This window comes from Peromyscus leucopus, unplaced genomic scaffold, assembly GCF_004664715.2.
Source record: "Peromyscus leucopus breed LL Stock unplaced genomic scaffold, UCI_PerLeu_2.1 scaffold_234, whole genome shotgun sequence".
In the NCBI taxonomy this organism is placed as follows: Eukaryota; Metazoa; Chordata; class Mammalia; order Rodentia; family Cricetidae; genus Peromyscus; species Peromyscus leucopus.
The window spans coordinates 21,566-165,744 of record NW_023505107.1 but is presented as its reverse complement, the minus strand read 5'-3'; the positions used below and the strand labels follow the sequence as shown (position 1 = coordinate 165,744).

Below are 144,179 nucleotides of genomic sequence, written 5' to 3'. Positions count from 1 at the left end.
CGTGGCTTTGTGGGTGGGCCATGCTGCTGGCTGGTCCCTCTGACCCAGTACCAGTGTGGGCAGGAGCACAGAGCTGCCTCTGTGTCCCTCAGGTTCTCCTCTTTCTTCTGCCTGACCCGGGAGGCTCGCCCAGCAATTACCCAGTGTTTCCCTTGAGGGGAGACAGGAATGCACTTCCTGGTAGCATCTTGAAATGCTAAGGAAGCTAGTAGCTGTCTACTGGGCTTTTTTCTCAATGTGGAAATTGTAGGGTCCCACATCTCTGTGGGGGAGAAGCGGGAGGTCAGAGGTCAGAGAGGGGGCCATGAGATCTGAGACATTCTTCTTACCCTTCCATGTGAGTCTTTTGTTTTGGATGATTTTAGGTTGTCTGGGCCATGCAGATTTCTCAGATTTGTTCTCAAGATTGGGCTTTTCACAAAAGTGTTCTTGTCCACAAGAATTTGATGGAATTCATACTTTTCACAGCGGGAAAGGTGGAGGCACGAAGCCTCTACTCTGCGATCTTGCTGACGTTACTCCCTCCTTCCTCCCAGTAATCTCTGTAAAAACTTATAATTTCCCCCCCCAGCCTGCTAACATCAAATTAAGCTGAACATCACAAAATTCCTTATAACCACAACTTAGAACTACCTCCAGAGAATCTGGGAAGACTAATAAATGAAGTAAAAGATGCATAAAAATCAGGGGGCAGGATGCTGGTTTGATCAGGGGTACCAAACAAGCTAAACTAAACTGGAACTGGCAGCTTCTGAATTGTAGCATGATTACCATGCTACACAGTTTCTCTCTTCACTGACCATCGGAAAGATGACAGGCCAATAGTGGTTACTGAGTACCTACTATGTGTCACACAAGCCAATGGTGGTTACTGAATGCCTACTATGTGTCACACAAGCCAATGGTGGTTACTGAGTGCCTACTATGTGTCACACAGGCCAATAGTGGTTACTGAGTACCTACTATGTGTCACACAAGCCAATGGTGGTTACTGAGTACATACTGTGTCACACAAGCCAATGGTGGTTACTGAGTGCCTACTATGTGTCACACAAGCCAATAGTGGTTACTGTGTGCCTACTATGTGTCACACAAGCCAATGGTGGTTACTGAGTGCCTACTATGTGTCACACACTACGCTAGAGGTTAGGCTAAGGCAAAGTCTACTTCTAAAGAGTCTAGCTTAAAGGACAATTACAGGAATGCTAGAGCGGAGTTCCAGAATATTCTGTGAGGCAGAGGAATGAACTGACTCTATTAGTGACGCTGAGAAAGCTTCCTGAGGCTTGAACTCAGACCTTCGTGTACATGAGGCAAGTGTCCTACCACTGACCTACATCCCCAACCCCATAAAGATGCTGATCCATCAGGGGCCAGCAGAATGAGCAGAAATGCCTGCAAAGTCCTCCAGGCTGGTTTTTTGTTTGTTTGTTTTAAGGTTGTTTTTTTTCCCCTTACTCATATAAAATTCTTGTTATACTATTATGGTGATGTTTATATATATCCTTATCTAAAAACAAAGCAGAATCAAATCAATGCCAAAAAAGGCACTAAATATTCTGAAGGCTACCCAGAGAATAACAGGCGTAAGTATGTAGTTTGAGACATTTATGGACATTCTTTATCTTGCACTTTGGACAGGAACATCAAGTATTAAGAAAATAATCTATTGTTGGCCCTGGTTTATTTGGTAATAGCTGGGATTTTTTTCTTTTTGCTCTGTTTTCTACCAAGTAAGAGAATTAAACTGAACAAAAGATTAGGCTGATCCACAAATGTGTCTGATTGCAGAGACAGAAATGATCAGTAAGTAGTCTAGGCTTCTTGATTTTAGGTCAGTATGCTCTACCACTGTTCTTAACATAGTTAAAAAAGGTTTCTACAATGTTCCCTGGCAGTGTGTCTTCTGTCATCCTTGGTCTTAGATCTCATCTATTACATGAAACATAGTACCTTAATGTGGAATTACTAGTTAAAACAAGCTGGAACCTCGAAAGACTGTGATGGGATTTCTCAAAAGTTTGACTTGTTCTGAAGAAGCAGTTTGTCACCACAAAGTCTATAAACTAATGTGGCCCCCCAAATATATAACTCCACCTCCAAATGATTTGTCAAATGATTGCAAAGATATCCTGCCATTTGATTTCCAGACTGACCATATACTGCTGTAATGAACTCAATTTTCTTCTGCCATTTTAGCAGGAAAAGAGCACAATCAAGACAAGAAGAAGAGCTGGGCATGGTGGCATATGCCTTAAATCCCAGCACTTGGGAGGCAGAGGCAGGCAGATCTCTGTGAGTTTGAGGCCAGCCTGGTCTACAAAACAAGTTCTAGGATAGTCACGGCTGCTACGTAAGAGAAATCCTGTCTAAAAAAAAAAAAGAAGAAGAAGAAGAAGAAGGAAGGAAAAAGAAAAGAAGTCTCTGGAAGAGCTGGTTCTCTTCTTGTGCCCTCAGACTTCCTCACTAAGGTCTTAGGAGCAAATGCCTTTGTCCACTTTCTCTGCTTCCTCACACTCCAAATTAGTCAAGCAAGCTCACTGCTTGTATATTTGTGTAACAAACACCGTCACGCGGTTTTGTTAAAAGCATGTGTGGTGTTCAATAAATATGGCTTTCATTTCAATTCCACCCTAATGGCTTTCTTACGACTTAGTTCTTGCACTAATTCCTTTAAACATTCCAATCCCCTCCCAACGCCCTCCAAGAGGATGGGTCTTGGTATGCTAGTGTCCTGTTGCTGAGATGTAGGATGAACTCTGTAGGTCCTTAGAAGTATTTTCACAGTGTCATTTGGCCACAAAAGGGGAACAGAACAATCTTGAACTTGCATTAGTCCTGAAACTTCCCAGAACTCCTTCTAGCTTTCCCAGTTATAACCAAGCAGTTCACCAAACTCTCAAGGCAGCGTACGATAAGTGTTTGACTGGAGCCAACTGAGTCATGGATTTTGTGACCTGTGGGACACAAAGGGAGGATTTTAATTCATCTAAATAAAAAGCTAATGGTATATGATTGCCTAAGAACTGGATGAAAGATTGGAATGGAGCCAACATAACTGTGTTAGGGACCATGAGAACCCACCACTAACACATCTGTCCCTGGAAGTGCAACCATCTCTAACTTAATTATTTCCTAGGAGCCCCAAAGCCAGAGCATCCCCTCACACCAAGATAAACCCATCCTGACCAAGTCCTTGGCAACCAACATAAAGCTTGCCACATTAAGTGACATTTCAGTACAGTGTTCCTGGTGATAATGTCGTCCTGGGACCTTAGGGAGACTGTGGTAGGGGAAGCCAGGGGCTTCTAGTCTAGAAACATGCACTGGCCTATTGCCACATCCCATAATGCTCTTGCACGCTCCTCAAGTCTGTCTCCACAGCCTCTAGGAATGGCTTCAGGATGAACAGCCTGCCTTGGTCTCTCTGGAAAGCACACAGTCCTTGATTAAGATTCAACTCTCCCTTCCCTGCATTCTCTCAGGCAGGGGTTATATATTCCTCCACTGGACGGAGCCATGTCTTCTGCGATACCATTCATGGGCCCTGCTAACTCCACCTGTGTGTGAAATGGTGCAACACCATCTCCCAGACTTCAGGCACACCTCCCCTCTCTTGCAGTTTCTCCTTCCATTCTTCTCAGACTCTTCCTAGAATCCTCCCCTTTTCTTATCACCCTCTCAAATATGACATCAATCTCAGAACCTACTCTTTCTTGCCTTTTCTCCTTGGAAATTCTTATCTTACTCCACCGCATAAATTATTATCTAGTTGTTGATGAATCTCATATTTCTAAAAGTCTGCAAGACATTCTTTTGGTATTCCAAGAGCTCTCATATATGTCTATGGAAAGCTCAAAGCCAAAATAAAAAAGTACAGAGAACACCAAAAGGTTGATTTTCTCTAATCAATAAAAATGGCCAGTAAATACCCAAGAAATATGTTCATAATGCACACTCATTAAATGAGCAGTCGTTCCAATGGTAAGATTAACATGGCTGATGATGCCATGATTAACAGGTTGGTGATGCCCAGTGGGTGGAAGTATAAAGCCAACATCTTCATTGACTCTTAGAAGCTCACATAAGCACAGCAGTTTGGAACATAAATGAACAAGATCTATTGGACAAATGTTGGTTTTTTCCTCTTATTCAAAACTTTCTTCTAGGAATCAAGTCTGTCTACCCTGTTGTAGCTGGAGGTCTTCTCTCCTGGTTCCCCAAGCCCCGCAGTCCCACAATCCACATATAAAATAATCACTCAGACGCTTATATCACTTATAAACTGTATGGCCGTGGCAGGCTTCTTGCTAACTGTTCTTATATCTTAAATTAACCCATTTTTATAAATCTATACCTTGCCACATGGCTGGTGGCTTACCAGCGTCTTCACATGCTGCTTCTCTTGGCGGTGGCTGCAGTGTCTCTCCCCTCAGCCTTCCGCTTCCCAGAATTCTCCTCTCTCCTTGTCCCACCTACTTCCTGCCTGGTCACTGGCCATCAGTGTTTTATTTATATAGAATGATATCCACAGCACCCTGTTTTACACATACACAGTGTATACCATGGGTCCCTCAAACTCAACATGTTTGTCAAGGAACTCAGTTTCTTCTTTCCAAATCTGGATTTTCTATCTCAAAAATGCATTATCATCCATCTTCTCGATGCTAAAATTAAAGTGTACTTTCAGTCTTGATTCCTTTCACCTAACCTGATAGTAAAGCCAAATCTCACTTTGGAGAAGTAAGATTTACTTACTAAACATGTTTGGGAACCTGCTGTCCCTCCTTTCCTGATACAGCCTCTACTCTTGTGCCTGTCGCCATAATCTCTTGCCTACCTAACTAGCTCTCCAGTCTCATCTTTTTAGGACTTTCCAGTCTGTACAATGCTATCTATACCCTCTTTGGGCACAGGCATGCACACAGGGAAAGATGGAAGGAGAAACACAGGGAGGGAAGGAGGGAGGAAGGGAGGGAGGGAGAAGGGACTGAGAGAGACACAGAGAGAGAACACACACCTATGCACATAAATAAATAAATCAATCTTGAAAAAAAAGAAAAAGAGGAGTCTCCAAATTAGGAAGGGATGTATATTATCTTTGCATTACAGCAATGTGTGTAGTACTTGAGGCAGTCTACCTTATAAAAAGAAAAGGTTTAGTTAGTTCACAGTTTTGCTGATTCAAAATCCAAGTTGCTCAAGTCCTAGTCCCATTGACTTGGCTTCTGGTCAGGCAGAAGAATTGCCACAAGTTTGCACTGGCGTTCAAGGAAGTGGTCTTATCTCAGGCAGAAGAGACAGTGTGGGTGGGCCAGGCTTGCTCTTTCTATGACATCTCCTCAGGAATGTCAGATGGGTTCTATGAGCAGTGCCTCGGGCTCCCAATGACCTAAGGACCTTACCTCCCAGACTCGACCATTTCTGAACAAGAGCAAATGAGGACCCAGGTTTTAAACAATAGCTGCTTCTTGGACACCAACCATAGTGCGGAGTGTTGGATACAGAAGTAGGTTCACCCCAGGCTTCCACGTGCTCTTGTGTGCACTTCTCCTTTGGCTATGGGAAGAATATCTTGCAGATCCAAGTGTTGCCCTTAAGCCAGAAATCTCGTTAACTACTCTAAGCTTCCTGATGAAGAAGATTTGTCTCAGCCAGCTCTGTCTGGCATGCCGTGAAGACAAAGAAGGCAGAGCAGTACTAGGGATGAGGCATGGGTGGGTGAATCCTCTTTCCTGTGGCATCCGCATAGGGAAGCTGTGGTTTGGTGAGTTAGGGCCAACCAAGAACAGATGAGAGAAACAGCCATCAGGTAAGTGGCTAAGGGCCCATCAGGTAAATCCATCACCACCATTATCCGGGCACCCATGCGGAATGAAAAAGTGACATGGGAAACAGATGTACTGTCTCCTGGATAATGGTAACATTGTTTGTTTGTTTGTTTGAGACAGGGTTTCTCTGTGTAGTTTTGGTTCCTGTCCTGGATCTCGCTCTGTAGACCAGGCTGGCCTCGAACTCACAGAGATCTGCCTGTCTCAGCCTCTTGAGTGCTAGGATTAAAGGCGTGTGCCACCACCTCCTGGCTTAGTTACTTCTTACGGTAACTGCTTCTTAGAGTGAAGAGGTCAGGCTCTGGAAATAGAACCGTAAGCGCAAATCTCTGTTTCAATACTTGCTGGTTGGATGGTGCTAGACAAGTTGCTTCATCCTTAAAAACAGAACTAAGGCCCCGGGGATGGGCGGGAGTGGCCTTTAATCTCAGCACTCAGGAGGCAGAGGCAGGCCGATTTCTGTGAGTTCGAAGCCAGTCTGGTCTACAGAGCAAACTCCAGGACAGCCAGGGCTACACAGAGAAAATCTGTCTTGAAAAAGCAAACAAACAAACAAAGAGAAACCAGAACTAAGTATTAGGTGAACTAATAAGGAATTCAGAACAGTACCTGGCCTATTATGTCCCCAGCTGATGCTATTATTATCATCGAAAGTGAATGGGGACCGGTGAGGTAGTTCAGTGGGTAAAGGCACTTGCCATGAAGCCTGGTAACATGAGCTTAATCCTTAGGATCTACATGGTAGAAGGAAAGCTGCCCTTATATCTCTACATTCACACTGTGGCATGCTCATACATGTGCACACACATATGGGTCACACACACACACATAAGCAAATGGCTTTTTAACAGTATCAAAAAAATCTTTTCCATTAGGGTATCACAAATTTGATCACAATCTGTCCATAGCAAATTAGTTCAAATATGTTAGAGAAGGAAACTATTAAAACTGAAGTCGACTTTGAGCCCTAACTGCTTTTATTCTGCATGATGACCTTGACTATCAACTGAGAGTTAATTTTTTAAGTCAGCTACTTCCCCCAAGACGTGCTGGTGCTCACAACACTATCTAAAGGGAAACTTCAGATCCTACAAAAGTTACCCTCACTTCTGGGATAATCACTCAAAAAACATGACCTTATATGGTGGTTTGGATTATGTCCTGCCTACCTAGGGGAGACTATTTGCTGCCATGGAACACAGGGTTGGTCTATTCAAGGAAACATGACTTGATCAAATGGGGTCCATCCAACAGGAAGGGAGGAGACAGAGATAGCAAACAATCTGTCCTCCACACAGCAATTCCCCGACTGTGCTAATTGCTCTATGTCCCTGATCTTGAGGTAGCCATTTTGCTTTGTTTGAGTACTAGCTTCAATATGGCAACCTGCTTCTAATCTCCATCTTTCCTAAACTGTCCCTCTGGATTTTCATTCCAGACTGGTAACTTGACCCTGAATCTCTACTACATAATTTAGGAGGCAGGCATGAGCACCTTTCACACACACAAAGCATGAAAATGGCCTGTAGTGTGAAAAGGATCATATCGTAGTCATTATTACATCAACGGACAATCTGTAATTAACAGCTTCATATGAAATGCCTTTATGAAATGCAGACATTTGGGAAAATGTCTTATTTCAAATATGAAACGTCCTGTCTCTTAGCCAAGCACATGTATTTTAAAGAGCTGCTATGCAATTCACATGTTTAGGACACGTGACTGATTAAAAAACGGCAGCACTGTCGAGTTCTAGCTCTGTTCTTTTGCCAGTTTTGAAGCCCTATGAGAGGAAAAAATTTAATAATGACAGTGACAAGTTAAACCAATGCTTATGTGTACTTGTCTGCTTTGCATCCTTGAGTATGTCCAAATCTGTACACAGAACCCAAGTCAAGTGTGCCTGTGGGCGAGCATTCTCAGTCCCGTAGACCTTGTGTGGTTTTCTATTTGACATAATACCTTACTATTACATAGTTTACATATACACTTATTTTCGATAGAACTGAACTTGATAACAGTAAAACAGAATGCAAGGGATTACTTAAGAAAATAAACCTTTATTTTTGAACTGTATCATTTCCTAAATTGTGTTTTCCCCAAAATTTGTTTCTTAATTATATTTTATGTGAGTAGGTGTTTTGCCTGCATGTATGTCTTTACACCATGTTCTGTGTGCCTGGTATCCTTGGCAGCAGGAAGAGGTGTCAGATCCCTCAAAACGGTAGTTATAGATGGTTGTGAGCAACCAGGTGGGCGCTAGGAATTGAACCAAGGACTTTTGAAAGAGCAGCAAGTGCTCTGAACCTCTGAGCCATCTCTCCAGCCCCTTATTCTCTGGGCTTTATTATTTTTTTATTGAAACTTCATCTGATATATTTTATTTCTATTTACCCAATATTTAAAAAACCAAGCCCACATAAATTAAGAGCTGAGTATTTTAAATACATACAAAATTTGGAAGGTAATATAGGGAAATACGTAATCTTAGCATTAAATGAGGACAAATAATTTAACTTTAGAAAATAATAACCCTATTCAATAAAAGATAGTAGTCAAAGGATATTGGCTGAATTAAGCCTTCCACCATCTAATTACCTTCCCTGGGTGGAGGTAGGGCTTGTGGGGTGTGGGGCTCAGTGGCAGAGCCTGTATTCAGTGTATACACAAAGCCCAAGTTCCATTCCTCATATCACAAACTCCAAAACAAAATAAAATAAAAGTAATGAATTTGCTTTTGGCAGAAGTTGATTTCAATACAGTTGTCTGTTTCTTCTCAGCTACTTTGGTTCCAGGGGCATGGACTCCAACCAGAGGGCCAGAGACCCTGGCAGCACATCTGCCTGTCGGCACATCTGCCTGTCGGCACAGGTATCTGAACTGCACAAAAGGTCTAAGTTGGAAACAGGAATGAAGTTCAGTTGCTGGCTTCTGATCAGCCTGTTGGGGAAGTCGGTTGTCCCTTCTCTACTGGACTTGGCGTTAGAACAATGTAAGGTGGGACGATCAAAGGAAAACTGGAGTGAAGTTATCATTCAAGGATAGAATGTGAGTGCCATAAAGACCGGAAATGCGTCTGTTTGGTCTACTGATGGATTTCAGTTCCTAGAGCACATGTTGCATGGTGGGTGAAGCTGATGATATTTGTTAAATGAGTCACTGGAGGGAGGGGGAGAAAGAAACACACACACACACACACACACACACACACACACACACACACACACACACACGGGGGACGGGGGGGTGGGGGCAAGTATCAAGAGTCCTGATAACATAATTTGAACTGTGACTGCTGTGGTACTTGACACCAAGCTATCCCTGGCTTTTTAACCCTACAAACTGATACTCCCCCCCCCCCAGTACATGGGATTGAACAAGGCCTAAGGAATGATGCACCAGCACTCTACCACTAAACTGTACCACCAGCCTGTCCCCCTTTTTTTCCTTGGTTGGTTTGGTTTTGGTCCTTACCTGTTTTGTTTTCTGTAGTTTGGGGTTTTATTGCTGTTTTGTTTGTTTGTTCGTTTGTTTGTTTGGGGGTTTTTGGTTTGTTTGAGTCAGGATTGTCTTAATTTTCTCAGGCTAGCCTCAAACTCACTCTTGGCTCACTGATTCTGCTGGGTTTGCTGGCCAGCAAGCCCCAGGCATCCTCCTGCCTCTGTCTCCCCAGTGCTGGGATTACTGCTTTGCCTGCCTGCCTTTTTCTGTAGGTGGTGGGGATCAAACTCGGGTCCTCATGTTGTGTGACAGGCACTCTACTGACTGAACCTCATTCAGCCCACTATTGAAACTTACACAAGCCAAATAAAGTCTTCTTTCCTTAACTTGGTTTTGTGTGGGGGTTGATTGCAGGAACAAAAAAGGTCACTAATACAGAGACTGACCTCTTATTGCCAGGACTAAGCCTGTTTACTCACCCAGCATGCCCTGGGCACATGGTAATATGTGTGTTTACACAAATAAACATTCTGAGTTTCAGCTTAAACTATTACAATCATACTCAGACTTGGCATGTACCCCCAAGACAAGGACACACTTAACACTCTGGAGTAAGTAAGAAACTCGGGTTGTCAGGACTGCATCTAACATTCACAAGCTTTGTTCTTAGCTCGTGCATATGGCGTCCTGTGCATCTCTGATACACGGTGGTAAAAAGAGCTCTTCATTCTTGAAGCATCCATCTTTCTCCTCATACACACACTGGTTTCTCCTCTTGGTCTTGCTATTTTCTAAGCTTCCCAGACAGTATCTTCAGTTAGCTCAGTCAGCAATTGCTTTCTAGACAGTTACACTGTCAACCAAAAGGAAAGACACAGGTGAGCTGGACTTACTTAGTGGCCAAGTCAGTAGGTAAGTACCTGCTGTAATACTATGCAATGCATTTAACTTCAGCTATTTCTAATTTTGCTGCAAGGGAAGCCCTTGTTTATACATTCCTGCATATTTATCAGATAATTTCCTTTGGCCAAACATGTTGAAGAATCTTGACTCATAAGTAAACTTTTTTTTTTTTTTTTTTTTTTTTTTTTACCAGAAAAGTGGCTTAAGTTTATACAGCAGCAGTGGGCTATGAGCACACATAGGCCTCTGTTCTCTCAGCCCGGGTGACATTGCAGTTTTTCCTATTCTCTTGTGGGTTAGATACTGAGCTTTCATTTCCAATATTTCGTGTTTCGAGAACTTTTACTTTTCCAGTTCCCTTAAAATCTTTAAGTCCATTGGCTGCAATTTATGAAGCCTTTCTGTAATGGTATAATCTTTTTGTACACTGTGAAGATACGTCTTTGCCAAGGTGCCTTATGATTGGTTTAATTAATAAAAGGGTTGACTGTCCAGTAGCTAGGCAGGAGGTATAGGAAGGGCAGTAAGACACAGAGGACACTGGGAAGAAGGGTGGAGGCTCCGGAGTCTCTAGAGATACAGAAAGAAGGAAGCTGAATGTGCCTTGTTGAAAGAAGGTACAGCCACATGGCAGAGGGTAAATAATAAATATGGTTTAATTTAGAATGTAAGAGCTGGGCTGGAGAGATGACTCAGCCGTTAAAGGCTAGGCTCAAAACCAAAAATATAGAATGTAAGAGTTAGCTAGTAACAAGCCTGAGATATTGACCTAGCGTTTACAATTAATATTAAGTTTCTGAGTGATTATCTGGGAGCGGCTGCCAAGACATAGAGAAACTCCACCTACACTTTTTTTTAAGGATCTAGACACCTCTGAAGTTTATGAAGCTCCCTTTATCTGCTTTTAAGATTTGCACATGGCCCCTACCATATGAATTGCAGTTCACAGATTATGTTTTAGTCATTTCAGTTCTTTTTACTGTCTCATTTAGAATTTTGCACAAAGAATATGTTACTTTCTTGCTTAGATGTATTTTAATTAGATTGTGTCTCTTAGTTTACTTTCTGTGGCTGTCACAAAATTTGTGAGATGGGTAGTTAATTAAGAAAAGAAATCGTATTTCACAGTTTTGGAGGCTGAGAAGGCCACAATCAAGATACTAACAGGTCTAGTGTCTGGGGATGTAATAGTCTCTGTTTGCATAATAGAATATTGAACCCTGTGGCCCTTGGAGAGGAGAAATTTGTCTTCCTATGTAGAAGAATGGAAGAACAAAGAGGTGAGGTGGAGGTAGGGACATTAATCTCACCTAAAGGCAAAATCTTCAGTCTAATCATCCCTTAAAAGCTCCATTTCTTAATAGCGGTAGAAAGTCGATCAAGGTGGTGGTGGTGCTCACCTTTAATCCCAGCACTCAGGAGGCAGAGGCAGGTGGATCTCTGAGAGTTTGAGGCCAGCCTGGTCTACAGAGCAAGTTCCAGGATAGCCAGGGCTACACAGAGAAACCCTGTCTTGAAAAACAAACAAACAAAAAATAATGATAATAAAAATAAAATAAAAAAGAAAGTCAATCAAATCTTAGCATAAACTTTTGAGGGCTCAAACATTCAAACTATAATAGACTGTGAAAGATGGAAATACCCAGAGTCTTCTCTCTAAGATTCACTGACTTTTAAAGCCATTTCTGTAACAGCCAAAGATGTGAATGTCTGCTCTAACTGAAGTTCAACCTTTAAGTGAAAGCAGCTGATTCATTAAAACCTGTCTAATCTCTTCAACATAATCCACACCTCCCCACCCCCACTCCCAGTGTAGAGTCCCTCTGTATTCATTAGGTATTGGTTCCGTGAATGATGTAGTATTTGCATATTACCTCTTCACACCCTTGTACATACTTTGAATCATCTCTAGGTTACTTATAACAATATAAATGCTATACAAGTAAGTAGTTGTTATTAGGGAATAATGTCAAGAACAAAGACTTAAAATATGAATTAAATGAATGCAATGGACTTCAGATTTTTATGTTCAATGTATATGAATACATTTATATAGGTGGGGTTTCGTGTTCTGCAGCTGTGCTTAAATAAACACACTGAGGCTTATATTAATTACAAATGATTGGTCAATAGTTCAGGCTTATTACTAATGAGCTCTCACATTTTAAGCTAACCCATATTCCTTATGTACGCTCTGCTATCTGCCAGTACCTTTATTAGAATGGCATGTTCATCTCCTGCTCCCTCTGCATCTGCTGGCAACTCCTGACTGTGCCCTTCTTCATCCCAGCATCCTTAGTGTGGTCGCCCCACCTATACCTCCTGACTGACTATTGGCCAATCAGCTTTTTATTAAGCCAATCATAGAGACATATATTCACACAGTGTAAAGGAATATTCTACAGCACACTTAACTATATAGCTGTTTAATTAATATGTTAAATATATATATATATATATAACTTCAGCATTTCTAAAAATATTCATCAGAAAAACTTAACTTATACATGTTCTCAATATTAAAAAATAACTTAATGCCAAGAGACTAAATACAATTTTTAAAAATATTTCTAAGTACACATTTGTGGTGTGTGCATTTCTGTGCATGTGTATATGGAAACCTGAAGTAAAAGTTCAATTTCTTCCTCTATCACTCTCCACTTAATTGTTCTGAAGTAGGGTCTTTCACTGAACCCAGAGTTTACCACTCATCAAGATTATTTGGCCAACAAGCCCCAGGGATCTTCCTTCTCCCCATCATAGACTTATAGGTACATGGTCATGCCCTGCTTTTTATGTGGGTGTTGGAGAGGGCCCTTGGGTCCTCAAGTTTATGAAGCAAGTACTTTACCAACTGAGTCATCTTCACAGCCCCCTAGAGTATTTATGTATATGTTCATATAGTTGGTAGTGAATCATTTTGTTTTGAAATGTTATTAAATGAGACCCCAGATGGCATCTTAGAATAAAAGAACATGGTAGTATTGATCAAGATCGATGGACAGGCAGAATGGGTCATGACACAGAAGTAGCTAGCACTCAAGAATCACCACTTCTGAGCTGACCAGGGCATGTTCTGTAACCTCTCTGGAACCTATGACTGATATAAAAATCAGTAAGTTAATGCACAGGAAGAATTTAGTTATGTGGGCTGTAGAGATGGCTGACACAAAAGTATGAGGACCTGAGTATGGATTCCTGACATCTATGTAAAAGATGTGCAGAGACAGAAAGATCCCTGGAGTTCACTGGCCAGTCAGCTCCAGGTTTAGTGAGAAATCCTGCTTCAAAAAATAAGGGGGAGGAGGCTGTGATTTGGCTCAGTCAGTAAAGGCACTACTTACACACTCTGTCAGCACTGTAAACATTTGCAGGGGCAGAGATGGATGATTTTCTTGGGCAGCCATTATTGTAACAGAAAAATAAAGTGGAAAAGACTGAAATATTTATCAAGAAATCATGAAAGCCAGTTGTAGAAAAGGATTCTGCAAGGAAGAGTTTCCATGTGATGAAGGACATCGTGTGTAATGTCAAGAACTTTCCAGAGGGAGAAAGCAAGGAGACCCACCAGTGGGATGCCACCCTCCCAAAGCAGTGCTCAAAACTCAGCATCTCCCTGTGCTGTGGTCTGCACATCTTGTCTCATGACATCTGGGAATTCACTACTCTACAGTTACATCTTGTTCACCACTCTTGGTCCTTAAAAGTAGCCATGGAATTCTGTGTGTTGTACTATGTGTTTGGGTCTGGGTGCCATGTTTTATTTAACTGGCATGGACAATTTCAAAAGATACTGCTCCACAATCATGCATGGTGGCTCACACATGTAATCTCAGCCCCTGGAGGCTGAGGCAGGAGGATTGCTTGAGTGCAAGGTCAGCCTGGGCTACATGATGAGTTCTGGGCCAGCCTCACTGAGTGAAACCTGACTTCAAAATTAAACAAAACAAAACAGAAAGATAATGCTTCTGTACTAAAAGGGAAATGCCTACAATCTCACACATCTGTAACAATAATATATAAATAATTCTAAATTACTCTCAACACACATTTAAATACTGAACAATATTTACATATTTGCAAATGAGATATTTCTGCTACCAGAACTCTCTGGTAATAAAAATGATAAAGGTGTTGTGTTGGTGATGAAAGTTACCTATGGTCACCTACATTTTTCTCCATTAAAAAAAAAAATTATGTAACTTGAGGTTTGAACTAAGAGTTCACTGAAATGTTTTGGTATAAAGCTGATGACACACATCAACAGGGTTGAGATTTGTGTTCCTTGAAACATCAAAAGTTTTTAAGCAACAGTGTGTCCTGGAATGCCAGGGATATGCAAAATGAAAGTAGCTGAACTTAGATATGCATTAACCTAAGATGCTTTAACTAGGCTAGACATCTTAAAGGAACCGACCGTCTTGCAAGATTTCCAGGACTTCCTGTGTTCAGTACCACTCTGGGTAATTTCTGTACTTCCACTTCCTGTCCAAATATTTAAAGAAACTCAAAGTGTACATAAGTTCTTAGTATTCCACAAATTAAACTGGAGTTACATACAGGTGGTTGTGAGCGACCATGTGGGTGCTGGGAATTGAACTCTGTAAGAGCAGCCAGTGCTTCTAACCACCAAGCCATGTCTCCAGCCCAAGTTAAACTTCTTTAGAGATTTCTGTGACTTTTGTTACATTTTCTCTTGGGTACAAAATTTTTACTTTACCTCAAAGGTGACGATCACCACCACCTTTGATTTCTCTAGCAGAATATGGAAAAGCAAAAAAACAAAACAAAACAAACAAAAACACTCTTCCCTGAAGAATAATTATAATGACAATTACAGTGACAGTTTTCTCTCTGTATGTGACACATAAATGTGTTTGCATGTGCATGTGCCTAAGTGGGCCAGTGTACGCAGAGGTTGACACTGGGTGCTTTTCTCTATTGCTCTCCACCTTATTTTTTTAATCAGGGTCTCTCATTGACCCAAGGGCTCACCAATTGCCTAAACTGCCTGGCCAGTGAGCTCCCAGGATCCTGGTGTCTGTCTCCATCTCCCGGGACTAGGATTACAGGCAGTAAGCTCCCAGGATCCTTGTGTCTCTGTTTCCAGGTATCAAGATTACAGGCACATGCTACCAGGGCTGACTTTTTATATGAGTGCTCAGGAGCAGAAGTCAGATGCTCACACTTGAACACAAGCACTTTACTCTCTGAACCTTCTTCCAGCCCCCACAAAAATAACAGCAGCAGTGCCTGCCACCAGATTCTGCTCCTGACATCAGCTGTCTCAGCCCTAACCTCAGACTGGATTCACCTGACCTGGAATTTGCAAGCTTCTCTACAAAAGTTCCCAAACTGAAATTCTGGAAGTTGCCGGCAGTCTGTGCCAGACTAGCTCTTAGAGGATTCTGGTGGTGATAAAGTTTAAGATTCTTCCTCAAAATATGAAATGGGTGCGAGTCTCCTCCATTTTGTTTTCTTTTGTTTCCTTGGCAGGGTCTCACTGTGTAACCGGGAAGACCTGGAACTCACTATATAGACTAGGCTGGCCTTGAACTCACAGAGACCCACCTGCTTCTGCTGCCTCAGTTCTGAGATGGAAAGCATGTTACTTTTCATCTACTACACTTGGCTAATTATGCCCCTTTTATAAAGAAAGAACAATACTCAGAGAAACTAAAATGGCTTCAGATGATTGGACCAGTAAGAGCAGAAGGATGGCTTGAACCAGCTTCTTGTGACTCTTTCTTTCTACTTCATTGAAGTTACCTTCTGAAATAACTCCAGGGTTTGTCACAGATGCGCACTTTTCTGTAATACCTGGGATGATTTACACAGTGGTCCACAGAACAGAGATGTGCCTAGGGTAGTGACAGAATGTAGCCCTCTCATGAATTTCCTGCATGCTTACTTTTAATTTAAGCATGGCAATGTGTCACAGAGTGAAACAAAACACAAAAGTCAACTTGGCTCCAACCCTCTTCATCCGAAGATCTTCATGTAGTTTCCCTGAAACTCCTACAGCAGAAAAGTGCAGACACCTCAATGTCCACCAGAAGGGTGTGGTTAATCAAAATTCACAGCCAAAATCTTCACCATGCCATATTAGTTTATATTTATTATGTTTTACGTAATTATAAACTTGAAAACATTTCATCCTCTATAATCAATTGTGGATTCATTCCAAAGAAGCTTCTTCCAAGTTAGCCTCAACTACCTCAACATAAACGGCCTGAATTCATCTCACTGGTGGGGCTGAGTTTTCCTTCATAACTTGAAGCACTGTTTCTGGATTCCAGTGCATTAGGAGTGCACAGGAAGCTGCTTTCAGGTCTACCTTTCAGGATCTCACAGAGTGCTTGACAAAGCCAGCAGATCGCTTCACTTACTCGTGCCTAAGATTTCTCCACCTCCTTTTGCCCTTAAAAAACGGAAGGAAAGTGTACAAGGAGCATGTAGAGCAGAGGTCCTCAACCTGTGGGTCACGACCCTCTGGGGGGTCGCCCCAGACTATTGGAACACACAGAGATTTACATTACGATTCAGAAAAGGAGCCAAATTGCAGTTATGAAGCAGCAACAAAAAAATAACTGTATGACTGGGGGTCAGCACATGAGGAACCGTATTGAAGACTCGCAGCGTTAGGAAGGTTGAGAACCACTGAGGTAGAGCCGGAGAGCAGCTAACGCTCTCAATTGTTCTACAAGTAGTTCCCTCCCTTTCTCTCATTCAACAGCTGTTAAAACCTCGAGTCCTCTAGGAAGCTGGTTATCAGAGTCTGAGGCTCTCCATGTAAAATGTGACAAATGGCTCTCAACACTGGTTCCATCAGCCCTGAACCCCCACCTGCTTAACGCTGGTGAAAGGAGCAAATGCCTAACACATAATTCATGAGCTGTGAAATGCCTCGGAGTCAGGTGCTTCTCTCTGTCAGAGAGCACTTCCCAACTCACCTGGTTCTGAAAAGAAGAAAAAGATGAGCTAGAGAAAGAGGAAAAGAAGAGGGGAGAGAGTGAGAAAGAGAGGGAGGAAGGGGGAGAGGGAGGAAGTGTGGAAGACAGATGATTTTAATTATGCATATTGAGATGAGCAATGGTGAGTTCATTTATCAGGGAAGTTAAAAATATTTAAAATAAGAGAGTACAAGCAGCTTCTGAATACTAAAAACAAGATATGTAATTTCTGAAAAAAGGAAAATGTTGCATGATCCACATATGAAGCTTTAAGAGCTGTAGGAAGCAGGATATGGACTCAGAGGAGGTGTACATGGGTTGGTAACACTGGGAAATACCCATAGCACAGCTTGTACTTGGACCGAAGATAAAAAACAAGAAAAAGGAGACAAGAAAGGGGACGGATGAAGGGGGTAACACAACAATCATAGCTCTTGGGTTGGCTGGAGCAACCCAGTTTGGACAGCTTGCCACCTTTTTAAAAGTAGGATTACTTAATGATTAATTTCCATTGTCAACTTGATTGGATTAAGAACTACCTAGGACATTAATGAGGCACTCCTTTGGGTGTGTCTGTAACGGAGAAAGGACTGCTCTGGAAGTGAGTGACACCATTCCCAAGGAGTAGGGTCCAGGACCTAATGAAAAGAGAAAAAAGGGAAAGCTGGATGATATAGCATTCCCCTCTGCTTCTGGATTCTCCCGATGTTAGCAAATTCCCACCACCTCATCTCCGACCCTCTCCTGTCCTGAGGCCAGTGAGTGACAGTGGACCGTAGTCATCACGGGCCACAGCAAACCCTCCTTTCCCTGGCTTGCTTTTGGCGGGTATTTGCTCACAGCAACGAGAAAACAGCAAATGCAAACACTAATTAGTATTACTAATGGAGAACTGACAGAATAATCCAGAACGCTGGGGCTCTGGAGCTGGAGCAACGGCTCAACGTTAACGAGCACTGGCTGCTCTTCCGGGGGACTCGGGTTAGATTGTCAGCACCTACAAGGCCGCTCACAGCATCTGTGGCTGCAATGCTGTGAATCCGACATCCTTTCCGGCCTCGGTGGGCACTGCACACACGGTGAACAGACATGCATGCAGGCAAAACATGCATACACATAAAATAAAAATTTTAAAAGCCTTATAAAAGAATGTGGAGGCTCTGAGACAAGTTCTCTCAGATCAGCATTTCAATTTAGATCCCAGGGGCTTGCCTGTATTGATGTCTTCTGTACAGTGAAGGTGTATTATCTGTACAAACCAAAAAGGGAGAGACAGAGGAGAGGGAGAGGGAGGGAGGGAGAGAGAGAGAGAGAGAGAGAGAGAGAGAGAGAGAGAGAGAGAGAGAGAGAGAGAGAATTGGCTCTTCCTGTTTGGCTTGTGTTTTGGGGCAGGGTCTCTCTGTGTAATCAAGCCTGGCATAGAACTCTGATTCAACCAGGATGGCCTCCAACTCCAGGTCCTCCTGCCTCAGCTTCTTGAGTGCTATGATTACAGATATGCCTTGACACACTGATTCTCTTCCCTTACAATTCCCCAGACCACCCCAAGCCTGCTCAGCTGATGGAAAGTGCATTATGATTTCCCTGTCCCATAACGTCTTAGTAATGAGGAAACCACAAACAGAAGACGCTATGGGTCTTGGGACTCAGGGCTTTTGTTTGTTTTGTTATTCTTTTTTTTTTTAAGTGTATTTGCTAACAACTCCAGTTACCTTTTTTCTGATTCTCTCTGTTCTAATAAATGGAGTTAATAATTATATCAAATTCCAGGGTGTGTGATGTTACACATTTATTGGCATTCCAGTGTGGTGAGTGAGCAAGCACCATTTATCACTGCGTTCAGTCTTTTCCTTTTAATTCCTTGTTCTCTCAGATTTACTTTCCCACAGATTAAGACTTTGTTGCTGACTTAATATAATCTTCTCCAGAAATCGCGTTTTTCAACTGTCTCTGGAGTGGTAGCTCCTGTCAGTGAAATGGTCATGGCTAAGTGACAAGGGCTTAGTAGATACACTTTGCTATTCAAAACAAAGGCACAATCTGACATCTAAAAATAAGTCAACTGCTGGACATAACTAAAAATACAAACTAGAGAGCTTGAAGGACTGACCAGGTATTGAATATTTATTTAGAACCCACTGTTTGGAGTGGCTCTGTAAACCCCAGGGTGGCAATGATAGGCGAAACATTGGTGAAGAGCCCATGCTCTTGATTTGCTCTCACTGTTAATATACAGGCAAGATGGGCAGAGAGGGCACTGAGAAGTCTTAGTTCCACCTGCAGCCACTAGCCGGTGCTTCCTCTTTCATCTTGGGACACAGTTGAAACTCTGGGAAGCATGCTTCTACAGTAGACAAGTAAAGAGCTCTGTAGGTGCCCTTAGTCCAGCATGCGAGGCATTCCAACCACAGTACAATGAGACAAGGCTTTGAGAGAAAGCATTCACAAAATCCTGGCAAGACCAAAGTTCTGCAATGATGTTCTGGAGGTGAGGAGCAGAATGGGGCTGTGTCAGTGAAGAGCAGGGCAGCAGAAAACAGGTGACCTTGGGCGCCAATTAAAGAGAGACTAGAGATTCACTGGGCAAAGACACAAGAGGCCAGAAAAATGAGCATTCCAGGAAGGAGAACTCGAGGTGAGCTATGAGGCACAATGGGAAACACTCTCCAGTACGTAACTCTATATGGGTGGAGGCAGACGGTAATTAGAAAACTAGGCTTGGCCATGTGATGAAGGGATCATACGCTAACTAAGGAATTTTTCCCACTAGCAGCCGTGGGAAATGAAGTCACTAATCCTCTAAGTGGTGTGATCAGACCTTTTGCAGGATGCCCAAGAAAGGAAAGCCTGGCTGCCATCTTGAAACTTCATTCTAGTCTACAGGAGGGAACGAAGGACAGAGGGCAAAGGCTTCTCAGGAGGTAGAGCTGAGAGGAAATCAGAAAGGAGAAAGGAACACTTCACTCCTGGCATCTGAGAACATGATGGTTCTGAGTGAACCAGGAAACGGGTGTAGGAATTTGTACCAGAATCCACAGGAAGGGTCATGCCGATTGATTATTCAAGCATGTTGAATTTTGAGGAGCTTCTCCGGAGAATTACTATGATCTGTTGGAGAGAGATTGTACCTGGAGGAAAAGTCAAAAGTCCGGAAGTGTATAAGCTAGCCTAGAGTGAGAGAGAGGAAGAGGAGAGAAGAAAAAGGAATATGTAGGAACTTAACTTCTAATGGATAAAAGGGTGAAATTAGAAGAGATAGGAAACAGAACGAGGTGTTGTGCGACAGAACTTTGCCTGGGGAGATGCAGAACACATGTCTACTCACCCCAAATAGGAAAACCATGACGGACCAAAGTACAGGCACCACCCAAGTCCAACTTGAAAAACCACTGAGCTTTACTAGGGTGACTTACAGGAGTAGAAATGACTCAAAGACGGCTGTATTACCAAAGCCCACCCAGCACGGGTGACAGCGCACACAGCTGGGAACCGGAGCACACTGCACAGGCTGCAGCGGATCAAGAGTGACCCTTCAGGTATCTAGGTTGGTCTAAACCTTTTCCAGGCAGCTCAGCTGGTTTCTGATGATCCCAGGCAGCTGGCTGACCACAGAGTCTTCTTGGCAGCTCAGCTTCCACCTGTAGGGGATTCTCAGCTTTTACTGCAAGGAGGAGGGGCCTAGTGAATCTGGTCAGTTTCAGGGACTTCCTGAAGCTGCTTTGAAGCTACAGCCTGCTTAAGGAGCTTCCTGCAGGTGGAATGTTGAAACCTCAGAGGAAACTGTTGACTACAAAGGACGACTAAGAAAATGAAGTAAATTTGGGACCAGACTTAGAAAAGAAGATGTTTTTCTGTGGGACAAATGAGTAATTGTTAGCAACAAAGGATCAAAGGAGGCGAATAGAACCGACTGGTGACTACTGGCAGCAAACGAGTATTCCAGCCTGCTTTAGGGAGAGAGGCCAAATGGTGACAGAAATCAGGTAGGGACGGATTACAGAGCAGACGGAAACCAATGAACGGACCAACTCATTAAAAGTTCTTCTTACGAACTTGATGTATGCAAGAGAGTGGTGGAGCAAGCTTTTAATTGCAGCACTAGGGAGGCAGAGACAGGCACATCTCTGAGTTCGAGGCCAGCCTGGTCTGCAGAGCGAGTTCCAGGGTAGCCAGGGCTACACAGAGAAACCCTGTTTTGAAAAAAACAAGCAACAAACAAAACCATAAATCTATTTGTTAAGTAATTAGCCCAGTAAGAGAAGACTCCTAGTTAGGGAAAAAATGGTATTTTAGTGGGTTACTGCTTTTAGTTTCTTTGTTGTGTCCCTTACACAGAAAGCCAGACCAGAAAGGACGAGCCAGACACTTGGGTGCAGAGAAGATAACTGAGGAAGTCAGATCTTTTGGAGCACAGGTTAAGGTGGTTCAGCAAGCAGTAGAAATCTTTCTTATAGGGCTGACCAGGTGTAATAGCTAAGACCAGAGTTAAGCCTGGAAGGGGAAAGATGACCAGGAAAGTGAACCCCCCCAAGGAGTCTATGCCCGGTGACCTCTGTTTCCTCTGAGAAGCAGCAGGCAAGAAATCCCTGCATGTCAAGAGAGAAAGTGTGCTGAGAGAATGTGGATAATAAACACCACTTGCTGTGGATATCACTCTATATAAATAAAATGCTGATGGCCAATGACCAGGCAGGAAGTATAGGCGGGACAAAAGAGAGGAGAATTGGGGAAACAGGAAGAAGGAGGAGAGAGACTGCAGCCACCGCCAGGACAAAGCAGCATGTAGAGACTCTGGTAAGCCACCAGCCACGTGGCAAGGTATAGATTTATAGAAATGGGTTAATTTAAGATAAAGAGCAGTTAACAAGAAGCCTGCCACGCCATACAGTTTATAAGTGATATAAGCGTCTGAGTGATTATTTTATAAGTGGATTGTGGGACTGCGGGGCTTGGGAACCTGGAGAGAAGCCCTCCAGCAACAACCACTGCCTTGTTTGTTCCTTTAAAAGCATCGCTTCAACTCGCTCTAGTGAAATAACAAAAGTCTTATCTCAAGAAAAAGTAGTCCAACATGGCAGGAGCGCTCAGGCTAGCGACTCCGGATACACAGACTGTGTACCGCATAACCGACAGCTGCTTAGAGAGCGCTGCTCAGCTGCGGGCCACAACACTCCCTTGGGATGACTGCGCCTTTAAGCAACTCTGGGGTAAATACTGGGTTAGAATTTTGAATTTATTTGAAATAAGATATTTTAGTACTTGGTGCATATCTCATGTAAAAGAACACTAAACATACAAAAACATCCTAGGCTTTTTTTTTTTCCTAGTATCTGAAAGATGTAAAATCTAGGGAAGAGCTTACATGTTCCTCCAGCCTTATTAGAAATCCAAACCACTGATTATCTGCTCTGCTGTGTGCTGCCTTAATGCCCTAACAAATGAGCAAGACAGAATCATAAAGAAAGTCATCAATGAGACAAACTATGGCTTAGAAGAATTAAGACAGCCAGACTGTGTGGTCACCTTCAGTTCATCGCCCTCCTCCCTGGTGTCTCTCCTCTCAGAAGGCTACAGCCAGCCTAATTGATACAGAAAACAGAAAAACAAAAGCTCTCTGAACTCCTATCAAGCAGAGTCAGGCTAAGAAAAGAATCCAGCAAGAAGATCACCTTCCCAAGGAGGATGGGAAGAAAGCGGGGAAGAGTGACATCTTATTGTGAAATGTCATTAATTTAGTTTGTTCAAACAATAACTGAAAAATAACCTATTCACCCCAATAAACAAATGGGGTTCATTGGCACTTAGTGACAGAGCACAGGATATTGCAGCTTTGAAACCTGTCAGGTGATCTGCTTCAGATGAGAGTTATACTGAAGCATCAAGGTGCCTTTTGACATTTAATTGTAAAGGACAGGGTTAAGCATCAGTCTTTACTGATCTCATATACTGCTGCACTAAAGAACTTCTCTGGGAAGGACGTGTTATATTGTGGCTTAAATAGTACTTTATATGTCTTAAAATAGGCAGTTACAAGTGAAAAAACAACAACAACAAAAAAAAAAAAAACCCAAACACTAGTTTTCCACTAATCAAAATGCCCGTGTCTATGAAGCTAGCCAACCAGTATTCAGCTGTCAGGAAGTGCATGAAAATGTATATTCTCTAGTGCAAAAGGTAATTCAGTAATTACATCTGTTACAGTCTACACACTTTATATAATGATGTTTCAAAAGTTAGTCCAAGACTATGATTATATGAGTAATGTTAAATTGAACAAAGCACAGTCTCTGGGGGAAACTATTAGGACATTACCACTTGCAAACCAGAGGATTCTTTGAAAAAATAACACTCTTCCAGACGTTCTGCTCAATCAAATCTCATTCTTGATGTATAGGATAGTAGGAAAATACATCTTCCTCTGTATGACATTTTTAAAAATTTGTAGGTTTCAGCCAGGTGCTGGCGGCAAACACCTTTAATCCCAGTACTCAGAAGCAGAGGCAGATGGATCTCTGTGTGTTCCAGGACAGCCAGAGCTGTTACATACAGAAAACCTGTCTTGCAAAAAAACAAACTAACTAAACTAAAACCAAACAAACAGAATTCTTAAGGTTTGTGTGTGTGGTGTGTGCATGTGTTTCTGTGTGCATGCAATGTGTGTGTATCTGTGTGTCTATGTGTGCATGCATGCTGTGTGTGGTGTGTGTGTGTGTGTGTGTGTGTGTGTGTGTGTTTGAATGATGGGTCTATGTGGTGTGTATGTGTTCATGCATGCCAGAACCTGTGTGTGGAGTTATGTCCATCCTTCCCTTCTACCTTGTTTGAGACAGAGCAGGTAGCTGGCCTGAGAGCTTCTGGGATCCTCCTCTCTCCTCACTGCTTCTTCTCTGGAGGCGCCACATGGCTTATGGACATTCACTAGTGCATCCGGCTTTACGTGCGTGCTGCGCTTCTGAAATGAGCTGCAAGCACTTTACACACCGGGTCACTCCCCAGCCCTGCTGACATTTTAAAAGTTGCAGAAGAAAGAAGAATACTTCAAAAATTGTGTCAGGAAGAAACTGAGTCAGAATACAAAATAACTTTTTTTTTTCTTGTCAAAAACAGTATTAGAATGAAAAATAAACAAATAAATCTGGGGAATATGGTTGTCTCGTGATACACATTATAAGAATGTTTTATAAATAAATTTTGGTCCTTTGGGGATCTTTCTTTCTATAATTTAAAAGTCCAACCTTGTGCCAGCGAAAGGGATCATACTGATGTGCAGGCCAGAAGGCCTGAGTTTGATGTCTGGAACTCATGGTGGATGGAAACATCCGATTCCTGAAAGTCTATCCTGTGACCTCCGCACATTCATGCCATGTGCACCTGTGAGCGCACCCATGTACATACATACATACACACACACACACACACACACACATCATATACACACTCATGATAACCAATATTTTAAATTAAAAGAGCCACTTCTATCTTTATATGAGAATACAACGTGCTCTTTCTTCATCATCACATCTAGCAGCTACAAAATTCATAATCCATGAAGTTTAACCCATTAGCTATCATCCAATACCTGTAATCCTTCGACTCCACCATACTTTGGTATTCAATAGCAAGATCACGTGAATACAATGATTGAAAACAGTCCTTGAAATGGCATTCTCAGTCACCATCTTGGGTCTGCAGCTGCACCCTCCCCCCACCTTACCACCACCTCTGTGTCCTGCTCACCAACTTCGGTGAAGAAACAGTGTGCAAACGATTTCATTCTTCAGTTAACTCCCCATGTAACCTCTCGCCATGCCCTTTATGATACAATGGCTCCAATCACATCTCAGCGATCTCCTATCCCCAGGCAGACTCGCCTCACAGCCTGCCCAGTTTTTGTTGTCTATATCAAGAACATTGTTGGAGAAAACTTGGGGCTGTTCTAGCGCTCTGTACCAATGCTAGCTTGCTTCCACTGTGCTGGAAACACCAACCCAGACCCACAATTTGTTTCTGGAAATATTGTTGCTCATTCCTTCAAAGCCTTTCATACCCTTCCTACTATTCATGGCAAAATTTTCCCAAAGTAGTACAGTGTAGCTGTTTTCACCTCCCTTCCATTTTTCAGTATGTGCCTGCCTCTTAGTAGTCCTCACTTTGCATCTGGCTGAAAGACACTGTTAACCTAGTCACCTGACTTTCTAATTCTGTATTTTTGAGACCTTTCCAGAAGCCTGACGTCACAATAATAATTTATGGCAAGTTTGGGTGCAGTCCCATGCAAGTAACCTGTATGTGACTTCCCACTTGATTCTAGATAAATGGAACAACAGAGGAAGAAAAAGGACCATAACCATCCACAACCAACAAAACTTCTCTTGTGATGGAAAAAAGTCCTCTTTTCCCACGTCTGCTCCTATAGCTCCTAGTCTTTGTCTCTTCTGTTGGTTTCCCAGCAGAGGTTTGTTTTTTCTTTTTCTCGTTAGAGATATTTGGAACATCAAATTATCCATAGGATCACTCCAACTCAGGGGTCTGAGTAGGAGGGCTCAGTGCTTGGGAGCATTTGCTGTCTTGCAGGTGGCCCAGGTCCAGTTCCCAGCACCACCTTGCAGCTGACAACTGTCTGTAATTCCAGAGGCTCCAATGTGTTGTGTAATACATACATGAAGGCAAAACACAAATACACATAAAATAAGAATAAGATCTTTAAGAAAGCATTACTCCAACCAAAAACCAAACTAAAAAAAAAAAAAGCAAAGAACAACAACAAAAATACACAACAATGTTTTAAAAGACCACAGTCAAATGTATATTACTTGCTACACTGTGAACCATGTTACATACTGATGGAATCAGAAGGGTAGAACATCACCCCTCTAATCATCCTGATCACAGGCATTTCATTCATATCCTTATAGCCTAATAATGGCCAGTGTGCTTTTCGTGTTCTTCAGCTGGATAGATCTTTATGAAAGAAAAAAATGGTCACCTATCACATTGTTCTATATGCTTTCTCACACGAGGTTTCTATTATGTATGCAGTTTTTAATTTTCTTATAATCTTATTGAAAAATGTGTGTTTATAAGTTGTAAATTCTGTTTTTCTTGTTTCTTCATCTATGATTTCTCCCCCCTGTAACGTGAATGGATTCCAGGAAACCCAGAAACAATATCTAACAAGCTCCTCTGAGCAGAGGAAGGAGCTGAATGGCAAAGAAATGTTTTCCAGGGTCGCTTTGGGAGATATTCGATCTTTCAATGTGTTCAACAAATGGGTTTAGTAATGCACATTTCAGCATACAACAGTTCACACAGAAACATGGGTTATTCAGCCCACTTATCCAGGAATTATATACATCATGGGCCATTTTCAATGACTCTTTTTCCTATGAATGATTTCCTCTTGCTCAAACACAGAGTGCATGCCAGTTTTGTCAAAATGTAGTGTGCTGAAATACGAATGTGGTAAAGAGAAATAAAAAAGGAAACATCTTCATCACTTTATTTTTTTAATTTTTATTTTTTAGGTTTTTGTTTGTTTGCTTTTGTTTTTTCGAGACAGGGTTTCTCTGTGTAGCTTTGCGCCTTTCCTGGAACTCACTTGGTAGCCCAGGCTGGCCTCGACTCACAGAGCTCTGCCTGGCTCTGCCTCCGAGTGCTGGGATGAAAGGCGTGCGCCACTGCCCGGCCCTCATCACTTTAGATGGGTGCTGCAGTGTCTTTCTTGAGGCAATGCAGCTGTCTGACAACTCCCCGACCCAAACATAAGGCCGCCTTTTATTCAGAATCTGTGCAAATATATAACTTGAAAAAAATCATTTATTTTAAAGGCACAGCAAGTAGACCAAAACAAGAACAGGAGTTTACTCTGTGGAGACCAGTTTGTTTTCTTTTAGTTTTATTACTGAAGGAAATTGATGTGCCTTTTTACTGGAAAATAATACTATGTTTGATATAACTTTGCATTTTGGTTTTATATTCTAATGTGTCAATTTGCATAGCTTACACAGATGTTAACTTTTACTTAATAAGATTGTTTGATAATGTAAAATGTTTCAAACTTTCTGATTGAATGTATGTCATCAGTTTTAACCAGTGGCCATTCATTTTTTCTCTTTGATAAGTAGATGGCATTAGAGGTATAGAATATGTGCAGTACATATACTTCCCGAAGGAAGAGCTGACATATGGTCCTTATGGTTATGATTTACAGTGAACAGTACCACAAAGAGATGTCACAGATGTAGACAATACAGGTCTGTGATAATTATCCTATTTGTTTAAGAATTAAGAATTTAGTGCCTAGAACAGTATGTTTTTACAAAGCGCTTTAATGGGAGCCAGGATAAAGGCTCAGTTCGTAGAATGTTTGCCATGCAAGCATGAAGACCCGAATTCTATCCCCAGCAATCACATTTTAAAAACCTCGCCGCAGGGCACACATCTGTACTCCCAGCATTCGGCACAGGGGCACACGCCTGTAATCGCAGCATTCAGACAGTGGAGACAGGAGGATTTGTGAGACTTGCTAGCCAGTTAGTCTAGCCAAATAAGTGAGATCCAAAGTCAGTGAGACCCTATCATAAAATAAGGTAGAGAGAGCAACCTCTAGCCTCCTCACACACATGTGTAGATACACACACTGCACACACATATACCACAACCATACCCACGAGTACTTGAATACAATAGCATTAAGATACCACCCTTAAACTACAGTTTGAGGCTGTGTATTTGAAGCACTCTTTAGCCATGTTTGCCTAATTCCTAGGAAGCAAAAATCCGGGGAGCATTGATTTCCTGAACGTGAGTTATAAGGGACATACATGGTTCCTTCCATCAAGGAAGTTCCAGTAGGAAAAAATGGGGGAAACATTTCCACTGAGCACGGCTTTCCCTCCTACGTTCTCACGATCAATGAACTTGCACATCATTAGGCAGTAAACTTTAATGATTAAAGCAATAGCATTATTTCACGGATGCCCCTAAGGAGCTACAAGCAAGACAATTGTTATGGTTGATTTTGCAGTTAGCCCATGATGGCTGATAAGACAAGGCTGTTCTCTAAAGCAGCAGCTGCTGCTGATATAACACCCACATACGGTCCCAAAGTGCTGAGGTGGCATTCCTGATTACCTCGATAAGCAGGTTTGGATGAGGGACCTCTGAGCTCTACAGTGGGGCTACCTGAAAGAGCAAAATTTTATCCAGGGAGTGAGAGCTGCTAAGGAGTTGCTTTCTGAGGGCTATGGTGGATAACAGGCCATTTCTCTCCAGAAGTTTGCAAAGGAGAGCAGAAGCAATGAAGGAAGGATGGGTAGAGCCCGGGCATCACAGACGGCAGCATGGAGAGAGAAAGGAGGAGGAGAGGAATCCATGGAAGGGAGGGAGGGACAGACAGAGGACAGAGGGAAGGAAGGGAAGGAAGGAGCAAGCATACAACAACGCAGTGCTCAGAAGGTGTGGTGGCTGCACCCGCTGGACACAGAGTACCCTGCAGTAAATCCTCACCAGTACCCGGAACAAAGACAGTAAACAAAAGACAGCTAAGAGCTGGCACCTGCAGGGGTGGGTGGGAGCAACGTCCACCACAGCCTGGCTGCAGCCTCGTTTCTCTCTGGCTTTTATGAAGCATGTAAGACCCTGGAATGATAAGTGGGGAACTGAATCTGGTCACCTCTAGGTTCTAAACTTTCCTACTCTTCATATAAGGAGAGGCAAAAGATTTAAATAAAATTCACACTTCTTACAGCGTAGCACTAATTTCAACTAATGGAATCATCTACCTACTTTGTAATCTTAGCCATTTTATATCTAATTTCCTCTCTGGAACATGAAACAACGTATCCTTAAGCAGCACATTTAACCATCTCAGCAGAAGGCCACTATAAAAAATTTGTTGGACATAAAATGTGTAACTATATGGAGATCACACTAAGGTTTATATTATAGATATTCATAATTAGTAAAGTATCGCCCAGTCAATGACAGGCTAGTTAAAAGACTTTCAATAGGAAGAGGTTTCATTATTCATTTACTCAACAAATATTTATCTAGAGCCTGCAATGTGGCAGAAATTGGTTTTAGTGATACAAGAGTATTTACAGCAAAAGTCCTGTCCTCCAGAGTACTGTCTAGAGAGGGAAGGTGGAGGCAGATAGGAAACAAATACACATGGAAGCCTGTGGTGTGTCAGATAACGAGAAATGCTAAAGTAAATAAATAAAGTTAAGTAAGTTAATTAAGTGGATGCAACTGATGTACAGTGGTCAGAGAGCATCCCTCTGATGGCCTTGTGTGTGCACCGGAACACTCCAACCTGTGTGTGTGTACACACATGTGCTGCTGAGAACGGAACTCAGGAGCCAAGCAAATACCAAGCCAGCTCTCGATCGCTGGTCCATCGTCTCTCTTTTGAGTGAAATCCAAGGGAAAGCAGCCTTGCAGATGTGAGGGTGAAGAGCATTTCATCCTGAAGAAACAGCAACTGCGAAGACCCAGAGGCATGATGTGCTGGCAGGTGTGACCAGCAGCAAGGTGGCTACTATAGATCCGATGCATGCTGTGGGAGGGAGAGGAAGAATGAAGCCGAAGCCACGGTGGAGCAGGCTTAGAGCAGGTAAGGCCCGCTAACCACAGAGAGGACTTCAGTTCTGCTCGCTCCAGGGAAACGGTAAAAACAGGGTTGCTAAGACTAAGCAAGCAAAGACGGCACTTTTGCACTTAACAAGATAGATAAAAATGAGAGAAGCAGAATTGGGGAGAAACAAAGATTGTTTGGAGGGTGTTAGGGCTGAGGTGGTATTATTGATGTAGAACTATCCAGTAAGATGTTGGTCCTATCTGTTTGAATGGAAATGCACATTTTGGAAATCTAACAGGCAAGTGATATGAAAAGCTGCAGAACTAGAGGAGTCATGGGAAATAAGAGTGGAAAGAAGGACTGGGAAGGCTGGGAGAGAAAAAATGACCAATGGAGAGAGAGAAAGGCTGTTGTGAGGGTATGAGGCAGGACAGCCCTGGGAAGGCGGCACGAGAGTGCATGGACACTTCAAACTGATTTTTCTTCTTTCCTTCTTTTTTTGAATCTCATTCTATAGGCCCTGTGGTGTGGAATTTGACATGTGCCTATGCTGGTTCTTTTTGTTGTTTGTTTGTTTGTTTTTTGTTATTGTTGTTGTTGTCAATTACATATAAACTAGGGTCACCTGGAAGAGGGAACCTCAGTTGAGGAATTGTATACCTCCATCAAACTGTCCCGTGGGAATGTCTATGGGGCATTTTCTTGACTGTGATTTATGTGGAAGGGCCAAGCCCACAGTGGGTGGTGCTGTCCCGCGTGGGCCTGTGCTGTACAAAAGGGGTAGTGAATCAGCCAGTGAGCAGTGTTCCTCCCCAGTCTCTACCCTGTTCTTGCCTTGGTTTCCTTCAATGGCGGACTGTACCTTGTAAGCTGAAATAAACCCTTTCCTCCCCACATTGGCTTAAGTCCGTGTTTTTGTTTGTTTTGTTTGTTTGGTTGGTTGGTTGGTTGGTTGTTGTTTTTAATAGCAACAAAAAGCAAACTAGAGCCTGTAGGCCGCTAGTCTTGAACTCATGGTGATCCTCCTGCCTCAGCTACATGCTAGGGTTAAAGACATGAATGACTTTATCGGTCTCTTCTATTTCTCAATGAACTGGAAAGGAAAGAGCACCGTGGCAATCAAGAGGGGAGGCAGGTGCTGGAGACTCAGAAGGAGAGGAGAGAGTGTGAAACAGTCTTCTAGAAAGCCCGACAGAGAACCAACGTCCCACAGACAGTAGTGCTGCCCTCAGGTTCTGAGCTATCCTGGAAAGCTGATCTTGTAACAAGCAAGCAGTGAGGACCTCGTGTGCAGGGTGGCTCTGAAAACTACAGAACTCAGTTTGAGACTCACACAGCTTCAGTCAAACAGTAGATGTGCCGAGGTGTGTGTGTGGGGGGGGCACTAGAGAAGTTAAGAAAGGGGGTGGAGATGCAGCTTGGTGATATAACACTGACCTAGCAAGCACGAGGTCCTAGGTCAGTTCTAGTCCGAGAGGAGGGAGACACACACCCTGTGGGAGCATCAGCCTCCAGCCCCTGGTCAGGATGATCGATCAAGCAACAATGCTGGATTAGCCAAAATGTTATTTCTCACAGTAGCCCAAAACAACTGGAACCAGGAAAGTACCTATGACTAACTGGAAGTTGAGCAGAAAAGCCAGAAGTGAAGGTTAACAGAGTGAAAAGAGGTCATACATTCCGTCAAAAGAGTTATGAAGTCAGCGAGTGGAAAAATGAGAACAGGAGGGAAAAAGGAGAAAGTACTGGGCAAGGGTGGAAGTGATGAACTGTGTAAGAATAATGGAGAGCCATTTTTATTAATATGTGACTTACAGAGAGGATAGCCTTTTGAGTGCAAAAAAAAATGAGTTTGCAGAACAATTCCACCATTGATTGTTGAATCTTACAGGATAACTTCATGTTGGGCAGGCCAAGAGGAAAAGCTGGCAATTCGTGACAATTCATCACCAAGGAGAAATGTAAGTCATGTGTCATGGCAGCTAAGCAAGGAAGAATTGGGGTCGGGGGATGGAGAGCAGGACTGGAAGTTCAGAACATGGGGACCAACAGCTGATGATGATGTTGGCCATCTCACCATGATCGTGCTCCAAGGACCACCTTCTCTCTCCCAAGTCTTAAATCAGTTATGGCTTTGTCTTAGTGGTCAGGTTCAAGCTTTGCTCTCTGGATTTCACAGCTCCTTCCTACCTAGTGTGAAGTTATGTGAGTCAGACTGAGTCAGCTTCAAGAACTCTCCTACACCATTCTTTGTGCTCCTGATGAGGGAGGCCAGCATCATTCAACTCAGAAGTGGGATGGGAGAGTATGATTGAATCAACAAAATGGAGCCTTTTAGTTACCCTACCATAGCATGCAATCTAGGACAGGAAAGAAAGGTGTGGCCAGAAGAGTAGCTCACTTCTGCAGAGGAAATTGTCCAAAGGCATCTACGTTTCTCATGACATTAAGTCTTTCCTGCCATTAACATTTTATTCACTGATTCTGGGCTATGACTTAACGATGAAAATTGAAGCCTCCACAACTCACCCACAAAGAGCCTATCATCTTTGATATTCTGAGTGAAAGGTTCTATACATTCCAAAGCATTTGAGAACAGAAGCCAGGAACCGTGCAGCAAAGGTACCAGTAACCCACAGATAGGGATAAGAGTGTTGGGCCGTGAGGAAAATGACTAATGAAGAGCCATTGAGCATCAAGGACAGAATCCAAGGAACAGGAAATATACCAGGAGTTTAAAAAGGCAAGAATGGATTGGGTTAGCTCCCCCAGAGCATTTTTAGGAGCCTACAGAATAGGAAATGCAGTCTTTTAGTCTAGGTCAAGAAGACAGAACAAAGGCTAAGAAAGAGATGGACTCAATGATCAACTGAGAAACATTCAAACTTCAAACGAGAGAAGTGGGAGAGGACATGGTGACCGTGGACGAGCCCTTTCTGGAGGCAGTAAAATGCTGGGGGTTGGGGGGGTTAGGACAAATATCAGTAAATATTTGGGATACATCTAGATCTAAAGATCAGAATAGGTAATTCTCAGGCCATAGTCGGGAAAGTAAGCCTGGAGCCACTCAGAGGAAGAGAGTAAGAAATTCAGGGAGGAGCAGACTGAAGAGATGGGGCAGTACCGGGGTAAAAATCTGACCGAGAAAAATTAAAGTCTCCATGTGACCATCACTCTCTCTTCCGTTCCTCACATGCCCAGATGCAATGGAGGTTCTGTCAAGGCCCAAGTTAATTTGGGTATGTTCTGCTTCTGGGGTGCTCCTCTTGCAATGACCAGACAGTCCAACTTGGCTAAGAAAGAATTTCTATGAACTGATTAGCTTACCCTAGGAAGAAAAGAGAACAGCAAGAGAGTTTGAGACAGGGCTCTTGGTTGTGTACTAATGCATATCAACCGTCTGATAAAGGTAAAATGCATGTGGTAGGTACTTCTCTGATTCTGATGCCCACTTACCATGGCAGGTTACAGTATGTTTACCTTATGGGTGAAGGAAACTGGGGGTCTGAAAAGTCACCAAGGGAACCAGACTTTCAGTCCCTGATTATCAACTATAAAGTCCTACATTTCTCTTCCTCGTTCATCTACAAAAGACCTTAGACCGTGCACGTGGCCCGATGGGGTGGAAAACGGCAACACAGCTTCTTCCTCTACCCATTCGAAAAGTGGCTCCTGATCAGCATCTCTAGGCGTCCCTGATATTGTGTAGGATCAAAGTTTGTCAGAGTCACTGCTCACTCACTGCCCTTCATGGTCCACCACCACACCTCAAGGCCCTCTGAAGACCGGCGGCCACTGATGCTTCTAACAGTCTGCAGAAGCTACATTCCCCAAAGCCATGCTTCATGATGCCTTTGAAAATTTCCTATGCTCACCTGAGCTGTCTAACCCTCCATATCCTGGTAAAGGCGTGCTACTGCCATTGATCACATTTTATTAGTGACGGTTGACTCATTGACTACACTTAATTTTAGACAAATAATTAAAGGTTGCCTCTTCCTTCTACATCTCCAGTGAAAACACTAGAAGTCTTGATTTCTATTTTTGTCTTTACAATCCAGACAGTTAAGTTAAAGGGATACAATACAATTTGCATTTGAAATTCAGGAACCTCTCTCTGTTGCTGACACCAGACTTTCATCCTTTGGAATTACCAGTCTTTAGAGAATTTGTAAAAACAGGTGTGGAATGAGGGTGTCATGTGTTGACATGCTGGAGAGAAACAGTGTTTTCAAGCTACATCAACTAAGAAATCATTCTGCCTACCATCATTTATTAACAAGGATCTGAAGGTTTAAGGGCATTAGTGTGGTCAACTCCAGATTTATTTGTGGTCAATTCCAGATTTAATTTCAGGTCTTCTGATATCCAGACCAGCGACCTACATCACACCTCTGTACCTTCTCTTCCAAACTATTTCTTTGTCTCTTCGTTCCTCTCTCCAAACAATTTTCATTTCATCTTCCTGAATGATTAGCAAAGCCACTGTCTGTTAGATGAGGACAGAGGGTCAGAAAGCCTGAATGACTGTCCCTAAGGCTGCAGTGACAATCACCGAGGAAGGAAGAATGATGTTCAAAAACAGAAGGCTGCTGACTTAGAAGTCAAGGATTCTACATTTCTGGATTCTCTATAGTTGTGTTGTTGGCAAATAAGACTTTCAGTGTTTGTGGGTTCTGAGATATATAGCAGATGATTTTTAGGGCTTAAATATTAGCTTTTTTCAAATAAAATTAATTTGGTTGCAATTTGAGGGACAGGGAAGGGACATTTATCTAAAAACATTATCTTTCAGACAAGAATGTTTTAATGACCAATACCTACAAAACTCACCAATCTTACCCCTAAGTAGCAGGGCGACCTGGTTCTTTTCTGTGTAAGAACGCACAACATTGTTTCCCGATGTTTCAGATGTCACTCTAGAACGCGTCACAACTGTTCCAGCCTATTCTGTGCCTGCTTGATTTGGTAACAAGCTCACAGGAACCATGGCTGCATTCATTGGCCCCTTCTATGGCCAACACGATACCGGGAGGGGGGCTTGTCGTGACAACGAACATGGTTGCTCTGGGACTCTCACCGGTAGAGTATATCAAGCTTTTAGTGCCTAGTAGGTAAAGGACTTCAAGGGTTGAATCGAAAGGGTATCTTCCAAAACAGACCAAGTTTTCAGGAGGAGCTAAGCTTTGAAAGGATAACAAGACTCAGGGAAAAGGGCTACAAAGGAAAGAGATCCCAGACAGATAAGAGACTTCTGTGGTCCTGAAATCAACGAAATGCTCCTTAGAATTTATTAAAGCTCTCCGTCGGGTTGTATTTTAATATTTTCTTCTAGTACATTTTCCCTGAGAAAATAGATGCCACCCTAAAAAAGAGAGAATAAAGGCTGCAAAGCTACTTTTTCCATAGACAAAATGCACAACATCCTTGCCAGCCACTGTGGCTGGGCACCGTTGCTACAAACCTATGAGTAAGTTTGAACAAATTTATTTCCTGGCTCATAGAAGACCTTAGACCGTGCACGTGGCCCGATGGAGCAGAAAACAGGAACACAGAGGTAGAGCTTCTTCCTCTACACATTCTAAAAGTGGCTTCGGATTGGCATTTCTAGGAGTCCTTGGTGTTAGGACTTAGGCTTATCAGATTCGTACCACACTGTCTGTCCTTCCTCACACCACCCACAGACTCCGTAGACTGGCTGCGTGAATGTTTTTAATGGTTTGCAGATACGTCACATCCTCCAAAATTATGCTTCATGATGCCTTTGAAATTTTCCTACACTTACCCGGGATCTCTAACCCTCCATACCCTGCTTTAAGATGTGCTACTGCTGTTTGTCACATTTTATTAATGCTGGTTGATTCATTATAATTTCAAACAAGTAATTAGAGGCCTGATCCTTTAAAACCTGATCCTCCCTTTTATCTGTGTTTAAAAATCTTTACAGCACAAGCTGCTATTGTGTATGGTCTGCTTGACATTCCAACAATTTTGCAACAAATTCTATTCTATATTATTTTCAGGAAAAATCCAGAGTAAGACAACACAAAATAAGTCACATGAATATGGATACACACTCTATGCAGTCTTACTTAATAAGGCGGATTTATTGCAGATAGAAGAGGCACAGAATTCCATTCACTCTGAAAGAATTGGGTTGCCTGGATACACCATACTAGGGCACCAAGGCTCCATCTCTTGGCCCACAACCTCAGCATGCGCCTCCTTCTTTGCCCCCGCTGCCAAGGCATTCACAGAAGTTTCTTCCTGGGTGGCTTCTTTGCTTCTCTTCCAGACCCCACTTCATGATACTCTATCCCTGCTAGGTTGGACCTTCACTGCTGCAGCTGAAGAAACTCTCTCAGAGCTACACACCTTTTAGCTCGACCAAAAGCAGCTCCAGAAACACAATCATTAGGCCACATTTGCAGGGAAATTGTGAATATTCACTTAGAGAAAATTGCAAGTCACTCTAAATTGAAACTGGCTTGCATGTATTTTCAGTGTGATATCTCTTCTTAGTATATTTCTATAATTATTTTTCAGATCATCCAGAACTCTAACATGGTCAATGAAAGGATCTTAGGGACATGTCTTGAACACGTCATAAAACATGCAAGAACATTACAGGCATGCATACACAAGCACACACAAAGGAAAAGGAAGAGATGGGTGCCTATCAAAAAAGAGAAAAATTAGAAGAGACAATTATACACATGGAATATAGTGCTGACATGTTGCATGAAGATAATTACTGGTAGTAGAACCATGAAAACAAAATGTTCCCAAAGATAATAATGTCTGGGGTTTTTCTTCCTTAAAATTTATAAGCTACTACTTGATGTGCATTTTCCCCTTCCTGGCAAATACAAAAATCTTTTCAAGTTACACTGCCAAATGCAATGCATTAGGTCAAATGCTGCAATAAAAAGAGAAAAACCAGGTAATTTTCACATCAGCAGGAATGTATTTATTTAGTAGCCAGAATTTTAAAATGATTTCAAGTTCAGAATTTCTCAGTTGAAAAAGTTGATAAATGATTTTTCCTAAATATTTAGCAAACTTTCAATTTTATATTTGAGGAGTAAACTTAAATGAATACCTTGGAAATGTCTAAGGCAGGGAAAATGCATTAAAATGTGCTATATTGTATTCTATTGTTTGTAATAAAAAGTAAGTTTTTCATGATAATTATTGAACAAAGAGATAACTTTTATACGTGTATATAAATTGGGTTAAAAAGTAAGGTAACCCATTCCAAAGTTATTAAGCCAAAAATGCTTTTTATCAAATTATAAATAGGTGAATTTTATAGCTAAAATACATTTATATGGAGCTCCAATTAAAATAATGTAAAACGAGTCACCCCTGCATTTCCAAGTTTCTGGAAAGGTAGGTTACACATCTGAAACCTGTTATAAAGCAGGGATGACTTAGAATTACACATTCTGTTACTGCTATTTTAAATATATTACTAATTTCTTTAACAAGGTTAAAATTATACATTAGAACTTTAAGTCTTAATTTTTATTTAAGAGAAAACAAAAGTTACAGTTTGACATAAAATTATTCCCACATGACATCTACCCTTATGTAACAATCAACTCTCAGTTTAGAGATAAATCCATGAATTCTAAAGTTTAAAAACTTACAAAGATGATTTTGACTTGCAACCATGGAATATGACAGGCAGTATGAAAACACTGAGTCCAGTTATTATTCTTGAAATGCTGTGTTTTCATTCATAGGACACTCCTCAGCAAAGGAGTCGGACTTTGGTTCCACAGTTTGTAAACTTTGCACAAATGTTGTTATGGTAGCCTGCTACCCACAGAGGAAGTTACCCATAAACAAAAACAACCGAATATTTTATTATTTCAATGCAAGCCATTGTAACTTTCCTTTGGATCTTAATTTCTAATCAGCTGGTACTTAATGTGAACCATAACCAGGAAAAGTGGATAATGCTAAATTAACACAAAACATAAGTTATAGCAGGAAAGACAAAAAAAAAAAAAAAAAAAAAAGGACTCCAAGTGAGTTAAAACCTGGTATAGTTAGAGTTCCATTGGTTTGGGTGTTTGTTTTTACATTGCTCAGTGATTTTGTAACCTAAATCATGACATTTCTAATCTAGTTAGTAACAGTTGTTTTCAAATGTCATAATTAAAAATATTACCCATTCTAGAAATAAACACTTTTCTGCAAAAGACACTTACCACTTACTATTTTTTTAACAAATTATTTACTTAAATATATTCATGACACCATGTGCTTGTTCCTGCAGCTAATTATTGACTATTATTTTTGGATAAGCATATTAACTACAGCAAATAAATCTTGTTTTAAAAAGCACTGAGAAGTGTGAGCAGCCATTAAAATGGAGAGGTTCCATCTGTATCTCCAGCTCAGAGCCCAGTGATTGGGAGTAATTCAACACTTTTATAAATATAAGATATAATAATTTACTTTGAGTATATGATATATTGAAAATTGTAAACAAAATTTGCTCAGAAACTGGGTTTTATTTTATAAGATGTACTCAAACACAAAAATGTGTTTTCTAAGTTTAAAGGCACATCATTACTCATTTTTATTATTTAAGAAAAATTATTACAATGCATCTGCAAACTGTTTGCAGTTTTCTACAGCAACTTTTATTTCTTTAGCCTTGCTTCACATTGTAACATAATTAATTATAAAGGCAAATAATCTATTGTGAAATTAGTAACATGGTCTAGTATAAAGCAAAACATTCATACAAGTAATATTTACAATTTAAACAGAATTTTGTTGGTTTTGATATTTCTACAAATTATAGAAATTCCCCCTCCTGTACTTTCTCTTGCCTTAAATTTTTTAAAAGTTTCAAGTCTTCTACAGATACAGAATTTGGAAAACATCGAATTATTTCCAAAGACAGCTATTTTTTTCTTTTTACTCTTTGTAGAAAGTCTTAAGACCTTTCTCCCCCCACCTTCCAAAAATCTCATTTTCACCTGAAGTAATTGCATCCAATTTTTCTCAGGTAAAGGAGACATTCTACAAAGTTTCAAATTTCAAAATCCCAATAAAGCATTTAAATTAAGCACTCATCTTTTGTGTGCGTGTGTCTATTACTTTACAGTTGTTATTTATACTGAAATTGAATCTTTTTAGCTCCCTAGAAATACCTTAGTGAACCCTCAACAGTTTCTAACCACTTAATAATTGTGACCCCCGCAGCCCCTTCAAGTAGATCGTTAACCACAAGAGTGCCTGGCAATTTCCAAACCATAGCGTCTGTCCAAAAGGAAAAGATAGATAGGGCTTTTTGAGGCCGAAAGGAAGTGAAAGAAAACAAAACAAATGTAGCTCATGCTGAAAGTGAAAAGTGCTTGGACCGATTAGTATTTTCTTTTCTGTACGGCATCCTGCCAAGCTTCTCCCGATTTTTGCGTGTAGGAAAGTGTTGCTATCTACCGCCCCACGGTCCCCTCATAATTACAGTTGTTTTGTGTTTTTCTCATCTGTTCTCATCCGACTGATAACCCCCGCCTCACCCTGTCAAAACCCCAACTCTGGGGGACCTCGGGTGTAGAAACCCTGCCGACTCCCGACGACGCATCCCACCCGGTCCCTTTCACACAGCTTATTTCAGTCGCGAGACCCCCCCCCACACACACACACACACACACTCGAGTAGTTGCAGTGTGAACCGGAAATTTTCATTTAACTCTCCCCCGCCCTGCGGGCCCCCGGTTCCGAGCCGATCACTGGGGAGCACAGTCCGGGCTGGGCCTCGCTCTCTTGCTCCGGAAGGCTTTAATTTGCACACTCGCCTCCGGGTGGGTCTGGGGCCCCAGAGGCTCGCAGGTCCCCGCCCCGCCGCGCAGCCTCCTGGCCTCGGGCCCCCAGCCGCGGCCAGAGCCCCGAGCCTCCCCAGCCTCCCCGCGGGCGGCGCCCTCCGCCGTCCCTCCGCCCTCCGCCGCAGTGCCCACCCCCTGCCCGCAGAGCGCTGCTCGCTGGGGCCGCAGTCAGTTACCTGCTCCGCGCGGCGAGCACGTGCGGGAGCCGACAGACAGACAGACAGACACTCCAGCTTCGCAGGAGGCCGGCGCCCCTGGCCCGCAGGTGAGGAGCCACGGGCTCGCGTGGGTGGGCTGAGGGGCTGGGTCCCTGGCGAGGACGTGGGTGGGTGAGGGTAAGGAGGGTGGGGGACTGTGTGGCCCCTCGGAATCCGCTTGCATTAACCCCTCACCAGCTGAGACTGGGTAGGTTATGGGGGTCAGCTTGGGGAGCTCGAGGTCTCGAGAGGGACCTCCCACACCGGGGACACCCCCACAACCAGGGTCCTGTGCCAGCTTGAATAGATTCGTGCGTACAAACACCCATACGTTCAGTTCTCATGGAACCTCTCCAAAACGGACTCGACTTGGACAGTCACATTTAAGGTTGAAAATGCCACCGTCTGGGTGGGATTGAGAGTGTGTTTCCGCGCCCACGTTTATTTCCCTGGGCAAGTTCCCTCTGCAGCCTCCCGAGGTGTAGGTACGGGCCCCATCTTCCCCACTAAGGAATGAACGTTCATGCAGGCTTCCTGCTGGCGACCCGCGGCGTGTTATGCACGGAGGAGTGCACGCAGCCCACCGAGGTTGAAGCCCCCGCGAGCACGCACGCTTGCTTCCTGGCCCAGGTTTACTTTTCTTATTTAAAGCTTTGCAGTTCAAATGCACGCCTGGCCAAGAGCAGCCCGGAGCTCCGCGGCGCACTCGTCCCTGTGCACGTGGGCGTATCTGCGCGGGCGCATCTGCGTATGCGCACACGCGCGAGTCGCGGTCCCGCGGGCGGCCTCCCCTCGCTGCGCTGGTGGCGACCCTTGCGGCGTTTGGCAAGGCTTCGGCAGAGGCTCATGAAGGATTTCATTGAGTGTGAAGACAGAGAGCAGAGACAGAAAGCAGAAGGAGGCGGCTGCAGCCTTTGTAGTCGCGGAGGAATGCGGAAATGTTGAAGCACTATGTCAAACTTTTTTGAAATGGGGTCAAGTCACATTCAGCCAGCGTGGGAAAGCAACAACAACAACAAAAAAGTGGAGGAGGGGATGGGGCTAGGCACCGCCGCTCCGGTCCGGGGGGTGCAGGCCCGCGGGGGTGGGACGGCTGCCGCCTCCGGGAGCCTGGGCTGGACGCGGCCGGAGGGGGAGGGCGGGCGCCGAGGCCGCGGCTCCCGCTACCTGTGTGGCCCTCGACCTGGCGCGGACCCCCGGGCGAGGTCTGGGGTCCTTTCCGCAGCTTTTCAGGAAAGCTCTCAAGGGAGCCGAGAGAGTCTCTGCCTTGGCCGCGCGATGCTAGGCCGGCACCCAGTGGGGGTCGCGCCATGTGTTCTTTAATTCCAGGCAGAAGGGCGAGCGGGGGAGGAGGGGTGCGGGGGCAGGTAAACGCACGCCGAGGGTTCCGGACACGCGGCTGTCGTGGGCCAAGGTCCAGCCTCGGCTGAGGCCGCCGTGGGGCGGGAAGGCTCGCTCGGTCATCCCTAATAACTGAGCGGGGAGGGGACGCCCGACCGCGCGTGGGACCCGGCCTCCAGCCGCCTGGGAGCCGAGCGACCTTCTCAGCCACCGACCTCCAGGCGCTCAGGACGCCGGAGCGGAGGTTCTGCAGTCGCAACCCAAGGGCAGCCCCGCTTCACACCCGGGAGTCCTACGCTAATCCCCAACCCCCACCGTCGTAAGGGCGATCGCTTCAACCGGTTGCACGGGTGGAAGTCAGCTGAAAACTTAAGGACCAGTCCCGGTTAGCTAAGTCCCGAAGTTACTCCTTCAGGACGGGACGAGCGAAAGTGTGACGGTCCTCCCTTCCCAACACCTTGTGATCTCGGGCGGGGGTGGGGGGCACGGCACTCCTCCCCTTCCAGGGCCCCTCGCTCTCCCACCCCTAGTAGCCCCAGCCCTCCCCTACCAGATGGTCTGTCCTCCCCGAGTTTCCACCAGGGAGGTCCTCCGAGTCGGAGGCAGAATTCTATCTCCCACCAAGATTGCCGTACCCCGAAGACCGTTTGTGTGTGCGAGTCCCTTTTAAATGTCTCTCGGTAGAAAAACTGAAAGTAGAAAGAAAGGAAGCAATTGCCGAGCAGATGTCTGACCACCCCTACTCGCGTACTCCAGCATCGGGTTACAGGGTCCCGAGAGCCCCAACCCCATTCTGCGGGCCCCACACGGGTGAAGCCCCGGCGCCTTCACACCAGCTTCCGAACGCCCCCCAAGACGCCCCGTCCCCAGCACGTCCAGGCCCCCGGAGCCGGGGAGGGCAGCCGAGAACAACGGTCTAGGTATAAATATTGAGCCGTGACATTGACGCGCCCGGCGCCTCCCCTCCCCGCGCTCCCGGCACACTCTGGGCTGCTCGGCACGCCCCCTCCCGTCCCGCTGCGTCCCGCGCGGCGCTCATCCCCGAGGGGCCCCAGCAACCTCTCCTCGCGAAGACTGCACGAGCCCTGCTGGGCAAGAAAAAGTAACTTGGCTTTTCTCCGAGAAACCGGGCAAGATTAGGCAGCCGGGTGGAGGGCCGGGGCGAGGAGAGGGGAGGAGGAGGGGAGCCGGTGGAAGCCGGTGGAAGTCTCCGGGGCTGTCTGATCGCACTTTCTCCTTGTCCTCCCATCTCCTCCTCCTAGGTGCAGAGATTGTGGGCAGACTATGTAATCGCTGCGGAGGGGGAAGAGGAGGGATCGGCGCTCTCCAGCGGCGGCGCAGCGGCTCGGCTAGGCGGAGTTTCGCGGCGGCTGCGCCCGGCTTTTCGCCCGCGGCGAGGAGGTCGCTCTGTCCAGCCCGGCGGCCGCGACTCCGACACCCCGGACCTCTGTGCCGCGCCGGCAGCGTCCAGTCAGCATGGAGAAGGACAGCCTGAGCCGCGCCGACCAGCAGTATGAGTGCGTGGCGGAGATCGGCGAGGGCGCCTACGGGAAGGTGTTCAAGGCCCGCGACCTGAAGAACGGCGGCCGCTTCGTGGCTCTCAAGCGCGTGCGAGTGCAGACCAGCGAGGAGGGCATGCCGCTCTCCACCATCCGCGAGGTGGCGGTGCTGAGGCACCTGGAGACCTTCGAGCACCCCAACGTGGTCAGGTGAGCGGGGAGCCCTGGCAGTCGGGTCCGGGAAGGTGCCGGGCAAGGGGCGGCTGGTGACCCACCTGGAGTCAGAGTCGAGTTTTGCCGATAGAACCGGTGACCTTGACAGACAGGCAGAAAAGCAGACCTGTGGTGGCTTCCCTGCAGCCACACAACTCTGAAGTGCTTTCGCTCTGTTGCTTGCCCCAAGAGGTCGTGGGTGGGGTGAATTGGGTATCTTTTAGGGACAAAACCGGACAACCCAGAAACGTCCCTCAAGCACTTACTCACTTTTCCAGTCTGGGGGCTAAGTCTGAGAATGAGAGAGAGAGGTATCCAGCTTGTGGTAATTAGAAGGAAACTGTAAGGGTGGAGCCTAATATAAATAAAGTTTAAGAAAATGCAGAAATGTGTAAGAATGTGTTTGCCAGTCAAATCCATAGTGGTGGCTTTTTTTTTTTTTAATTTAAAGAGGCAGAATAACGACTTCTAAGAAGTTTCAATGCTGACTCCTAGTGTTAAACATTGTTTGAAAAAACTTGTAAGGCTGGGTGCTGGGAACACTGAGCGGGGAAGATCCAGAGTTCAAGGCCAGCCTGAGTTACCAAAGACCCTGTCTAAAAAGAGAAAGGGAGGGGAGAGCATTCTTAACCGTTATCTGATTGTATCGCTTAGGGTACGGTCTAACTTCGACTGCCGCTCCCAAGGGTTAGATACGAGTCTGCGATGTGGTCCTCCTTAGATTCTAAAGCCTCTGTTTTCCCTGCGAGAGTTGTGCAAGTGGGTGGGGAGGCGTTCCTAACCAGCTCCCCTGTGAAGGAACGAGCATTAAAAGAAAGTGTGTGTGTGCGTCTGCGGTGAGGATAATGGTGTTTTCTCGGGGTGCCGGGATTTCCTCGTTGTGCCTTTCATCCTTTTCTTTTTTTAAACAGATGCATAGCTCACAGTTAAGAGGGAATGCACAGACCCTTCTACAAGTTATGTGATGGTTTACCGTTCTCAATCCACTCTTCGTGATTAGGAGAATCATGATCTTGGCATCTTCATCCTGTCTTCTCTTTCCTGTAGGGATTCAGTACAACAAATATGTGCCTACTGTGTGCCCAGGGGATGAAATCATGTAAATAAGCACAGCCAAATATTTCTGTAGAAAGTCAAACAATTTAACATTAGTCATCAAAATGGAGAGACCCAAGACTGGCCTTTGAAATACCAAGCCCTCTGCAAACTGGGAGTCTGCAGAATCCTGGGAGGTTTTTTTAGTGCTTTGTTCCCAGTATAGTGGGACTCAGTCCTGAATGCAGCAGGGAATCATAATACATAAATAAGTAAAGAGACATGGGAAAGATAGGCCCCCATTATACCTCTGCTTTAGCTAGGTGGTATGGGGTTGGAGTGTGGTAATGAGACTTCTAGAAAGTCAGAATTTACATAAAGCAATAAGTTCATGTGTGTGTGTGTGTGTGTGTGTGTGTGTGTGTGTGTGTTAAAAAGGAGGTCTGTGATAATGGAGGCAAAAGCAGAGCACATGTTGACTCTCAGTTACTGTCCTGGAGGAGTGAAGCTATACCAAAAGATGGATTCCAACAGGTTGCATGACATTTTGATTGGGTTCTGACAAATAAAGCTTGCTTGGAATCAGAGAAGCAGGGAAGCAGCCACGAGCTGACCAGAGTTAACCACAGAGGTCTGGAGACAGAGAATGACAGGAAGTAGTAAGGCGGGGTGGAGAGAGGATCTTGGCCTTTGGGACTGAGGAACGGAAGAGGTAGGAAGCGACTGTGGCTGCTCCCTGTTCTCTATCTTCCAGGTTCTTACCCCAATATTTGACTCCTGGTTTTTATTGATAAGATTAATAAGAGTTACGATTTACCAACATGAGAATTTAATAACAAATTTCAATTTGTCTGTTGCCTGTGGAGGGTCCAGTTAAGGGTGATTATCATATATGCAAATAAGATAATGTTCTTCCAATGAAGAGCCAGTGAACAAGCACCCTTGCAGAACTATTCATTAGTGCAATCCATTATAAATTCTTGTAAAAGAAGAAGGCTGTTCAGTTGTGCTGGCGAGTCCGGCTACCTAGGTCATTTCTACTTCCTGTTTTATCCTCTTGAGATTGGCATGTCCTTAAACAGTTTTAGTTAACCCCATAAATGGATTCTGAATTGTGAATTTCTGGAGGATCTACTCATAAGTAAAAGTAAAAGATGCTTTCTAAACTATTTTTACCTTTTATGACACCTGCTTACTTAGAGTTGTGAGGATAAAGTGAAAGGGAATGTAGGTGAAAGCCCTCTAAACTTAAAAGGCACTTCAGGTACCTAAGTATGTCAGAGATGATCAGATCCTTGACCTGGAACAGATTCCCAAGAAGGCATCATTATCTGACGATTTTACAGAACAAGTCAGATTCATGTTTAGACACTCTGGGGCTATTGTGACAAAGCATTTCCTGGGGAGACACATCACACTCACCTACTCATCCCAGATAGGAAGCTACTGCAGACCAGAGTACAAACACCACCAAAGTCCAGCTTGGTTCACCAATGAGCTTTATTGGGGTTACTTACAGGAATGTGGATGAGGACCTACTTAGAGGAGCAGTCATGCCTCAAACACAGCTGCATCCCCGAAGCCCACCCAGCACAGGTGACTGCTCACAAAGCTGGGAATCACTGCACAGCCTGCAGGCAGCTCAGCAGGTTGCAGAGTGTCCTTTCCAGATGCCTCAGTTGGTCTACACCTCTGCCAGGCAGCTCCGCTGGCTTCTTGCAGGCAGCTGGTCTGGTCTCCAGAGTCTTTGCAACTCAGCCTCACTGAGCATCTTATTTGCACCATGACTCTGCTCTTCTGAGAGGGACTCTCAGCTTTTATGGCAGGGAAGGTGTTGTAATTAACGGTGGGAGAGAGAAGTCACACCATGCAACAGAACTCACTTGGGAGGTTTATTGGGGGAAGGGAAGGAAAGGGCCCAGAGACAGTCCTCTGGGGAGAAGCAGTGGAGGAAGGGGGGGTGGAGCTTGCTTTTTAAGGGGGTGTAGTACATGTGCATGGGGACTGCATAGGGACATGGTGGCTGTAGTCGATGTGGTCCGTCAGGACCCTGAGCAGGCCAGCATAACTGTCTGAATGCTAACATTTCTCCCTTTTGTTTGTTACAAAAAGGTGAGGAGTTAGAAACGGGTAGCGGGTAGCGGGTGAGGCGGAAATGAGGGCGCCGAGTTTTCGAGACTGCTTCCTGCTGACCTGGGGGATATTGGTCATCTTTGGGGGACCTGAGAAAGCTGGGGTGCTGAGGTGGCATCCTGGATTAGCTGGTGGTTTCATTGCTGTCCAGGCTCTGTGGAGCCGTCCAGTACCACTTGGACCTGGCAAGATGCTGGCAGGGCAGAAGATAAAAGTGAAGTTTAGGGGAAAACTTTTTTTTTCTTAGCTCCTGGTAATTGAGGGAGGAGAGCCCCAAGACCAGGGAAAAGTGAGAGAACTTATCTGGAGGGCATCTGACCTGTTCTAGATAGATCCAAGTCGACTCCCTGGAGCTTATAAGAATTTTTTGAGTTTGCAAAAAGATAAGTTTTAGACACATTGGCATTCCCACTATTTATAATCTCTACTGAAATCCACATTGTAGAAAAGGCAGTATACTCATGCCTTTGAGTCATTAGAAAGCAACCAAAGGGGATTTAAAATCCAGAGCCTGTGGATGAGATAATATAGTAGTTTAGTATAGTGGTTTGTACTCTGCCAAAGCTAGATTAATAGCTTATCAAAATTCTATCCATTAATGTTAAGGCTATGAACTGTTGGAATCTTAATGCAACAGTAGCGTATCGAGAGAGAGAAGTCTGGAACATGCTCCATTCTTTTCTGCATCTCAGATCACTTTCTCCTTATCACCACTTAGGCTTTCCTATCTTCACATAAGCAGACCTTAAAGCACCTGGTCCTTTCCCATCATCACAGCAGCATCACCGTCTTGTTGCAGGATATTATTTCTAGGTGTGTTACTTTTGTTTATTATCTGGAGTGTTTGTTTAGTGATGCAAAGATGTGTCTGATTAAATAAAATTCACCTGCAGTCAGGAGACCACGGCAGCAACTAGCTGACAGGAAGTGGTAGGGCGGAGCCAGGTGAGAAGTTTATAAAGAGGGGCGAGGCGACACACCCGGGCTTTGTGGAGGATGTGAGCAAGGAGAGGAGGTGAGCTACTTGCTATTCAGCCTCTCTGAAGAGCAGAATTCCACCTTAACCTTCGAGTCTTGAGCTCTTTAGAGGGACAGAGGTTTAGATAAGTTGCCTTCATAGCTTTGCAAGAGTTGGAGCCAGAGGGAACAGAATTCCCTTTGGTTAGCGGCCCTTGCGGCCTAACCAATGCTGGTAAGGGCAGAGTTGCAGTTGCTGATTCAGACAGCCGTGGCTTAAAAGGCAGCGGCAATTAAATAAAAGGACAACAAGCAAGGGTGTTTTTTAAGGAGTGGTTAGTTCGTTCTATCTTTCCTGAGGACTGGGGATGGTACGGGGTATGAAAATGCCAAGGAATGTTGAGGATTTCAGATAGGGTTTGGGAAATCCGGGAGGTGAATTCAGGACCATTTTCTGACTGGAGGGAGGCAGGGATTCCAAACTGGGGAATGATCTCTCAGAGAAGGATGTCAGAGACTATCTGAGGCCTTTTGGTAGTGACTGGGAATGCCTCTAGCCAGTCTGAGAATGTGTCCACTAGGACCCTCATCTGACTGTGGGCATGTGGGTAAAGTCAAGTTGCCAGTCTGTCCCAGGGAGGGAGCCTCTGGCCTGGTGGGTAGGAAAAGGGGGACTATGGTATGTGGAGTTAGGGTCTGACATTTGACAGATTTTACAAGAGGCAATAATAGTTCTTAAGAAATGCAAGTCCTCAGGGGTGGGCTGCAGGTGGGCCTTGACAGAGTGAGCCAGAGCCTGGCTATCAGGATGAAAGAGCTGGTGTAGACAGAGTGTTGGGGGTGACAGTGGGGGTGTGGGCTGTAGTGCAGGGATTCCCTGCAGCGGGTGAGGTGGGTCTGGGCCTAGGCTGCAGCTCTAGCTGCCTCGTCAGCTCGGTTGTTTCCCTTAGAGATGATGGAGTTGCCTGTCTGTAGCCGTGGGGAGATGGGAGGCTTTTAGCATGGCCATAATTTGACCTGAGTTAGTTATGGACCTTCCTTTTGTTGTAAGTAGTCTGCATTCTTTCCAGATGGCAGCTTGGGACAGGTGGATATGAAAAGCATATTTAGAATCTGTGTAAACATTTAGGGATTGTTCCTGTGCCCATTGGAAGGCATGGGTGAGAGCTATTAGTTCAGCCTGTTGACTAGTGGCATGGGCAGGGAAGGCCTGTCCCTCACCCCCTCAGTGTCTGACATATTGCATGGCCTGCTTTTTGGGTCTCCTCGTGTAAAAAGGAGCTGCCATGGGTACCGGGTGTAGATGTCCGAGGCAGTGTGCCCTCCTGTATGTGTGAGGGATGGGGCAGTAGGTCCTCTACGGTTTCAATGCAAGAATGAGATGGAGAGTACCAGTGTTTGGTCCGGGAAGAAGATTTGAGATACTGAAAAGATGGGAAAGTAAGTGTGGCATCTGCTACTAGTGCCACCTGGAGAGAACCCAGAGAGGAGGTAGCATTTGTAAGCCTTTTGTAAGTTAGGAGATGGGACAGGTCGTAGAGAAGATAGTGGTGGGTGGCCCAGAGGTTAGTTTTTTGATTCACGAATGAGGAGTTCAGCAGCTGCTAAAGTGCGTGTGCAGGGTGCCCATCCCTGGGTGGTAAGGTCTAGTTTCTTTGATGGGTATGCTATGGGTGCAAAGGAAGGTCCCAGTTGGTGGCCTAGGACCCCAAGGGCCTATCCCTCCTTTTCTCTTACATAGAGGGAGAAGGGACAGGTTAGGTGTGGGAGATGAAGTGCTGGGGCCCGGAGGAGGGCCTGCTGGAGCTTCTGAAAGGGCTCAGTAATGGGGTGATTATGTGAGGGGGCCAAGGGCTGCCTCATATAAGGGGCGGGCAAGGAGGGAAAAAGGGGATCCAGGAACGAAAGAAGCCAGCTATTCCTAGGAACGATAAAATCTCCTATTTAGTAGAGGGGACTGCGACAGACTAGATTAGGTGTTTTCTATCCAAGGTAATGGTTTTGTGGGTTGGGGTAATGGTTAGTCCCAAGTAGGTGACCTGAGGAGTGGACAGTTGGACCTTGGAGGGTGAGACTCTATAGCCTTGGCTGGACAAGAAATTTAGAAGAGCAGAGGTGTGTGTTTGGCTAATTTGTAGGGATGGGCTACAAAGGAGAATGTCTTCTACATACTGTGTGTGAGTTTAGGATTTGGGAGAGACAAGGAGAGTAGATCAGAAGTCAGGGCCTGGCCAGATAGGTGTGGGCTGTCCCGGAACCCCTGGGGTAGGACAGTCCAGGTGAGCTGGGTGGAGAGGTGGGTGTCAGGGTCAGTCCAGGTGAAAGCAAAGATGTTTTGTGACTGGGTGCTGAGAGGAGGGATAGAGAAGAAAGCGTCCTTGAGATGCAGGACTGAGAAATGGGAGGGCATAGTGGAAAGGAGTATGTTAGGGTTAGGCACCATGGGATAGAGGGGGCCACTGCAGAGTCAATGAGCCGGAGGTCTTGAACCAGGCGGTAGGTCCCATTGGGCTTTTTAACTTCAAGTGTGGGGTGTTAAAGGGAGAAGATGTGGGTCGACATAGTTTTTTTCTTAAGAGGTCAGAGGTGATAGATGTAAGTCCCACGAGGCTCTGGAGCGAGAGTGAGTATGTAGCTTGGGTAATGCATCAGGCTGGGTCCTGTAATTGGACTGTGATGGAGTGAGTTCAGCTATAGAGGGGTTTGGGGTCCCCCAGAGGGGGACCTGGCAAAGGAAAAGTGTTGGGACCAGAAGGGTGAGTGGCGAGGTGGGAGGGTGTTGGTGAGTCAGGGGTCAGGTGAATGGGGGGGGGGAGCAAAAGAAATAGAGGCCCCCACTCTGGCTAAAAGATCCCTTCCCAGTAAGGGGATGGGACAAGTTGGCACCACTAGGAAGGAAGAAATGAGAGGAATACCCCTGAAAATACAATTGAGTGGTGGAGTCTGATGAGGTAGGTAAGGCTGTCCCCCTACCACAACAATAGGGAGATGAGAAGGAGAGGTGGGTCCCCAAAACTCCCTCAAGATCGAGTAAGTGGCCCCAGTGTCCAGGAGGAAGGAGATGGACCGAGCTGAGACCGTGGTGACTACCCGGGACTCCATGTCAGAGATGACACTGGTCGGGTCAGGGGAGCCCCGGGTCCCTTCAGCCGTCCATGGCCAGGTTGGCTGGAGCGTGGTCTGCATCTGAAGTCCCCGTGCCCTTTGTGGCACGTCAGTAGCCCGTTGTCCCTCTTGGTGGCACCTTGGACATGGCCTGGGTAGCCTGTGGGAATTAGGGCAGGCCTGGGCCCTGTGACCCTCCTGACCACATTTGAAGCAAGGACTTTGAGTCATAGGAGGCAAGGGAGCCCAGGCAGTTGCTGAAGCCTGTTGAATGGCCTTGGCCACCAGCTGCTATTTCTGTGTGCGGGGCTTTTATATCTCTCCTGTGGTACACCTTAAAGGCCAGCCCTAATATTTCTGCTTGTGGGGTTAGGAATCCTCTCTCCAGATGCGTAAGCTTGGCCCCAATGTCAGGGAAGCTCTGGGAAAAGAGAGAGGTCATAAGGAGTTGTCTGCCCTCTGGGTTTTCAGTGGTCCAGATTAGTATCCTGTAAGAGGGCCTTTGTGAGTCATTATAGGAACTGAGTGGGGTTTTCTTGTTTGTCCTGAACAATTTCTTGGAGTTTTCATAGTGAACTAGTTTAAGGGCAGCCTTACAGAGACGGGATAGGAGGCAGGTTGTAAATATCCCTAGCTAGAATGCCCCCTGGGGTATTGAAGTCCCATCCTTAGTGGGGACCACCTCAGCCCCCCACCAGGTGTGCTGTGTTAGTCTGGTGTGTTTGGTCTGCACGTGCTCTAGCCTGCTCCCAAACTCGCCTGCGTTCCTCAGGAAGTTGGTTGTTAGCTAGGATCATACAGATACCATGGAAGGTAAGACTATATGATTGGGTGATATATTGGAATTCTTTAATGGAAAAAAGAGACATATAAGACCCCAGTTTTTTTTTTTCTATTTGAGAGAGTTCACTTAATGAGAAGGGGGACATGTACCTTAACCAGTCCATCCACCTTGGCAACCTCTCACATAGGAAGAACTGTGGCTGGGTTGGAATGAGTAGAGAGGGATGGAGGGGGTACCATGGTGGAGCAAGAACAAGTGACGGAGCGTGAAAGTGGGTGCCGGATTCAGGTGGTTAGAGCGGCCTGTTATGGGAGAGGAGGGAGGGGCTAGAGGAGCTGAAGTTGTACATTGAGGTCGGAAGAGTCAGGACTCATTAGCAGAGTAGTGGAGGGTTCCTCTAGTTCAGACTGCATAGCCTGGAGGATGTGAGTGGGGGAACAGGAAGAACAGATGGAAGGCTTGGAGCTAGGGTAAGGAAAGGCTGGGAAGTAGGGTACCTCCTTCCATTACCCAATTGCTGGCAAAAGGTCCGTATAATATTGGGACCTAAACTACCAGTAGGCAGCCATTTTGATTGATCATCTAAGATGTACTGGGGCCAGATCTGACTGCAAAGATGGATAAGTTTAGAAGCCCTTAAGTCGGGTGCTGAATGTAAAGGTCTGAGGTTTTCCAAGAGACATCCCAGAGGAGAGCTAGGCGTAGTTCCCATGATTGAGGCAGAAAGACAAGATCCAGAGGCCTGGAATTTCCAGTGTCCCAGAAATTCTGGGAGGATGGGATTGAGGAGGCACAACCTGCTCAGTGAGTCATCATGCCAAGAGCAGGGGCCAAGGGCTAAGCAGGTGCAAGCTGTCCCGTGTATTGTCACATAGAAACGGACCAGGGACTCTGAGACCCAGAGACATGTGGTTGCCTGATATCAGGGCTTGCCAGTGGGGCCAAGAGGCAAGCAACCATGCTCCAGAGATAAAGCCTCGGGAAGTGGCCAGGGGTGATCCTCAGCAAAGGGGGTCAATTGTAGTCTTGAAAGCTGTGGTTGGGTGTTTCCCTGCCTCCAGGTACACTGTGGGGGTGCTGTACGCTCAACAGTCTCTCCTATGGATCTAGGGAAGCGTTTATGCTGACCAGTAGAAGGGGAACTCACCAATCTTGCCGGTGTTGGGTGAAGAGTCCAGCAGCTATTGATTAGCTGGAAAAATGAGGCTGTTGTAGGTAGAGCGGTCCCTCAGATTGCCGGTCAGCAGGAACGTCAAGAGAGCCTGCTGAATCCGGAGATACCAGTGTTAACTCACTTGGGAGGTTTACTGGGGAAGCTTGCATTTTAAGGGGGTGTAGTGCATGTGCATGGGAACTATATAGCAACCTAGTTGATGAGGTATCCTGTCAGAACCCTGAGCAGGCCAGCATAACTGCCTGAATGCTAATAGAGGGGCCTAGCGAATCTGGTCAGTTTCAAGGACTTCCTAAAGCTGTTCTGAGTTGTTTTATCTTCTGCCTAAGGAGTTTCCTGCAGGATGATGGAATGTTATAATCTCCAAGGAAACTTACACAACAGGGACTAAAATGCTACGTGGGTACCCATCCCCTGAATTTGTTAGCAAAGGTCATTGATTGGCTATGTGTCATGAGATGAGTGAAATGATCCTGTGTCACAGCTCATCACGGCCGTCCTCACAACCCAGCATCTCCATTCCCTTTTGGTTTCCTTCCTGTTTTTGTTTTTCACTGAACTACCCTCACCCCCCCCCACCCCCCCAACGAATTGCTTGGCCAAACTAGGAATTCTTAATTGTAAAGGTTTGCTTAATATTTTCAAAGGCAATGTTAGGAAATCCAGGACAAGTGACAACAGTTCTTTTCCTCTCAAGGGAGAGTGTCAAAACTGAGCCCCTGAACGGTAATTTGTTGTCCTGCCTGGGGCAAGTTTTACACTCAGAAGCCTGGTTTTTTAATTGCTTAAAAGGGCAGATGCTTGTAAGTGCCTTCGAGCCATAAGTAATTGATCGTAATTATAGACCCTATCCACACAGAGTTAAGCCTCTAAGTTGAAGGAGCACAGTAAACATATTGGTTTTTTCCAGAAGTTTGAAGATTTAATTTTGATGGATTTACCAGAAAGGTGGACTTGTTATTGTTGGTGTGAAATCGCTTACGTTCTTGCCTACCTGCGCTGATACTCCCCAGGCTCAGGCTTGATGAGCCCGTGGTGGCCTGCACATTGATTTGCTGCTGTTTTATTCCCCTTTACTCTGGGGAAGTGGAGGCAGGAGTTCAAGGATATCCCCAGCTACTTGACAAGTTTGAGTCCAGCCTGAGCTACAGGAGAAATAAGATCCACTTGGCCACTCAAATGGTTCTGTTGTCATTGGAGATCACATCAGTGAGGCACGGCTAAGTGCTACTCAATGTTGCCCCAAACTTGGTTAGAAAAGTGATTCCAATTCAAACATTGCCTCTGGAAACCAAGATCATTGCCTGTCAGCAGATACAGGTGTAATACATAAATGTTTTAAGTACATGAAGTTATTATTAGGATATTTGGTAACGTTTTAAAAGCAAAGGAGATGATTATTTAAGGAGCTGTTTCTAATTTTCTCTTTTTAAAGATCTCAGCACTATATAGTGTAAAAGGAGAACAGAAATGTGATTTTAAAAACATGGCGTATTGGGCTAGAGAGATGGCTCAGCCATTAAAGGCTAGGCTCACAACCAAAATAACATGAGTTATTTATTTTTGATTATAAAGCCGGGTTGTTGGAGATGTTAGTTCATGGGAACTCTTATTAATAAAAGCCTTATTTTCTGGGCAAATAATCTGATGGGGGGGTGGGGCTGGCTTCAGTGAAAACAGGAAGAGCAAGACTTCAGTGTCTAGAGTATGTGTGTTCCTTCCTTCCGAGTTCTTGAAAAGTTGCAGTTGTCAAAGCTGTTTAGTAGAGAAGTTTTTACAGTGACATGCTGCTCATTCTCTTCCTGTAGTTGGAATTAGTAACGCTGAGGTTTGGGTCCTGCGGTTGTATTCCTTTGTGTGTGTTCAATGTATCATTGAGGAATTCCTGGAAGCTCACTCACTCTGGAGGAAAGGAAAAGGGAAGTCTGTGAAAGGGAAACCTAACACATTGGAATAACTCTTGGGGTACTCTTCTTGTTTTTAAGACTCAGGTCAATGAATATTTGTGGAGATGGATCCTTGTTTTAAAAAATAGTGCTTCTAATTCACTTAATACCATTGTTTAGATCTGTGTTCCCGAGGCCTTACCAGTTACCAGTCTTTATGTGAACCAGGATTGTTTGCTTTGCAGGAAACCAATCTCCAAAGATTCCCCTTTGAGAACATTTTCCCTCCCTTCCTAACTTTGACATTCCTCTCTTACTAGTGTTCCCGGATCATTTTGGTGCTCATGTGTTCTGGGAACAAAAAGTGAAATGCCAGATCAACTCACAGATCAAATGTGCCTTAATAATCTTTTCATTTAGATTTCAATTGATAGAGTTGCTGTGTTTAATACATGCTGTTGGGGGTTCATTTGTTTATAAATAGCCAGTTGCACATTTGAACAGATACTACTATTAAAAAAAAGTGCTCAGTGTTAATTATTCTTAAAGAATTTTTTAAAGTTATTTTCTGTGTATGGGTTTTTTTCTGCATGTATGTATATGCACCATGGTAATTATGAACGGTAGAAGAGGGTGTCAGATCCCCTGGAACTGGAGTTGTAAATGATTGTGTTAGCTTCCATGTGTGTACTGGGAATCAAACCTGGGTCTTCTGGAAGAGTAGCCAGTGTTCAGGGTGCCTAATGTAACCTACTATATTTCATTTATTTAGGAAACATATACTTGCCAATCAACAGTTGTAGTAATAAAAAGCACAATCATTGTATTTTTTTGCAAATCTTGTGGGTTGAAATTGATATTGGAAGATTTGGGGGTGTTAGCTGTATTGTAGGCTTTCATGAAGTCTATTGTGTGAGAACCTTCAAATACATTGTAAATGTTTCTTGGCTCCCATTATTTGTTTTCACTACTGATGTTGACTTTAATGGTGTTTTCTTTGGCACTTGGTTCCTGCTGATGCCCTTCTTAACCTATTTCTTTGATTTTACTTGGAATAAACCTTAGAACGTGAGCTTGGGGTCCATCCCTTCACCACTCTGAAATGCTTCCTGTATTTCTGGGACAGTGTTTTAAGTTGCCTTATTGGTGTATTCTTTAATACTATCTCTTCTTGGATACACCCCTGTCTTGAAAACTTTGGAGCTCTGGTACGGCAGTTAGAACATGTATTTCCTTACATTAACTGTTATATAAAATGCATTAACCCTCCTCACCTAATCCTAGTTGTAGGACCCCTGAGGCACAATCTTGTGATAGTGTATACCCAGTGGCAAGAACATGAATACCTAGCAAATGAATGATGTCATAGGAAAGGGGTGTTAGAGAAAGGATCCTTTGGATCATTTGTATTACATGAGAGCATGTTGCATTACATGAAAGAATGTCAAAGAGGTAAAGTTGTTGTTTTCTCAGAAGTAGATGATGATGTCTGAGTTCTTACCACTGAACAAGTATTTGCTGGGCTTCTTTGTTGAAATGTGAGCTACACAGTGCTCTCACACTGAACTGTCTCCATCTTGCCCTACCCTGTAAACGAAGATATGAAGTCTGAAAATGGCTTCAAAAGCACAGCAAGATCAGCCAGGTTGATTAATGAGGTTTTGAAGTCTCATTGTTACCAGTGTATGTTTGATATGCTTGGACTTTTCCTAATAGTAAGAAATATACCACTCCTGGATGAGGAGTTGGGAAACTGTTTTTTTTTTCCCCTGTCCCCTCAGCTTACTAGCTGTGTGGGTAAGTTATTAATATCTCTTGGGTGCTGTTACTCTCAACAAAAAAGGAGGAAGTTATTCCTATACTTTGGACGTTAGTGGGTTGACATGATCAAATGAGACCATTAAAAGGTCAAATTGTACAAAAATGGAAATTATTAGCAAAACTAACTCCTGCCTCAAGCAGGAAACATAATTTCATGGAGGAAACTGCCATGTGCACAGGAGAACTGGACGGTATGTATTGTCATAGCTCTCCCACCCTGTGTGACGTCACGAGTGGCTTCAGTGTGACAGGAAAATAAAATCTTTAATCTGTGTCGGAAATTAATGTTCAGTTTGCCCATTCTGTTAGTGGAATTTTATTCTTCCATGGGTGCGTCTGTAGATCTCCTGAGGTCTCACAGGTGAGGGGGAGGCTCCGACTTCCTTTGTATTTCATATTTTAAGACAACTCAGATTGACTAGATTCATTGCTTGCTAAGCTCATGTTTAATCACCCCCCCCCCAATTGATTGGTATATTTTCTGTGTGTCCATGGTGGACACTCACACATGCACATGTAGAAGTCAGAGGACACCTGGAAGGGTGGATTCTCTCCTTCTACCATGTGGGTTCCAGGAATTCAGCACTGATCATCAGGGCTGGCAGCAAGTACCATCTCACCCACACTCTCACCTTTTCAAATCACAAACTCTCAAACAGAATTACTCATTTTATGTCACACATTTGAGCTCTCTGCTTAATTTCAGAGTCTGTTCCTGCCGCATAGCTGCTTCATAACACTCACTTTGTTCTGTTAGGATGTGCTGTTCTGAGCAGGAGGCTCTCTTCGTGGGCACTCATTTCTAGTAAAACCCTCTTTTTTCTCGTTTCCTTTGTCGATAAGCAATTCTCTTAACCTTTGTGGTGGGGATTCCTAATGGTTATTATAAAACATTTACTTTTCCTAGCATGCTTTTGGTTTTAAACAGCATACAAGTATTACATCAGGAGTGTTGCCACTTACTTGGCAACAGAACAGAAAAACAAAAGGCTATTCCAAGGATAGATTTTTAGGCTTTGGGTGCTGACTTTGAGCAATATATTTTTATTTGCTTATTATTATAATTATTTTTAGACTTTTTTAAAATCTATGTAGGTGTTTTGCCTGTACGTATGTATGTGCACCATGTGCATGCCTGGTGCCCATGGAAGCCAGAAGAGGTTGGTGGATCTCCTAGCATTAGAATTACAAATGGGTGTCATATGGGTGCTGAAACTGTTCCTGAATCTTCTGTATGAAGAACAAATCCTCTTTGCTGCTGAGCCATCTCTCTGACCCTAAGAAATACATTTTTAAAAAAAAATTAGTGGAGACTAAGCGAATTGATAGTGTCAGGTTGGGAGTTTTAGAGATTTAGTATGTATCCCAACCCTATAAAATGGTTTTAGAGAAATACTGAGAATGATAAAAATGAGATTCTTTTCTTGTTGAACCTTCAAGAACCAAGACATATATATTTGAGAAGTTGGATAAAAGGGTTCACAGAGCTAATTGTGAATGAAGAAATATGTGTGACTTTTATGATTTTGAAATAACACACTTTTTTGCACACTAGTTCACAAAAATCATAACATCTTGCCAGTCATTCTAAATTATTTTAACTTTTGTGATTTAATTTAATGAACTTCTGGATTTTTTAAACTACCACTGATGCAACTGGGACCAGAGATACAACCAACTGGTTTTGCAGGGGCAAAGTCTTTTAGAGTTTACTCTCTACTTCTGGCTGGCCTGGAATGATGAGTGATTTCAGTATGCGGTTGAATCCATTGGTACAAATCCAGGTCTAGAAACCAAGCAGGGCATAGTAACACAAGCCTGCAATCCTAACAGAGGTCAAGGCAAAGGATTGGTGTAGATGTAACCAACTGTCTTATTAAATAAGAAACACAGAACCAATGTAAAAGAGAAAGCCAAGAGGTCAGAGCTCAGAGCTAAAATCTCACCCTTCCTTCTGCGGTGGTCCTACTCTCCAAAAGAGAATAATACTTCCTGTGTTTGTCTTGATATAGTCTTTCTGTTCTGCCTTCTCATTGGTTGTAAACCCAAACACATGACTGCCTCGTCACTGCCTGTAAGTACAGCCTCCAGGTCTTAAAGGCATGTGTCTCCAATGCTGGCTGTATCCCTGAACATACAGAGACTTACCTAGCTCTGCCTACCAGTGCTGGGATTAAAGGCGTGCGCCACCACTGCCACGCTCTTTCTATGACTCTAATAGCTCAGACCCCTGGCAACTTTATTTATTAACATACAATTAAAACACATTTCATTACAATAAAATACCACCATAGATTGGGAGTTCAGAGTCAGAATTTGCTACATAGCAAAATTTGAGACCAACCTGGGCTGCAGGAGACCCCGTGGAAGGAAGGCCAGCTGACTGGCTGCTGGCTTTTGAGATGAATAAGAGAAGCAAATGTATGAAAAGTGTACATGTTTTACTTCAGCTAATAAAATAAGAGCCGCATCCATCATTAGACAGTAGAAACTGGTCTTAGGATGTAACAGTGTGTCTGAAAGGATATACATGCTCTGCAAGGAGAGATGAGGAAAACACTGGTAGGTGTTAAGCTGAGGAGGAAGGAAAGATCTGGGCTAGCAACTAGTTCTCAGTTCCCAGATGTAGCGTAAGATCTGAAAGAATAGAATCTCTGCCATGTTGATGAAAGCCTTGAGCCTGTGCTTATTTAATGAATAAAATCAGTGTCCTTCTTGGAATTCTATAGGAATAAATCCAGTCTGATTGCTTTTCTTGAGGACCTTTTTTTAACTGTTATTAAATAAACGGTTTAAGTTGTTAAACACATTGCCCATTCACTTACTGCTTGTAAGAATTGATAGTGTGTTGTCTACTTGCCATTAGAGTAAGATTTGCAAGTGAGCAAGAACTTAACACATTCGGCTCACTGCATTACTTCCATGTATGTAGAACATGTCCTTGCAGGCTTTGTTAAGTAGCTGTCAAGTGAATGAGTGGTGTAGATAGACAGATGAAAATGTACTCTAGTAGGATCATTGATAATAAAATGTAAATTAACACCAAATTTTCAGTAGGCATTTTATTTTTCTGTCTAGTACTTTACAATGTCATTTAGATGAGACAATCTAAGAATTATGGTAGTATGCAGTTCAGTCCGTGGCTGTAAATTTGACTATGGCTAAGCATAGGATGCAGTGAGCTCTTTTAATAATGTAATGATTGGCAAGCCGGCTAAGCCATGAGATTTCCTTGTGAGTTCTCCTACTACGCATAACTGTTGTATCAATAATAGTAATTGATAATGATACTTACTGTAAAGTGACTATTCTCTTTTTGCAGATTTGATTTAGATATTTTGGTGAAAACATGACTCTTTACTATGAACTTTTATATGATGTTGCTGTAGGTTTCGTTTATTAGTGTAAGCTCTTTAAGGCCCTTGCATAAATGGCTGTATCTGTTTCTTACTGTTTTAGTTCGGGTTTCTATTGCTGTGAAGAGCACCATGACCATGACAACTCTTATGAAGAAAAAATTTAATGGGCTGGCTTACAGTTCAGAGATTTAGTTCATTATCATCATGGTGGGACATGGTAGTGTGCAGGCAGACATGGTGCTGAGAAGGAGCTGAGAGTCTGACATCTTGATCTGAGGACAACAGAAGTGAACTGTGACACTGGGGTGTGACTTGAGCTTATATGGGACCTCAGAGCCCACCCCCACAGTGACACACTTCCTCCAACAAGGCATACCTCCTAACAGTACCACTCCTTTGGAGGCATTTCTTTTAAAGCACCACACTATCAAGACTCGGGTGCTCAGCCTGAGATTCCTCTGCTCTGTGCTAGGATTATACGCACGTTTCCCATCAGCTAGTGGACTATGGTGTCAGTTGTCATGATCAGCTGTGGAAATACTTTTTTTAGTAAAGGAGGGAAGAAAGGAAGAAATAGAATAGAAAAGGAAAAAAAAATGCTATCCCAATCACTTGTCAAGTATGTTATTGAAATTCAGTTCAAAATTTGCAGAGGAGCGAGTTGTCATTTTTCCAAAGTTTCATTTTATTATCACAGTGATGATGTTTGGATTATCATCATGAGTTTCCTCAAAATTTAGAGGTTCAACACCGTCGTTTGTTTCAGAGATGTAGTACTTGGGGAGTTCAGCACAGTGGGTGGTGTTCTCTGACTCCCGTGTCTCAGATAGAAGCTGGAAGTAACTCAGCAGCTAGGGATTCATGTGAAGATTGTGTATTAAGTCAGTGGTTGTGGCTTGGTAGATAGATAGATACAGCCTGCGTACTTGATCTGGGGTGTTGATCAGCACCTGTACACCTGGCCAGGCTTCCTTTAAGAACCAAAACTTTCAGAGTAGTTGGGCTTACATGGTGTCTCTGGTTCCAAAGCCAGGGTCCCGAAAACAGTTTTGCCAATTTTGTTAGTTATAAGTGAATTCAAACCCACAGACTCAAGGGAAGGGATCCTGTAACACACCGTAATGGAGGGAGGCTAAAGAATTTGCCACCTCTGCACAGTCAGCCTTTTCTGTAGCCATAACATCAGTACTTGGTGCTCATCCAGAAGGGCATATGATTAAATGGCAACAAAAGCCAAAACAATGTGGCTGCACCCATCACCTGTCCTCGCAGCACCCACACACATCTTCTTTAATGTGGTTTTGATGCTGCTGGTAGCTGCCTCCATAAATCTAGTAATATGCTAGTTCTGTGTTGATATCCAACTCTAGACACTGTCTTCGGGCTTTCTAATCTAAAGATGAGAAGTTAATTTCTTCAGCTGTTGCTTTTTTAGGTTTTTTTGGTATCTTTATTTAATAACCTGTAATAATCTTGAGCAACATCCCAAAGCATTGTTATTATCGTTCACTCTGGCTGCATCTCATCTTCATTTAATAAGAAGAGAATATCCCATTTCCTCTATTCTGCAGTCCTCCAACAACGCAATGCTTGTTGGTTCTTAAGTACTGTGTTCTCTTCTTTCCTGCTTCATGTAAAGCTGATTTGTGGAATTGAATGCCAGCAAAATGCTTACATTTATTATAACCATAGAGAGTTCAACACAGGGCAAAGAGTTAGTGTTCCTGTTTTCTCTGTACAAGTTGAGCTTTGTAACTCATTAAGACTTTGTAGTCCTCCTTACTTTAGATATTTCTTGTTTCACATTGTGTGTTTGAAATTGTGCGCTATTTTAGTGTACTTTTTATTCAAGGAATGACTTTCTTGTACCATTTTCTCCCTGGAGTTTATGGTTGCCTTTGTATTTTTTCTTGTCCTTGTCAGTCATAATCCATATTCTTCAGAAATGCCATGTCTAAGTGTGGTGCTCTCTCTGTTCTGTTTTATTTCATGAGACATGACTGCCAATATAATCAAGATCTAAAATACTCGCCTTCAGAGCCTTGACAATCAGTGGCCTCACCTTCTTGACTCCTGGCTACTCCTCTTCCTATATATGGAGTTAAGGAGCAGGTGCTCGCTTTCCTCTCTCTCTGGGGTGCAGTGGTGGCAGCAGTGTGGTGTGGTTTTGCTTTGGTTTGTTTAGTTGTTTTTGCTTTATGGAAAATACTTTTGAGATTCATTCATGTTGTTGACTCTTTAAGTAGTTCATTCTTTCCCATCACTGGATTTTACCACACAATTTGTTTATTCATTCACCTGTCAATGGTCAGTTTGTGCTGTTCAGTACAGGGCTCTTATAAATGATGCTTTTATGCCTCATACAGGTCTTTGCACTCATTGACTTGTTTTCTTTTCTGGGCAAACATCTGGGTTGATGACTGACATGACAAAAGTATGCCTAAGTTTTAAAGAAACTGCCTAGCTATTCAAACTGGTTATGTTATTTCTATTGCAATGTGTGAGGTTTCCATCCTTCTAACACTTGGTAGTGTGAGTCTTTTTAATTGTTGCCATTCTGTATTTGTTGTGAACTGCAAAATTGATTTCTTCAATGGCTGTAAGTTGCTATAGAATGAATCACACTTTGTAATATGTGTTTTCTAGGGGTTTATGTAATGTGTATATTCCATCCAGGATTTGAGTTGAGTGGTTTATATTCTTTTGTCTTTTAAATGTCTGTAGTCCTTTTCTCATTCTTCATGTTAATAATGTCTGCTTCCTCCTTTTTTATTGTTCTTTTGTGGGTTTTTTTTTAATTTTATTTTTATTATGTGCATTGGTATTTTTCCTGCATGTATGTCTGTGTGAGGGTATTGAATTACTTGGAAGTGGAGTTACAGACAGTTGTGAGTGCCATGTGGGTGCTGAGAAATTGAACCTGGGTCCTCTGGAAGAGCAGCCAGTGTTCTTAATGGCTGAGACATTGCTCCAGTCCACTTTTATGGGATTTTGTTTGTTGATTTGTCAATTTTATTTTCATTTAACCAGTCTTTGTTTCATTGATTCCTTTTGTTATTATTTCTGAATTTATTTGCTGTTGCTTTCCTTTTAATACTTAGTTGTCTTTTATTCTTAGCTTAAATTAGCAATATTTTAATGTAGGCATTTATGTAATTTGCTCCCTACAAATTTTAGCATATGGTAAGTTTCATTTCATTCCATTCAGAATATTTTTTAAACTTTTATAACTTTTTCTTTGACTTGTAGATTTTTTAAATTACTAAGCTGATAAAGGATTTTAGAAGTATTTTTCATTCTAATTAAATTCTGTTGTAATCTGAAAAAATATTCTGTATGATTTTAAAATTCAATAATATTCCTTTGCTCTACCAAATAGTTTGCCTTGGCACCTACTCATCATTTTCTGCCTTGTTTTATTTGTGTTTTCCTTTAAGTCTTTTGAGTATGATTAAAATACTTGTAATCACTTTAATGTTTTGCTATTGCATAAATGTCATTTCTGCATCTACTTTTGAGGACTGATTTTTCTCTTAATTACAGCTCACATTTCCCTGTATATCTGTCTAACTTTTTATGTTGAAGGTCAACTATTGTGAGTGCTGCATTGATGAGTGCTGGATTTTGTTGTGTTCCTTTGAAGAGTGTTGGCTCTGTAATAGGTACTCAGTTGATTGAGATTCAGATTGATCTTTCCACGGCTTAGTTTATTTCATTGCTGCTGGTGGTGAGGGGACTAGTGTTGGCTTTCTTCAGGACTAGCTCAGTCGCTTGTGCTCTGTCTTCTTTCACAAGTAGAACTGGAAAGACTGCTTGCCCTCTATGGCTCTAACAATCATTCAACTTCCAGCTCTCTGAGACTCTTTCCTCACAAAGTGTCCATTGTTTTGCAACTTGTCCACACTTACAGTTTTCATATTCAGAAGATCTTGGTGGATTCCATGTAGATTTCTGAAAATTGTGTTCTGGATAGCTTTTACTATTTGTTTCTCTATTCTCCCTTGTCTTTTCAACTTGGTTTCTTGTCTGTTCACTTAGTGAAACTACAGCCTCCAATATCTTCCTGTACCAGTAATCTAGAAATTTCCTTCAAACAGAAAGCAGGGCAGCCTAGAGCTCAACTGTGGTCTAACATCTTAAAACGTTTGTTCTTGTCTTTATTCAGTTTCTAGTTGTTGATGTAGGTGAGACGCCTGGGCCCTCTCTCGTGCCTTGGTATCCAGTAGAACAATTTTACTTTTGCATGCCCACGTGTGCATGCGCGCGTGTGCGTAGGTGTATGTGTGTTCATACAGGTGTGGAGTGCACATTTTTTTGTGAGTGTGGGGGTTGGGCAGTGTCTTCAATTGCTCTACACTGTTCTCTTCTGAGACAGGTTTCCTCTGTGAATCCAAGTCTAGCTAGCAGGCTTATAACTTCTGGCTAGCCTAGCAGGCCAACTCATGCTGGGGTGTGAAGATGATAGGCACCTATCATGCCTGCCCAACTTTTTTGTGGCTGCTGGGGATCTCAACTCTGGTCCTCACACTTGTACAAGTCTTAGCCTTGCTGAGCCACCTCCCTGACACTCTGTAATTACATTTTAATAGAGCACGAACAGCTAATACACCTACTAAATGGATCCTTTCCTCTCTGCTAATTTTCGTTTCTGAGTCAATTTCTGAGAAGTTCGTCTGGAGTAGGCAGTTAGAGGTAGAAGTATGGTTTGTAGAATTTACTTTTGGTCAGTGAGAAATACCAACTGTTAAGATATGCCAGAATGTTCAGTGATCTTTCCTCCACAGTGCTGAGCATGAGGGTGGCGGTGGGGACGCTGACCAGCTCGGAGATCAAATGTCAGGTGTTCAGCTGACTGGGAGCTGCAGTTCCTGTTCCTTTCCCCCACTGAACCTTTGGCTCTTAGTCTAGTTCCTGCTTCCTCCACAGCATCCTCATGGCATGTTCTTGAGCATGGACTCTTTCCAGTAAAAATATTTGCGTATGCCATTGATATTTACTGATTTATAAAACATACATATACATGTAGATACAATATTATGTATTAAACAAGATTAATGACTTTGAAATGAAGGGATAGAAGAAATCCACAAATAAAAGCTATTTTCCGAATCCCCAATTTATCTATTTTTCACTTTGGAGTTCATTGTCTCTTCACTGATGTTCATTTCCATCCATCTGGAAATGTATTACACCCTCTAGTGTGGAGTGAGTCTGTGTGTGTACATGTGGTGTACATGTGTGTGTGTGCATCTCTGTGTCCTTCTGTAGTCTGGCTTTTTTCTTTCCCTTGAGCATCATCTAAGAAAGAATGGAGACAGAGTTGCACTGAGTCTGCCACTTTGCAATTCACTTTGCTTCTCTGGTGGGTGAAGAACAGTTGCAGCCTGAGGATGGCTTGGTCCTTTTCAGGAAGTTCTTTTGATGCAGCAGTCCTTCAATTTGGTATGTCAGAGGAAGGGTGGCCCGAGGAAGGAGAGCGGGGTGGGGAGAGCAGCTGCTCAGAAGTGGGAGGGGGTGGACGCAGGAGCTCTGTCTGCCCTGTGTAGTTTACCTTCTTTTAATTTGGGAGACGGTATTATCTTCTGGAAAGGGGCCATACATGTACAACAAGCATTGCCTCATTCTTTCAATGCCTGTTGCACCTGGCTGTCTGGATTTCCTTCTCATATTATAAGTTTCATCCTGGTAATAGACCATCTTGAAGCCAACAGCTGGTATAAACTGTAACATGTGAGAGAGAATATGACATCATATTTGGAATGTTGGCCAGCTGATTTTTCCTAAGGGAAAGAAACTAGAAAACTTAGAGAAGTAATTAACTATAAATTAATTCATTGCAGGAATTTCCCATGCCTGATGATTTAAAGAATAAATTCTGCATGCAAATGAATCATTGCCAACTCAACTGAAGCTGGTTGCATACTCAAGTTTTCTCACCATGCTGTGTTGCTGATAGAGACAGGAAGTGAAAAAGCGAGGTCTATGAGATTTTTTTTTTCAGGGAAGTCTCTCAGCCAGTCTTTCAATGTTTCTCGTTTAGGCTCTGGTCGCCAGGGTAAATGACTCAAGGTATCTATTGCTGCTTGGCTGTTTTTAAAGGGGAATTTCCCCATGTTCTCGCCTCCCTAAAATAGCTAATTATATACTGGAAGTTTCAGTACTTTGTTCGGAGCTTGTGAAGTCAGCACATTCTGGAAGCTCCCCATGAATGTGAGTCTGAGCTGGCCTGATGCTTTTGTTTCTCCATCTCTGCAGCTCACTGTACTGTAAGGACACAATTCTATGGCTCTTTCCCCTCACACTTGATGTGGTGGTTTGCATACAGCTGCAGGGTAGACAGTTACCTTTGAAAGGAACATTTGGCCGCTCTAATTTGATTAAAGAAAACCACCTCAATCATTTCTAGACTGAGAACGTTTTCATTTTAACTTGGCAGTAAGAGTTGGGAATGTCCTCACTGCACTTAGATATGTGCGGAGAAGCTGCTGGGAACAAAACCAGCCGCTTCAGTGAAGGATGCTTTGATGCATTTTTTTTTTTTTTTTTTTGAGACGAGCGATATTATGTAGGATTGATTCTCTTTCTTTCTCCAGCTTTTCTGCATCCTTGATTTTCACCTCCTTCTTCTTTTTATGATTGTTTACTTGGTAATTCTGATAAGTACATAGATTCTGGCAAGTAATAGATTGGCACTCTAAGGTGATTTAGGCCTCTGAGTCCTGGAACACCCATTGTCCCATTTTTACATAGAAGGAAGATTTCCAAATCCCTAGTTACTATGAATTACATGTGCTTTCTTTATCATTGTTGGGAGAGGCCTGAAAGGATTTTGGATCACAGATCAAGGCTAAGAGTTTGGTTGTAGCTTGCATTAAAGAAAATTGTCCCTGTCACAGCCTATAAGACCCTTTGCTAGACAACTATCACCCAGCTGCAGACCTGTTCTTAAGCTTAGGAGTTCTGACCTCTCGTTAGTGTAACAGTCCAGAATTCATTCTGTTGATTGTGGGTTGGCACCAACTTCATATGTACACATGTGTTATGGAAAATAATTGAGTGAAGCATTAATATCTATAGGGCAAAGCATGGACAAATTGTTAAGCCTTCATTCTAATATTCTTATATACACAGTACTCCTGTGAAAGACATCACAGTAGGTAAGTTTGAGTGTGGGAATGCTTGAAAAAATTGGAGAGTGTGTATGAAGCACTGGCAATAATAGACATGTTATTGCTCAGTCATTAAATGTTATTACCCAGGAGTGGAGATCAGATGTGAGCTCATGTTTTGATTCTATGCTATTTATTTACCTCTCTAATCTCCAAATAGCTCACTTGCAAGAGAACACACATTGGGTTTCTGAAGTCATGTGATATAACACAGTAGGTCTCTGGAGTCATGTGCTAGAACACAGTAGTCCTTGGAGTCATGTGATAGAACACAGTAGGTCTCTGGAGTCTGTGCTAGAACACAGTAGGTCTCTGGAGTCATGATGATAGAACACAGTAGGTCTCTGGAGTCATGTGATGATAGAGTAGGTCTCTGGAGTCATGTGATGATAGAACACAGTAGGTCTCAGCCAGAAGCTCTATACTTGGAAAGTAATGAGTTACGTGACTGTTTCACTGTCCTCAGTACAGCCAGTCAGCACAGTGTCTTGGTGGGTTTTGTTTGCTTTTTCATTGTGTGTGATTGCTTTTACAAAGAATCATACCTTGCATAATGCAGTAGTAGTGAAATCTGTCTCATTTGCTACTGCTATCCAGGTTTACTTTCTTCTGTTGTCCTAGCCTGAGTGACAACATTGATTCAAATCCTGCAGAATTACTGAGTGTCTTTAATGAAATACACAGGAGCTAGCCTAAGACCCAGATTTTATTTTTCAAAGATTATATAATAACAGGGCTGGAGAGATGGCTCGGTAGTTAAGAACACTAGCTTCTCTTCCAGAGAACCCGAGTTCAATTCCAAGCACCCACATGGCAGCTCACAACCATTTGTAACTCAGTTCCAGGGAGTCCATTGCCCTCTTGGGACACATATGGTACACAGAAAAAAAAGCACCCATACACATCAATAATAAAATAATAGTAATAATAACTATATAATGAAGGCCAGGTATGGTCATGTAAGCCTGTAGTCTTAGCACGGAAGATCTGGAATTCAGAACTAGCCTGGGCTCCACCCCCCCCCCACCTCATCACATTTTTATCTTGACTGTTGTTACTTCAGCACTGTTCTCATAGCAACAGAAAGGAAGCTAGGGTAGGATTATTACTCCCATTTTACAGATAAAGATATTGAATGACTAGACCCACACATCTCAACTCTAGGGTATTATTTTCTATACAGTTTTCTAGTATGGCAAGCATTTTCAGTCATGTGAAGATCATTTGGATTTGACTGTTAAAGGTTTGGCCGATTAAATGAATATAGACTGCCTGCTGATAAAGGTACACTGAGTTTTTTAGGTGGGCGCTGTTTCATGTTCTGTTGTTGAGAACTAGAGACATAATAATTTAATTTGACACAAATAAACAAAATATTTTTATTTTGATGCTGAGATTGAACTTAGGGTATCGAATACACACACACACACAACACACAACACACACACACACAAAACGCACGCACACACACGCACACACACGGTTGTAGCTTGCATTGAAGAAAACAGAACCTTGTCATAGCCTGCAGACTGTGCCAGACCCTGTTCCAAACAGCTGTCTCCTGCTGCAGACTGTTTTAAAGCTACAAAGTCTGATTGCTCCTTAGTGTATTGATTCTGTTGATTATGGGCTGCCATCGACTTCATATGTGTGTATATATGGATCATGGAAAATAAGTGGGTATGTGTATGTACACGTGTAGATTATTTGATCATTTGTTTTATTAGATATTACAGAGGCATATTCCTCTATGCTTGAGTTGTTTTTTGTGGCCTGTATTCAGCACTCCATAGTGTACACTAAGCGAGTGAGAAACAGTGGGGGGTCAAAGGAAGGAGGCTCCCCCTTGAATCGGGCACCAGAAGTGCTGACAGTTGGGGTGTATCTGCTCCTGATGACTCAGCACTTCCTGGTTTTCCCTTTCCAGCCAGGCTGGCATCAGATGGCTTTGGTCTAAGCTGAGGGTTTTCTTAGAACTTTTTTTTTTTTTTTTTTTCCCATCATAAAAGGAAATGTTCAGTTATTTCTTCTTTTCTCTGTTTGATTCATTGCAACTAGGATGAACTCTTTTAGCACAGCACCAGAGACTGTGTGCTCTTCAGTCCTAAGGAAGTAGAGCTGGCCCTGGACTCTAAGTAAATAGATCTTTACCTCTCGGGACAGCCCTGTTGTAATTCATTGGTCTTTATTCTTTCTGTGCAAACTATTAACAGACGAAAGCGGAAGGAAATGGAGTTCAGACAGCTATAGTGTTTGCTCCTGGAGCTTACCAGAGGCTTGGAGACTGCGATGTAGCAAGCCGAGGCAGTCTCGGTCCTCTTCCACGGTCCCATGTCACTTCGGAGTGGTGCCGAGCGGGCCCACTGCTTCAGTGAAGTCACATGGCTTTTTGTTCCTCAGTTTTGCGTTTCAGACTAGCCAAAAATGTTAGACCCTCTGTTAATGGTGAGCACAGATGGAGATGGAAATTTTCAGAAAACCCTAAAACTCAGGATTCACTGAGAGTTTGTAGGCTGTCATGTGAACAGGTGAGGGTCCTGGCTGACAGTTTTTCTGTGCTGATATTGGATTAAAATATATGAAGTTGTTTAAAAGCTATTTTAAACATTGGGATATTTTGTTTCTTTGGAAATGTATTTTTATTCAGGAAAATATTTAGTGGTTTACAGTGAAAAAATTAGCAATGTTATAGCAAGAATATGGCTAAAATTTCTTTTCTTGTTGCTGTGATAAAATATACCTGTAAACGCAGTTTAAGGAAGGAAAGACCAGTTTATTTTAACTTATGGTTCAAGATACAGTCCGTCTTGGTGGTGAGGTCAAGGCAGCAGGAGCCCCAAGAGGTTGGTCACATCACACCCATAATGAGAAGGAGGACAGCGGGATGAAGGCACGCTTGCTAGTGCTCGGCCTGATCTCCTGCCCAGGGAATGGCCAGGCCTCTGCTTAAGATGGGACTTTCCATATCAACTAATAGCATCAAAGGCATTCTCCCTAGTTCAAATGAAAATTTAACTTTGAAGTAGAGTCATGTTTCATAATTATTGAAAATATGCAGTAAATATGTAGTCTTTTGAATACCTTTTACTCAGAACAAACTTTTATTTATTTGACTGGCCCAACTCTGGAAATGATTATGTTCTGGTTGTTCATCTGACCATCCAATCTCAAAAATCCTTGAGAAATTACATGAAGAGCTTCATTCCAGAGCAAGATTGTCAAAAGCTGTTGCAAAATTGAGCATGGACTTTCACTCTGCTGATGACTATAATAGTAGGTAAAGACAGACATTGTATAAAGCTAGTTTGTGCTGTCGGAATACGTGCTGATTTCACAGTAAAGCATTTAACAGTGTTTACTGTCTAGGTTCTAGAAGGCACCTAGCGAGTTATGTGTTTCAGACATATTTGTGACATTCCTGTACACCATTTGGACAGTTTGTACCTTAAGAACTGAGCACCTGAAGCATCACAAATGACTTACGAGTATCAGGTTAATGTCCAATATAGGTAAGACAAAAGAAAACCTCTCTTCTCATGAACTCTTAGATGCTCCTGTAGGAATCTGAAAGTCAGTACTGTGTGCATAAAATCTCAAGCTTCTGAGACTGTGCACAGCTTATAAATGGACATTTTAATCAATTTTTTTTGTTACGCTGATTCAGTGAATATTGTGCTTACTGAGCTATAGTAAAAAAAACATACTAACATTCACAACAAACAGAAGGATACTATAGGGAGGTAAGTCCAGCCATCAAAGAACGAGAATAAGATAAAATAGCATGCAAGGCAAGACTCCTAATTGACTTTTTTTTTAGACTGTGAAGAGGATACTTCTAAGACTTACCTTTATTGGAATCCCGGTAGAATTGAGTTCTAACGGTGCTTCCTGTGGGTTATAGTAAATAACTTACTTGGCTGTACAGTTCTGTTCATGATAGGCAAGAGAAGAGCTGCCATGCTGTTTGGAAAAACAAAAACCAGTTGTATTGTGGTTTGGTTGTAATATCTCACTGTTTGACTCTATTTGTGGACAGAAAGTGAAGAGGCTGAGAAAGCCATGTTAGAGGTTCCGTGGGCATCTCAGAGGGGTTTTGGGTTTGTGTGTCCTGAAACAGAGAGAATGGAGCAGGGACATGCAGCCACAGCAGAATCAGGGATAGTGCGTTTGGAAAAGGTAAGTTCTGAGGGAGGGTGTGAGTCACAACAGAGTGTATTAGCTTGCCTTGCCTGCTGGACAGAGTTGGGGCTTCTGTCATGTAGCTTGGCTCTTCTGCAGTCTTTATTAGTGTAGTCCCACGTGCAGAGCATGTGTACCTAGTCTCTGCCTCACTAGCGTGTGTGTGAGTGCAATGGTAGTGCAATCGCCTAGGCCACCTTCAGACCCTGGCGTGCTCTGGCCTGCTGCAGAGGTGCATTGCCACCCTCTGGGGGGGGGGGGTGAGCCTCTTCTCAGTCAGCTGTTTATTTCATATGCTAATTTTGAAAGGTTCAACCTGAAGTCCCATAGGCCATCATCTTTGTCCTATTCTCTCCCAAAATAATAAAAAGTCAAGCAGGAAGATAATAGGCTAACAAAACATGAGACAAAAAAAAAAGGGAAAAGAAAATTCAGAAAATAGATAAAAAGAGAAAATGACACAAAACCGAGGTGAAAATTTAAAACAAATTATTCTTAGAGTTTGAAAAATATAATCCAAAGGTAAAAGTTACTACGACAGGAACTTCTGACTCGGAGAAAGCACCTCTGGCTGGACTCGGCAGGAGGAACGGAGTCTAGAAACACAGGGAGGTTACACTGGAAGAAGTCAGAGCAGGTCCCCACATTGCACAACTCAGGACTTCAGTGTGCTTTATCCTCAATTGTTGATCTATTGTCCAGAACTTAAATAAGCGTGCATTTCCTTCTTTTCTTCTTGCATGCTTCTTTTGCGGGAAGCATAAGATAAATTCATCTAGAATTCACCCAGCCCTTAGCCTTGGTGGGAGAAGATGCGGTTTAACAGCACTATTGTGCTGAACATGCTCACAGTTTTTGGTCTGTTCCACATGTTAAGTTTCTGTTGGCTTTATCACCAACGTTATCATGCACGGCTTACCATGCCCATTATCTCGTTCTGCAGACAGAATTGTCAGCTATTAAAATTATAAACTGACAACTTTCAGTGCAGAGATATTTGGTAATCAGCTGAAGTCTTTATTTCCGTCATAACCCCCAGACTTCCCTGCCTCAGGTTTTCAGGGATACATATGCAAATCTACTTTCCATTTAGTTTTGTCTTTTTGTAGAGATGTTAGTAAAATAATGAGAAGTTAAAACTCAGGGATGCTTGGGACCACAAAAGGGTGCTTAAGAGCGCACAGTTGTTCATCCGTAATAGAGTCATTTTTAATAGTTGTAGATACATCTTCAAAATTCTTTGCTGAGCTGGGTGGTGGTGAGTCATGCCTTTAATCCAACACTAAAGAGGCAGAGGCAGGTGGATCTCTGTGAGTTCGAGGCCAGCCTGGTCGACAAAGCGTGTTTAGGACAGCTAGACCTGTTATACAGAGAAACTCTGTCTTAAAATACCAAACAAACAAATAAATAATAATAAAAAATTCATTGCTGAATACTGGAAGCTTTTAGTTCATGGTTTCCACACATATTCTGTAAGTGGAAATCTCCCAACTATTAGGATTAATTAATTAATGTGTGTGTGTGTGTGTGTGTGTGTTCGTGCACATGCACGCACGCCATACATGTGTGATAACACACTTGTAGAGGTCGGAGGACAGTTTTCAGGAGTTAGTTCCCCCATTACCCAACTTGGGTCTCAAGTATTAAGTCAGGTCACCAAGCTTGGCAACAAGTGCCTTTTATCCACTGAGTCATTTCACAGGCCCGAAGGGTAGAAAATGTAAGTGATGTATGAAAGCCAGGAGAAGAGAATCGCTTGGTAGATCAGGCCCAGGCTGGTGGATTTAAGATTGAAGTAATAAAGACCCACTGTAGCCACCCTCCAAAGGAAGGATCTCATGGCAAGAAAACACGACTCTCGTGAGAAGTTTCATCCATCTGGCCTCCAGGGACAGGGACTCAGGACTCTGGGAGTCTCTGGGGAGTGCATGCTGTCTGGTTCTAGGGAGTCGCCTTGAGATTTCCTCTCTCTGTCTGCCCTGCCTCCTTCTCTTGGTGCTTCCTGTGTGCCTTCCTGTCTCAGGCTCCTTTGTAACCTCTGTTTCCATGTGGCCGTTGTGGTCTACATAGCACCAACTGCATGGTTCCCCACACTGATGCTTCGATCCTGTTAGTGCTCACTCTAGAATCTGAGGTACGGTGTGGAGAAAAGGCCTCCCGCACAGAAGGACTGGCAGAGAGAAGCAGCTGTGGCGATGCTTGTTGCTATGGTCTTAGCCTTTAACAAACAAAACACTGCATGTGTCATGAAGACAAAGCTGTAGAGTAAGTCTTAAGCCATTTTGAAGTTTACATTTCAGAGCCATTATGTGTTAGCAGACAGGTTTAAAATCGCATTCCGAGATTTAAAGGAGGAGGGTGTTCTTTTGTTTTTGTTGTTAAGCCCTCTCCAGGATTAACTACAGTGGGATTTTAGAACAGGAGATCCCAAGAACTGTGGTTGTGTGGATGAGCGTTACCAATCCTTGGCCATGGTGATCTCTTACTTGCTTTGGTGGGTAAGAACCAGGTTCTTCATAACAAAAAGTGAGAGCACCATGGTGGAAAACGGATTTTTTATTTCAAAATAATGAACAGGCAAGCTTGCTTGCCTGGAAAACACCTTACATACAATTAACTCACTAGCGGATGCTGTAAACGACAAACTCCAAAGTGAGTCTCTTTGATCTGAGTGGCTTGAGCCATAGAAAGTGAGAACTTGCCTGGAGTAGTTGAATGATTCAGCCTCATACTTGGCCTGTGCCTAGCTGTGCCAGCCTTAGTGTGTCTACTTTCGGGGACTGATTGATTATGTGACCAGCTATCCTTTATTGGGACTTCAGCTCTTTGAGTTAAAAGAAAAGGCACTGTGTATGTAAAGGTGAGGAAATGATAAACTGTCACTAATTGTTTGTGCAGTTCTTCTGTTTAGTCTTTAAATCTGTGATTGTAAGGGTATGGATTTGTCTCCCAAGTTTTCATTACGGCAGCTGTATTGAATCAGGAGTGACTTAGCCCCCAGGGGATGTTGGGTAATCTCTGACCCCATTTTACCTGTCACAGATGGGAAGAGATGCTTGTGCTGTCTACGATAGAGACTGTGGGTGACAGACAGCTCTAAAACAACAACAACAACAACAACAACAACAAAACAATTTATAGAAGGCAAAAAGTACTTAAAGGTCAATGGTGTAGATTGGAGAAAATGTACACTAATTAATACTCTGATATCCAAAATATCAGCACTCCCAACATTAGTGTTTTCCATTTCTTCATCAGTGGCTATGAGAAGAAAACCCACAGCAGCTTGGAAAGTGTGAGGTTTTTTGAGAATGTGAACTGGAACACTGGATATGAAGGTTAGAAGTCAAAAGGGTTGCTGACCTCTTTATATTGCCAGTCATTGAAGTTTTTGAGTTTCTTGTATTTGGTCTCTGTTAGGAAATCAGGGGTGGTTTTTTTTGAGTTGTTTTTAAGATTGACTGGATTGACATTGTTCTTTATCACCTTCAGGCATCACAGAGGTTGAGTGTTCTTTTATAGTTTTCCTTTCATGTCTCCATTTATAAAGTGGCATTAATCCATATGAGGTAATAAAACAATCAGTGAAGAAGTGGCCCGTACAATTAATTAAGTTGAGTCATATGGAAACTTACGAATGTTGTAAATGGCTAGTGTAGGCTTCACTCTCCTTTGTTTGGGGATGTGTGATCCTTCGTGCACGGGTATGCATGTGTCCACATGCTCATGGAGGACAGAGGTCAACTTTAGTCTTCAGGCACTATCCACCCTGTTTGGTGAGACTCGTCTGCTGGATCTGGGACTCAGTGGTCCAGCTACTGGCTAGCAGCTGGTGTGGCTCTGGGATCCACCTGTCTCCACCACCCCTAAGCTGGGATTACAAGTGTTACCCAGCTCTTTACCTTTTCCTTTGGATCCTGAGGAGTGAACTCAGCACCTCATCATTTTTATCAAGTCACAAAGACATGAAACCTGAAAGTGAATGTCTCCTGCTTTACATGCTATGACATCACATTAAGCTTTATAGGTCCCCTCTCCAGTGTCCCTGGTGCCATTTCTCCAGTTCATTGTCATTGATCCTATCCTAGCCTTTCCTCAGTGGAGAACGGGAGACTCACTTTTCTTCATCGTTTTTTTTGTTTGTTTGTTTTTTTTTTTTGCAGTAACTGCCTTGTAGTTAATGGTATACTTTCCTCCCATGTATCTACCATTTTGTGAATTTATTTTTTCTCAGTCGTGTGGAACCCTTCTACACACTCCTACCTGTCACACATGAGCCTGCCTCTGCCTCTCACAGGACCTGACTGCTTCCTCCAGCAGCTTGCTCATGTGGCTGCTACCTCCTAAGAATTGCTTGCTTTCTTTGCCTTGCCTGGTTGATTGTTCACTCCTCTTCAGAGATTAAACTTGGCTCCCTAGGAGTGTTTTCTGGAAACTTCAGTGCAAAAATGGTCCCTCCTGCCTTGAGAAGAATTAACCTGGCTTGTCTTCCCATGCTGTCACTATTGCCCCTGGTCTTTCTTCAACTAGAGTAAAAGCTTCTTGCAAGAAGAACGCATCTTCTATCATGTGTGGTGCATATGTGTATGCATGACCGCATGCATGAGTGCATATGCCAGAGTCTCTTTCTCTTATGCTCTCCACTGAACTCAGAGCTCACTGATCGGCTGTGCCGCTGGCCAGGGAGTAGGCCTCCTGCCTGCACAGTTACTGGGTTCAGGCACTTGCACATACTCTGGTTTTCTTGGGTGCTGAGGATCGTCGTGTTTGCACAGCCATACCTTACCAGCTGAATCATCCTCCGCCCCTTACCTTCTGTCATTTGTGATGATTGGCATGCTGCTAGCCAATGCACTTGTTGTTTGGTAGGTTGTGTGAGATAATTTATTTCCTTAAGAATAAGTAGAGATAATATGCAGGTACAGTAACAAGTATAGTATACAAGACTTGGTTATACCAGTTATCTTGGGTTACATAAGAGTTTTGTTTTTAAAATTACATCAGTACTAGTCAAAGTGAACTATCCTGTATGGGCCCAGTACACAAGTGAATGTAAAATTGCTCCTGGGGCATTTGGCAACATCTGAAGAGATTTTAATTGTCAGAAATAGAAGGGTGCTACTGGTATCTGGTGCATAAAAGGTAGGACAGTTGCTAAGGACAGTGGGTAATTCACAACAGGGTTAGCCTTGGGTGTGAATAGTGCCAAGGTTGAGAACCTCCTTTATAGCTGTGTGTGGGCATCCCCATTATCAATTTTACCACTAATGGAATGAGAAATGCAGAAACATAGTGTACTTTCATATCGCAGAAATGAGCACGTTATAAACTCTTTAAGTGGTGGGGAATGCAGTTATATACAGAAATTGTGATAGCCTGATGGTTAAAAAGACACACAATAGCTGCTTGTGTAATAAATAGGCACTCTGTCTTTAGACTACCCTTTGGTAATAATAGAGGAATACCATTCTGTTCATTTGAAATTATGTCTCTATGATTTTAGAAAGTGAAAGACATTTAGTAACCCTGGAGCTCACATAGAAATAGTAGGTCAAATTTTTAATAAACTAGAGTGCCTTCCAAAAGATTGATATTTTCATTAGAATACTGAAGCTTACATCCAATACTTTGCAAGGTTCCTTGAAGAATATTTGACAACTTTTAAGGTATAGGGACAATGGGTTGTCTTTCCTGACATGGCTTTGAAAGATACTCCTGCTGCATTCAGTGGCAGAATGGAATAGTGAAGCCAGTAGTTCCTGGAGAGATCCCGGGTGGGCCGTGTTAACCATAACCACTCTGTACCTTTGTTTACACCTTTTCAAAAAGAAAGAAAGAGAGAGAGAGAGGGAAGAGGAGAGGGAGAGAGAGAGAGAAAAGAAAGAAAAGAAAGAAAGAAAGAAAGAAAGAAAGAAAGAAAGAAAGAAAAAGAAAGAAAGAAAAGAGAAAGAGAGAAAGAGAGAAAGAGAGAAAGAAAGAGAGAAAGATGGATGTAAGGCTTGGCTGTGTTGTTTAGTTTTCAAAAAGTGGCTCATCCTGGAAGAAGGAACTTAACTGAGGGACTGCCTTTATCAGATTGGTCTGTAGGCAAATCTGTGGGCTGTTGTTGTGATTAATGGTTGATGTAGGAGGGCCCAGCTCATGGGGGGAGGGAGGACAGTGCCACCCCTAGGCAGGTGGTCCGGGTGGTATAAGAACACCAATGCACATAAAATAAAAATAATTTTTTTAAAGAAGCAAGCTGAGGGAGCCATAAGGAGCAAGCCAATAAGCAGTGTTCCTCATTGGTCTCCACTTCAGTGCCCTGGCTTCTCTCAGTGATGGACTGTGATTGGGATCCTGTCCCCTTAAATGACTTTCCGTCAGTGTTTTTAGCACAGCAATAGAGAAGTGGATTTGAACAATGACGTGTGGCTTTAAAGCTCTATGTCCTTTCGATTTCAGGTAGTAGTCAAAGATGTTTATTTATACAAGCAATTTGTAAAAGGATCTTTGAAGACAAATAATAATTCCAGTTCACTTTTTCAAACTTCAGAAGCATCCTTTCTGTGAAGGGCTTGCATCCAGCGTTTACCGGAAGGGCTTCTTGTTATAAGTAAAGACAAAAAAAAAAAAGTCAATAAAATGTGTAGTGTGTTTCAAAATGTCATTGTTGACTAATTTTGAAATTTTTGTTCATTTTCTTTTGTTTTATATTTATTACAAAGAAAATGTTTTAAAAGTATTCATACTAAAATTCTTCATGTAATTCATTTTTAAGATGGCTACTTGCAGATCTGAAAAGGTAAAACCCGTTTGGAAGTTTCCCTGTGGAACTTTTTAACTTAACTGTTTTAGTAATAAGCATCAGGCTTTGAACAAACCAAAGCTTTTCCTTTTTGCTAGATGGCAAATAAAGAGGCCTTGTTATTATCTCCCTTTTACACCTCTCTCCCCAAATGCCAGTTTGAGTCTGTGCAACAGTGAGGTATGGACTCTAATGTGAAAGTTGGGGTTTGGTGTCTTTTGCGAAAAAGACTCTGAAGTCGATTCTGGAGCTTTGATTTCCTCAACTCCATGAATCATGAGAGCAATAGGAAATCCATAGGAGGGATAAATGTCTTTGCTTCTCTGCGAGAAAGGAGTTGTGGAGAAAGGAAAATTGAGAGCCCTTCAGCAAGGGCTCTCGGAGGTGCTGGGATGGTAGGAGGAAGGGGCAGAGGCAGGGGTAGCTGTAGAAGATTGACCTGGGCAGTAGCCTTGGTCCGATAAGATGCTTCCCATATTCATTAGTGAACGAAGCCTCTGGAGTACTGAAGACAATGCATGCTGGGAAGAGTCCTACCAAACAGAAATTCTTTCATCATGAGTACCATCACCTCATAGCCAACTTGTAACTGAACACTTAACCGTGTCTCAGGCCTTTGTTGGCCTAGGCCAAATCATAACCTGGGTTTGCCTGAACGTCAGGTTTCCTTGTTTTGTTTTCTTTGTTCATTTTTTTAGAAAATTCAGTATAACTATATTTTTATATGCTAAGAGTGGATTAATTCACTGGGATGCAGATACTTTTAAAATGTTATGGTCTCGTTTTTGCAGAAACTCATGCATTTTATTTCAAAGTAGCTCTGGCCGCTCTGACCAGTCCAGCCTGCCTTTCCTGTTTCTCCTTTTACCTGTTCTCTCCCTGTCTTCCGTTTTCCTGCTTCCTCTTTCCTTCCTTCTCTCTCTGCTTTCCTTCTCTCTTCTCCCTCCAACCCCTCCCATGCTCCACCCTTGCAGTCTCCTCTTTAATATTGTCACTCACACTATATAAACAAGTAAATATGTGAATACAAACTGCTGAGTCCATTTCATGTTGTTTGTATAACATATGTTTTTAGGGCTGACCACTTCGTATTGGAAAACCAATCAGAGGCTCCTCCCTGAGGGAGACTCTGTGTCTCACCTCTTGCAGTTTTTAATTGCCAGTAACTCTTCCTCCAGGCCTGCTCCACTCCCGCCCCTAAGATTCCCCAGGTTGGCATGTCACTTGGTGCTGGCTGCCATTGTTCAGGTCTTCTTTAGGCAGCTAACTGTGTTGTTGAGATTTTGTGGGTGTGCCTCCCCATCAAATCTAGACAGTCTCACAGCAGACTTCCTGGTCCTCTGGTTCTCACAGTCTTTCCTCCCCCTTTTCCTTGACGTTCCCTGAGCCTTGGTTAACATTTTTTTTTTTTTAAGAGAAATTAAGAGCACCTTACTTAATCTGTGAAAGATTTATTTTTAGCTGTTTAGTAAAGGTTGGGCAAGCCTTCTCTTAAACATCAATGTGTGGAATTCCTTTTTCATCTAGATGTTAGCTTAGAGTTGAAGTGCAGAAGAGGATTTGATAAAGCATCTTGATACTGGACACTTTCAGGGTACTTCCCTCATGGCATCTAGCTATGAGTTATTGAAAATTTTTCTATTTTTAGTTTTATTTTTTCGTGGTTATTTTTCTTGGATAGGAGCAAGTCACATGCCATTAATTTGTGAGAAGATGAATATATACTAAAGTATACTAAGATTTGGCCCTGTCTTTTCTCTGCTTTTTATTAATGAATGTTTTCATTTTGCCATACATTGGATGCATAGGAGCAGATCTGAGTTTTGACAACTAAAGCCACAAACAGGATTGCCTAATGTTAACAGAGTTCTCCTGGAGTCCTCAGCCAGGAGTCATCAACATCTATCTCCCTCGTGTGGCGGCCTGCTGGAGAAAGGAAGTAGACCCAAGTAGACCCATCAGTTATCAGTGTCTTCCCTGGAACAGGGACTTACCTTGTGGAGGGAAGAGTTTTGCTCACTCAAGGGACCACACACACACACACACACACACACACACACACACACACGCCCTGCCCCGCTACGTGCTGACTGGTTTTCAGTGGAAAAAGTTATTGTATCTGTCCTTACCATGCATCGGTTCTTGTCATGTGATGTAATCTTTTTTTTTTTTTTTTTTTTTTGGTTTTGGTTTTTTTCGAGACAGGGTTTCTCTGTGTAGCTTTGCACCTTTCCTGGAATTCACTTGGTAGCCCAGGCTGGCCTCGAACTCACAGAGATCCGCCAGGCTCTGCCTCCCGAGTGCTGGGATTAAAGGTGTGCGCCACCACCGCCGGCTGTGATGTAATTCTTTATCAAAACAATTCAGTGTAAGCTAGTATACAATTAGCTTTTCCTAAACATGTCCATCTCTGCTACCCAGAGCAGAAGTTGTAATGAGCTGTAAGTACATCCTTTATTCTTACAGTCTTAAGACTTCCTGGAGTTAAAAGTCAAAATCCAGACATCTGTTACAGTATGCAGACTAGGTATGCTTGGAGATCCAGGGAACCACTGTTGCCTTTTAGGAGTCAGTCTAAATGACTGCTGGCCCTCAACCACCAGTTCTGTACCGCACTTGCCATATTTCAGGATCTGCCTGGCATTTACAGCTAAAAGCTCACAGCTATTAGTATCCCTAGAGGGATTGAGGGGCTGGGATGACACATTCCTGCCAGCCTCACAAAATCTGAGGCCTGAACCAAAAACATTGCTGTCATTTTCCAGTAAATGCTGAACTTCTTGAATGTGCTTGGACCTACCAGCCAAGGCATTATCTTCCTCCTGTACTTGACCATGTGAAAGGCCTATGACTGGGAGACCGCAAGGGAGTTGGAGATGGGTAGCTTAAGTGTCCATTAGCCTCAGTCTCAGTGCCCAGTGCATCATTTTGATTGGAGCAGGGAAAGGAATTTGTCATACAAACACCCTCGTCTGTGATGAGACCTAGCTGCAATGGCCGAAGTGTGTCTTTTTAGAATTCTTTTTATAAGATGGAATATTTATTGGCTCTGTTGTTCTCGATTCCTCATCCTGGCATGGAATACTTCAGTCTCCAGCTCATAGACTTCTTCTCGCACTCAAAACTTCTTCCCTACTTCACTATTAGACTCTGTCCTTGGGTTCCAGAACCACTGTGTTACCTATTTCATGTTCTGCTTGTGGGGGTGCCTGTGTCTCTTTATTGAAACAACTTCCAGGAAACTGAAAAAATAACTCTTAAGAGACAACTTGTTGGCATATCCTTTGGTAGTGAAAGGCATTTAACTATCACAGTGGAGTATTTTGGTTTCCTATTATTTTTATTTCAATATTAAATAGGTTAAAAAATACATCATTTGAAGCTTAACCTTTTTGGTAGAGAAGGCTGGGTGTGGTGGCCCACACACAGGTTTAACCCGGCACTCAGGAGGAGCTCCGTGAGCTCAAGGCCAGCCTGGTCTACATTGAGAGTTCCAAGCTAACCAAGGCTACATAGTGAGACCTTGTCCCTAAGTAGATCACTTTCTTTGGAATATCTGCAGAAACAAACAAACAAACAAACAAACAAAGTCCTGCAGTTTTCAGCTGGGGTTTCTTTCTGAAAGGGAAATATTCTGTGTATCTGCAGAGAGAGGCGAATGTCAAAGCAAACCACATCAGCATACTTACAACAAATATTGATGGATTTAGTGATGCCAGTTTTCTCAAATTCTATGAGGATGATTAGGAAGACAAAAAGAGACTAAACTGTCTGGTTTACTGTCATCTTAGCATCTCAGAACACGTCGGTGAAGGCTGGTTTCGCAGAGCTTCGTTATCTGATTCATTAAGGTGATCAGCTCTTTTGAGTTTGCTTCAACTTCTAATACAAGTCAGAGGGTAGTGATCTGTAGCTTGAGAAAAGTGTGAATACACTTACTGCTAGACTTACGTTTTTTTTATTTTTTAAAAAATTGTTGTCAACAGAACAGTTAAAATACCCTAAGGGGGATTTTCTTGGTTTGTTTTTGTTTGTTTGTTTTTGCGAGAGCATATAGAGTTTTCATGTCAATTTCATCTGCCTGCGTTGCCATCGTTGTCTTGGAGAGCCTTGCTCTGGGTGTTTGCAGTTTTCCATCTCAGTTCTAGAGGTTTTCTGCATACTGACCACATTCGTAGAATTCCTCTCTGGCAAAGAGGAGCATGGCTTTGGCAGAGTGGCATCCTGTTAATAGCTAAAAACAAGTAGTTGCTAATGAAGAATGCATACTAATCTAATGCTTGAATCTAATGCTCACACACACTGGTTCCACATGCATCATATAAAAATCTGTAAAACCAGGACATTTGAAAAGTTAGTTCAGTTTTAATACCTGGATCTTTGCTGTTAGGCCGTTAGGACTTATTCTTTGAAGGGCATTTTAATATAGGGGGCTATCAGTGTATCAAGATCTAGATTTGGAAGAAGCAATGTGATTGAAATATGTGTTGTGGCACATGCCAGTTGTCTTCTGTCATTTTGATAGCATTCTATCAAAGCCAGGACAAGGCCCATGTGAGCCTGGTTTGGGGTATGCATTTCTCTCTTTCAGGGAGCTTTTTGTTCCTTGGACAGTTCTCAGAATGTTAAAAGAGTAAAATACATTGTTGTTCATCAAATGTATACTGGATATCAGTTGCTCTCTGAAGGCATGGATAACACATTCATAGATTCTGGACCTTTCATGAGCCAGACATTCCTTGAATTTAGGAGTAGGGTTTTTTTTTTTTTTTGTTTTTGTTTTTGTTTGTTTTGTTTGTTTTTTGGTTTTTCGAGACAGGGTTTCTCTGTGTAGTTTTGCGCATTTCCTGGAGCTCACTTGGTAGCCCAGCTGGCCTCGAACTCACAGAGATCCGCCTGGCTCTGCCTCCGAGTGCTGGATTAAAGGTGTGCGCCACAACGCCCGGCAGGAGTAGGTTTAAATTAGATAGTAGCAAATTGCTTCCTCTTTGAAATAGGGGAAAAAAAGAAGAAAAGTCACCCTTCTGATGATAAACATTACATTAATGTGTCAGGGCAGTTATTGAGGAAGCATAAAGGGAAAATGGGGAGTTTATTCAAAAATTACTCCTTAGAAAATGGAATATGTTTAATAAAAGAACAGTTGTCTTATTCCACGTGACTTGAAAATGAGACAAATGAAAAACACTGTACTAGAACTTCCATGATCATGCCCAATAAATCCCGTCTCATGGGAGGCAGTCCAGGTACTCTAGCTCCATTTCAATTGAGCGAAACATTTTCACTCTTTAGAATTGTCCTCATCTATTTCATGAGCCAAACCAAAAACAACAACAAAAACACATCTTTATTTTATTATCACACTTCTTTTTGACCCAGAAGACTATTACTCAGCCTGCCCCCACACACACACACTCATTAATTTATCAGACTTGGCTCAAGCTGTATTCCAGAAATACAGGGCACACTCTTATAAGACAGTCTCATTCATTGATTCAGAACACATGGCTGGGTGCCCTCCCCATGGGCCCTGTATGTTGTTGTGACAGAGGAGTCCACCTCTGGGAAGGGGAGGCTGGAGCAGCAGATACAAGTGTAGATGTTGAGGGCATGTTCATCTCTTGGCAGATGAATAAGAGATCACCAGACAGATGGAGAGAAAACGTCCACGCAGAAGTGCAGCCTGTGTGGCAAGTGATTCAGGATGGGTAGAAGTTAAGGATGGGAATGAAGTGGTGGGGGTTGGGAGCAAGATTCTGAGGGTTCCCCCTCGACCATGAAAGGGAGGATGCAGTGGTTAAGCTTTGAGTCATAATTGACACACAGTGTCCACTGCAGTGCTTACAGTGTGCATGTTCATAAAGTTGTGCACACATAGTCACAATCTGAATTTAGAAACTGCTTGTTCCCCTGGAGGAAACCCATCCCATTTGCTCCAGGTCTGGACAACTGGAAAACTGGGCATTTCATTAAAGTGAACATTTTTACGGATAAATCTAGTTTATCTTCTTTCTTCTGTTACTTGTGCGTTCATGTATACATTATGATTTTTTTTCTTTTAAGTTTAATATATGCTGTGAGACAGAGGTCCAGCCTCATTCATTTGCATGTAATACCCAGTTATCCTATATGTTTTGTGAGAAGACTTTTTCCCGTCTGTAGTCTTATACCTTTGTTAAAGTCAAATTTAGTCTAAACATATGGATAATTATGCTAATTATTCTACTCTATGGGTCTCTACCATCTTTGTTAATACTGTACTGTCCTAAGTAGTGTATCGTGTAGTAAGTTTTCAGATTGTGAAGGTTATTGTCCAGCTCTTTGTTTCTTTGTGTGTGTGTATACACACATGTATGTTTGTGTGTGCGTGTGCGTGTGTGTGTGTGTGTGTGTGTGTGTGTGTGTGTGTGTGTGTGTGTTTGGAGCCTTTATTGTTGGCCTAAGAATTTTAAGACCAGCTTTTTAGTTTCTTCTAAAAAGCCTAATTCACTGACTCTTCAGCTGAGTTGCATTTAAACTGTAGAGCTTGAGAAGTCCTTGCTGCCCCAATCTGAGCATATCAGTGCTTGACCTTCTTTCTTTCATACTTTAATATTGTTTTATATAGTGTGCAGTGGATTTTGTTTACTTTATACTGTATATTGTATCTTTGATGCTTAAAATGGAATTATCTTCTTCATTCTCTTGATTTTGTGAATAAGTGTGTGTGTGTGTGTGTGTGTGTGTGTGAGAGAGAGAGAGAGAGAGAGAGAGAGAGAGAGAGAGAGAGAGAGAGAGGAACGAGAACAAGAGAGATATACCATTTTCTTAAGTACTGGTGTCGCCTACCTCCCTGGTATTCCTATTGGACTGCATGTTTCCGGGGCCTTGAAGTTCATTTATCTGAATCTTAACACTTACCATAAGGACCACGCTTGGCTCCCCAGCCCTATGTAAAAATCGAGGGTGGTGGCTGTGTCTCTAATTCTAATGCTGGGAACAGAGCAGAAACAGGAGAATCTTGGGACTTGCAGGCCATCCTGGTCCTGTTGTGAGCTGCAGGCACATTGAATGTCCTTCCCTCATCCACATACATGCACACACACTCATGCATGTGCACACACACAAATGTACTCTCACACACACATACTACACGTACATACATTTTAAAAAAGCATTTACCCTTAGAGTTTTTCAGTTCCACTCAGTAGGCATTTATAAAGTAATAATGCATCACTGTTGAGACTAAGGATGGAGGTTAATAAATTAGATACGGAATATAATTTGCTCAACTTAAAGATGAAGATAGATTGGTAGAGGCTGTTGACACATTGTTAAATTTTGATGTTACAGAATACTGTGTGATGTGTGGTTCTGGTTACACAAACAGCAGTAGAAAGGATTGAAGGGAGGATAGTGTCTCGTTGGCCCGCTACACTGCTAAAGAGCGTAGGTGCCTGGTGCTCTAAGGCTGCTAGGCTGCTCGCTCTAGCTGCGCTCTAGCCTAGCTGCCTCTAGGCTGCTCTCTAGCTGTGCTCTAGGCTGTGCTCTAGGCTGCTGCTCTAGGCTGTGCTCTAGGCTGCGCTCTAGGCTGCGCTCTAGGCTGCGCTCTAGCTGCGCTCTAGGCTGCGCTCTAGGCTGCGCTGCGCTCTAGGCTGCGCTCTAGGCTGCGCTCTAGGCTGCGCTCTGCTCTCTAGGCTGTCTCTGCTGCTCTAGCTGCGCTCTAGCGCTGCTAGTTCTCCCTGTTTGCTCTCTCAGCTCCAGTCTCTCCCTATAATCCAGCCCGGCTGTGCAGCCAGAGAGGCCTTTCCAAGCAGCAATCCGCCATAGCATTACCCACTGTAAAATCCTTGGGTCCTTCCAGTGCCCATAAGATGGTTTCTAGACTTAGTTTAGATGACCAAACTCTATAATTTTTTATGTGTACTTTTCCAGCTCTTCTCTCATCCTTTCCAAGAAAAATCACCAGTTTACACCAGACTGTCCACCATTGTCCAAATATGAGTTTTCTTGCATACCTGGATACTTTGGACATGCTGTTCCTTCCACTGGAGTTCCCCAAGCCTCCTTTATTTATCTGGCAAATTCCAGGCTAACCTTTGAGATTCAGCTCCCACAGCCACTTGCCCATGAGGCATAGTTGGATGTCTCAAGAGCCTTCAGTAACTTTTGAACTTTTCTTTCCCCTACACCCATTAACGGGATAGGTGTCCCTATAGGTGTGGGGAGTTAGTGAGAACACACATTACCTGTTCTGCCTTCAACTCATGCTGTTACTGCTAAACCCAATGTCTGTGTTCCAGTCTCAGGCCTTCCCGGTGTTGGTCTGGGTACATTTACATCATCTGGGATGCAGCAAAAAGAAAAGCCCTGCTCTGTTTTGGTTTTGTGAGTGTTCATATTTGGGGTATTGAAGTGTGCTTTCTTTGTAAAAGGTGCTGATGGTAGATGGTGGGGTATGTTATGCTTCTAGTTGATAGCTTTTTCTCAGAGTGCTAAAGTGGTTGGAAAGCTTACAGTTCCCTGAAACAGGTCTGGGAACACTGCTGTATCTCATGGGGTGGCACCAAAGTCCCCTAAGTCAAAAGCCTGTGAATCATCCTTGGCGTCTCCTCCTTTCCCATCCCTCCACCCGCCACATTCAGACACTTAGTGAGTCCTGCCAAAGTCAACCTCCTAAATATTTCTGGAATCTGTGCTCTCCCCTCTGTCCTTGCTGCCAGCTCCTCAGGACAGGCTTTCTTTATTTTCCCTGTGCTACTGCAGCAGCCGTCCCTTTCTGGTCGTCTTCATAGTCTTCTCGTACCCATGCTGGCAGGTTGGGGTATTGGATAAGTGTGTTGCGGTGTGCAGGATTTCTCTCGGGGGGCTGGCCGCTCTGCTGGGCACCTTTCTCTTCGTTTCTGGGGCCCTTCCTCAACTACTTGTTTGCAAAACTCCCAGTGATCTAAGCCAGTTCTGTGGTCCTTCTGTGAACTCTTTACTACATTCCGAGGTCAGATGCACCTTTTATTTCTCCTAAAATGCCATTTGTTTATATATGTGCAGCATTTAAAACACATACACTTCTCAGTATTTGCAAAATAGTTGACGTTCATCTTTTTAATGTCTTCCTTCTCTGCTTAACTCTCGACCATTTATTATCATTTATTTGTCTTACGATGTTTCTATCAGCACTCAATATAATTCATAGAAAATACGTGCTTAATAACCATTTATTGGTTAATTTATTGTAAGGTTATGATCAGATGTCTAGTGCAGAAGGCTAACTGACTGCAGGATGAGCACTGAGGTCTCTCTCCACAAGGCAGTAGAACATTATCAGTGTATCCTGCTTAAAAGGTCAAGAACATCTTCAGTGCACATTTCCAAGAATCCATTGACAACAGTAGCTGTTAGAAATGGTGTGAGGTGGGTTTTGGGTACAACTAAGTAGGAGAGTGCATGGCATGCACAAAGCCCTGAATTCAAACCTCAACACCCTACCATCTGTCTGTCTGTCAGAGTGGGAGCTTAGGAGAGGAAGAATCCAGTATCCAAAATATCCAGTTATATGGAATATCCAGTTGCCTAATAGGTCTCTCACAATAAAGGTGTTCTGTGTTCTTAAAGAAATCTGACGTGCAGTTACATTTACAAACTTCTAGTTCTCTTAATTTTGGATTGCTGCTAATGTCATATTACCTTGTACATATCTGAAACAAGATCAAACTCAAAAATAAATTTGAGTCACAGGAATATAGGAAGTCATGCTTTACTATTTACAAGTTTTTATACCCAGCAAAACCACCCAATTTCAGGTTCCTGCGCTTAAGCTGTTGAGAGATAGTAATAGTTCAGTGTTTCTGACTGTATTGTTTTCTGATCTTTTTCATACAGTTTTCCAGTGGCCTTAAATAGTTACAAAATCTTCCTCAGTTAACAGTGAAATGCCTGGAAGCTTTGTTAGAATAGACCTTATTTAAAATAGGATTTTTATAAGGAATGTTTTAAACACTGTGTCTTAGTCATTTTGATTGCCTGTTTCTTACAGTTGGTAAAACAGTTCTTTAGCTTTTCCATTCTGCTCTGTTCGCCTGTTTTCTCATCCATAAAAATACTCTATAGAACTGTGTAAAGCTCCCTCTACTTAGAAAACCCATAGTCAGTCCTTGCTGGATTTTTCCTTGGCTTGCATAGTGAATATTAGAGTGATTTAAAGTCTCTGTAAGCTACCATTGTTCTTCTTTGTTCTGTGGTAATCGCTGAAGTGCATGCTTGCTTGCATGCATGTCCTTATCCACACGTCCATGTTCAACTACAGGAATTTGTACATATTTGTGTGCACATTCGGGGCCCCAGCCACTGCCCACTTTTTTGTTTTTGTCTTTGTCTGGAGACAGGGTTTTCTCACTGACCTGAATCTCACCAAGTAAACTAAGCTGGCTGTCTACCCAGGGACGCTCCTTTCTCTGCCTTTAAAAAACATTCTTTAAATGGCGTTTGTTTATTTTGTGGGTGGAGAGCTGGGAAGTGTGCACCGTCTACAGCACCCGTGTGGCAGTCCGAGGACAACTTGTGACAAGCTGTGGGAATAAGTTCTCACCTTGTGGATCTCAGGGATTGAACTCGGGTCCACCAGGTTTCCCTTTGAACCACCTCCCTTACCAGCCCGCTGGTCGCTCTTTGTTCCTGGCTCTGGGACTTGAAAGTCGAGCATTCCTGACTAGTCTCTCCTGATCTCCAGCTCTCTTAGACCTTTTTGATAGTTGCTCTGTATTGGGTAAAGTATTGGAAATTGTATGTCACCATTGATAAAATAATGACACACATTTTTTTTTCTCCTTGAGTTAAGGAGAAAATTAAGAATTGGCATTGTTTAAATTATTAATTTTAAATTTATGTTTTTAGGATTAATAATGGTCAGGATTTTTAATAAACTCAGAGAAGCAAGTTGAAGACAAAGACGTAAGAAGTAGAAGGGTCCCCCTTCATACTTGCAGAGAACTTAAGTTTAGTTCCCAACCACCTGTAACTGCAGTTCCAGAGGATCCAGCTCCCTCTTTTGACCTCTGAGGACACAGGGTACACATACACACATAAAGGCAAAACAGTCTTACACATGCAAATAAATAGTGTTTTAAAAGTTGTTTTCATTAGTGAGCTCGTAGAAAGCATAGATAAGGAAATATCAGGAAACAAATATTTCATAATTTTATCACCCAAAGATAACCACTGATCCTGCGCTGCTTTGTTTACTTGTATAGGATCATACTGGACGAACTCTTCTAAGCCTACAGAACATCCTGAAAGCCTTTCTGTGCCCAGTAAATGTAGATCTGTATCATAAGAGCCACATAGTGAGTGCATGTGTGCTCATGCTCTGTGTGTGTGTGTGTGTGTGTGTGTATAAATATATACAGAAAGATCCTTACCAATTTGCAGTCCCAAAGTAAAGGGAGGGCATTTTCAAAATATATTGCAGATTATGTGTGGTTTTATCATTAGAAAAAAGCATATCATTGATGTGAGCCCATTTTGGACAACTTAGGATATTTTGTCACTGATTGTTTTTGTTAGTGTTACTTGATCTTTTTTTATTTCTTTTTAAGTCACTACATAATGATCCTTTGTGATTCTTAAAAGGAAAGAACTTTAAGGGCTGCTTGATTGGATGAGCACCTAATCATAAGTACCTGAGTGAATTAGTGCTGGGATAAAGTGACTCACCTCCTAAGGAGATGGTCCTGGCAGAGTTCTGGCATAGTTCTGGCATGTGGTGTAGGTAAACTGTTTCCCCACCTAGGACTGTGCAGACAGTCTTTATCACATGAGCCTTCCTAGTTTCGGCTGCTTCCTCGTTTTTCCTCAAGAGAGGCCCACGCTGGAAAACGGGGTTTTTACAGGTCAGAAATGGAAAGAGAACTGAATGTTGAAAGTTGTCCAGAATGTTCCGCACTGTATGTGACTCAAGCCAAAGCTGTTCGCTTCACTTTTAAAAATACCTCTTAACTCTAATATTCTATTCTTGGAATCAGAATATCTTTTTCAGGCCCTTTTTGGAGAATCGCAGTGTGTCATTTTTCTAACTAGTCAAGGGACGAGCCCAAAAGGGCAAGAGGTCAGAAGTCTTTAGCGTTTTAATTTTTCCTGTGAATTTTCTGAGCATTATTTTTCCCAGACTTTCCTCGTGTGTGTGTGTGTGTGTGTGTGTGTGTGTGTGTGTGTGTCTGTGTATCTGTGTCTGTGTGTGTGTGTGTGTGTGTGTGTGTGTGTGTGTGTGTCTGTGTGTGGACATCTGGGGGTGGCATTCACACTCAGATCTCTGTGTTGCTGACCCTTGCTTTTCATGCAGCAGAGCAGAAGTTTAGAATCCGGTCCCATCTCCACCACTGCCTTCTGTCTGTGGTTTAGACAAAGCACGGAATCTTTCTCTGCTGGTCTTTTCTCTGATTTGTTTTGATTTGTATGTAAACGTCTTTATTAAGATGCAGTGTGAACACTGAAATTCACCTGTGTAAGTATTCAGTCGAGCGGGGTGTTCGGTACGTTTACCAAGTTTGTGCAACTGCTCCATGATCTAAATTTAGAATGTCTTCATCATCCTAGAAAGAAACCAAGTGCACAAAAGCACTTGTTCCCCTTTCCTCGCAACCCCTACGCTCCCAGCCCTAGGCAGCTAATTGCTCTGTCTATCTTCGACTTTGCGGATCAGGATCACCCTCTGCACTCTCTACACTTTATACAAATGGAACTGTGCAACCTTCATGACTGAATTCTTTTACTTAGTATAGTCTTTTCAAGGTTTATCCAGTATAGTATGTATCCATATTTCTGTTTATTACCAACTAGGATTCCATGTATAGGTGTGTGCCACATTTCTTGTCTCCATCAGCTGGTGGGTATTTGGTTTGGTTTGCCTTTTGGCTATTCAGAATGGTGCTGCAGTCTAAAACAAGGACCATTTCAGAGTTTCTGTGTGACACTGAAAATGTCAAAATAACATAGGCGTGGCCAGCAAGTCAGGAGGAGACAAATAAGAATTTCATAGTAAATGCAGTATGGTTGGGTCTGACCCTCTTGGCTCAGCCTGAGTTACAAAGTCTGGCTTACTCAGTGTGCCGTGCCCTCTTGGTGACATCTCTAAGCACCTTCTCCTGAGCTATCATTTTGAAACTTGCATCCTTTCAGTAGCCATTTCCTGAGTACTTACTGGGAGCCAGATGCTCACTGGATGTATTGGAGAGGGGAAACCATCAGGTGCTTCCAGTTCAGGCTGCTAAAGTTAGCTGCTCTGTGCTCTCACTTGCTCGTATTATCTTGGATTGGGGACCCCTTCTCCCCAGATGCCATGGGTTTGGGGTTCCCCAAGTTGTTTGCTAGCTTTAGGCCTTTAAATTGTGACCCGGATGTTTTGCGTGACTGAAGTTAACAGTCGTTTGAGGAGCCTGGTATAGGCTGAAAAGGTGGCCATGCCTGATAGAGACTTCAGGAGGTAAGAGGGTGAGGAGAAGCTGTAGCTGGGGTTGGTGAATTAGTCTCTGTTCAAATCTCAACCCAGGTAGTCCGCAGTTTTCACAGTCGGCAAGTTTCTCCTTTTGACAGAGTCAGCTTTATGTTCCTTTAGAATTTCAGAACCCTTAAGCATTGGTTCTAGACTCAGCAAAATTTATCAATCCTCGTTGCTTAGATGCCTCTCTCTCCCTCCCTCCCTCTCTCCCCTTCCTCTTTCCTCCCTCTCCCCCCTCAGGTTTGTGGAGATAATGATCCATATCTGAGGAGACTCAGAACTTTTAGTCCTGTTACTTTTGTCTTCCCAACAAAACAGAAAATAGGGTTCTGTGAGCTTTCTTGTTTCCACTCTAAATTACCATTTTCCTTTTTCCCACAAAATAACGTGGCAGTTAACTTAACGTGAGATTGCAGCCTCATTGGTTTTCTGCCTCTGGTTCAAGCCGGTTTGGATAGTTGTATTTGACCATGGGAGAATGCCGCTAGAGCATGCTGGAGGGCAGTGAAGCTACCTGAGTTCTGTTACTCTACACTCATTTGAAGAGTTCTTTTTTAATGTGAGGGAAGCAAGACATAGGCGTCCCAGGATCCCATCTGCCCACCGACCCATGACCCATCCCTGTAGCTTATTGTGATCTAACTTTAGTCACCCCAGTTGTTACTAGTCATTTTCAGGAATGTTTCCATACACAGAGTATTCGACTGTTTGCTTTCTTTTCAGTATTTACTGTAGTGCAAAGCACATCTTGTAAACTTGCCCATTTCAGGGATTCCAGTTCATCGTGAAACATTCTTTGGTCAAAAAAATACTAACTCACAGAACCACAGTTGCCAGGTGCGTGTGAGAAGAAGCCGAAAGTGGATTGCTTTAACCCCAAAGGCCGGAGATGAACTGTGAGCTTGCTGTGGACACTGTACAGCTGTGGGACTCCAGTGGTGAAGGACCCAGAGGATGCTGACTTCGCCCTCCCTTGTTAGATTTGCATAGGGCTTTCCCTGACCTCAAGTTTTGCTAATAGGAAAGGGGTTGTTTAATTGTGGGTTTAGAAGCACATGCTGCTCAACCTGAATTGATTAACAATATAGCTTTTTATTATTTTTAATACCTCTGTCTTCCTCCTCTCCTTTTCTGTTCTGGGTTGCTTATTCCTGTTAGTGATGAGTGGGACTGACCGTCTCTTCTCCCGTGTCCCTCCTGCGTCATAAAAATGCCTCTGCTCTGATCAGGATCCTCAAATAGGAATTTGTTTCTTGAGACTGTCTCACATTGGCTTTGAACTCACTATGTAGTTGACGACGGCCCTGACCTTCCCCTTCTGTGTGTGAGATGACAGGTGTGTGTCAGCATGTCCTGTTCATAGCGTGCTGACAATCATACAGTTCCTTACACGGGAAGCAAGCTCTACAGCCCTGGGCCTCCAACAGGAATTCTTTCAGGAAGTCACAAAGCCGCTTAGAGAACTCATCAATCAGGTGTGCGTCCATCAACTGCTCCTGCCCTGTCGACAGGCTGCTGGAGGAGAAAATCACTGACAGTGAATAGTCTCCCATTAAGTCAGAAGTCTAGTCAGTTATGGAGAGCAGTGCTTTCGAAAACTCTTTCCACTCCTGGACCCTTTCTTCCAATGAAATTTTCCACAACCCAAGTATATTGGTATCTAAAATAGGTATGTAAATGAAATGTACTGATAATAAATCAAACAATTATACTCTGAAACAGTTTTCTGAGATTATATAGTTTATCATTTATTGAAGATGAAACTGAATATGTACTTATGTATTTTAATGAAGTGGATGGGCTTGTTAATTTTATAAAATTAAATATTGGCTGAACATGTGATATAAAAGAGCATATTCAGTGCTTTCCAGAGGCGATCAATGTTCTGATTTTTTTTTTTTTTTTTTTTTGAGACAGGGTCTCTCTGTGTAGTTTTGTATCTTTCCTGGATCTACTCTGTAGACCAGGCTGGCCTTGAACTCACAGAGATCCTCCTGCCTCTGCTCCCGAGTGCTGGGATTAAAGGTGTGCACCACTACTGCCCAGCTTGTTCTAATTTTCTAATTGTCAATGCTGAGAAACCATTTTGAATAAATACATATATAGTGCAAAATGAAAAAAAACATTTTTGGATGAGGTCACTTCAAAAGTATTTTGAGATTCTGTCCTAATCCCCATCCAGAATTCATTTAAAGACTTTTTACAAAGCCCATCGGCAATTCAAAAACAACAATTTTAAAAGAAACATTATAGTATAACACAGTTAGCTACCCAACCCCAAGCAGAGCTGTGGCACAGAGGACAGTAGTGGTACTTATGTGCAGGAACTTAACTCACTTTGTTTACTGCATAGGATGCATTTAAAGTCAGATATTGATGTGCTGAAGTCAGTAATTTCAAAATATTTATAAATGTCTTGTGACTATTTCTTTTAGAATTACAATTTATTGTGCGTTATTTCAAGTGAGTCCTGAGTGTAAGCCCCATACATGATTTACCAGGGGTTAGAACTTTTTTTTCCCCCTGTAAGTAGTAAAATCCCAATTCAAATTCAGAAAGGACTTCACTGACTCAGGTAACTTTTCCAGATGTAGAAAGTAGATCAGACCAAAGAGGCTTCGGTATTTAAAAAAGGTCCCCTGAAATCTCCAGCCATTGTTCTCATTAGCTGCATTCTGTGGTAGGAGGACCTAGTGGTGAGGGCAGCTGCCAGGCGGTGCAGGCTTACGCCTCGCCGGTATGGTAATGCTAGCATAAGAGGGATTTTCCTCTCGTTCTTCCTGGGCCAATTCTCGGGCTTCTGTCCATCATCCCTGATCAGCTGTCGCTGCACAGCGTTTATCACGTGCTTTCCCTGCCCCACCCCCACCCCCCTACCACCCACCCCCACCCCACCCCCCCCCCCCGTCTGTCAGAAACTGAGACTGAGTATGGCACTGCATGTGGTAAGTACTGATGCACATTTTGGAGAAGCTGCAAAATGTGATCACCTTTAGCATCATGCTCTGTGCTGTTGGTGGCAAATGCTTCTAGAGTTTGTCATTTTTGTGTTGATGGTGAACATTGCATATCCAGTCTGTATTTCTGGAGCAAAGAAGCCACGTAGCCACTGCATAGTAGTGTGGGGCAGTGAGATAAGTGAACGTTGATTTAGTGCGCACTTGTGCTGCGCCCACCAAATGTACTTCATGGACTTTCCAGATTAGATACCGGGGAAAAAACTGTCTCCATTTCAAGTTCTGGCTCTAGTTCAAATGAGAATTTGTTATGTCCCTTAGGCAGCTGTGGCGGACAGCGCTCAGCTCCAGAACTATTTGGTATCCAAACAATGAAGAGTGTGCGGGGTCAGGGAAACCTGACAGGAAAAAGGCCCTCTTAGAACTTCCTGCTTTGGGTCATGGTGTAATCACAGCAAATAATACAGATTTCCCTTTTATTATAACCACAATAGAGAGGCAGACATTGTGTTTACAAGGCTCGTTGTTTAGGAGATGTTTGTAAATCGTAAACTTTGGAAATCCCAAAACTACTGGATGCAGTCTCATCCGTTAGCCGAAGGCAGCTTGCCTGTGTGTAGGTTCTGAGCAGCAAGTTAAATTGAGACCGTGAACGGGAAGCAGCCATTAAGAATTACAATGGGTAGGATGCAGACTCAATTTGGGCAATGTTTTGTTAGAAAGATTACATCACAGGACAGCAGGACATCTGAGTGCCGTGCTGGACTCGGCTTGTTGTCTGCCCTGCCCTGGAGGCCAGGACCCAAGACAGCAAGAGAAGTAGCTCACTTGGTTGGAATAGTTAGGGGTTGGCTGGCTTCACTGGGAATTGACAACAGCCTAGATTTTGGACTGCTCTCTCTGCCAAACTGCATGCATAGCCTCAATAAATACTGAGAGCCACTTCTCATGTCTACTTTTGGGAAAAAAAAGTATTTATTATCTGTGTGTGTCCTTTCATGAGTTTATGCACCATGTGTGTGCAGGCGCCCTTATAGAGCAGAAGAGGGTGTCAGATCTCCTGGAACTGTAATTTTAGGCAATTGTGAGCTGCCATGCAGGTGCTGGGAGCCGAACCTGGATCTTCTGCCAGAGCAGTAGACCCACGCTGATCTGCCAGCCATCTCCCCTCATCCTCACTCTTTGAATGGATGTTTACTCAGACCACACGGTACAAGTCGGTGATAAATACTGAATGGCGGTTTCCCTCCGAAGGTCATGGTCAATACAGTGTGGTTACATTCTTCCTATGAAAATGTAGTCATGACGTCATTGAAATGCTATTTTTATTAGCTTACTGAATATTTTAGAAAGTCATAAATGTTGGCTAACGTTAAGAAATCATGCAGTGGAAGTTATTTCCCAGTGTTTATGTTCAAATGCTCAGGCCTGTCTTACTCTTTGGTTTTGTAAGTCTAGGGGATATAGGCAGTCTGGGACATTCCTCATTGATTTATACAAATAGATTACAGACCTATACAAATAGATTACAGTTCAGCCAGAGGCCTTGATTTATTTTAATTGAGTTCTGTGAAACTTACTTACTGTATGGAAATACCTGTTGTGTTTTGTCTACCAAATGACTACTGTTTGATTTGGAGTAATTTTAGAGGGATCCATAGGTAAAAAGACATCATGAGTATTATGTTCTAGAATTTCCAAATTAATATCCACAACTATTGGCTGAAAATGTATTTTCTATCCATTACGATTAAGGCAACTATTAACTTTTAGTCTAATGTTTACTAAACTGTTATAGCAGCTTTGTATTAGAGTGAAGAGCAGTATTTCTCTAAATGTCTTTGAAGTGGTCCATCTGTAACAGTGGTTCTCGACCTTCCTAACGCTTCGACCATTTAATGCAGTTCCTCTTGTTGTAGTGACTCCAACAATAAAAGTATGTCCATTGCCACTTCATATCATAATTTTGATACAGTTATGAATTATAGTGTGTCTGATACACAGGATGTCTGACTGACGGTGCAACCCCTGTGAACGGTTCATTCGACCCCAAGAGTCATGACCCACAGGTTGAGAGCTGCTGATCTATAACTTGCTGATGGCTGGCACTGGAGGCTGGAAGTGAGGAGCCTATTGCTTATCTCTTTGATGTGAATTATGAATTTCTAAGGGGAGTGTGATAGCCTCTACTCTCCAGACTAACACACTGAACGTTTAAAGTAATGTCTTCGTGAACCTGGATGAGCAACTTATACATAACACCTCATTTTTATAGCTCACAGTGTATAAGTACATGCATAAAAATCCACAGACGGCTGGAGAGATGGCTTAGCAGCCCGAGCATTTGTTGCTCTTGCAGAGGACGGGGCTTCCGTTCCTAGCACCCTTATGCTGGCCCACAGCCATCTGTAACTCCTGTTGTAGGGGCATCTGAAGCCACCTACCTCCAAAGGCCCCAAGTACACATGACACACATATTCCTGAAGGCAAATACTTACATACATGAGCTGCAAATAACGTTCTGCTGTATGCATTGTCGTGTCTGTTTAAATTCATTCCACTTAAAATTTTTTCCCCACATTTATCATTTAAGGCAAGTAGCAGTGGCTTCATTAAGCTCACCTCTCCCTATCTTCTTCTGTATCCTCAGCGTGGAGCCAAGGTACCTTAGGTGACATTATCAGACATTAATATTTTGAAGAACGAAGTATTTATAATGAAAAGCAGCTTGAGTGGTTAGATGTTTTTCATGAATTGTGTCATACAAGAGTCTTGGAAACGGTTTCAGTGTGATTAAGCAATATTGCATACTGCCAGAGCTGTTAGGTAATTTCTAAGACAACGGTTTGGGGAACAGGTGACCTTTTGGCTCAACTGTGTTATGTCCCCATCATGATTTTTTTCTTCTGAAAATTAATAGCAGACACACACACAGAGAAAGAGAGGGGGGGAGAGATGGGGGAGAGATACCCATTTAATAAGAACTGAAGCTGTTTATTAACTCAGGCAAGTGATGAGCAATGCACTTTTCATTGAGGAATATCTTAGTTATAACAGGAACCATTTTTAAAGTGATGCTTGAGGAGCCCAATTGTAATGGATATGTTGTGGCCCAACTCTAGCATTTGTATTTGATTTCATTACATCCCACTCCGTGTTCACTGTAGTCTTCTTGCAAAGACAGAGACATCAGATACAAAGAAGCTTGTTGATTTTGCAACTCTTTTCTTTCCTTTGAGAAGACGTAGTTGAAAGATGTGGTTAATAGTATAAGGTGGCTCAAAGCAGCTTATGTGCAAATGGTCAAACTATCAAGTTCAGAGAGCCATTTTGATAGACTCCCCAAAGCCCTTCATAGTGTAGGTTTTACACAATTTCTTATAGATTAAGACTGGTTACAGTATTCTATAGATGTTGTTAAAATTTAGTGTAGATTCAGAAAGAAGTACCAAATTTGAAGCCCATATACCCCAGAAATACAGTAGTGTGGCCCAGTCAACCAATAGGCCTTGAAAATTTAATAAAAGTAGCGTCCAGATTGAACCAAAGCAGTGAACCCATAATTTTAGTAGGGGGACTGTGTATACACACAATTTCTTGGACAGGTTTTTCAGTTTTTAAAATGAAAATGTAATATGAATGACATTTTATGCATTTCCTCTTATTTATATTACATTCCTCTCCAGAAGTTTCCTTACAGCTTCTTTATGGATGGCTTTTTTAATTCTTTAGACAGCTTGGTGAGACTGTAGCACATGGGACAGTGTGCCAGCTACAGGACTTTCTGCCCTCGGGCTTGAAGGTTCTCTGGATCACGGAAGGCTCTCTCTGTACTATTTGTTTACCTGTGTTTTTATTAGTTTTCCAGTGTATTCCTCTTTCAATTTTCACAGTGTTTGCATGATAATCAAGTTATTTAGCAGCACCGTCTTAACATATTCTTAGTCTTTTTTTTATGATTTCTGTAAATAATTTGAAATCCATACTTTGAACAGTTTTGGAGTGTATATAGCTCATTATTTGTTAAGTCCCTATTCTGTACAGTAGTTTCCCAGTGTATCAAAACATTGCATGGAATCCCATGAATACATGCAGTTATTTTCTGTCAGTTAGATTAAATAAATAATAAAGCCTTAATTTTTTACGGTGTGATTCTACATGGGAGTTGGAATGTTAAAACTAATGAAGAATTTATGCCATTCCTAGGGTAATAATTTGGCTCGCCAGGGTAAGGAGTCTGTCTTTGAAACGTTTCTCCATAGTCCATCCTAGTTGTTTTCACAGCCATGGTTGTTCTAGGAAACTTTTTGCAGAGTCCACTATCTCCAGAGACGCTTAACTGGCCTCTAATTTTCTCAGCCTGTGAGCTGAGAATCGTTAGAATTATTTTGTCCGGTTGCAAGTTGTTAAAGCCATTTCCACCAACAAGTTCTGTATAAAGGCTTTGTTAAAACACTCTGCGCATACATTTTTGACCTTCAGTCATGTTGCTTTGTGACCGATACTTGGACATTCTGGTTTGCACAGCTCCTCTGCTGAACTTTGAGATGGGTACGAAAACAGCAGATCCCATTATGTCTGATCACAAGGCGTGCTCCCAACTGTGTGGAATCAAGGGGTGCACGAAAGATACGTGGGTTACTACTTGGCTTATTTGCACCTACTCATTCTGGTTGGTTTTTTCCCTTCTAGGTTGTTTGATGTGTGCACAGTGTCACGAACAGACAGAGAGACCAAACTTACACTGGTCTTTGAGCATGTTGATCAAGACTTGACCACTTACTTGGATAAAGTTCGGAGCCTGGAGTACCCACAGAAACCATAAAGGTACCAAGAATCACCCTTCTGTCTTGTCAGACTAGTCTCTGTCACAGCTTACTCAACACTAACATTCTTTCATGTGAAAACTGCCAGAATTTGTGTTTTTGAAACGTAATACACAGCTCAGAATGTCAACTAAGTAAAATGTTCAAAGAATGGAAAATCATCTAGCCCATCTACTAAGTAGGATCTTCAAAGAGTGGGATTGCAGTCCAATTTAATTTTAGGGTGAATTTTTTAAAAAGCTTTTAGTTTTAATGCACATTAAAATTCTTTAAAATCACTTATTTGTGTATTATCTGGCCCTAATCTTATGAAGTATGGTGTACCAGATACAGCTCAGTCTATCCTGGTAGTTCATATTCTTTAAGATACATAATTTTAAATGTCACTCAAAGGCACATTATGTATTATAATTATATGCTGATTCTGAGGCATATTCATTGCCCAATTTTTTTGTTTTGTTTATCCAATTCATAGATTTTGTTTGCTTTTTAGTCTAAATGGCAAGTAGTAATCTTGGTATTCAGAGGTGATTAAGACATGCTTTCTGCCCTTCATGGTCAACAAGCTAGGAAGTATATTGATTACAGACAAATTCTTTAAGTCTAATGGGAAAGCTACTCAAAAGGACTTAATGGTCTAGCCTGTCACTTTGCTTAACTCTGTTTTCAGTTCATCTGTTGAATCTGTGCCCATCTCCACAGAGGAAGAAATGTCTTTTGAGTGATGACTAGATGATATTTCCAGATACTGATCCATGTAGACTGCAGCATAATAAACGATTATCCATTTGGGCTTAGGCTAGTAAGAGTTCTGCTTTTCCCATCTTGCTTTCATTAAAGATTGTGATACATAGTGGTAGTTCCATTTCTTTGTGCTCAGTTTGAAGGCTGTGAAAACCCTCTAAATGGAGGCTTTCTGATCACCCATTCTTGGCTCTCCCGTCTGCACCTTCTTCGTCTGGTACTGTATTCCATTCCCATGACTCCATTTCTTTTCTTTATGTACTTGATCCAAAAACTCACGTCGTGCCTGCGCAGCAGGGGCTAGTCCTTTTGGCTGACTGTTTTCTGACCACATCGAACAGATGACAGTTTTCTCACGTGGTCTGACTCCCACCTCAGGGGCCCTCCTGCCCATGGAGCGTCTGTTAGTCCTTTCTGGGTCCACCTAGATGTGTATGATCCCTCTCACAGTGGATATGTCTCATTTGCCTTAGAAGTTGTTGCGCACTCCCCTTCTTCCTTATATTTTCTACCCTTGTGATTATTTATATGTGTATCTTATCTACTTATCCATGTGTACTGACTGCCATATTCATTTTGTATACTTAAGAACATGATAAATAAGACATGTTGCCAGGCTTCCTCCAGACATAATTATTTCAATCAGTACATTTAAACACAAATGTTAATTGGCTTTTTCTGGTGTGATCTTCTATCAGTTATTCCATGATACCTTTTAAAATATCAAAACAAAGTAACCATATATTTATAGACCACACTGCCAGCTCCATAGGATTTTTTTTTTTGAGTTTCACATTTTCTCCTAAGATATCAGAGGGTGATAAGTGAAGTTGTTTGCAGAAGGTTTTTTATAATTAAAACGTTTGATAAGCCAGAGTAGTTCACTAGAGGCAAAGCTTGGTCAGACAGTAGTAGAAATGAAATGGGTCTGGGAGATTCCTGGATGTGTATGGAAGGTCAAACATAACAGGAAGAGAAGTGAGTGTGACTGTAGTTGCCAGAGTTGGGGAGTGCCAGGATGTGTGTGTGCGTGCGTGCGTGCATGCGTGCGTGCGTGCGTGCGTGCGAGTGCACGCGTGCCGGAATGTTGGTTACCAGAAGATGAGATTCTCCTGGAAGCTGAACAGTCTCTACCGCCGTCAGAATTAGTTCTTCTCTAGAGTAGTTGATAGAAGTGAGGTTGGGGGCCAGGCCTATAGATTAGAATTAATGACGTATGGTTAAGAATATGGTTAGTGTTTTCAAAATGGCGTATAACCATGATCAAATGAAAGTAATTTGTATATAAAGACAAAAGTCTTTGGCTAACTGTAACAAGTAACTAAAATATTCTTGTTTTCATCCTTAATTTTAAAGAATAGGTCTGAATTGATCGACTTTTTGTTTTTATTAATTAATATCTTTCTAATCCTGAGTGTTGCAATGGTTTGATAAGGGTGTTATGATGTGAATATAAAAATATACCTTATAGCCTCATATGTCTGTCCATTCCTTCCCTAGCTGGTTGGAACACTTAGGAGAATGAGCCCGCTGGAGGAAGTGGGTCTTTGGACTGCAGGCCTTCTGGGTTGTAGCTCAGCCCCACTTCCTGCCCAGACTGCTCACTGCCGGGTCAGGCAGATGTGAACAGGCTGCTGACACATTCCCCATAAAGCTGCTTGTCTCCATGACTCTCGATTCCACGACGGTGACTTCCCCATCACACTGGAGTGCATCCTCTCAACCATGAGACAAAATAAATTCCTCGTCCCCAATGTGTCCTGTAAGGTGTTTTTATCACAGTGTGAAGAAAAGCGATGGATATAAAAATTAGTTTTAAAAATTATGGGTAATTATTTAGGAGCTTATACAATCATTAAATGGGTAGTTGGTTAAAGGTATAATTGATACAATACTTTTGCTAGGCACTTGTATCTTTTGTTTTGGTAATTGATTTAATTTTAGGAATTGGTATGCAGATTACTGCATTGTTGTTGATGTTTTCAAGCATGGAACTGGAGAACAGAAATATTTTGTTGTACAGAAGATGTATTTATGCCAAATCTCTCCTTGAACTAGTGAGTGTTATTATGTTGAACAGTTTATTGGGAACACAAAATGGATTCTTTCTATAGACTGTTCTATGGAAAAAGACTTTTTTAAATGTACTGAGACACTATTTGTTCAGTGTTTACTGTATTTAGGAAGTTTCTACAGTGAGCACTTACTTAGCAGACGCAAAATGACCCTACTCTCAGGCTTTCCAAAATGAGATGAAATGCACATTTAAAAGAGAGAGAGGCCGGGCGTGGTGGCCCACACCTTTAATCCTAGCACTCAGGAGGCAGAGGTAGGCGGATCTCTATGAGTTCAAGGCCAGCCTGGTCTACAGAGCGAGTAAGTTCCAGGACAGGCTCCAAAGCTACACAGAGAAATCCTGTCTCAAAAAGCTGAGAGAGGGAGAGGGAGTCTGTCACTAAAGCACATTGCAAACCTTTTCAGTGATTATTTGATAGTGTGGGGCATTTTCAAGTACGAACAGAAAAACCTCACCTAGGTCTTGGGCTCAATGCATGTGGAACGGAGGAGGTGTTCTCTGAAGTAGTCAAAGCAGCTAGAAGGTTGGAGATACTTTACATTACATGTACATCATCTTACTTGCATTGAAACATGCTATGTTATCAAAGTCATTGTAATCTGGAAAGTTTTAACATGAATAGATTTAAACAGACAAGATAATGAGATGATCGTGTAAGATGACTGAGGTTAAGGTCTTTGTCTTTCATCATCTGTCTTCCAGGATGTTCTCATGACGTGCTCACCTGTTAGTTTGCCGTCTGTTACCAAAGGATCCCAGTGCTTATTGGGGTACTAACTGTAATAAGATGGCAGGGCTGGATAAAACGAGAATATTTCATTGTATCTGGACAGGGATAAAATCTTTATCACTTAATCAACATCTTTGTTAGAAAACAACAGGTGGAGGACTTATTAATTAATGTCTCTCTGAGAACAGTTTTTCAGATATTTGAATGATATTTGTTTTGAAAAAATCATGAAGTTGTTCGTGTTGGTATTTGGTCAGTTTGTGGGGGATGTCCTTCCATTCCTGCGTGGTCCTCTCATCCACCTTGAATAAAGGAAGTCCCAGGCTATGCCTAAGCTGAACATCACCTCTGAAAAGCTGTAGTAGTAATAAACAATAATAAAAACTGTAAGAGACTGTTCTTTCCAACATTTTCAAAGTAAAATTTTTAGGTAAATGTTCTAAGACAAAAAAGCATTAGACTGATGTGTGAAGCTCACCTTGAAGGTGTTGTTGTGATGTTCTTTCGGTCCATCTGTTCCTGTCTGGTGGTGACATGTGCATAGGAAGCTTGTTCACTGCTGTACTGCGAAACCAACACGTAGCCTGATGTGACCTGTTGACATGGCTGGCTTTCCTTTTCGAATTCAGACTGCTCTCTTCGAATCCGTTCAGTTGTGGAGCTGAGTTCCACCTTCACCTCTCATCTCCATGCATCCATCTGCCACTAAATGACAAGGGTCAAAAGACGTGTCAAAGAGTTCATTCAGCATCTTCCTTCGTCCTTCGGAGGAAAGGGAGCCATATGGCGAGTACTGAGGGGGTCCTCTGTGAGGTGGTCTTTCCCAGAGCAGTCCCAGTGCTGTTCTTACACGGAACCACTTCCAGGACACTTGCACTTGGCTGCAAATCAGCTTGCCTAGGAACTGGCCCAGCGTCTTCGGCTACCTTACAAACTCCTTGAAAACGTACCTAATGTTATTCCTTGGACATTCTGCCGCTGCAGCCTGTTAATCAATGGAGGGTATCATTTCATGAAAAGAAACACACAGAGCAGTAGCCTCTCAACCAGGACAGGTTCTTTGAGCTCAAGACCACATTGTCTCACGAAGTCATGGAATAAAAATTATGTCCATGTATCCTATGATAAATGAATTCTATGGAGCTGGAGAGAAAAAAAAAAAGCTCAAAGTGTATGTCTGTGTGGGTAATTTTCTCACTGAATTAGATTTCTTTTATCTTCAGTTGAATGTTTCTTGGAGACTCTATTGGTTTTACTGTTTTCAGTAAGCGATAAAATGTACTATTAGGTTTATTTTACAAAACCCAGACTTCAGAGACCAACACACACTCTTGATAGCACCTGCTTTCTGCCTCTGGGAAATCATCTGTTTTGTGACTAATATCTACTTGGAGTAAACATGGCTCTGATGTCAGGATGGAATGCCCGAGGCTGATTCATCTTTTTCTGCTTGTCATACAAAGTGGCAGGTCCCGGGGCTGCAAGTGAAAGTCTCCCAGACCTTCCTCTTCTCCTAAAGGAAGCGAGCCCAGCCCCTGGACGCTCCTGGTGTCTCCACTTCGCCTGAATTACAGCAGGTGATTTGCCCTGTCTTTGCAGGACACGGAACAAATTAACATGAAAATATCGCTTCTCAGAAAACAAGGCAGGCTTGAATGCCCTGTCACTGCTGGTCATTAGCCATCTGCCACCAACACTCATACTCTGTTTATCACATTTGAAATTCAGAGCAGATGTTGCATAATAAGGTGATCCCAAAAACAAGGCAAGAAATTCAAAGAACAAGTTCTCCACAATAACGAGAAAGCTCTTGGACTGAAATTGTTTTTCAGTTTACTATCATGGCCAGAATAATTGACTCGACTCTGATTTTTAGCATGGGCTGTCCCTCCTGTTCATGCAAATTATTTTTAGAGTTAAAGTTTTAAAATTAAGTGTGTATGTGAAAGATGCCTAGTATATTGTTGGATTCAGTTTCCTTCAATGAGCAAAATGACAGTTTCAGTAATACCCGTTCTGGTGTAAGGGACGTCGTAGGTCAGTCACGGCACTTTACTTCTAAGATAGACCCGACTTAGAGTCACTTCACTAAGAACAACACTTGCTGTAATTAAAGTTGGGCATCCATGGTAGCTTCCCAGTTAACTTTGTTCTTGGTACTCAGTACTCTGTGCACCTCTCCAGCCTCCCCCTTCATGCCTTCCACCCCAGTCTTCCTCCCGTGGGACTACCCCACCAGGCCGCTGCTAACCTGCCTTCCTCTTAGCCTCTGTTGACCTGGGGCTGCCCAGCCTTTGCCCAGCTTTCGTCTGTCTTTGCATCTGGAGTCCAGAAACTCACGTTAGTCCTGTTGTCCTTCTGTATACATGAATGTGGCATTTGATGGAATTGACTACTGCTGTGCTTTATCTAATTTATTAATACACACTCTAGACTTTTATGATGCTTTATAGAAAAAACCATATGAATTACAGTGTATTTGTTTCTCAAGTGTTCTTCACAATTCCTTCCTGGAGTGGGAATAAACCTGAGTGGTCAAGAGTTTGCCTAGCATCACAAAAAGGCACCCTGACTTGATGAGGACCTATGTTAGGAAAGTTGGTTTTGAGATTAGCACTGCTGGCGCCAGGCCACTGATCAGGGCAGGAATGATGACCTGCAATTGTCGTGAGTCTGTTCCAAGTTCGGGAAGAAACTAGGGTGAGTGAGCTTTAACGGGCGCAATCATTTGTACTCCTAAACTCATGAGCACAGATAATGTGTAGAGAGAAGTAAACTTGTTAGTGCGTCCTTCATCCCCTACTAGAACTTGCCCTCTGTTCTTCCTCCTTCTATCTTTAACTCCAAATGAAAACTTCAGAAACACAAGAAGCTTTTTTAAGGTGAACATTTTCAGATCATTCAGATTTTAAGGATCCTCATAGAAACAAGTGCAGATGCAAATTTCTGCATCTTTGTAGTAGCTAAAAATACACGGATGGAAAGAAGATAGAATTATTCAAATACATCATACTCCAGTTCGAAACTACAACAAAATTATATGGTTGTTTGATTTCTCCCATAAACAGGAAGTACATGTTTAAAAAAAGTCACTTTCTGAAAGTACAGTGAGACCCATTAAAATAAAGGCTGACTCATTAACTAGACAAAGGACTCTTAAGAGTAAGCAAATAGCAGGTAAGTTGGACTCTCTTGAGAGAGTGCTCCCTCACCTCAGGCATCAAGTCTGTTGATAGAGCCCATTAGAAAGTTTACAGCAGTATGTACCTCTGCCTGTCCCCATGGCGACCAGAAGGATCAGCTCAGAGGGAGGTATTCCTGTCTACACTTGAGTGCTCTTAAGCTCCTCAGTGATTTCCTTTAAACACAGGAGTGTGTTGCATTATAGCCCTTGTCTTCCTTAGCTACACCTTCATTTCCAGGGGTGTCGTGCGGCCCAGCCTGACCTCTGCCACCAGCTCAGGAAATTCAGAAATGACCTCAGCAGGATGGTAGCCGAGGGGCTGGACAGATAAAACCAGTCTGCCAAGTGCTGGCTGCACCAACATGAGGACTGGGGTGCTCTCCTCAGGGTCCCTCAAAAAAAGCCACAGGTGTGGCAGCATGCACTTGTCATCCCAGTGCTTGACAGGCGAGAGACAGGAGGGTCCCCGGGGCTTTGTTCGCTCCCTAGAATAATTTGGAGAGCAGGTTCTGGTGAGAGATCTGTCTCCAAAAAGAAAACGTGGATGGCACCTCAGGAATGACACCCAAAATTTCCCTCCAGCTTACACACGCACATGCACACGCATGCACGCACGCATGCGCGCGCACACACACACACCTGCACCACCACCAGCAGCCCACTGTATACACACAAATCCTCTCCTCAAGCTCAGCCTTCCTTAAACCTAAGCATCAAAGCTCTATGCCTTGCTTTCCTTCCCAGTCTTCGCTAGTCCGTCAGTACGCGCTTGTTTGTCATTTCCGAAAGACAGCCCCCAATCCAGCTTCCCAACACCCCTTAGACAAGAGTGCTAAGTCAGCGTCTCACTTCTGCCACTGCCCTTTTGTGGACCTCCCTCCTGTTAGCAGTCACAGAGACTTGTCTTTAAAAGTACACGTAACACTTGGTGACTCCCATCCTGAAAACCTGTCTCCAGTGATTTCCTGTGATCTACAGAGTGATGTCAACAACCCTGGTGATCTGAGGCCTCACAACTCCACCCGTGTTCTTAGTCCCACTGGCCTTCCGAGCGTGTGTACTTACTGTTCATTCCGTTTGGAGGGCTATGCATCTCACAGGTCATCGCCTCTCTGACCATCTCAGCCACGACTCCACATCAGTTTCAGTGTATCATATTATACCATAGGCTATTTTGCCTCCTTCATAGTCCTTGAAGTTACCTGCTATTTTTTTATGTGTGTTTGTTATCTTTCGCAAGTAGAAGAAATTTGAAGGCATAGCTCTGTTTTCCAGAATCTACATCCTAACTAGAACATGAAATCATGCGTTTGCAACTCTACTAGGTCCATATCTTGTAATTGACTTTGAAATGTGCTTTAGTATCCCCATGATACAAGTGACGGAACTGGGGGCTGGAGAAATGGCTTACTGGTTAAGAGCACCTTCAGAGGACCTGAGTTCAGGTCCCAGCACCCATGTGAGGTAGCAGGAGGCCAGATAGGACACATACACATGTCTAGGTAAATAATAAAAATAAGAGTTAAATTTATTTTTAAATTTAATTATTTAAAGCAGTGAGGGAACTGCTTTGTAATGCGTAGGTTTTTAAAAAATATGTAATAGAAAAGCCCAGAGAATGTCACCTCTCACCACATCTGTTTTGCTCTTCCATAGTAAAATGCTTTATGGTGGGTGTGATCCCTGGGATTCTGTCATGGCTAAGAATTTGGTTGGTTGGCCTGGATAAAACATGAAACCAGTGACTGATCCGTCATGGAACTGGAAACATATTCTTTTCTATGACACTGACTTGAATTGCAGAAACTGTTTGGACTTCTGCTACACCATTTTTATGATGAAACCTACTGATGAAATTGGTACGTTCAGACCTCATTCTCATGTTTCAGAAGCTTGTATTAATCAGGCAACCAAGTACTTTACAATAATTTTTAAATTTAAAACTTGCTTTTCTGTATGTTAACCATTGTATGGGAGGGATTTGTCTGTCTCTCCCATAAAAAGTAGAAGCTTCGAAGAGAAAAATTCCTTTAAACTTATTAAGTAAGCTGTCCTACATATTATCCATTGGTTTATTTATATTTTACCCTGAAGTTCAGGCACCCTTTGTATTAGGGATCTGAAAATTGGAAAGGCACAGTTGCTAACAACTTACTGTGTTCTTGCCACTGAGTTTTTTAGTTAGTGACAGGTATGCAGGGCCCAGACCCACCCCTTACGTGATATGGTATCTTATTCTTCACTCCTAAACATATAGGAAGGAAAAATCTGTCTTTCTATAGCAGTTAAGAAAGTAATTATTGGTTCTGGTAAATATATGTTGAATAAGTAGGTTCTTTCCCTAAGGTTGGGTAAGAGAGCCTTGCAACCCCCCAGTGCCAGTCAGTCAGAGTCTCCAGCATGAAGCTACTGCTGTCCTGCCTGTCCTCACTCCATCATCACCCTCGGAGCAGAGTCCTCCAAAAAGATTGGTTCCATGAACAAGTCCCTCTGAGTTGGATTTCTCTACATAATGAAGGACTGCATGCTGAAGTGTCTATGCACTGTGGCACTCAAAGTCTTCAGTAGTGGAAAGAATCCCTTGAGTTAGAAATAATCACACAGAACTCTGTAGGTTTTAGAAAACCCTGGCAACTACCATACAGCAGTCAGCTTGATTTGGGTGCCTGATGCCCAACAGGTTTTGCAAAGAGCAGTTACTGCCTCATAATGCAGGGTTGATGACGGCTTGGATACACAGTGGTTCTATTTCTCCAAGGTGTCATTATTGTGCTGTCTCTTCAAGTGTGGCTCCTGGATCACCTGCACCACCTTGCCCTAACTGACCCCCCTTTCCCAAACATGAGCCCCCAGAGGGAATTCTAAAAAGTACCCCTGATATTCCCTATAGACACCACGGTTTAAGAAGGACTCCCTGCAGTGTGCCATGTGCACAGGGGACAATGGGGAGCATCTCCTTTTTGTTCTGAGATGACTAACCTGGTGTTGTTTGGCCTGTATGGATCCAGACTAGGAGGCTTTTCAGATTGCCTGGTGGCTGTCTTTGTGATTCTAATGCTCAGGAATTGGAGGCAGGAGGAGTGTTGAGTTCAAGTCCAGCCTAGGCTGCTTAATTCTTAAGACCTTGTTCAAAAAGAAACAGTAAAAGGGAAGGATTTAAGGTGAAGTCAGGTGTGACATCTAACTGAAGCTGCCTGTGTGGGGGAGAGTTGTTTAAAAACACTAGATTTTATTCCTTCAGATGTTCTGTTAGAAAGCAATTGACTAGTAGGAGATAGAATTAAAGAATGCTTAGAAGTATGAAACTTCCTAATTAAAGAGTCTTTTATTTGTTTGTTTGTTTGTTTTTTGAGACAGGGTCTCTACACAGCCCTGGCTGTCTGGTACTCACTATGTAGCCCAGTCTGACCTCTGAACTCCTAGAAAGTTCAACCTCAACCTCTGCCTCCCAAGTGCTGGGATGAAAGGTGTGTGCCATCACATCCAGCCCCTAACTAAAGCTTCTTAAGCCCACTCGGGAGTCTACCTTTCTAAAACAGCATTCATGATACATCATGACTTGACTTTGAAAGATGCTTTTTGTGTCGTACATACTAATGTTTTCACAGCTCTGTGGTCTTGAGTTAGAAAACCATTACTGGACTTGCTAGAGAATTCATCAAGAAATTCTTGTCCATCCATTCCCCACTGCCCCTAGCAAGGAACCAAACCCATATGAAACATAAGTGAGCCGTTTGTCACAGGTTTTAATGATGACATTAGTATAGTTAAATATATGTAAGTACATTTGAAAGCAAGAGTGCCTAGACTCTAGTTGTCTCCATTTTGACTCAAGGCCTCTAACAAATGTGACTAGTAACCATGCTGGTTTTGTATTGTCTGTCCCTGTGATAATCACTTTTCCTTGTTTGGGACAAAAATATTTTTTTCTTAATCATTCTCCTGAAGTACGTTCAGATTAGAAAGCTAAGCTAGGAACATGGCAGAGATGGGGAGTGGCGAGACTGAAGAGGTTTCGCTGTGAATCGAGTTTTGGGAATGGCAACATTAAAGGTTAAGTCTGTGCCTAGTGCAATATATACTGATCTGAAACAGGTACCCTCCATGTAAGATACTCTGTGAGTATGGTTAGTGTGAACTGAATGCTTGAAGAACTTCTTGCTGACCTTTTCATCTCACTGATATATCACATGTTAATATTTAAAACCTTGGACTGAAAAAGTCACGGTCACTCGCAGGTGAGACCTATAGTGTTTGCAGAAATGAAAATGTTCTAAAAGCGATAGGTGTGGGTCCTCTTTCCTTTTCATCCTTTCCTATTCTCAAAATGTATTCCTGGTCAGGGGGATGAAGAACCAAGAGGAAAGAAAAGAGGTGGTGACTGTAGAGGGGAAATAGTTGATTGGGTCTCATAAAAAAAGATAGGTTTGTGGACTAGCAGTAACCCTCCTCCCAAAGATGCTTTGTAAAAGGCAGTTCACTATGTGGGGTCATAAATACACGAAACATATTCATAACTCTTATTTTCTCCATTAAAATTATTACATGGGGCACAGTCCTTTCTAAATCGTCTAAATCCCAAGCCCTTTCATGTGTATTTCAACCAGATATTAAAGACAGACTAGGTTATTGCAAAGCTGTATGAACCCAAATAAACAACACACGAGAACATAAATAGTGGTTTTGTCTTTGATTGTATCTGTTCTGAATGTCGCCACTATACTAACAATCTGTGATGGGCATCTCTCATCCATTTTGTAAGATCTTAATTAAAACACTTAGGAAAGTGAAAGGAAGTAACATACAAATTACGTCAGCATGAATTAAGAAGTGTTTGCACTTTGGTGTCCTCCGGGGGTCACACCCTCAGAGAAAGGACCTCTTTCCTGCCCGGGTTTGTCCATCACTTTCACCACCAGGGTTTCACAGAGCTTCATATGTAATTTATCGCCATGTCCCGTAATTAACATATGGTTTGTGTTATTGATTTTCTCCGGTTTCAAAGGGAAATAAATTGAGCTTTTTTCTACATTTAGGATATACAGTTGTTGTTTTTTTTTTTTTAAAGGAACTCCAGACAAAGACACACATTATTTCTAAGTTAGAGAACAGCTGCCAGAAAAGAGAAAATTAGGAATGAGTCCTGGGTGGAATAATGGCGATACTGTTCCGAGGTAGCCCTGTACAGCAGGAAGGGTTCCTTAGGAAAGAGACAGCTGAGTTTGCTTGTAAATTTTGCTAGAAACAGGCCTGATTTACCATCATTCAGTGCTGCTCAGGAGGCTGAAGACAATGCTTTTCAGCTTTGGATTTGAAGCAAGCATCTTCGTTGATGATTTGTAGAAATCCACGTATTTCTGGTTTGGAAAGATGAGTGAATGTTATTGGATCACAGCTTGTTCTTTTTAATATATAGAACATTTTAGCAAATATTTATCATATTTTTGGAGTAAAGTTTCCTGTGTGTAAAAAATGTATCACAAAAGCCAGACGTTGTGGCTCATGCCTTTAGTCCCAGCACTTGGGAGACAGGGACAGGTAGATCTCTGTGAGTTCAAAGCCAGCCTGATCTACAAAGTGAGTTCAGGAACAACCAGAGCCACATAGTGAGACCCTGTCTTGAGAAACAGAACAACATATGTATAAATTATTCAGAGATTAGAAAATATTTAATTTATAGTATTACATGTAAAATTGAAAGTCAACAGTTACTTTCAGAAAGTATGGCAAAAGTTTGATATTCTTAATATAGAATTAATATTCTTAATATAGAAAAAAGCTTTTAGAAACTAATAAAAAAACATTAACCAGTTTAGATATAAGTAAGGAAATAAACACTCATCAAGACCTACATATTCGCCGGGCGTGTGGTGGCGCACGCCTTTAATCCAGCACTCGGGAGGCAGAGGCAGGCGGATCGCTATGAGTTCGAGGCCAGCCTGGGCTACCAAGTGAGCTCCAGGAAAGGTGCAAAACTACGCAGAGAAACCCTGTCTCGAAAAAAACAAAAAACAAAAACAAAAAAAAAAAAAAAAAAAAAAAAAAAAAAGACCTACATATTCATAGAATAACTACAAGATTTGGGGCTGGAGGCAGTTCACCTTCACTGATATTAGGGAAAGGCAGGATATAAATTGTAATAGGTAGCATTTTCCCAATTTGGAAATATATGTCTAATGCTCTTGTTTTTCAAAACTAGGAAGACGTATACTAAAATACGAATGTGGAATGTGTGTCTCTGTTGAAATATGCTGTGTTGTTTATATTTGTGACCTGCTATATTAGACTGGATGAAATTCCTAGTAACAGCCTATTTTTATCACCCAACCAAATGATCTTCTAATATACATTTAGAGGGTAATGTTCTCTCTTACAGAGTAGATGCGCTCTCATGTCAGTCTTTCCTTTGTACCCACCATAAGAATTAGTGACACCCCCTGCCTCTTGGGCAGCACAGTAGGACAGACCTTGTTAAACAATCAGCGTGTGTACACTGAAGTACTGAGTGCGTGGGCACGGACGATGATCTTAGTAAGATAGGAGAACTGAGAAAACTCAACAGGACTTAACCTCCCAGTGAGACTTGTGTGGTCATCTCCTTTGTCTCACCACCACCGTACCTCACATCAGGAAAATTGGGCTGTGCAGGAATTTCGCTTCATGGACATTGGAAGCAGTCACTAGGCAATCATAAGCCTAGATTCATCTCTGCATACAGAATGAGGTCATAAGCCTGTTTTTTGTTACAATGCAGGTTCATTGCATCGTTTCTTTAATGGCCTAGGATTTTACTTGAAACCAGCTTTTGGAGTTCCTGTTAGCATGAGCTCATGGTGATTATATTACATATTTGAGCAAAGGCTTTTTAAAAGGAAGTGTGTGTAGTTCTGTGCCTGCCTAAAACAACTCAGTACAACTCACAGTCACAATATGCCCAGACAATGAACATATCCGTTGTACAGTGTCATGATCTCGTGACATTCTCAGTTCTGGGAAAGTCATGCCAAATGAAGAACTTACATTATTTTTTAAAGTGTTGGGGGTGTTTGTTTAAGGAGGAGTAGTTGGAAGTCTATTGCCATTGTCATTATGGCTTCTTAAACATAGGCGAAACCACCGTGGTGACAATTAATGAGAATTTCTGGGGATGTGTCACTTTCAGAATTATAAATACCGTAGCTTTGGTAGTCTCTAAATCACGTTTAGAAAATTGGCACCACCGAACACAGTTATCCCAAACAAGTGTGCAGGTATTCTAGATTTGCCCCCAGGAGCTCATCAAAGCCGATGTGCTTAGGATGCACACAACATGCCCTGAAGGGGAAGTCCCAGTCTGCTGGCAGAAAATCACTGAGTTCCTTCCCTCAGTCAGGGTAATGAGTCCCAGCTCCTGGGAACTGGTGAGGGTATTACCAGGGGAAACAGACTTGTTGCCACTGTCTAACTGGCCACGGGAAGGTCCCGACAGAGATCACCATTCTTGTTCTGATAAGAGGTCTAATGAAGCGTCAAGTAGAGCTGTCAGGTCTGGAAAGGTACTGTGTCCAGCAGCTTCCTGAATCACCTTTGTAAATGAAATTCATGGTTCCCTGTCTCACAAGGTGAATATATGTGTAATCATGTAGCCTTTGACAAGCCATGTGACTTCTTGATTACTACAGTGTGGCAGCTGTAGAGAAAATTATTTATAGTAAGCATAGATATCCTGTTGTGTTGAAAAAGAGTAAAACACTTCAGAAAATATTGGTGAGATGATATTCCATCTAGGGAATTATTTTACTACTACTGGCATTTTAAAATGACATGCCTGTAATTTGGAAAAGCGTAGGTAGTCGGGAGCATAAACTACAGGTAAATTCATAAATGCAAGTAGTATTTTAACTTAATGAGAAACAACATTGGAAGCCTCCATTGGGTCACACAGTGGGGTCAGATCCTTCACATGGCTCCAGTGACCTGACCTCTCTGGAAGTGCGGACATCATGTTCACGTGCCCCCACAGTGGACCTTGGCAGCAATTAGAAGGGATTGCAGAACCAGAAGTTCAGGATGTCACTTGCACATGTCTTCATTAACATTTGCAGAGTGGATTCTGAGAGGTGCAAGTTCAGATCACGGAGTTGTCCTGGAAGAGGGAGTGACTGAAGTTGAATGGGTTTTCTATTAATTAATGTTTCCATATTGGTGTTGAGCAAAAAGGAGCCATTATTTAATAGTGCATTCTGAGCATGCTTTGGGTTGGAATGTTTGGGTTTTCTTTAAAGCATTGCTTTGTTATGGGAAAGCAGGGATTCTTAAAGACTGTCCTGGCGGTGAACATTTAAAAAGGCTCCGGTTGCATTATTTGGTGTATTTTAGAAATGTGTTTGTTTAAGAAATTAATGATTCCATTTCTGTGACTTCTCCCTTTGCGTTTTTTTCCATCCCTCCAACTCTGTGCTTTGATTCTGAGTTACGAAGGTTTTCAGCTGTTCCTAAACTCAGTAGCTATCCCACAAGTTTCACTTACAGAAATAACAGCCCAGCCACTGAAGTTATTCCTGGTGCCTTTATCCGGCACAGCCCAGTCCTCCCTGGTCTGATGCTTCTCGGCTGGGTGAATTTGAAGAATGCTGTTGTTCCCATTTGTTGGTGGAAAGATGACTACCTGTCCCTGAAACAAACTCTGTGGCAAAAGACTGACCACCCCAAGGCCGTCACTCAGACACTGGTTTGGAAAAGTCCCCTTGAAACTAGAAACACGTCTTCCTCCCATAGTGCACCTGGCACCTCTAGCTTGCCACATTCTCTGGGCTTTTCCTCCCTCCAAAGAGACTCCTGTCTAAGCTGCGTGCACACCTGCCCACTGGGAAATCCCTGTGCTGCCATGGGTTCCATATGCTCTGCAGCTTAGTCTTGTCAACTTTAAAACCCTGAGTGGGAGAAAAGGTGAGTTAAACATATTACCTCAGAGCAATCAAATTTCTCATCAAGCCGTGCTGAGCCACAAAATGAGGGCCCTTGTAACTACCCTTAAAGTTTCCTGAGTGTGGTAGAGAAGTCTGACCAGTATGATTTTTCCTGTTATACTTTCCCATCTTTCCGCCTTAGATATGACTTGTGTGTTACACACAGGCTCGTAGTTAGATAACTCATGTGCCTAGTGCTCCCCCCACACCCACAGGATCTCACTATGTAGCCCAGGCTGGCTAGGAACCTGCTAGATAGATTAAGCAGACTTGGAACTCACAAAGATCCCCGCCTCTGCTGCCTTCGACACTTAGACTAAAAGTGTTGCTACCCAGCTGATTTTTATGCCAACTCTTTTTTTTTTTAATGTGTCATTTATATATTCGTCTGTGCTGAGATCAGCCAGGCCTGATCCCTAACAGAGCTGGTGTTGGAAGTGATGGCAAGCCAAGGTTGAGTCTTGATTATGGTAAGAGGGGAAAGTACATCTTGCCAAAGTTGGGGCATGTTCCCCAAACCTGCAGACTCGAGCAGGCAATTAATGGGCTTGAACTGAGGGTTCTTTTGTGTGTGTGTGTGTGTGTGTGTGTGTGTGTGTGTGTGTGTGTGTGTGTGTGCTTGTGTGTGCACTCCTACATGGGAGAAAGCGTGAAAGAGATACCCATGTATAGAATTCTAAACCAGCAGTGTGGTTGTTAGCTGGAGGCAAGAGGTACGGCCGGCTCCCAAGCTTCGTGGAAGCAGCCTGTTGGGAGGCCCCCTTGGAAAGGAGTCTCTCACGGCTTCCTCCCGCCTGTGAATGATGTCCCATCCTAACTTACATCTTAGGAGCCCTTATGAGAGGTGTGCTTTGTGCATTTGAATTGCTTTGGAAATTGGAGCCTCGTAATGTACCACTCAGGAAAATAAATGGTCATATTAACTCCTAGCAAATGCCACCTCTTTGGTCTGAATCGGTTTAGAAAGCATTTTCTTCCTGGTTTGTACGCACCACATTGTTTCGGCTGCTCTCATCACTGACCAGCTGGCTTGTTGGTGAATAGAGCTGTGGGCCCCTCGCCATGTTTCATGTGAGGTCTTGGCTGGGTGGCACACAGGCAGCCTGTAACCAGTGTCAGCAATTCAGGAGGAATTGGCACAGCAGTGTCCCCATTAATTTCTGTTTGTCACATGCTGTCATGCAAGTTACACCAGAGAGGAAATGACCGTTAAAAAAAAAAAAAAAGGTACCCTTGTGGCACTGGGTCCCCTCCAGACGTCCCCGAGGTTAAACAAGTGGATACAATTAGTTCTACACGGACAGCTGCAGGGAGGGGAACCTAGACCAGGCCCCAGAGCAGTGTGTCTGTCCTGTTAGCAAGGATGTCAGCTGTCAACATCTGCCATGTTTTAACCCTTCAAAGGCACCAGTGAATGAAGGGGAGGCTATCACCCCACGCTCTGCTGGTCATTGTCCGTCAGAATGCCTTGGGAAATCACCACAGTGCTGCCGCCTCGGTGGCAGGTTTGGTCTTTAGGGGGTGGTTTTTGTGTTTTTTGGGCACAGAGGAACGTGGTGGGGCCCAGGGTGAGGGGAAACGGGCTCTTTAATCGTGGGCAGTTTACTGCACAAACGGAAGGAGCCTCGGGCGGCGGCACTAACCTCTTCTTCAGCTGGAGCTGGAGTCGTTAAAACCGGTGGGGCTCCAGGCGGCTTCCATTTCTACAGCAAGAGGTCTGTCTTGCGGACTGTCAGTCGGTCCTGCTGTCTGTCTTCGCCCGGACCTATGGTGGCTTTTTACAGAGCACAGAAGAGAGCTGTGGGGGATGAAACTAGTTTCAGAAGAGAAAGGCGAGGAGAAACCCTAAGATAGAGAGAAGCTCCAGAGACTGTTTACCGTGGTTTTTAAAGACTGAAACGATGAAGCTGCTGTTACCCAGAGTCCTGACCAACCTCTGTGTTAGCGTATGCTGTGCTTGGGGTTGGGGTGGGGGCTCTGTCTGGGGAAGAGTGAGTGCCAGCATGGAGGGACATGTGAAGGAGATGTGTCAAAATGTTGAAACCCCTCATGTGAGGCAGATTTCTCATCTCAGCTCTCCAACCATAAGATGGGAACAAAGACAGGAGAATTCCCCTGGAGGCCTGGCTAACCTGGGGGTGCGTGTCAGCAGGAACAAGAGAGGCCACGACTCAACAAAGTAGACGGAGAAAGTGGACTCCCCAGAGTTGTGCCCTGACCTACAGACACACACACACACCTCCAGGCGTGCTCGTGGAGTGTGTACACATGCAGATACCAGAGACGATGTCATCTAATTCTATATAAAGAATCGGTATGATCACCAACCAGTGAGAGTGTAGGGTGTTTTTCAGTGATGAATGTCAAGGCTGTTCTCATCCTGTGGCTTCATCTAGTCAGAGACCTTCATTTTATAGGCTAGCAAACTGAAGCCTGCAAGGTGAGGACTTTTTAAAGATTTCGTAGAGGCAGGACTCAAGGCCACATTCACACCGTTCCACCAGCCGAGTCAGTGCATCCCAGTGGTGGCCAGTCTAAGCAACAACAGACTGACAGCGAAGTGGAAGGACCCACGGACCTGGAGACAGGCAGCTTGCTTCAGTCAGTCTGCTGCACTTCTCCTCGGCCCCGTGGAGTAAGATTCACTAATTTCAGAAAACAATCTTCCTGTCCAATTTTATCTACCAACACATAATTTGACATTAACTATTAGGCTTAACTTTAACATCAGTGTATGGATTTGGGTATTTAAAATCCTTTAAACATTAGACCACAAAGAAAAATCATTAAATGTGAGCCCACATGAATATATGCTCCATGTCCAGTTAGGGGATCTCTTCTCGTCCTGTAGATGGGTAGACTACATGTAATTTTTCTATTACTCATGTTGTTAAGCTCTGATTTTAGGAGGATAATCAGTAATTGACTTTGAAGTACCTGAACTTAGGTGCATATTAAAGCATGAAATTTAATACACTAATAAATGTCACAATTTGATGTTCAGAAGTGGATTTATACACCATCAAGTGGATTCTTATTTCAGTGGAATATGAAAACAGATGGAAAATGAATTTGTAGTACTTTCTTTGATGTTTAAATAGGATGATTTTCTCAGAATTGTAGCTTAGGCCTGATGTTAAGATCTGTCCAGAACTGTCTTACTGCAGACTGTGTGGACTATAGAGGAAGCAGATAATTTGAAAAAAGCCACAAGAGAGAAATTACCCACAAGGAATGAAGATGAGCCTGTGAGGCAGAGCACGCTGGCATGGATGTCATGGGAAGGCCCAGATCATTGCTAACAACTGTGGTATTCAGAATAATAACATCAATCATGCTGGACTGCTCCGGTCGTCATGTGTCCATGTGTAACTCCATAAAAATTCTTCTATTTTGGCATTAATTAATAGTGACTGCATCTCACAAGATGGCTTATTTCATTGAAAACACTTGTGTTCAAACATGTCAGCTCAGAACTTTTTTCTAGCATTCATTAAGTTTATAATTGCTGAGTTCTCATGGGAAGCAGTGGTTTCTCATTTTAAGTCCTGAAGTTTCGACAGGATTTGATGTAGCAGTTCATTTCACTTCAACTTCTAATGACTCACTGCATTCTTCTCCCCAGAACTTATCCTCTTTTACCCTCAGAGCTTGCTCTCATGTAGACACAAGCCTCTTGAACCAATAAGCATGACTGTATTCGTGAATGGGGGTGCCTCAGCCTCTGTAAAGCCAGCGGAAACATTGTCTTCTCCACGGGATGAAGGAAAATGAATGTTTCCTGTGTGTTTGTATCTGGATCTGGCTTTTTAAGTTCTGAGGGAATCTTCTCAGGCGGTTAAGCTAGGATGTTCTCATGGAGTTGGGTTGTAGTACGGTGCTAATTTTACAGGTAGACGCATATGACATTAGTCAGTAATTAATGACTTGCCCAAGTTCACACAAGTTAAGACCCAGGAGGTAAACTCGACTCTTACACAATCTATGGACTGTTCATCTTAGCCCCCTGTAGTAGAATTAAATAGAATGTATGTGTGTTTGTCAATGCTCTTCAATGAGTAAATCCCATTTACATAACTGTCTTAGCATTTTCCATACCCTCTGGGCCATTAAAGCAATTTTATTTTTATGATTGTAGTTATTATAAGTCCTAAGTGAGAAATGAAATGAAGACAGATGCAGTAAATTTATTGTTGTTAATACTGTGGCATCAGTGGCAGGATTCAGAAACAAGACTGGTTCCTTAGGTTTTGACTCTGTTCCTTTGTACATTGGTACCCCTGAAACTATATCTAGAGTTAGGGAGAGCATTTCTATCTGCAGATCTGCTGCACAGATGCTCAGGAATACACACGGCACTTTATTTGTTATTTTTCAGAAATGGCTTCTTGTTCTAAAGGATGCCACACGTTCTCTGTGAGACCTCAGAAGGACCAGAGTGCAGTGGCCTCATAGGGATGAGAATCTCTCTCACACACACACAGTCTTAAAACAAAAACAAGTTCTTATTATGTAGCCCAAGCCATCACCGAGCTCGGGGCTCCCTATGTCTGCCTCCAAACTCCCACGTGCCAGAAAGTCCAGGTGTGTTCTACCTGCCTGGTTCCGTGCTCCTGATGAGAGTCTGTATACAGCCATCCTCACTTTATCATACCTGTGATTCCTAAACACAACATAGTCCCAGCTCAAGCTGAAAAGGGTAAGATTTATCTCTTGAGATCCAAAAGTTAGAAAACTAAACAAAACTGAGAAGTCATTGTCAGCCTCCCCTGGAAGCCATTTCTTCAGGCTTGAGAGCATACTGTAAGCACAAAGCAGTGAAATTATAAAATGTCTGTATGGAAATAACATGGGTTTATATGTTTCTGCCTCCTCACATAACATTTATGAAAGTAGATCCTGGAGCGATCAGTAAGCTACTAGAAGTTCTATAGTTAGCAGTAGTATTAGCACTAAAATTGCCATCTGTTCTGGACATCAGACTTGGTATAAGCCATAAAAGGCAACTTTGTTCTCGTTTTCTTAGGATTGTTTTCAGTAATAAAGATCTGGACTTAGCGTGGTTTGTTACTGGCTTGATTGACTTGCTGTACCTACTGCACATTCCCTGAAAGCAGCGCTAAACTTGTCCCTCACTTTGCTAACCTAGGTCAGAATCTGTAAGGTTGGTGTGGTATGGGGTGTGTGTGGGGGGGTGTATGTGAGAGAGTGTGGTGTGTGTATGGTGTGGGGGGTGTGGGGAGGTGTGTGTGTGTATGTGAGAGAGTGTGGTGTGTGTGAGAGTGTGTGTGTGAGTGTGTGTGTGGGGTGATGTGTGTGGTGTGTGTGTGAGAGAGATGTGTGTTGTGGTGTGTGAGAAAGGGTGTGTGTGAGAGAGTGTGGTGTGGTGTGTGTATGTGTGTGTGTGAGAGAGAGAGTGTGGTATGTGTGTGGTGTGTATGATGTGTGTGAGAGTGTGTGTGGGTGTGTGTGAGAAGGGTGTGTGGTGTGTGTGTGAGAGAGTGTGTGTGTGTGGTGTGTATGTGAGAAAGGGTGTGTGTGTGTGAGAGTGTGTGTTGTGTGTGTGTATGTGTGTGTGAGAGAGTGGTTTGTGTGTGGTGTGTGTGAGAAAGGGTGTGTGGTGTGTGTGTGAGAGTGTGTGAGAAAGGGTGTGTGGTGTGTGTGTGAGTGTGTGTGGGTGTGGTGTGTGTGTGTGTGTGTGAGAAAGGGTGTGTGTGTGTGTATGTGTGTGTGTGTGAGTGTGTGTGGTGTGTGTGGTGTTGTGTGAGTGTGTGTGTGTGTTGTGGTGTGTGTGTGAGAGTGTGTGTGTGTGTGGTGTGTGGAAAGGTGTGTGTGTGTGTGGTGTGTGTGAGTGTGTGTGTGTGTGTGTGAGAGTGTGTGTGTCACTGAACTTCATTCTTAACATCTTATTCTCCTCAATAAGAGCCTCATTCTATGCACGTTACTTTAGCCTGTGATAAGCCATACTGTTTTCCTCTGCTTCTTTAATAAGAGTAATACTTCCGTACCTTCAGTGTTTGTGTTCCGTATAATTGCCTCCCTGGCAGTTTTCTGCCAGTCCTGTGCATTTTTTCAGGTGAAGATATACATCCCATCAGCATCCATTTGGTAACCATCCTCCTCTTGTGATACAGCGCTGGAGAGGGTTGTAAAGAGGGGAACCCTCTGTCTTTTCACACAGAGCCAACTCTAGAATACTTAGGCTAAAAGAAAAAACTGCTTATTTAAAACAGAAAAAGATACCACAGAAGGGGTGCAAAGAAGCAGACATTTCCTCTGAGATGTGTGAAGGGGTCGAGGAGGCGGGAAGGACCAGGATGCAGATGGCCTCGTGGGAATGAGAGTCTCCCTTGCAAACCCTGCAGAATTGCAGGTTTGGCTCTGGACACTGGCATTTATTTCATTTTCTCAGTTGGTCTTTCATTAGAGTCACCTTGCATCTTCTGTCTCAGGAGACAACAATTCATCGGTCTGGAAAGGAATGGCTGGTGGGATTATCATATTTATATGACAGCCCTCAGTAGGTTTTCAGGAAGCAACATGCCAGCCAGATTATAGTAAACTATAATACTGTTTGATACTCCCATAATCCAAAGACCCAGAAGGCAATGTCTGCATATTTCATTTATCTATTTGATGTGGTGAAAGTCCCTGGCAACATGACACCTTGTTACTAGCCTGAGCAAGTCACTAAAGCTCCCTGAACTTCAGTTTCTTTATCTGTAGAACAACTATAAAGATGTGTAAGTCAGAGGTGCTAAAATATACAGATAGTTTTGTGCGTAATCTGCTGCCCTGGTGACGGAAGGCGTGTGTATTTTGTAGTGATCAGAGTGTTGTTCCAAAGGTGAAGAGTCCTTGTGCTAACCCAGCAGTCAAGCCTGGATCATCACATTGTCTAAAGTGAGGTCAAGGAGATTTTGCAAAGAGTTACTTCATCTGTTTGGTGTCCATAAAACCTGTTTTCCTCTGGTTTGGCCTTTTGTTCCATCACTCTCTTGCTGATAATATATAAGAGTTGTCTAATTTGCTATTAAAAGTCTTCAACCCTCTGAAAGGTCAATCCTATAAACTTTTATTATAAAGTGTCTAAATATAGAACACAATATGCCATCATAAATAAAGGGAGTTCATGTTAAGAATTTTCCATTGCACACTGGAACACTTTAAAAGTAAAAGCCCTGCAGATGACATAGTCTATTTAACATCTGTGCGCTTTCCTCAGATTTTAGTCTTTGTGTTTTCTAGGTGGCAGCCGACCAAATTGAAATGCTAATTTTAAAATGCTCTAATAGTTGATGTTTTAAAGACGCGGCAGCTTTTATTGGTTATGTTTTAAGTGGGAGCCATGTAAAGTGAGTTCTAGATTGACACCTGGCTTGTTCTGTGAGTCTTTATGCTATTCGTGCTTCTATACTAGCGCAGGCTGCGTATCCAGCTTATATAGAGATAGTACAAAGTTGAGAAGGAAAGTAGAACACACGAATAAGTGGGTACCACCGAAGCCGGACACCACCGATGCCGTGTGGATGCAAGTGGTGCAGGAAGAGAGAGGACAAACAGCGCTGACTTCCTGAAGGAAGTGCCGGTGTTAAAGGACCTGGGAGACGCTAATTTGAGGCATGAGTGACGTGCGCCAGGACAGGCGAGGGTTTCGAAGCCAGGGTCAGGTTTTGCCTGTGTCCAGTTCCGGCAAGGTAGCACTAGTCTGGGCACATCCAGAGAGATGAAGATGCGCGTGATTGTGAAGGCGCTGAGAAGGGAGGGCAGGCGTGGCAGCTGCCCCAGAGACGTTCAAGCAGATTAGTCAGGTAGCCATGAGCTCACCCAAGACAGTACAGTAGAAGAGCTGCCAGAGAGGTGCTCATTCGTGTGGGAGTGAGAGAAGGGTGAGGATGAGTGTGCCTCTGCTGAACAAATGGAGATCTGCTGGAATTATGAAGAAAGACGTGACAGGACCTGGTTGGTTATTCCTTGTCCAGAGGAAAAGGAAAGCAGGGAATTGGAGAGAGGAATTGCCTGTTTAGGAAAGAAGGTGCTGATTTGCTCATGTTGAATTGAGCCTAAAATTGGGCCTTATATATAAGGGTACCCTTTGGCTGAACCCCAAAAACCTTTTCAGGAATTGGACTCTAAGAAAGACCCTACATACTGGAAAATTTAAATGTTTTGTTTTCACAAAGACAGGCAAAGACTAGAGCTGTAAAATACAATCTGGTACAGTTGGTCTTGGGTTATGAAGAGAATAGGAAAACATTAGAAATTGGGCTAGGGGACTTAAAGCTCAGGAGCAGAGCATCTGCTCAGCTTGGGTGAGACCTCGGTGAGAAGTATTTTTGAATCCCTGGTTGTAGGTTTCTCCGCCGACACAATAAGCCAGATCAAACTGAATTAAAAGTCCAGGTGTAATGAGCAAAGCGCCCCCGAGTGACTCTCAAGGCCCCAGAAGTGGGGGGGGGGGGAGAAATCACATGGCAGGGCTATGGAAGTGTTTTCTAAAAAGAGTCTAGGAAAAAACCAGACACGTTTGTCAACATTGCTTATGCCAGGCATGGTGACACAAGCCAGCAATCTCAACACATGGGAAGCAAAGACAGGAGACACTGGAGGCCGTCGCGGTCTATATTGACACCCTGTTTCAAATTAAAAAAACAATAACTAAAATACAACCAAACGGGTTGTTTTACTGTGTTTCAGAACCATCTCTACCATTGTATCCCATTACTTGGCAGACACATAACTCACCTGTGTAGGCGTATACCTTTTTCTAGTGTTGAACTAGAATTAAGAAGTTCATGTGTCACACTAAGGCTTCCTCGTTTTGCTTTTCAATTTAGATGTTAAAATTACCCATCTCTAATGGTTCCTTCTATCTGTGGGAATACTGGTGTTAGTCACCTTTCCATTATTGTAATGAAATAGCCTGAGATAACTGGAGTATCAGGAGGAAAGACATATTTTGGCTTATGCCTTTTGAGGTTTCAGTCCATGAATCTCTTGACGGTATCGCTGGGGCCTGAGAGGAGACATATCACTTCCTAGCATGGTGATGCTAGCTGTCTACTTCGCGGTAACACTCAAAAAGAGAGCAAGAGCAGGGCTGGAGGGGCTCAGTGATGAAGAGCCCATGCTGCACTTGCAGAGAACCAAGCGTTGGTTCCAGCACCCACATGACAGTGGCAACCATCTGTCCCTTCAGGTTCCAGGATCCAGTGCTCTGCTCTGGCCCCTCAGCCTCCCTACATGCACGTCATGCATATGACCTCACACCGTCGTACACATATCAGTAAAAATGAATAAATCTTGCAGGGGAAGGAGAGAAGGCTGTCTCAGAAACACTTGGAGGGTATGCCCCCAATGACCTAAAACCACATAGGCTCCACCTCTAAAGAGTGTTCCTTCCAGTTCCTTCCAGAAGTGTCCAGCTGAAGACCAAGTCTTCAACACATTGACTGTTAGGACATTTCAGATTGAAATTAGTGATATAAAATTTATTTCCCATTGGCAAATATTTGAGATATCTTTCGGGGTTTTTTGTTGTTTGTTTATTTTGGTTTTCAGTGGGGTTTTTTATTGTTGTTGTTGTTTTACGTTTTTGAAACAAGGTAGCACTGAACCTCTTTGTTTTGACTTACTATAAACATGAGCTGTTGGGTCTGTGGGGTGAGTTTCCAGAAATAGAGTTACCAAATCGTAGCTTATTTTAGAACAGCGTTCATTCCCATGCTTACGTATTAATGGATGGACTGGACAGATTGATGGATTTTTTTTTTCCCTAGTGATGGAGTTACAGGAAAGTGAAGCCTGGTGGACTTTTGGGTGTTAGGCTCCTTCCCTGAGCTTCCAGGGTCAGCTTTCCCCTCACGTGTCAGCTCCAGGCTAGACACCATTGTTCTCCAGGGCAGTTTCTGCCCTCATAGCCAGCCCGTTCGTGACACAAACTCGGAGTGAGTGAAAACAGATTTACTCCAGGGGTGTCTGTGTGAAATGGTAATGTCCGGAGCACCTGAGGGAAAGATAATCAGTGTTGCGTGGCTAGGGTGTTCCCGCTCACTTTCTTAGAGTCAAGGCAGGAGGCACTGTAGAAACAGGAAAGCGGCATGAGCTCATGGACGGTGTCATGCTTACAGTGCTCTGTGCTGGTAGAGTTCGGGAGGGGAGGGCTGGAGACTGGACGCGTAGAGAATTGTCCAAGACTTGCTTAAGTCAGTCCTCAAATACGAGTTACGTGGACCAGATAGGATGCGCGTATTGCAAGATTGGGGGATATAATAATAATGGAGAGAACATTTTAGGAAAGATGGGGAATGGTGCTGCTGAAGGACCACAGACCCTGACGTCTCCAGAGCTTAGTCACAGAGTCGGGAGAAGAGCTGGGAATGAAAGCAGTGGTCCTTAGGATCAGACAGGAAAGCCCCTGGGGGAGCAGTTTGTTTAAGGGTGAGCTGCCCCACCCCTAACTGAGGAGTTACTGGAGAGGAGGGTCAGTCTTCTTCAAGAGTGTGTCCCTGAAGGGACCACAGGGTGGAAGCTACACATACAAGAGTGTTGGGAGGTACACATTGACTTGATGGATTAAAAAAAAAAGCCACAAGGTTAGGTAGATTGGGAAGTCGGACAGGGTGAATAGGATCAGAATGCATTGTACAAAATTATCAAAAATCAATAAATTATTTCTTAAGGGAACTAAAGTTTAAGAAAAGGAGGAGCAATAGAGGACATCTGTGTGAGCTAGACCTCCTTTCAGAAATATCACTCAACCCTGTAAAAAAAAGATTAAAAAATGATTAAATTAAATACGGGAACTAGGCATGTTGGGACACTACTGCCATGTTTGAGACAAAAGATGTTAGCAGCTCGATTAGAGTTGGTAAAAGAGAAAAAAGCAATGTGCCTCTGTTTGAGAAGTAATTTAGAAACGCTCATGACTAAGACTCACTGACTTAGGTGACAATCTATCGTTTAGTAAATTGTAGGTCATTGTACTTATGTACACAATAAGAAATAGAGATGGAAGAACAAGTTTTGATACAGCCTTTTACAGAAAGACAGCATTTGGTACAGATTGGGCTTGCTGTTGGTGTGGAATACTGTAGAGTGTATTATGAGGAAGCATTGAAATGTGTCCATTTGAGAATGACAGCTATTTGTGACTTGGGATGTCTCAAACTATGACCAACATAAAAGTTGAAACCATGAATGGTGGAGGTGAGATGGCAGAGGCAGGGTGTGGATTCAAGGTGTGTGTGTGCTGCTAATAATAAAACTCAGGGTCTTCCATGTACCAGGCAAGAACTCTGCCACCGAGTTACATCCCAGAGCTTGGTTTCTTGAGCTCTGGTCTCTCTTAACGTATCTCAGGCTGGCCTTGAAGTTTGCAGTCCTCACGCCTTGGCCTCTCAAGGGCTGGTGTAATGGACATGAGCCACTCTACCCAGATCCTACAATAATCTGGAGATGTGCATTTGCAACTGGAAGTAGACAGGGAATACAGCAGATGTTGAATGTCATAGCCATGGCAGACAACAGAAAGGGAAATTGACGGTAAACAGGAAAGAAAGTACTAAAAGCTCAGGTAAAGCTAGAGTTTTCCTGTCAGGCTTTTGTCTCTGTTTTATCTGTAGGAATAAGGAGGGCAGGTGGTTCGTGATTCACGTAGGAAGAGATGGACGACAATGTTTTGGTACCAAGAAACACACACTAACGCAGATTGGCAGCTTAGGTGGGCCAGGGTGGTTGAAAGCAAGAGAGGCATGTTAAGGAGAACAGCCAGTTGAAGAGGTTCAGAAGCGCCATGTAGGGAGCGACATTTGCAAACATCAGTAGCACCTGGTGGGTGGATGTGCCTGCACCCCCTAAGACTCCTTCCCCTGGACTCTTCCTGTCGTGACGCCCGTTTTCATGTTAGCTGCCAAATCCTTGTCACCCTGTCACAGATTGTGTGCGCTGGCCTCAGGGTCGGCTTGGTGATTAGTTCCTCAGTTCCATTCGGCCCGAAAATCCCTCCATTCCTGGCCCCTGTGCTCTTCCTGACTACGTGTGAGCACCTGCAGCCTCTTCCGGTAGACTCGAGGGGTTCCTAGTGAAGAGGCATGGTTCTCCTCACTCTGGCTTTCTCCCGACAGCCTTCAGATCTGCAGCAACACAAGCTGAAGGCTGTTGAAGTACCGCCTCTTCTGTGGAGTCTCCATACACAGCTGTGTGGACAGCTCTGTCCCCAGACAGATAATGTGTGCAGATGTGTTTACGGGAAGAAGGCACAGATCCGCTCCCCGTGCTGGCCTCAGCCTCTCGCCGCTGCAAGGCCTTTTCTTTTTCAAGTGAAAAGGTACATTGTGGTCAGCAGTGTTTTACAACCCATAATAAAAACCCTTGTAAAGACCATTTTTTGACCAAATGAAGCTAAGTGTTCCTTTCAGAGTCCTCTCTCGTTTCTCTCCCTCTGTGCACTGGAATGCACACAGGTCAGCATTAATGGACAACATAAGGAAATAATGTCACAATTCTAGTTCTTTTGTGAAGCCATGAAAGCAACCAGAGTTAATTTCATAAGAAAACTTAACAGAATTTCCCTCCAGTAGCCTGTGCGTGCGTGCGTGCGTGCGTGCGTGCGTGCATGCATGCATGCATATATGCATGTGTGTGTGGTGTGTGTCTGTCTGTCAGTAAAGTTTAGCATATGGGTGCTGAGCTATAGGAGCACTCCAAAGACAATTTGAAAGAAACTCCTCCCCAACCACTGGAGGGGCCCAAAGAGAATTTTTTCTAAGAATGAGTTAAAAAAAACTTACATGTACCTTAGAAAACTGGGTTATTTATGAAAAGAGACAGATCCCTTGCTCATTAAATAATAACATACATTTTGAAGATCCTTCCAGACCTAAAGCTAGCAGTCTGTGGAGTTTCAACTTAAGTGCAGGCACACATGGCACTGGATTCATTTAACATGCTGACTGGTGACGATTCTGGCCTTTTGTGCGGGCACAGTTGTGTTTTGCTGTTCTAATAACAAGGATTTGGGAAGATGGGACGCTAAGGTTCCACTGGAGAGAGAGGTGGGAGAATGGCCGTGTGTTGCCGGATGCCCCTGCTGATGGTGATGTTTAAGGACACCACCTTTGAACCCATTCTCGTTCTGAGAGGCTCTTCACTACCACCACCAGAGAGCCTTGTTCATACTCTGAAGTGAGGAGCCTGAGACTAGATGTTGGAGGATGAGATGTTACCACGCTCTCACAGGACATCACAGTGTAGTCAACCCGTGAAAACGAATATATCCCATTTGTCGCCATGATTGCTCTTTCTCATTATTCTCGTTAATATTTTAGTTCGTGCCCTTAATACTTTATACCCAAAGTAGATTAACAACCTCCCTTTTCACCTCCTGTTCATCCTGTATGCCAAACTATCAATGATAGTAGCCTAGTTTTTTGTATTCCTTACCCACACTGACTGTAAGATGTGACATTATAAAGTCCCAGCAGTAAAGGTTTTGGTAGTGTAGTATCACTTAGCAGTCTGTCCTCTCAAAGATCCTATCTGGTGAGGCTGTGGCAGGTCTCCTAACTCCCAAGCACCATACTCTCCTAAGCTTCTCTCTGCCAGTGTTCTCTCTTGTGGCAGACAGTTCCCACACCAGACTGAACACGAGCCCACTGCTCGGGTGGGCTCAGATGCCCCTTCATCCTTAGCACTTACAAGAGCGCCTGTGTCCTCCACGGGCCTTATCACAAACGAACGTGAAGTGTGTAAATACAAGCTCACATCTCCTATCCTTGTTAAAGTAAGACTTCCTTGGACCCTGTCTCTGGTGCTTATGTGTAACATTGTGTAATACGATGTCTTATACATTGTAGGGGCGTCATAGTGCTCTTGAATAAATGGCAGCTGGCTATTGTGTATAGTTTACAATATATTAAATATTTTAGTATATATATTTGACTTAATATGTTATCTATAACATATATAAATATATATTATATAATTTAAAACCTATTTGAATCTCCATTTGGGGGGTTATTTCCTTTTTGTAGACATGGAAACAAAGACTCACAAAGATACAGATGACCATGCCTTTTCTTTACATGGGTGGGGGGGGCAGGATGTAGAAGTGAGGTGAAAGCCTTCTGCTGTGCTCCTCATACCGGGAGGAAAGTGCTTCCTAAGACTCCTGTCAGCTTGCCCGCACAGGCCTGTTCATCCCTGGATTGGTTGCTAGTGGATGGAAGTAGAATTGTCCTGATTGTCTTGACCATCCCTTCGTGGCTGTCCACAACAGTGTCTGCAGAAGGCAGATGATCATACGCTCTGCTCACGGAGACCAGCTTCGGTTACACATTCCCTCATGTAGGAGGGAAGTGTGAAGTCAGGGGGAGAGTCTCCAAAGAAGGAATTGAGAAGGAGAACAGGGAACGAGAAGGTACGGCTTCGTCAGATGCAACTGCTGAACTGGGTGGTACTGATATTTCACTGCAGGGTACGCATTGAAATGGGGAAATAGTCACAGCGTGTGGTCCAGTTTTTTAAAATGTATCACAACACGATATGTATGAAACCTAAATCACTTGCGGCACTGGCCAACAACCTGAATACTTGGACTTCCTGTCTTCTTGTTTCTACAGTGCTGGGTTTTATATCCTGCTCGGAAGAAGTTATAATTAACATTGCATATTTGTAGTTTCATTTCCTGATGACTTTCTACAGTGGGTTAATAATAGCCATTGTGATGAGGTCATGATCTCTTCTTCCAGACTGTCCATTTATGTCATTGTTTTGTCCCCTGAATAGCAGTGACATTGTGAGTTTTGCTGAAAATGAGCTTCTTTTCATTTGTACTTGGTTGAGTCTTGCATTTTTACCACTCCTATGAAGAAGATGATGTGGACTCTCTAAACTATCGTTTAGTTAATAGAGTTGATACAAAAAAACAGCCACTTAGGTTATCCTTTTATCCATCTGACTGAAGCAGTGGAGAGCCAGCGGGTCGAGTGAGGACTCATGACTTTGTTTCTCCTGAGGCCTCCCTCCTGCCCAGTGACAGCACTAGTGGAGCACAGCCCAAGCATGCTCTTCTTTGGAACCTAGCTCATGTGTGACTCTTGGAGTCTGTCCCCCCATCTTTTGATAAACTGCCCACTTTAAATTCACCATTCTTAGAACTTCCGAGGCAACGAACATGTTAAAGAACATGAGTCTTCTTCTCACTTCTTAAGAACTTTTTGCCCTTTGTAGTTTTGAGCATAACATTCTCTTGTGAACTGATGCGAGAACTCATCTTATTCCTGCATGACTGTGTATAAAAGAGCCTCTAAAGATTGCCATTATCATTAGAAATTGATCAGAGAACACAATAGGAGCAAAGGCCTTTGGAGTTGTGAGTTAAGTCCAAAGTGTAAGCTTGATGTAGTGACCCTGCACAGGTTTTCCCAGAAGGCAGTGGGCACAATCTCCAGGGGTGGGTGAACCCACCTGATTCACTCAACGGGACTGTAACGTGGATTTCACATTCTCCATTTAGTCATGCAGTTAACAATGCTACACTGTTTGTGGAAGAACTTAGATTTTACAGGTCCTAGGAATAGATCCAGCAATCCCGTTTCTGAGTGTGTATCCAAAAGAATTGAAAGCAGAGGTTGCAAATACAATTGCACACCTGTGTTCAAAGCAGCCAGTTTCACAGAAGCCAGCAAGTAGAGGTGTCCATGTCCATCGGTGGGTGGAAAGGTGGGAAATGGTGTATTTATATAATAACCAGTCCTCAAGAAGCACTGATACATAATTCATCGTGTAGACTTACTCTAAGTAAAATGAGCCATGCCCAAAAAGATGCACTGTGATTCCACATATGAGGTGTTTAGAGTAAAATCAGAGGCAAGGTAGCTGCCAGGGCTGAGGGGAGAGGAAGGCCGGGATTGTGGTTGAGCAGTACCGAGTTCCAAGTTTGAAAGATGCAACAGTTCTAGAGACTGGCTCCCCAGTAACACTAATGGCTTAGTATTGAACATACAGTTAAAGACATAGCAGGGACACCCCAAACTGACCTATAGCCTCCACACAGAGGGTCCTTCACTGCAATTAAAAATGTGTGTATCAATATCAGTAATAACGAAAAATTGATTCTGGCATGACTAGCCCTTGTTGCTGCTTGAAGTCCTCTGCTCTCCCTCTGACTTCATCATCATCATCATCACTTACCTGTGGGCTCAGCTAGCCTTCCCACACCTCCTGCAGCCGTAACACCCACCTCAGTTCAATCTGCTGTTACCTGGTTGTCAGGAAAAGCCCTGCTTTACATGACGTTTTAAACTGACATTTAGGAACAGTGTAGAGACTCCATAGGAACATTCCTTGGAAACAAGATGGTATGCAGATGTAAGGGTGGGAGCCTTATTGAGGGGCCAGGGTCTTGTCAGGGAACCCACACTGGTCCCAGACTCCAGGTCCTGAGTGCTCAGATCACAGGCAGCTGCCATGACATCTAGCTCTGAAGAAACTGTAATACTATCTTTGCGAAGAGCATGGCTTTCAAGGCCACGTTGGTGTCCATGGCCCATGTTACCACCGCAGGCCATGGGGATATCTGTGCTCTGTGCTGCCACCTGAAGCCATGAGGATGTCTGTGGCCCACGCTGTAGCCAGAAATCCATGATCTGTGTTCCCACTGACTATAAAGGGCAAGGCAACTTCTTTTACAATGGATTCCATGACTGCAGACTCAGAGTTGAAAATGGGAGACACAGAAGGCTTCCACCCTACCCCCCACCCCTCCAGAAAGAAACAGTCTAGGCACAAAGCCACGTGAGAGAACTCTTTGGATGTTTGAGACAGGGTTTCTCTGTGTAGCTTTGGTGCCTGTCCTGAAACTCGCTCTGTAGACCAGGCTGGCCTCGAACTCAGAGATCCGCCTGCCTCTGCTCTCGTGCTGGGATCAAAGGCGTGCGCCACCACCGCCCAGCTTTGAAGAGAAATCTTAAAAATTGTGATAGGGAAGCTGAAGTGTAGCTCTTTGATAGTTGATGGCATCTGGTGGGGATGGGGTAGGGAAGAACCAGTTTTCCTTAAGGGGCTGACCACTAGGAGTTTGACCATGCCCCAGTGAGTATATGGACAACACAAATTGGGCTTGGTTATTATTTTTTTTTCCTCCTGCTTTTGTTTTGGGGGAGGTTACCAGAGTGGGGGGTGGACCTAGGAGGACTAGGAAGTGAATGTGATAGAGGTGGATTATGTGAAATTGCCAAATAATCAATAAAAATACTATGTTAATAAAAAAAGAACATGGCTTGTGTATTATAAGGAGAAAAATAAGTAGTACTGTCTACAAATTGTGTCAACTTTTAATTTTCGAATGAATAAATGTTTTGTATTCTTAGAGATTAACTTTGAGAACATAAATAACCCAACAATAAATAATAAATCAGTGTGTGTGTGTGTGTGTGTGTGTGTGTGTGTCTGTGTGTGTGTGTGTTGCCAGAATTACTCATTTTAAAGCTGCCATTTCTGAGATCAGTCAGAAATTTATGTTGGGTATTTCAATATCATTAGGAAATTAGCCTGTGCCATATGTAGTTGGAAAGTAGGACCCATCATAAAGCTTTTTCTGATTAAAAGTTTCTGAAAGATTTTTAGTTTGCTTATTTTTATTTAAAGAAATAGGCAGAGTCAACCTCTAGAACTTAAAAGATACATTTGATTTGCAAGACGTAGAGATCCCTGGGATTCAGACTGAGGTCTGGAGTCTTTGAAGGAGCAGCCAAGGGCTGACCTCCTTCTAAGCCACTGTCACCCAGAGCCAGACTGTCCACCCTAGTGTCCTGTGGAAACACACTTCCTGTCACGTGTTTAGAAAGAAAGAGTACGGCTCCTACATGTCAGCTCACCACAAGAGTAACTGTGTAGCCTGGTGGCCGTGGCACACACCATTAATCCCAGCACTTGGGAGGCAGAGGCAGGCGGATCTCTGTGAGTTCAAGGCCAGCCTGGTCTATAGAGCAAGATCCAGGACAGGCCCAAAACTACATAGAGAAACTCTGTCTCGAAAAACCAAAACAGGAGAAGGAGAAGAAGAAGAACTGTGCTTGCTGGCTACTAGGGAGACGTCTCAAGGTGTGTTTCCCTGGAAGAGGCAAGCGGGGTGCACCCCGAGGTTCAGTGACTCTGATTTCATTGCACTGCCACTTGGACTAGTGTGAGGGTCTGGGACTTCTGTAGGACAGGTTAGTGTAGACTGAAATCTTGAGCTGACTGAAAGCATGTTTTATTGCACTGTAAAGCAGTGGTTCTCAGCTTCCTGATGCTGTAACCCTTTAACACAGTTCTCATGTCATGATGACCCCCCATCATAAAATTATTTTAGTTGCTACTGCATAACTGTGAATTTGCACTGTTATGAATCCTAGTGTAAATCTCTGATAGGCAGTATATCTGATACGTGACCTCTGTGAAAAGGTCACGACCCCCACCTACTGGTTAAGAACCACTGCTGTAAAGTGAGATAAAGCACAATCAAACTCTTTATAAAAAACAGTTCTTATGCTGAAACAGATTCTTAATTCATTCATATTGCTCTGTAGAGTTGCAGCCATGTCTTCATTTGGTGCCTGAGTTTGTAATGCTTCCACCATCTCTCCCGCGGACACGCTTTCCTTGTGTAGCCCTGGCTGTGCTGGACTCGCTCTGTAGACTAGATGGGCCTCGACTTCAGGGATCCATCCGCCTTTTTCTGCCTCCAAGTGCTGGGATTAAAGGCAGCACCACTGATATGGGATTAGGTACACACCACCACCGCCCAACTTTGAGTAGTAAATTCTTACATGGAGCAATTACCTCTTGATGTCATTAACATGGACTGAATGTGAGCAAGGTGATGTGGGTCCATACTACTTAATCCATGCTTGGATATGGTTTTAGCAAGTCACCTTAGTCTTTCAACAAAGAGTTTGACCTCTACTACAGGTACCAAAAAACGATACCAAATAATAATTAATGACATACCTCAGGAAGGTAGGCTACATAGCCACTAAACGTTACATTGTATAAAAGTAGCTAATAGAAGAATTTTGTTTAACTTACAAAATGTTCTCAATAATTTTTTTGTTGTTGTGAAGTTGTGTGTGTGTGTGTGTATGAGAGAGAGAGAGTGTGTGAGAGAGAGTGAGTGCGTGTGTGTGTGTGTGTGTGTGTGTGTGTGTGTGTGTGTGAAGTCTGAGGACATATTTTCGGGATCACTTCTCTCCTTTCACTGTCTGTTCCAGGGGTAGACTCAAATCAGGCTTGTTAGCAAGCAATTCTACCCAGAGAGCTATTTCACCAGCCCAGTAAATTGTATTTTTAACACTATAAAATATTTAGATCAACTATTGTTTAAATATGTTTTATTTCTATAAATGTATGTTATTTTGAAAAGAAAATAGAAAGATACACAAAGATTATTTGATAGTGGATTTTTTTCTGTTCTCTTAGTAGTTAGATTATAAGTAGAGTTTTCTTCTTCCTCTGTTGTGTACATTTCTTCTTTAAGCTTAAGATCGTATATACATGTTTTTTGTTTTATGATTAAAAATGTAGTGTGTTATATTAACACAAAGGCAATGGATACTTTATTACTCCATAGTTTGGGCTTTTTTGTAAGTTCATGTGGCTTTATCAGTTAATAAATTAGTTCAGGTTTCTAAATTTTATATTCTGAATTGTCTACTTAAGTTGTTTGAACAGTGCAACATGAAGCAAGCAGATATTCCCTGTGCTACTTTAAAAGAATGATGCTCAGTGTATAGGAAGTTAAGATGATGAGTGACATTACTTGAAGTTAGTCATGCTTTTTAAAAAAGCTAGTGCTTACAAGCTCTGTGCATGTGTTCCTAATAAAAGTACATTTGCCTTAGCAAAAAGACAGCTAAGCTTAGCATCCTGTGCTTCATTTTCACACTGCTGTTCACTCACTGCAAGTTGTCTCACTGATAGTAATTCCCAAGGATTGCAAGGACACCCTCACCAGAGCAGGCCTCCTCCAAGGTAGACACATTTGGAAGCTTTAGAAGGTAGCTCCTGCCAGCCCAGAATGCCCATGAGGGGGTCTCAGAAATCATGCCCGATCTCCTGTATCATGCTCCCTCTTAGCACCTTGTTCATGCTCACCTTACAACTGGCTGCATGTTCTTTAGTTTTGTGGATCTGGCTCTCCCGGAAAACAGGAGACAACCGACCATTCTCATTTTACGAAGTCCATCTGTTAAATACTTAGCGTGGGCCTGAAACTAGCCTCCCAGGTTGCCTGTGTGGATTGGAACCTCCTATTAGGAAAACAAAGTGCTATTTTCTCCATGTGACAGGTAGAAAAGCTAAGGATTTGATTTTAAGAAGACAGAATTCTAAACTCTAGAAAGTGAACCCCAGAACAGGGCTGTTCTCAGTAAACTGGCTCAGTGATTGTATTAGTTATTTTTCTGTTGCCCTAACTAAATACTGGACGGAAGCCACTCAGTTGGAGACAGGTTCATTTTGTCTCACTGTTTAGAATAGTCTGTCATCGTGAGGAAGGCACAGTGGCGCAGCAGGTCACAGCTGTGACAGCTGAAGTATGAGATGGGTGATAGCATAAAGGTGAGAACCAAGAAGCAGAGAACTCAGGCCGAAGGGGGCCAGATACTCCCAAGGTTTTTCTCCTGGCCTAAGCTAGCACTGCCTCCTGAAGGTTCCACAGCCCTTCCCCGACCCACCGAAAGGGCTGTCAGTGGGGAACATCGTGTTCAAACATTGAACCTGTAAGGAATATTTCGTGTTCATGCCACAACACTTCATCCCTTGCTCAGGCTCATGACCACTTCATAATTAATGCAAACTTTACTCAATCTAGCTTCAAGAATCCCCAGTTGTAATAATTCAAACACTGTTCAAAAACCCAGTCTCCTGAGACTCAGGGCAGATTCTTAGCTGTAAGCCCCTATGAAATCAGAAAACAAGTTACATCCTTTGTACAATAGCGTGGAATAGACACTCCCATCCCATTCCAGAAGGAAGAACAGGAGACTAGCAAGGAAAGCGTAGGCCAGAGCAGGACTGAAACCTGTCAGGCCAACACTGAGCCCTGGTGCTCCACTCCCAACCTGCAGGCCTTTGATGGCCTCATCTGAGCACCCATGACCTCACATAGCCTTTCCTCTACAACCCTTGCCCATAGCATGCACATCTCTCTCTTAGGCCAGCGCCACTCCGTTTTCTACAGCCTTCCTCATCAAATGCCCACAGTCTTGGCATCTCCAGTGTCCTGTAGTCCCCACTGAGAGTTTGGCTTCATCACTTCCCGTCTTTACATGTCAGCTTCTTAGATCTTCTCCAGGTACTCTGACCCTGCTAACTTGGCTTTTTTCTGGAACCTTGGGGAGAGCTTCCATTATCTTGTAACCATTGCATCCTGCTTGCCTGGAAACAGTACCACGTGGGTGACAAGTTCTGATGCAGCTTGAGATGTCCTACCCCCCTAGCAGTATGGCAGCAGTGGCCTCCATGCACCTGCATCTCAAACCAGAGGAAACGTTTCCCCATGCATCCTTTTGAAGTGTGGGGGCTCTGTGTGGTAACATTCTTTATCCAGGCTTATTGTTTTTACATCAAGGGTTCTCTTTTCAAAGGAAAGATTTCCAGAGGAGCTTACAGTTTTCTACTCTGGTGTCTTCTCTGAATGGGAACTCTCAGGCAAAGCACCTTTCTTACTGTCTTCATGGAAAGTCTGTCGGTTCCCTTTCTTGGCACTAATTATTTCTTTAACCAGTATAATTGCTTTCTCCTCACGGACATCCTGAGCCCTGTCCACAGTCTAAAGACTCTCTGCTCTCTAATTGCACAGATTTTTTTTTCATCATTTTCTTCCGTTTTGGTTTTGAATTCATGCTCTAAACCTAACTAGATGCAGTGAACAGTGACCACACCATAGCCTGGGTGCTCTGCTGTCTTAAAGTATTTTCTGCAGATAGTCCTATTAGGTTTGAATTTAGCCTCACTCCAATATTCATGTACAGCAGAACTCAGTCATATTTGTTTATTTTGTCAATGATCTGTAGTTCAGTTCCTGGTAGAATTATTGTTCCATCTGAAAGCTCTTGATTACAATCTAGTGTCCACATTCCTGTTGGCATTCCAGCCTTATACACTTTCACTGGAATGTTCTAGTAAGTTCTGCTTACAGCATTCTAGGACTTCCTCTAGCCTACAGCTTCCATATTCTTCCTACAAATTATTTCTAACTGCATGACCAGGTTTATCGCAGCAACAATCTCACTTCTCATACCAATTTTCTATATTAATAGTTGTTACGTTGCTGTGATGGGATATCTAAGTAGAAGCTACTTAGGGTAGAAGATGTTGGTTTTTGGTTCACAGCTCAGAGGATACCATCCATTCTGGGAAGCCAGCAACTCAAGGTTGAGGTAGAGAAGACAGGAGAAATGTTGGCTTGTCTGCATCATCATGGCTGGAGAAATAGCCCCGGTAAAGACACCGAGAGTCCGAGAGATTAAATAGCACATTGTCATTTGTATTTCTTTCTTCATTTAACTAATCAAGGGCCATGATAAGTCATCTGAATTGTGTGTTTTGTTTTGTTTTTAAGACTACTCTAAATAAAGACTTTGGTGTTGTGACCTTGAGCCAATTATCTAACTTCCTTCAGTGTGTCAGTTTCTTGACCTATGAAAACAGTAATTCACCTCAGTGTTGTGATTTAATAAATAGGTTGCTAAACAGAAAACATTTGGAAACGTGCTTGACGCATAGTGACAGTTTAGGAATAAGCACTATAAAAATAACCATTTATTTTTACATATAACACTAAAAAGTATTTTATTGCCATGTATTGACGGTTGAAATAACTTAATAAATAAACGTGTATGAAGTAAAATGCATTCCCTTGATCCACCTCCTGTTTCCCCTCCCCAGCATTAGCCACCAGCCCTTCCAGAAGGTTTCCTGTCCATAGAAAAGTATTTTAAGCGGTCCTTTCACTAAGAAAATACAAGTTGGCAGTTAGTATTTCACGGTGTTCTGGAAGATGGAGCATGAAAGGTGGGGAGACAAGCGTTCATTTCACAGGTCTGCTGGGGATTCAGTGTCCGTTACAGCACTTGAACTGCTCTGGGCATCTCCTGACTTTGTATGTCTGTTATTTCCTTTAGGATATGATGTTTCAGCTTCTCCGAGGTCTGGACTTCCTTCATTCTCACCGAGTAGTGCATCGTGATCTAAAACCACAGAACATTCTGGTGACCAGCAGTGGACAAATTAAACTGGCTGACTTTGGCCTTGCCCGCATCTACAGTTTTCAAATGGCCCTTACCTCAGTGGTGAGTCCATTCGTTAAACTTAGTTTTTCTGTCTTGAATGACCCACCGCCCCCTTCGTGCCCCTAATGTTGTTTCTTGTCTGTGAACGGAATGTCTTTGCACTTTGTGTTAGTGGTGGGCCAGGGGAAAGTGTTCTGCATACTGCAGATGAAAATGTCTAGCTTTGTTGCAGAAATAGCCTGTTGACCTCTCAGCCACTGGAAAGAGTCAGTTACAAATGTCTAAGTGCTTTTTCCTATAACGTGTGTTTTTATAGTTGCATAGATAGCAATGGAAGACTGCACGACACAGAGGCAGGATAGAGAAGGCAGGAGAAATGTCACCGGTGTGCAGCAGTGTGGCTTGAGAAAAGGCCACATTGCCCACCCAGGTGGGGTAAAGCAGTCCTCTGAGGCTGTGATGCCATCCGCAAAAGAGAGCAATTAACTTGACAGTGACCTTGATTGACCTCTGAATGATGAGCAAGCAGCAGCCAGGTGAAGGCTTCTAAGAAGAGCATCCAGTAGTTAATATTAATAATCCTTTTCATTGAAAGCCCTACTCTGTATGAAGTAAATTCATGAGCAGATAGGAGGAAGCAGTGTTCCTCCACTGTGTTGCTAATGGGGCAGGAGATGGATGCAGAGAATAAAGCTGCAGGAATACTGTCCTTCAGACATATTATATTAAAACTTAGGAGAAAGTCCATCTTCAGCCTCAGAGAGGTTCTGAAGCCAGAACCTGGCCTGGTTGGTGCTGTCCTTGAGAAGTGTGAGGTGGCATCGCTGGCCATTGTTGTGAGGGGATGAGTCAGTGCTTCTGCCCATTGATGCTCCAGAAGGCTGACATCCACACAGAGAAGCAAACCACAGCAGCCTCCCCAGGTTCCTGCTGTGTCTCATGCAAAGCTGAAGCCCAGGAGTGGAAACCTTGGAGAAAATGAGCTTGGTCAGGAAGAGCATCCACCTTACAGAGAGGTTTCCACTTCCTTCTCTTTTTCACTCTATGCCAAGCACAAACTCAAAAATCTATAAAACCTCTTCCATTCCCAGCACTAGGTACTTCCCCAAGGCACCAGGATCTCTCTGGAACCTTCTTTGAAATACAGTGTGCTCTGGAAGGAGAAATCCCACCTGTCCCTCTTTGCCCTCTGTTTGCAAGCGCCTTAAGAGAAGACTGGCCCGAGCAGATATTTCAAAGCCAGGCCTAGGCCTTGGGTGGAGTGAAGCAAGCCCTTATATAACCGCACCAGAAGGGCTGCAGCTGTGAGCCTCCCCAGTGGGAAGGGTGAGGTAGGCTTTGCACTTCCTTAGGAAGTTACTCTCCTTGTTTTTGGGGGCCTGGGGAGAAGCTTGAATAGGCTTTGTGATTAAGGGAGTCCTTGGGGAGCAGATGAAGGAACTAGTCCTTGGGCACATTAATTGGGGGAAGGATGAGCTGAGCCAGCAGGACACTTCATGTTCCCCCTAAATTGGCCCTAATAACTATAAATAAAAACAGGAAACCCAGTTGGGTTTTGTTTGGATTTTTTTGTTGTTGTTAAAGTTGAAGAATGGTAACCCAGCTTGTGAGTAACATCAGTTGACATCCCATTCTTGCTGAAAGTTGGTATGTTTAAACAGGAAAATACATACTAATTCTTTCTTATCCCCAGAAAAGGGCAATAGCAAATATAGATTTGTGATTATTTGATATCTAGTTTTGTGCTGTCTATTCTACATTTACTATAGTGACATAATAAAAATATGTTAGTAACTGAGAAAGACCTCATTCCAAAGAATGATGCTTGCAATCTCATGGCAATATTAAACAGGTGTGTTTTCGTTAGGGTACTGCATTTTAAAAAGTTCCCACTGTTGTATTTTTTTCTGCTTGCAGGGAAAATCCACATAATAAAAATGACATATGACACACATATATAAAACCAGAATCACTGTCTCTCAAACTGAACTGATAAGTTATTTTTAGTATTCTTTTAATGGGCTGCACTCCAATGCCTAGAAATACCCATTTTATAGTACGTTCTGTCTCATAGGGAAATGGAAAGCCACTTACTCTGCAGAATGGCAAAAGATTTGCAAATTAACTGACCTGAGACCACCGTCTTAACTGCTCTGAAAAATGAGAATATATTGCTTATTTTCAAGGCTTGATTCACAGGCCCTTTTCTCTGAACCCCCTGCAGAAACTGGCTATTCTTTCCCTAGTGTTAATAGCATGATGCGCTTTAAAAAAAAAAAAAAAAAAAGATTGATTTTTGTGCTTTCAGGGTGCATGCACCTTTGTGCACTCAGCAGCCAGAAGAGGGAGTCGGATCCCTCAGAGCTGGTTGTTTGTGGGATGCCTGGCTTGTTTATGTGGTGACTGGGGGGTGGGGGTGGGGGTCCAAACTCCAGTCTTCATGATTGCTCAGCAATCACTACTAAACTCTGAGCCTTTGTTCAAGCCCCCAGAGAAATAGCTCTTATATTTTCTGTCCTGTTGGTAGTTATTTGGGGCTTTTATTTATAAGGTGGTGGAGCATTTAAAGAGAGATACTCACTCTTGTTCAACCTGGATGTTTGTGTGTGGGATTCAGGAAATACTTCTTAATGAATAAGTTAATAAATGCCGACTGTAGAAGCATGCATTTTGAGTCATAAGAAAAATAGGGAAAGAATTGCTTATAGCTTTAATGGTTTCAGTATTACACATTGTTGCTACCTTCTGGTCCTCACACTGAAGGACTTAGTAAAACGTAGACCTTCAAATGCTCATCTTGTGCCATGGTGTTGACTAAGTCATTGGCAAGAATTCCTGTGCAAAACAAGGAAAGCTTCTTGCCATCGTCTGGCCTCATGTTAGCCTGAAAGATGGTTTGAACTCAGGCCCACAGATGGATGAGATCTTAAAGTGACAGTCATCCTCTTTGCTGGATTAATCACCTGGTGAATCGAACTTCTGTCCTGAACAGAAACTGAGGGTGATACAGGAACATGTGGCTGTTGTGCTCCTGCTTATTTAAGGACATTATTTTTAACTCATTGTGTTTTGATACTAGCAAGCTTTAGAAGAGGTTTTGTATTCTTCAGAGGTAACTAACGTCTTCTGAATAAAAGAATAGAACTATTAGACAGTTTTTATTATTTTCTTCCCCTGCCTATGTTGATACATCTAGTCATGTGTGAATTTTTGGGGGGTTATAAACAATAGCTTGTGTTCTTGAGGGCTTTGTAGAAACTTTTCAATATTTCCACATGTAACCTGCCTCCAAAGCTCTTTTTCTCTCTCCAGCCTTATCTTCAGTATTAAAGATGTTCATGGCCTCAACACAGTTTCCCCTTGTAGAAATCACCAAAGATGATAATAAACCTAGTAAGGCTGTTAGAGAGACATAAAAAAGTACAAGAAAAAAAAAAATTCCTTGGGGATTTTTTAATGGCAGTAATAAGATTCTAAATATTGCATTACTTAATATCATTCATTTAATACTGCAAGTCTGACACCATTTGAACTGCTTACACTTCCTCAGACCAGTGCCGTGTGTGTGTGTGTGTGTGTGTGTGTGTGTGTGTGTGTGAGAGAGAGAGAGAGAGAGAGAGAGAGAGAGAGAGAGAGAGAGAAAGAGAGAGAGAGATTAGCACTTGGTAAACACTGAAGAAACTATTCAGTTTCAGAGAATTTCATATGCTTAGGAAAACGAAGGAAATGGGGTTGTGACTGTGAGTCAGCAATCATTCACCAGTCACTCATATGTGCCAGGTTCTATCCATGAACCTGAGAGATGATGCTGAACTAAAGTGGACAAAGGTCTTTGCTCTCAGAGCTTACAAGCAAAATTAGGAGACAATGGCAGGGGCTGGAAAAGATGGCTTAGTGGTTAAAAGCACTGGCTGCTCTTCCAGAGGACCTGGGTTCAATTCCCAGCACCCACATGGCAGCTCACAACCATCTGTAACTCCAGTTCCAGGGATCTGACACCTTCACGCCAATACACAAAAGATGTGTGTAATTACTTTTTTAAAATTGGGAGACAGATCATGAGGGAATATAGCTTTAGAAACCGAGAAAAGGCCAGGCTGTTGTGGCCCACGTCTTTAATTCCGGCACTCCAGAGGCAGAGGCAGGCAGATCTCTGTGAGTTTGAGACCAGCCTGGTCTACAGAGCAAGTTCTAGAACAGCTAGGACTGTTAAACAGAGAAACCCTGTCTCGAAAGACCAAAAAAAGAACAAGAAACTGAGGAAAATGCAGTGGAGGAATAGGTTAGAGTTCTGTGGGACCACATAACTCATGGGTTTACCCAGGCTGGAGTCAGAGAAGCCCACATCATTCACCTGTGTCAGAACGGGGATGTTCACAAGGGTCCCCAGCATCCTCTTTGCAGAACCCGTGTGGATGCCGTCCGTTGGATGTGTGTACATCAAGTCATCTGCTCATTGTGTGACACCCAGCTAGCAAGCTCACGTGACAGAGTGAAGTAGGACCAGAGTTTGGAGAACCATGTCATCTTTTACACAGGAAAACTACGTTGGTTTCTTCTCTATGCATATCGTGTTTACTCCGGAGACCTGGCAGGGCTTGTGCCTCGGCTTCGGGAGCTGAGTTGCTCCCACAGAAGCCTCCAGAGGCTGCCAGTGCATACTAAATGGATCAAACCAAGAGCGTTACATGAGCATCATGGAAAAAACCCCAAAGCACATTACCTCGGCACCCCAGAGAAAGTTCAGGACACATCTCTGAAGCAGGAAAGGCTCCTGTAAACTCCCTCCTGCCTCAACATCTTGCCATGACACAAACAGGTCTCTTTTGTTAAAAACTTCCAGTTGCCAGTACATATTTCCTACCTAACAATGGAGTGTTTGTGCTGGTTTCGTTTTCACTTTCACCAGCGAGGGAAGCGGAACACAATGGGGGTGATGCAGAGCTGGGAACGGGACACAGGATTCCCAGGGCTGCGTACGTGGAAAACGCCAGAGCCAAAACAAACATGCAGACCCATCCAGATCCTCTGTTGCTCATTCTTGGCGGCAATAAAACACGTCTGAGTTGCTGTGTGATCGGTTAGCCCTGCCTGATGGTAACAGCAAGCATCGATGAGCGCTGTCTGAGTTTCTCCCATGTGGAAAGAGAATGAATTCTGCGCTGTAGAGGAAACCGCTGTAGGTGGGTGTGCATATGTGTGGGTATCTAATTACACCAGCCCTGCTTGTGAGGTGAATCAAATGACTGTTCTCCTTGTCCATAAAAGATAGGCATTCATTTGGCTCACCTAAGGCTAGCTCCTTCATAAGTGGTGACTGTTGTGAATTAGTTCTGGACAAAAAACAGCTGAACTGGAGTGCTCCTGCCTGGGGACGTTGTACTCAGAGAAAAGACTGGATGTTTTTCACATGTCTTGTACATGTTCGGCTAGCGTGTCCCAACCAGGTATGGTGTACATAGAGTCTAGTTGTCTCCTGACTTTTATCATAATGACTTTTGTCATAAACATTCCATATGATGTCATTCAAATGTCGGAAGCCTGAAATCAGACTTCAGTGTGAATACAGCACGTGTTAAAGTTGATGAGATCAAATGCTTTCATGGAGCCTTGTGAGCAGTGGTTTCCCAGGGCTCCAGAAGATGAGAATATTCCTGTCTTCTACCTTCAATATTTTTTGAGGATGTACTTTCTATGCGGTGTCAAGAAATGATCTGAAACCCTTTGTAATAAGACAACTTCATCTCCTAAGCTTGCCTCCCTCAAAGGTATTATTTCCATACCCAGACTATGAGGCACGGTCCTTGGGATGGAATGTAAAACAATGTTTCTAGAATGAGGTTTCTGTGCCCTCTTTAACTCTTCGGATGTGTGAACTTCTTGTTTCCAGCTGTCACAACCACCTTGTAAAGCAGGGGAGGTATCCCTATCTTTATTTTGTCTGGACCTTAATAATCTCATAGTAGAAGTCAGGATGTTACTGAAATTTTGTAACATTGGTTTATCTGTTGTTATTCATTCCATTCAAATTTTACATGGGGTGAATAAATGAATGGGGCCTCGTGACTCTCCAGGACCTAAGGAATGCACTCCCAGCCCTATGGCTTGTTGGGATGTTTGTTTACACTGTCCCCAAACTTCTTTTCTCTCTTCTCACCCCCAGCTGTACATCAAGATATGTCACTAATTACCCAACACCACTAAATGCTTCCTAGCTCTTTGAACTTGCTGCCCAGCTCCCTGTCTTCACAGATACATTGGGGCATACATTTCCACCTCCTGGCACCGGACAGCCTGTGCCTTTACCTCCGCCGTGAGCACCTAGACACGGGTTTCGTCTGGTCATTCCGTCGACTGTCATCTCCGGTGAAAACTCAAGCCTCCTGAGCCCCAGCAGAGTCATGTTTATATTTTGAATGTCTGTCTGGGTCTGTCAGATTTTTGTCCTTTCTAACCTGTGTGCCTTTGTTTTCTGTGTGCCGAACCTTTATGTAAAGATTAAGAGTTCTCGGCCTCTTTGGAGGAACCATCTCAAGAAAAGGTTGACCACGCCTCCTTTAATCATCAGATATTTGACTTGGTCCATGTGGGCACGTGAGAATATTAGAGAGATGTTTCTGTCCAGAAACCAAGGTCAGTTTTCTGCGTGACTAGACTGTACCACTGGACGTCCCGCCTGAGTTTGGCTTGAGTGCCGTGGTCTCTAGTCTACCTCAGTGATGCTGGTTGGTGGCTGAGCCCACCCTCTTATTACCCCTGATTTGAGCTCTCCTC

At 43.1% G+C, this 144,179-nt stretch overlaps 1 pseudogene; it reads left to right on the top strand.

Moving 5' to 3' along the window:
- The first annotated feature begins 40,704 nt into the window (after window positions 1-40,704).
- LOC114693480 lies at window positions 40,705-137,531 on the top strand (annotated as a pseudogene).
- The last annotated feature ends 6,648 nt before the right edge of the window (window positions 137,532-144,179 follow it).